Source organism: Erithacus rubecula, assembly GCF_903797595.1.
Source record: "Erithacus rubecula genome assembly, chromosome: 9".
NCBI lineage: Eukaryota > Metazoa > Chordata > Aves > Passeriformes > Muscicapidae > Erithacus > Erithacus rubecula.
Window position 1 is genome coordinate 18,382,423 of NC_136660.1, and position 121,896 is coordinate 18,504,318.

Consider the following 121,896-nt stretch of genomic DNA (forward strand, 5'->3'; position numbering starts at 1 on the left):
ACAACTCTTAAGTCGTCCTTTCCTCTATTTGCTTTTAAATTACTTTTCTACTTTTCATATTTGTAAAGACACACTTTGAATTCAGTGTTAAAAAACAAACATGACAGCAAGGAAAAAAGACATTCAGGCTGCACAACCTGAAAGAACTTGTACAACCTGTATATCCCAGGAATCCCTGATTTGCTCAACTGGTTAGAGCATGGTGCTAATAACACCAAAACTGTGGGCTCAGTCCACACATGGGGCCATTTACTTAAGAGCTGGACTCAATGACCCTTGTGGATCCCTTCCAACTCAGAACATTCTGTGAATCTGTATTCTGTAAACTCCAGGGCCTTTAAACCATTTTGGTGATAACTGGAGGCAGAGGGTGCTCCTGGAGCCTGCAGCAAAGCACTGGGGATCACCCAGGCAATGCCCAGCCATAGCAGGCAGGGCAGCAGGTACCCCAGCTGGGCTTTTGTCCAGCCTTCATGTGATCTTCCCTGCTGGCTGCCTCTGATTTCCATTCTCTTGAAAAGCAAGGCTCACCACTGAGTCACCAGTTGTGGAAAAACAGGTAGCTCCATCAGACTCCCAAGGTGGTGCAGGAGGACAAGAGGAAATGGGAACACCCGAAGTGTGACAGTGCCAAAATGCAGAGGCACAAGTTGGGTTTGCACCATTCAGCATTGCCCCTCAGGATGCTCTGGAAACCCTTCTCTTGTGGGCCTTTCCATTTTTTACATGGGAAATGTACACTGTGCCCAAACCTTGTCAGGATGTCCTGCTGCAAAATCTCTGCCACTCACAACCTCGTGAATATTCAAAAAACCAGTATCAGCAGTTATTTACAGCAACCATGAGCCCATTTCATAAGCTCAGGCATTTGGCTGCCCTGGGAAAATACCAGTTTGAAATACAGACCAAGAACACATGGAAGGGAAGCTGTCACTGCGTCCTTGGCACAAGTCACCTCTACTCCCAGGACAAGTCAGTACAACACATACTGACCAGGCTCAGCTTTGGGATGTCAGGAAGGTGAGAAGGGATCACAGGAGGACAGGTTCAGCTGGTTGTTCCTCCATGCAGGGCTGTCTGTGTATGAGTTGAACATGATTCACCCAGTGTCTTGCCCCAGCAGCTTCCCACCCAGCACAGGATGCAGGGGCTGCAGTGACTCTCCAGACACCAGCTGCAGCACAAGGTGAGCTCTGTGACCTGTGAACCACAGCCCTGCAGGCACCACAGCTCTGTGCTGCCCACTGGGATGTGCTGTGCTCATATGACCCTGCTGCTGGCACTGCCATGCCAGGACTGTCATGCCAGGACTGCCATGCTTCTGCCCACACCACCTCTTCCCTGGATGGCAGCAGGTGGGGATTGGCAGTGACCTCCAGCGAGATGCACCCTGTTCAAGCAGAAAGGAATGTGGGGCTGGGATCCAGAACAGCCACTGTTTTCTTGTCTTGTCCTTCAGACATATGTGGGGCTGCCCCTCTCCTGAGGCACTGTGTAGTGCACGGACAAGCCAAGGACCCCCAGGCTGTCCACCAAATCCAAGGCAAAGTGTGTGTGCAGCTCATTCCATGTGTTATAACACTTGTGAGAGCCTGGCGATGCTCAAATGGCTCTGGTAGCTGCAATAAAAAAACACATTTCACTGGGGTTCCCAAAAGAAGAGAATGAGATCTCCCTTGCAGTGGCTGTCCCAGGTCTGTGGGACCCCTGTGAACACGTTGGATCTTGCTCCTGTGGCTGCACATCAGCACAGAGCCTTCCCAAGCCGTGCTGGTTGGAACCTGGCTGGGAGCAGCAGCCATGGCCGGGGCTCAGCTGCAGTGGGCAGTGGGCCTGGCGTGCCCCTTGTGACTTGCCAGAAACGTGCTGCTCTCCTGCCAGGAGCAAACATCGCCATCCTCACAAATGGTTAACCTGCCGGGAGCTGCACAGCACTAATGACTTCACATTCGTTTAATCAGCTTGGGCTTCCAGAGCCTGCACCTCAGGAGCAGGGAAGGCCGTGCACTCGGGGTACAAACGCTCCCAAAGCCGCACCCCTGCCCCAGCAATCATTAATCACCCCGGGCCGCAGGCAGCAGCAGCAGCAGCAGCAGGAGGCTGGGTCTCCACAGCCCCACGGCAGCAGAGAGCAGCGCTGGCCGGCTCCCTGGGGTGGCACTCACTGCCCACCACCCTCCCCCGGGAGCCCTGTGGAGGGGGCCAGTCCTGCAGCGCTGCCCTTCCCTGCAGGAAGGTCACTCGGTGCAGGACACAGAGGCTCTGCCTGCTTGTGGAGCTGCTGGGCTACGCCTGAGGCGGGGGCTCTGGAGAGGAGTTTGTGCCTGGCTGTACCTTCATCTCCAGCATGCAGCACCAGGCGTTCTGGAGTGCCCTGGAGTACACCTGCCGATTGCTGGGCATCTCCACCGCAGCAGGTAAGAGCAATTCTCTTTGTCTTTGGGAATAAAAGGTGCAGAGTGGGTGCCGGGACCTCCAGGCTGCCTCCCTGCCTTTGGCCGGTGCAGCAGGGCCCCATCCTAAGAGGGGGACAAGGAAACTTGTTCACTTTTGCTCGGGGACCCAGGGCGGGAGAGTGCTGGCTGCCTGGCCAGCCTCTTTCCAAATGCCGTGGGAGGCACAGTGAGACATCAGAAAGACAGTGCCAATATTCAGAGGGCAAGCTAAAGCACACATACACACACACACAAAAAGAAAATTAAACTATTCTAAAACAGACATAGGCATAGGCAAGATGTGAATGAGACTGAAAAGCAAAAGACTCATGGCTGTGCAAAACTGCTGGGCTACACCGTGGGATGCAAAGATGAAGGAGGAGCTCCTTGTAGTGTGCACAGTGAGATGTCTTGTGCCAGGCAGGGTGGAGAGGTTCTGTCCCAACCATTGTGTCACAGTTACTACGAAAATACTGCTCTGCCTGTTTGGGAGCAGCTCATAGCAATTCAGGTTATAGCTGCAGTACAAACTCCATCAATTCACCCACCTGCTCCCTGCTGAGTTGGTCCTCTCACCCGCTGCCAGGGGTGCTCTGGGTTTGGTGACACACCCAAGTGCTTGGTCTCAGGTGAAAGGCAGGTGTTTTGAGCAGGTGTCAGATACAGTGTCTCACTCATGAAGATGGAGCACTGTCTCACATGGAGCATCTCCAGATGGGACTTGGGGAATCAGCTAAAGAAGAGGGCTCAGGGGTTGACACTGGCACTGCTGCTGACTAGTTGTTATAGGACAGGACAGGCAGCACTCTGCCTCAGCTTCCCCATGAGTAAAGCAGAAATCAAAGGGTCTGATTTGTCTAAAGGCTGGAGGGATGACCCAGAGGTCCCTGGTGAGAGGTGACTTGAGGTGGTACCTGTGGTTCCTGTTTCAGAGCCCCAGGGATTTCAGAGTCAGACACTGAAGAGTAAGTCACAGCAGGCCCTCCTACCTTTGTATTTCCTTTATCAGCTGCAGACAGTCATGAAGAGACACTTTGCTCAAACCAGGGGCAAAGTGGAAAGCATACAGGTCAGCTGAAGTGTGCACAGGTTCCCAAGGACACAGCTGGGGTGATGGAGGCTCTGGAATGTGCTTTAAAGGACTGATACTGATAACAGGCAGAGATCTGAGTCTCTGAGTTTGCACTAACTCTCAGTAGATAAGTCCATGTCATGATGATACTGCAAGAGTGGAGATGGGACACAGCTTTTATCAGAAAATGCAGATCTCTTCATTTCTTCATCCCCATCCTTTTGGGCCTCCATGAGACTCACACTGGTCATATTCTCACTTAAAACTCCAAGGAAACTCATAGAGATCTTCATGGGAGAAAATATGAACTTGTCGCCATGAGAAAACTAAAGATAAACAACAAAATTGAAAATAGTTTCCAATGTAGAAATGTGTTAGTGGAATATCATCTTTCTCTCCTACATGTTTTCACCATTTTGCAGCATCTGCACACCTTTCTTCTATTTTTTTTTAATGAGCACTGAAGTTATCTGTCTGCTTAGCATCACAGGGCATAGAGAGCTGCACTGCAACTTGTTGTGCTTTTCCATAGCTCTGATGCATTCCCAGTATCATCTGACTTTCCCAAAAGGGCCATGAAGAATGGGATGGGCCTGTGTTTTATTCCTCTGTGTGTTTCAATAGAGTAAGAAATCAGCTTGATGCAGTGTTTAGTGCCTGATGAGGTGTGTGAGGCTTTTGAATGAAATGGAAACCATGCAGAAGAAATTCCCATGGGATTTGTTTGAAAAAAATCTATGAAATGGAGAGTGCATCAGCCTCACTAATTGATTCTGAGAAGGCCTGGCCAGCTCCTTATGCTGCTAGTAAATACAAGTTACCCACATAATATAAACCTCCCCTTCCCCCAGGAGCTTGGAGTGTAATGGCTCTCTGCAATGGTGAGGCTACAGGGCCTCCTTTGTATCAGAAAATGGCTAACTTGTCCTATGGCAAGTAAGCAGAGTTGTCAAACAGCCCTGTGATTTGCTGCTGTGTTTGCAGCATCTCTAGCTCAGAGATTCTAGGCCTTGTGTGTTTTGCATCTAGGAAAGAGTTCCTACTTATTTCTTAATTCTCATGCTTTCAACCATTTAATTCCTAATCATGTGCCTTTAGCCACATGGTTTGGACAAGATCCAAATCAAGGCAGTGACTAGTCCAAACAAACACCTCGAAACAGCTCTTTTCTTCTTGCAGATTCTTCATCCAAACAGCTTTGTGGATAAAGCAGGAGCTGTGCAAAAGGAGGAAATCTCCCCATCCAGAGCAGAGGCTTGAGCTAACAGCCAAGCTGTAGAATTCTGCATTCATCCACAGAGAATGAATGAATGAATAAATGAATGAATGAGAATGAATGAGAATGAATGAACTCCACATTTGTAGGGAAGATTATAAAGAATGGTCCTCAGTCACAAGATAGCAAAAGACAATACTTTGCATGTGGGATTACACAGGTCCTGTAGCTTCACAGCCCTCTGATGAGACTGCCTGCCCTGTTCTCTGCTTAGGGCTGGAAAGGCAGTGTGGAAGGGTAGCACATGGGCCCCATGTGTTCTCTTGGCTGAGAGGAGCCAGCAGCTGCAGGAGACACAGGGAAAACACAGAGGGATTTCTTTCAGCCCAGGTGGGAAAGCTGACCCTTGGCATTGACCTACAATGCAGTCTCGATGGACCCCAATCTGTGTCCTTTGGGATCCTGGTACCCTTCTCTAGATGGAGCAAAGCACTGCTCAGAGAAATAGATCCAACCTGCACCTCAAACCGTGGCCAGTGTGCATGGAGCAGGACCAGTGGTGAACTCCCTGAGCACCAGAGGATGGGTGGGCACTGCTCTGTGAGAGATGGAGACATCAGGTGCAGACAGGAGACTGGCCAAGGCAATGCTCTGGCTATGGAACCTGGGCTTCATTCAGCTCCACACTGCTGACACTTGTGCCCTGTGACCTGCCACGTACTGACCAGCATGCTGCAGCTGGTGTGAGGCATTACATATCTGCTCCATTTTAGAAATAATCTTGAAGGGAGACCTGAAGGATGTTGAAGGAAATTTTCCATCCCCTAAGCTATTGACCAATCCATCAAAGATTTTAGCCTTGCTAATACTCTTAATCCCCCTAAAACTGACTCCCTGGTGTTCTGTACTGGCAGAGGCACTGAGAGAATGTTCATTCCCTTTTTCTAATCTGCCTGCTCCCATTATATGTTTTTCTGTTTGGCTAGCAAAAGATCCTGATGCTATGGCTACAGCCCTTCATGAAGGGCTCTGGCACAGTTCCTCTGCTCTGCAGCCCTGTTTTGGGTGCAGCAGGCCTGGGCAAGCAGGGAGGGCAAGGGAATGGGGCTGGCAGGCACTGGGGGGACCTGGGCAGAGAAGGAAGGGGCAGTGGGCAGTGGGCCCTGTGGCAGCTGAGAGGTGCCAGTATGGCAGAGGGTGGGACAGTCACAGGACACTGCTGCTCAAGTCCCCCAGCTGGTATTCCCAGAGCACCTTTCCCCAGCCCACACAATGGCAAGGCTGCCATAATAGGGGTGCAGCTGGGATGGGTTTGAGGGCTGTATGTCAAGGGCAGCACTCAGCTCTGACTCCTCTGAGCTGGTGAGTCAGCATGAATCACTGGTGCTGGCAGTCCTAACATGCTCCCTGCATGGGAGCAGCTGCCTTGCTAGCCCCTAGGGAAAAGGGGACATCTATCCTGAGAGCTGGGAATTATCTTAGGGAACTGGGAATGAACCCTGTAATCAGCATCTTTCCTGCCTTCTCTTTCTAGTGCTGATCGGTGTGGGCGTAGAAACTCTGCAGCAAGGACAGTTCAAAAGCCTGGCCTTCTATCTGCTGTGAGTATTTTTGTCCTTGAAATCAAAGCTGGCAGGAGTAATAAGGTGAATCCCTCCATCATATGTAGCGCCAGACTAAACAGTGTCCAAGGCTTTGGGTATTTCAGATCTCCATATTGAGGTTTCAGAAAAATAAGCTATTTCTGTTCGAAAAAGAGATGCTACTGCATCTACTCAGGCAGGCCAGGGGTGACACTGGTTGCAGGTTGGCTTCCCAGGGGCAGAAGGGCTGTGAGGTTTTTCTCCACAAACCAGATGAGCAGAGAGTGTTCAGACCCCAGCACAGAGACTGTGTTGAGAACTGGATAGTAAATTCTGGCCCCCTGTGCCCTTTCTGCCTGCCTGGTGAACATACTCAAACACAGCCCTGCTCCCCTGACAGCTCACTTTTCAGTTTTTCAGGGGCTGCAGTTACTGTCTGTGAAGGCTTCTTCTTTATCAGTTTGCTCCTGGAGATGTGCTTCACGTGAGTAGACCCTGCCCACTACTCTCCAGCCATGGTGGGACCTTCCAAAGGGACCTTGCCCCTTACAGGCAACACCAGATCTGGGGGAGCTGCAAGTGCCACACCAAAGGTCCTGCCCCTAATGCCAAGGCAAGTGCACTCAGACAGGGGGGAGGTAAATGGGTCCACATGCACAGCCATTTAAACCTGTGTTTTAACCCAGGCTTGTGCCTTAATTTCCTGAGCATCAGCACAACAAACCCTGGTCTTCAGCATCTGCTAACACACTGTGTAGGCACAAGGTACCAGGGTTGAAAAAAGAACCAGATCCCCAGGGTGAGCTTCAGCTCCCTCTAGAGACAGCACAGAAATTAAAGTTAAAATGTAGGCAATCGTTATATCCTTTTCAGAGGCTGAGCACTGCTGCTGTCTTCTAGCATAAACTCAAAAGTCCTCACAGCTTAGAGACAACACCTTTCTCCAAACAATAGGCACTTGATTAGGGAGATGCTGGCCTCTGGCAAATGCTCTTCTCCCAACAGGAGATGTTCAGGCTTTGCTTACCTTCCCTGAAACCACACCCATCTCCTGACAAACCAGTGAGGATTGCACATCTAGATGGGTCATGGTTAGGACCAAATCTTCTTGGCATATGGTTGGTGCCTCATCCCACAAGGACCTCTCTTTCTCTCCCCAGTCACAAGCCTGAATTCCTGGCACAGGCCTGCTGGAAGCGAGCCAGACGCCCAGGGAGCTTCCAGAAATTCCTGGGGTACACGTTGCTCTCAGTGGCTTGCTTCCTGCATCCCGTCCTCATCTGGCATGTCACCATCCCTGGTGAGAAGCTTGGGCTGGGAATAGTGCAGATGGAAGTGGAGCATGGTCTGTCAAGGGGTGGGGATATGCAGGGAGGTGAGCTGGTGGCCATGGCACCGGGCTAGCCAGACCAAGTGCTGCTTGGCAAGGTGTTCCCACCTGCCAGAGCCCTCAGCCAACATAGTCTTGTCCCCAGGGTCCATGCTGGTGCTCACTGCCCTGGCCTACTTCCTACTGAGCAAGAGGAGGAAGAGCCCAGGGCACAAAGAGACGCATCCCCAGGCAGGTCAGTACGTGGACCCTTCAGCCACCGAGGCAGCCCCAAGCATCATTGGGGACACCGAGCAGACCTACACCTTCCACGGGGCCCAGAGGGAGCAGCACCGCTCACTGCTGGGCCACATGAAGAGCATCCTGAAGGGCAGCAAGGACAGGAGCTCAGCCCCAGAAACTGCTGCCCAGCCAGCAGCCCTGCCAGCCCCTCGCAAGCAAGTGCACTTTCAGGAGAAGGTGGTGCAGATCATCCCCTCTGTCAGCGAGAACTCGGAGGATGTGGAGAGTGAGGCTGAGGAGAGCACGTCGGACACAACGCCCATCCTCACCCCACCTGACGCCCCCATCATCATCGCCCCTCTCAGCTCTGCCGGCCTCTTCTGAGCCCTCAGCAGGAACGAGGACAGGACAGACCTGCTCCCCTGCAACAGGAGCTCCAGCAGCCAAAGGGCCCCAGGAGGTGGCCCTTTTTTCCTCCCGTGCTTTTGGGGTGACAGCTGTGCCGCCCCCTCTTCAGGGCTGCCTGCACTGCCTGGCCCCACGCGCTGTGGCAGGCCGGGGACAGGCGGTGCTCAGCCAGGTTCAGGCAGCACAGCGAGGTGTCTGTCCCACAGCCTCAGCCCTGCTCAGCACTGCACACACTGCACTGCTCCTGCCCGGCGCCTCAGCCATGCTGTGCCCCCCTTGGCAGCAGCAGGAGGGGACAGCTCCGTGCCCTGGAGCAGCCCCTGCTGGGGCACTCTGTCCCTCTGGCCCCAGTGCTCACTGCAGATTCAGGGCTGGGCTGCATTCTGCACAGGGCACTGCAGCCTGCAGGCTCCCTCACAGCACCTGCAGCAGCCCGACACATGCAGGGGGGCTGCACTGTGGGTGCACTCTGCAGGTGGGCTGGAAACAAGAACACAAGAGCACCCTTGGCATTAGCACCTGCTTAGGACCTCCCCAGGCATCCTCTGAGCCCAGCAGGGAAATCATCCCTGGCCTTGGGGACACCTAAGCAGGAGCAGAGGCCTTCTGGGTGTCCCCTACTTGGACAGCCCCCTTGAATTAGAACTTTGGGATGATATGGCGGCCCAGGTCCTGAGGTTCAGCACCACACTGGCACAGCAGACTGTGTGTAACTCCAGTGTGTGTCATTATGGCCCCCAGAGGGCAAAGGCAATAATAAAATTACCATACTGTCCCACCAGTTTCTTCCATGCCAGCTCTTCCCTGAACCCCTTAACTCTGTCTTAATCCTGGCATAACTTCTGCCTTTTGAGGACCAGTAGTAATCAAGCATTTTCTTCCTATTCAGCTCCCACCTGAGGACATGTGGGAAGAGCTCAGGTGGCTGGGTTCCCTTGGACATGGGACAAGAAGCCACACTGTCACTGATGTTGGGCTGAAAAGCTGTAACTGCTCTGAGCCCAGACACACAGCACTGGGGAGAAGTGATGGTAATTAGAGAAGGTTCCTGGGGTCTGCTAAGCTATTTATGAGGTAGAAGCCAGTTAGCTGGCTGTTTTTCTTGTAAATACTTTATTTCTTCTATTTAAGATCTCAGCTCTCCAAGGGGCAATCATCATGTCCGTTTAGGAAAGCAGTGTAGGTCAAAGTGTAATCAGAAGGCAATCAAGAAACCAGTGCAACTTTTTAATAAACTCTTTTTAAGGGACTTCTAATTTGTGATATGGATGAGTAAGAAGAGGAAATACTGACTCACAATATTTGACTGCAATATTTTAATAATGAAACTGTTGACAAGAGCAGTTTATGAAGGGTTACACACATTGTCAGTTCTACGAAACACAGACAAAAAACTTTTTGTTGCATCACCAACATTTAAAACAGTAGCTGGTATCAATCTGCTCTAAACATGATACATGGATTAGAGACCTCCTGTTTCTGGCTTCAGAAATTAACCTTCCACCCTGTCATGGTGTGCTGGGGAAGAGTCACGTACATGTGAACCTTTAGGGTGGATTTACACCTGTAAAAACATCTTCAGAAAATTGCATCCAGTTAACATTGCACAACTGATAGCAGCAAGCCCAGGATCCAACCACAGCTTCACCCTCTACCTGGTGTATTCATCACTTTAGGAGATAAAAAAATTAAGCTATTTTCCTCTAAAGTTGGTGACAAACATGGCTGCACCAACCAAGGTGCCAACCCAGCCATGCTAACAGGATACCCTGGCCTACTCTGCCCAAAAAGGCAGAGCTGGCTCCCCAGCTTGACCACACATCTGCTCTGCTATTAGAGCCACTTTCATCAGCAAAGTCGGCGTTTTTCATCATCCAAGGCTCCTCTTTGAACATTGCATAATTAATTGCACACAGGGAGATAAACTTCATTGAAAAGGCACTGCTCCCAATATATCGAGCAATCTGCTGACAAGAGAAAGACTGTATTGCTGTGGACTGTTGTCTAGCCCTCAACAAAGCTCCTGGGCAGCCTGGGTGGGAACAGATGCTCTGCCACACATTTCATCCTTCAGGCAACTCGATCAGCCAGCCCCATGATTTGTACCTGTGGGGCAGCAGGGCCAGCAGGCAAGGGGCAAAGCAATGTGGTGACAGCACCTTTGGCACTTTGAAGTGTGTAGGGAGCAAATTTCATTGTTCTGGGAAGTGCTTAAAATGTTTGCAGTTATTAGAGTCCCCACAATTAGGTTTCAATTTTTAGCTTCATCTTTTAAAAGTCAGTTGTAGGTTTCCCTTCAGAAGCAAGACTGGATGAAGCTACAGGTGTTTTTTCAGGTTTCATGGAGCCAGCATTGGATCTGGTTGCTTTTCCTGTATGCTCCTTTGTGCTGGCCTGGTTCTTCTCCAACTGCACAGCTAGCTGGTTCAGGAGATTAAGGCTGGGGAAAAAAGCTTCTTGTCTTCTCTGAGGTATTAAATTACCTGTTCAGTTAAAGTCCATGGCTGACTCACTCTGGAGTCTGCCAAGAGCCTGCATCCATGCTGGGAAAGTGCTGCTCCTTCAGAGGCAGACAAGCTGCACCTCAAACAGCACCTGAGCTGCTTCCCAGGTTGTCCTGCCAAGGAGCCCATTTGTACATCCCCCTCTCTGCTCCTCACCACCTTCCAGCTCCATCACTGCACAGACCTGTCAGCCCAGAGGAACATTAATTAGGAAAAAGAAAGCAGGTGGCTATCTTCTTGGGTAATGAGCCAAATAAGTTCAGGGAGGGTCAGCCACAAATGAAGGGAATGGGGGATAAAAGAACTTCTTTCAGAGTCAGCAGGCTGTTAGAGCAGCTCAACTGCTTAAAGAAACAAAGCCTCAGGCTTTCTTTAAAACCCAGTGCAGAGGAAATGTTCAGCCTCAGGGGGTGTCAGATGACTTTGCAGAGGCCTCAGAGATTATTCACTCAAGTGTGCACTTCTCTGTTGGCCCCAGTCCCTACATCTAGCTGTGAGAGCCATCCCAGGGGCTCCTGAAAGCACCAGAGATGCTGTAGAGAGCTGTGGGGGGTCTGTATGAGAAAAAGCTCTCATATATGCACGGTAATTGCAGGGAAAGAAAAAGAGGGAGAACTTGATGCTATTAACTTTGGAGTGCACTGTATCTCAATATGAGCTGCCTGAGCTGTAAGTCCACACACCACTACATGAACTCTGCTATGTAATTTTTGCCTGCATTGCAAAAAATCATTACTCGGCTGGTCCATTGAGATTAATCCACTGAGTTAGAGTGCATAAAGCTAAAAACTCCTGTGGATTCACATACTGAAAGGAAATGAGATGAATCATCCAAAAGAAATACATGTGTAAGGTAAAACTCTGTGAGGTAATCCTGGCAGAAATTGTTTCCTTCCAAATTTCCAAAGATTCCCCTGCATCAGGAAAAATTTGCCTGCTTTACATGTGAAGTGGAAACACACTACAATGCTACTTGACAGCCCCCATCAAAATGTAGTGAACTGGTACGTTGCAAGTAGTTACTCCATTTTAAATTTTATATGCAGGAAAACCAGATTTTGCTGCAAGCTTCTCTTACAATTTCTCTCTTCTTCCAATGTACAAGCAGTTGTTGCAGAGCCCTGGAGACAGGTACACCACCTGCACCACCACAGTGCTCCCACCTCACACCAGGGACTTGGATGGTCACTCTCCTAATCCCTAAATCCCACAGGGACTCTGCTCCCCCATTTCTCTGAGCACTGCTCCATATTTGAAACATGGGAATTAATGTTTTACCAAAAACAGCAGTGTTAGGAAAATAAGGCACTCTTGAAGAGAAAAGGGTTCCATTTCTGCAGTGTCAGTAATGAAAATCAAAAATGCCCTGCTTGAGCCTGTAACTGCAACACTCACAGCAGCACACACCAGTATCAGCATCAGTGGCATTGGTGGCTTCTAATTCTGTATTGAGTCATATCCACATGCAGGAGAGGACCTGTCTCCACTTGATTCCAAATGCTGCTCACCAACACACCTGCAACCCTACCACTCTGCAGCCCTGCACTTTCTCCTGTCCCAGTGGGGAGATTCTCCCCTGAGCTGGGACAGAAATGCAGTTTCTGGTTTGGCTGGCTTCCTGCATTTTGTGCTGTGAGGGAAGTTACAGAAACCAAAACTAGATCCCAAACCTGCCTGCGATAGCTTGGAGCTGTGAGCTCCCTTGGCATGATGTAAAAGCAGGAATATGAATTCCAGCCACCATTTATCAGCTGACATACCACTAGTGAAATGACTGCATAGGTTATATCAAATGAATGTTCGAGGTGGCTTTTGGATTCTAATTCTAGGCAATTATTCACTCAGCATTATTCAATCTTGTTTTGAGGCTCTAGGCAAACACCAGGAACCAACCCAGGTCTTTGGATCACAGATTAAAGAGGGAATCCAGAGTCAGAAAAAAGGAAAAAAAAAGGGAAGAGTAGTGTTTATTTGCAGCTCTTCCTCATCACATCCTGGACTTCCTACAGCTTAGGAGGAAGTTGGGAACAGCATCTTAACACTAATCCATATTCCACTCTCATCTCTTCCTTCTGCCTAGCCACTTCTTCATCCCAAACTTTTCCCCTCCAGAGCATTATTTAAAAGGAAATATTGTCTTGGTGGAGTCACACTAAACAAAATTATATGCACTGTGACATGATTGCACAGTTTCTTCCTTCCCCTTCCTCTCCAAAATTTCTTTTGTAAGAGTAGCTGTGTACTACCTCCCCTAAACTGACATCAGGAAACAGGGGGGTGAGTTTTGTTTCCCATGCAAACGGGATGCTTTTCATGTTCTGTAGCCTGGAGTGGGCTTCTGCCTGCTGAAAGTCCGAATGGCACGGGATTTCTCCCAGATAAAATCAGCCACGACCTGGAACCCTGGCTGCCATTGAAGCACCAAATGCCTCCTCCAAGGTGACATCAGGAAATTTTGGGAGGCAGGGCCACGTGGCCAGCAGGGCGGGCCCAAGTGACATGAGCAGGGTGTTGGGGAGGTCACGTGACTGGCAGGACAAAGGCACGTGACACTGGTGACACTGGTGGGGTCACATGGCCGGTAGGGTGGGACCATGTGATGCTAAGGATCACGTGGCTGGGGAGGCGGGGCCACATTACGCTAAGTGGTCATGTGATACCACTGGGAGTCACGTGGCCAGGGAGGCAGGGCCACCTGACAATGCGGGAGTCATGTGGCCAGATAGGTGGGTCCACGTGACACCGGGGTCACGTGGCCAGGGGGCAGGGCCAGGTGACACCGGGGGTCACATGGCTGGGGTCAGGACCATGTGACACTGAGGGTCATGTGGCTGCGGAGGCGGGACCAAGGGACATTGCAGGGGTCACATGGCCAGTGGGGCAGGGGCACGTGACACAGGAGGGACACGTGGCTGGGTAGGCGGAGCCACATGGAACTAGGTGGGTCACGTGGCTGGGGCAGGGCCATGTGGCAATGCAGGTGGGTCACATGGCTGGGGGCGGGGCCATGTGACAATGCAGGTGGGTCACGTGGCTGGGGCAGGGCCATGTGACAATGCAGGTGGGTCACGTGGCTGGGGTGGGGCCATGTGACAATGCAGGTGGGTCACGTGGCTGGGGGCGGGGCCATGTGACAATGCAGGTGGGTCACGTGGCTGGGGTGGGGCCACATGGTGCCAGGGGTCATGTGACCAGTGGGGCAGGGCCCGCTTGCAGCTGCAGTTTTGGATGAGGCTTTCAAACACTGTAGAGGGGGCTCACATCTTCCAGTTTGTGACTAGAAGGAAAGAAAGAAGCAGACACAGCGAATGTGCCTTGAGAAGAGAGACTATAGAGCTGTCCTAGTTAACTTATTTGTTTTTCCACAGCTTTTTGGCAAACCTTACCTTCTAATTCTTGACGCCTGCTGATGAAGTATGTAAAAAATGAAATTAAAGCGTTTGTGTCATAAAAAAAAAGCAATTTGGTTTTTTTTCAGTAGTGTTTTTTTGCTAGATGGCATTACTTTCTTCAATAGCACAAGAAAGCAGGAGAACACAAAAAGGTTTTATTGTGCACAAAACTGAGAGCAAGAAACTTCTACACTGGCTGCTCTCTAAGCCACACTCAAGAAAAATTCTCTGGGGCAACTTGGTATGATAATAGGACTTTTGAATTTGATGTAGTAGCACTCCATTTCTCCCTTTCAAAATGGGAAGACTTGCTTTGGATTCTTTATTACTTATTCTACTTTTGTACCTGTTGAGGAAACTGTTCCTAGTCCTTTTCTGTGTATATAACTTTGCAGCAGCATGGCAAGGAAGCTTGATCTGAGAAGTTCTTGGTGGATTGGATTTGAGAAGGAAGTGGCACCCTTTAGCAACACCTTTCCCTCAAAAACCCAGGCCCAGGCAGGAAAGTGAACTCATTCATCTCTAATTTATTCTTATTCCATCTCATCATCTGTTTCTCACGCAAGCATCCTCAAGCTCAGAAGAAATAATCAGCTGCAGAAATGTGTCTTCTCCAGCATAGACATGTTACATGTTCCACATTGGGACTCCATGTTGTGACAGGGTAAAAAATATGACAATCTTACTGTCAACATCTCTCATGGAAGTGCCCTAAGAAGGAAATTGCAAACAAATTCTTGCTGACTGTTTTGGAAATAGAAAATGCTCTGCTTTTGTCATTAGTTTTCCTGGCTCTTATCCAGTACTAAAATACCACATTTCTGCTATAATCATTTTATCAAGCTCATTGTTTTATGTTTTCTTCGCTTCCAGCTGGAAATCACAGAAACAAACACTTTCGTATTCAAGCTGATTCCTTCTAAATCAAAATTCCATGTCTTTTTGTTCTTCACTTACATAGCACTTTCAGCCATGGAAAAGCTGGCACAAAATGGCAAAATATTTTTTGCTTTATGTTCCACAGCTACAACCAACAATGCCCCAAACCTCTTAATTTCAGTGCTCCTTGTCCTGAAACTCTGCCACAGGTATGAATTACTGCATCAATACTGTGTATCTAGACAGGGTACCATGGCAGATCATGTGGGACCAAGTTCCAGACAAGGCAAAGTAAAAAATGCCACACAGAATGATATTGCCATGGAAATGCTATTGCAATCACTGTGCTGGTTCTGCCCCAAATCAATGCCCTGTGTGCCATTCTGGATAGATTATCTTCTTTCTTTTTAATTGCTTATAGCTGTGAAGACTCTTGTGTCACCTGTGAAATGCTCATGCAGCCCCTCTGGACTGTACAGAACTGCCATGCACAAACTGAGCTTTGTTACTCAATACTTCCATTGAAAAAATAATTATTCAAATACCTGTCCTACAACCAGCTAAGTCTGTAAAACAATTAAAAACAAAAGTGTAAGAAAAATTAAGTTGAGCAATGTCTTAAACCTTTTTTATAGGACTGTAATCCACATGTTGCTAGCATTCAGATCAGCCATTCAGATGGGTGTTTTTTCTTATTAAAAAGATTTTACATCTCAGGCAAGTACAGTCAAAATTACAAGTTGAATGGAATTCAGTCAAAACTAATCTCAAGTAGAAAATCAGCAATGGTAATTGTTAATCAAGTTTTAAAGAGTTTTCATTTAACAGTAATTAGAAATTTCAAGTTAAATTGTATTTCTGAAAACGTTTCTCTATTTTACAATGACTTTAATGCTGTAGTTACTAAGATGAAAGATAATTTTGTTAATAGCATTTTGTCTTTGTTCTATCCTTTTAAGGAAAAGTTTGACATCTATGAAAAGCTTTCTTGTAAAGCTGAGTAGGTGTGTACATGGCTCAATACCTGTGCAGAACAGCTGCTAGGAAGGACTGAAGCCAAGTAGAATTTCTGTTTTACTATACTGTGGTTTATATTTCGTTTGATCTAGTTAATCATGTTTTAAATCTGATTTATTCAAAAGATTAATGAGAAACTTCAACAGACCTCTGAGTTCACAAGTCTATAAACTTATTCTGCCCTGGATGAATCACTCATAAATGGATGTGTGTGAAAAACAGGAGAGGGCAAATGGAGATTTCTTTTTCCTTCTCCCTGAGCAGAAGTATGGCAACACATAGTTGAATTTGGAACTGAAATTGCCACATATATTAGGAGTGTCTCTTTCCCCTTCAAAGCCCAGAAAGCAGATTCAAAAAATGCAAATATATAGCAAGCATAACCAAACTTGGATCCATGATGATTAGTTGCCCTGTATAACTTTTCCATCAGCTTTTTAATTCTGAGATGGGTTGAACAGTGTGCAGTCCTCTGCTGTTGCAGCATTGCTGTGTGGTTTTGTGGCAGGAGCAGCAGGACAGTGTGCATCACCTCCCCGTGCAGAGGGAGGGCAGTGCATGGACAGAGAGCCGTGGCACACCAGGGTGTGTGTGGGAAAGGCTCATCCTTGTAGCCCCACAGCTGGAGCTAGCCAGCCTTCCCTGAGCTCACCCAGGAGATACCACACCTTCCCATGCTCTGATTGTATTCAGCAAAGCAGGTTCATCTTAAATGACCACCCTATCTATTGCTAATAAACAAGACAAAGTGCATTGCATAATACAAGCCTGCTATTTCATTTTGTCCCACCTTGGTAAATCCACATTGCTTTGATGGGAAATATCAGGGTGATTGTCTCCAATTAGGTGCACAATCAGAATTTGTGACTGGGATTTCTCAGACAGAACTGCATGTGTGCACACCGGGTAGCTGGTGCATTTGATGTTTCAAAGACAGCAAACCCTCTGGGGTTCACATGCTAACAGAGCCAACCTTTGCAGCATGGTTATACACCCACTCTGGTGGACAAATCTCTGCAAGCCAAAGTCTGTTGCAGGTAAGAAAATATTCCGTGTCTAGAAAAAAGTCATAATGGTGTAAAGTAGCCTCACCAGCAGACTAAATACCAAAACTAAATCTATCAGTAACAGGAAAAACAAACAAATAAACAAAAACCCAAAACCTTCTAACCTGCACAACATCAAAGAACTGGATACAATCTGTGAGATTATCTATCAAGTATTCTGAAGTCCAAGGATAATATCAAACCAGATACAATCATGCTAATAATTCCTAGGCTTGTCACAACTATGAAAAAACACAATTTAAATTATAATGTTGTTATAAATTAATGAATTTACTAAGATTTTATTGTAAGGTTGGTTGGCATTTCCATAAAGATTGCCACTCCTGGAGTCATGTGAGGATATCAGACACTGAGCTCCTATTCAGAGGGGTGCATCCATCACAAATTAAAATCCTGAACACTGGGAGCACCTGCTGATCCTGGAGAGTTTGTTTGTGGCTTTGAATGTACAGAACTGAGTAGTCTGCATCACCTGGGAAAGGGAAAATGCTTAGAATTCCTCTCATAAATGACCACTTCTTTCATCCTTTTTTTTACCCTGTAATGTTCAGCTACATACAGTGTAAATTTTCAGATCACTGATGTTCAGGATTTTAAAGAACTTGTACCCATCAGTTATCACAAAAGGAATTTTTTTTTTCACCTGAAAATCTGGCTGTTGCTTTGCATAAGCAAAGTGAAGTTTACCTGAAAATCCAGTCCTCATTATTTACTTATAGTTTTGTAAATAAAGCAATCTTTAGCAGATTAAGATAAAACACAGTCCTGACATGATCGAGCAAGAAACTGGTTCAGCCAAAATGACTACACACAGAGCCTGAGTCAAATCCCAGAGGCAGACAAGGTTCTCAAGAGCACCTGAAATGGCACTAGTGCCCATTGGTTGTTTCTTGCTGATGGGTCCAGGATCTGATTACTGTTGTGTTGAGTAACTCCTTCTTTTGCTACTCTCCTCTCTTTTTCCAGTGTCCTACAGGTAACAGTGACCAAGGATTAAAGAAAAAGGGGAAAAGCAGAGAGATTAGTGAAATTCTGTGATTCTGAAAAAAACATTTTCCCCAAAAGTCCCTCTGAGTTGAATTGCCATGTGAGAGAAAAAGTAGCCACTGTGAGCAGAGGATTGCATGAGCACACCCTGTGTGCACATACACCCTGTATTTATGATTTTACCCACTGGTGGCTGGTGTACCACGTAGAGAGGTCAGTTTGCTGTGAGCAATTATCTAGCCCTGGCTTTGATTTAATTTTCTCATAAATAAAGTCCAAGGCTGTAATTCTGTGCAGTCCCAAGTGAAAATTATAGACCAGTGGTGACAGAAGCCGTGTCAGAGCTGCCTGCCCCTCGTGCTGCTCGCCCTCCCTGGCGCCACTGGCTGCATCACATGTGGGGAGGCATCAGGTGGAAGATCTGCTGGTTTTAACAGCTCTGCAGTGGGGAAGGCAAGGCTGTATCCTTCCACAGATCATGCCAATGGCCCTCCTCAATGTCCCTTGCTAAACTTGGTGTGAAGATGTGGTTCACTTCTGCACAATCTGGAACGAGCTCCAGGGTGCTGAACATGCCAGGTGAGAATTCACAGTACACAAAATGGTAATGATTCTTTCCACGTACATGCCAAGATTCTTGGAGACTGGAAACTCCCATCCATTTTTGGGTGGATCCCATTTTCTCTGGACTGGTCTAATTTCAGTTTCTCACTTGTTAAAAGTGAACCATGCACAAGCCATGCAGAAAACAGTGGCACTAAATTCAGGGTGCCTCCTAATCCAGTGCCTTTTATGGAAACAAATGCTTCCTTATGGAACTAAAAACAAAGGTATCCAGTATATGAATGACAACAAATTTGGCACTGTACATTGCCCATAAGTTTAAGGGTGAGTCTGATTGCAGAGGGTCCATAATATCAGAATTACTCATTTGTTTAAAGTATTTGTGCGTGTCTTCATTATTTGAAAAGTATACTAGTCTAAAAATAAAATTCTGTTTTGCATGGCACAATCCTTTTTCAAAACATGAAGATGAGCAATCCAGCAGGAGAATAGAATATTCTATATATAGTATATATAGAATAGTATGTATTATATAGAATATTTTATAAGGGACTAAGGGAGGATGGTTCAGCTGCCTTCCTAAAGGAACAATGTTCAGGAGATTGTACTGCCTGTGTGTTTGTTGGCATGTTCCCTGGTTTTCAGCATAGTCCTTCACAAATAATTAAGGCATTGTTGTTTGATAACAAAAAGTTGACAAACTAGAAGAGAAAGATTTCAAGTGTCCTGACCAGTAAATAGTGCAGCATGATTAGGAAATTAGAAGAGGAAGAACAAGAGAGATACCCTAAATATTTCACTGGAGCCTGCAAACAATTGTAATGTACAAACTGACAGGAAACCAGGGTGGCTTTATCAAGTGCTCAGGGAGCAGTTTATTAAACAAAAAAGAATTCTGATAGGATTGAATTGAAATTTTTACAGCATTGCAAACTGCAAGAATTACCTGCCTGTTAAAATTTTGTTTAAATGTTTCTCTCAGATACTTTATTTTTCTCAAGGCAAAAAAGAGTGACATTTTCATCTTCAGTAATCCATTTTCTAATGTATCTTTCAGTAAAATTTGTAATTACAACATCATCTATGATTTATATTAAAAAATCTGACATCCCTTAGGGCACAAAGGGAAGGATTTCAGCCACAATTTTCATATACTTATTTGAGTATTCATTCAGATTAACAAGATTGAAGCTTAGAAGATGTTCAGACAAGTAGCAGGACAGTTCATGCACAAAATCCTTCTAATTGGAGGTGCCAGCTGAAGCACAGGAAGGAAACAAAAGCCCTGGGGATCAGAATTACTTGAGAAGATTGGATAACAGCAATGAGTGGTCCAATGTGCCAGCCATTAGACATGGACTGCAGACACTTATTTCAAGATGTCAGGATGACCTGAGCAGGACTGTGGGTACAACCAGTGCCTGTCTGATCTGGCTGGGCACTGCTGCAGCAGGGAAATGTCACCCCAGCCTTGCCAGCTGAGGGACAGGACACAGTGCAAGGGCTACAGACCCTAAAAGTGATGCTGCCAGGGCCAGGTGTTAGCTGGTACCCCTGTGTGCTGCTCTGCAGGGCTGCTGCCAGCTCAGACCAGGATCAGACTGAGTATCACCACACCACAACTTTTTGGATAGTGAAGACCTGACTAGTTGTCCTGTTGGTTTTCAATAGGAAAATACAAATTACCAGCTTTTCAGACCTGGTCTCCTCCAATACTGGAGCCTCTCCCCTGCAACAATCCCACTAGCACAGAGGGACACAGTGTCCTCTCACACAGGCCTTGGGAACTGACTGCTTTTCAGATGGCCACTGCTATCTGCTCCAGGGGAGCGAAACAGCCACGAGACCCCTCTGCAGAGGCATCTTCCTGACCTTCAGAAAATGCTGCCAAATCAAAGAGGTCATCCTGATCATCAAAAAGACATGGATTTCTTTAGGGATGGTAAGAATTATGCTCTTGTCTGATACTGTTTGTCTTAGTGAAAGAATACTCCCTTGTTTAATGGAAACTTTGGGTGTCTAGTGGAACATTCAGTGGAGCAGAGCTTGAAAGAGGTCCATAAGTTTCATTTGTCCTCTGTGCAATGTTGTGGAACTATGTTGGCACTAACATTTTAGAAGTTAGCTTCCTTCACGTAGCAAGGGTATGAAACATTTTGTTGACATAAGTAAAATAGAACATGTAGGTTCTTCATTTGGTTTGGAAAGTATCACTTTGGGGTAAGCAGGCAAATTTTGTCTTTATAAGGGAAAGCTTCCATTGAAAACACAGACTATATTTGATAAGCAGCTTTGCTATTTAAAGTGCATTTCTATAGCTAAGGTTAAAATACTTTGATCGTGTTCCTTTTCCCTTACAAAAGATCAAAACAGTATTCTTCATCCTAAGTACAAGGTAATCATCTTAATTTTATAATTATTGTATATTTCATTTTTCATTGTTTAGAGTAGATTATTTCATATGGGAAAGTTAATGTTGATGCTCAGAGCATTAGTTTGTATTGGTATCTCCAGTTTTTAAAGAAAAAGGATCAGATCTATGAGTCAGAAAAACCTTTGCTGTTTCAAAAGAAGTTCCTACTATGTATAAAGGTACAAATGAAAAAATAAGTGCTTTACAATTTGGAAAGACAGGTCTATGACTAACTAACATGCTGCCATAGCAGAAGTTGGGGGAAGTTGGTTTTAAGGCATGAAAAGAATGAACAAACCATGATGGAGATGATTAGTAATGGAATTCATATTTGATGAGAATTTTCCAGCAGAAAGGAGAAAAGTATTCATGGGAAGAGAGACAGGGGTGCCAGCCCACTCTGGGATGCTGCTAATTCAGCCCCCACTCAACCCAGTTGCAGGTATGCAAAAATCCCAGTTTGAATGGAGGGCAGAGGTTTGTGATGCTGTCTCTAACCTCCCCAGCATCCTCCTTCTTTCCCAGATCCTTACTTTAATTCTTAGCATTAAGAAAAACCAAAGCCCCTCTGCCCACAGCCTCTTTGACCCCTAAAACAGCTGGGTGGGCACAAGGCTGACCAGAGACTTCTTCAGTCTGTGCTCACCAGAGCTCAATGGCCCATGCTCACCAGGGGACTGCTGCACACTGAGTGCAGGACCTGCACCCTGCTCCTGCTGCTGCCAGTTCTGCCAGAGGATTTCAACTCACACTCCCAAGACTCATTTAGCAACAGGTGCAAGACAAATAAAGCATATGTAATTTTCAGCTTTCCACATGTGTAGGCAGATGTGTAAATTCCTTTCATCTCTGATTAGAGTGATATAATTGATATCTGTGGGGGTGAAAAGATACTGCTCTGTACATTACTATAAAATTAATAGAAGGATAAAAAAATAATTGTCTGCAGATTGTCAGGCAAAACAATTTGAACAATACAAAGCTCATAAATTGCAACACAGACTTCATCTTCATCCACCCTCAGAGGTGAAGAAATCCTGGCTTGCATTTCACAAACCTCAGCATCAGCCAGAAAGTATTTTGGAAATAATTGCTCTCTTCACAAGTTGGATTTCCCTTGGATAAGTTGACAGGCTGGTGCTGAGCTTTTCATGTGCAAGCTGCCCCTTCTATAGGTGACTCTCACTTGAGCAGGAGGGCAATGCTGCCTGGGACATTTCCAGACAAGGCATCAGAGTGAGAGCACAGCCAGGCTTGCAGCCCTCTCTGTCCTTCTTTTTGACACCTCCCTTCACCTTTGTCACACAGAAGATTCTTAATTATCTGAGTGCCAATGCAGAGCTACCTCACTCATAACTTACAAACACTGTGCCACCCAGCCCAGTTGCTGGTGATCCCCAGGCAAGTCCATTGACCTTGATGATGACCACCAGAAATATTTTTGCAGGCCTGACAGAGCTGAGAAGAATCTCTGACCCAAGAAGTGCCTGGTGCTTTATGCTCCTGCACTTCTGTCTGTGTTATGGACTCCACTGAGAGCAGCTCCTTTGCTGTTTGGAGGTGTAGGGTCCCTTGCTGAATAGGGAGGGTCTGCCTTCACCCCCAAAATGTGCCAACAGCACTCCAGCCAAGCAGCAGCAGGGCTGGGGGCTGAGGGCAGATGTTGCATGCTGCTGGGAACCAGGTATTATCCCAGGGATTCAGTGAGAGCACACTAAGAGACCCTGTGCTTGGTTCTCAGTGTTTTCCTCTCTCTCAGGAAGGAACTGTTTGCACCATTATGACATGAAATGTTCTAAAAGCCATATGAGTGCACGAGGGGATCCTTCTGTTTTTGCTGCTATGTGTTCCCTTGGAGACTCCTGGATGGCAACTTCCACAAAAACAAGTCTGTCTCTCAATAAAGCATACCTCCCCTTAGAGGCCCTCCTTAACATACTTAAAATAGCAAAACATTTCTGATAACTACGTTCACTAGATGCATGAAGAAGCCAAAAGGACATACTTGATCCATGATGAACTGCTATATTCAGCTGTATAAAAATATCTTCCATTCCTGAGTCATTTCCAGAGCCAAGTCCAATTCAGCAGGAGGGAATGAGGAGAGCAAAGAGTTTACAGAAAACACAAAAATGCTAGGGATTATATTCTGTACATTGATGGGGGCTTTATCCATAAAAAGCTCTGGAAATAGTTGAGGCTTCATAAACTGAGAATGAACAGTTTATATAACCTAGGCTGACCAGTTTAAAGTTCATTTACATATGACCACACTCATGAAGATGCAGCCACAACTGTGACAGTAACATCTCAACCTTTAAGCATTTCTACCGAATTCCATACCTGATTACAGTGTGAGTAACTTCCACTGAAACCTGACAATTTACAACTGAGTGTGCATGTCTGGTTTATAAAAAAATCAGCCCAATACTCACCCTAGTTCACCTTCTTTGCCCATCTCAAATACTCACTTCAAACACATCCAAACATTTGCTATTTATGGTATTATGCCATGTTTATGCAATGTTTTAGTGAGTTTTTTGTTATTGGAGATTTGTTTTGCACTGAGGAATGAAGCTGGCTGTGTGCACAGAGATTTAATAGCACATCTTAATGACTTGGAATGACATGAGGTACTCAAAGGCAAGTACACATTTAAACAGTTCACTAGTGAAATTCTTGTCGAGCTTTAAAAGACACTGAGACTTTAAAATGGTGAAAACCTGCTTTTCTTACAGGAAAGATGAAAGAACTTGGATTATATAAAGGAAATAATGAGAAGATTCAAAAAGTCCCATCCCATGTGTAGAATCAATATTTGAAAACACTCCATGTTCTGAACTAGCTCTTTGAAAATAATTTCCTCTCCTAATTTGCTGCCAGAAACTGAACTCAGATGTTTCTATTTTGCTTTGAAGGCCTGATAACAAGTCTTGTAGGAAAAGGTCTTCTCCTGAGATTTTCTTTCATATTTCTCTCTGATCTGTAAATATTAAAGAAAATAACTTCTGAAGATATATTGAATATTTCTAATCCTAACCACAGGCAGCAGTACAAGAAGAAAGCATGCAAGGTATAATGTAAATAGAAATATCAAATTCTGCTCAAAACCTTGGTCAATGTTCATCTCAGTGTTAAAACTGATCTGTTCTATATGGATGAACACTATTTGTGAGACAGAAAGAATATCTGGAGGAATAGAAATTGGGAGCTGAACACGAAAAAATAATTAGTTTCAAGATTTAAAAATATCTGGAATATGCAGAATGAAAAACCCACCAGCATTATACCAGAGTACACAGGTGAAAAAAAATTTAAAAATATCCTCACTCCTACTTTTATGTTGTTGTAGTGAGGACACCCCTCGTGGTGGAACACAGCTGCACTGGGCTTGTCCTCCACAAAAAGAAGAGATTTAAAAAAGTCACTGTCCTGAATGCCTTAAAAAGGACCTGTCTGGACTCTCTATTCAGTCCTACCTAATTTCCACTGCTGAATGATTCTTGCCCACTCAGAGTATGCTTGAGACCACTGACACACATGTGCCCATCTCAGCAGTGTTTTCTGAGTCCATACAGATTGCAGAAAAGCCTTCTGGTTTCATAACTATTCATTTAGGGACTATCCATTCAATTCTATGACCATTTAAGAAATTAAATATAAATGGAGGAAAATTCTCTCAAACCACTTCAGCAGCAATGTAGCATTGTGGAACACCAACAAAAGCATTAAAAAATAAGAGAAAAATATGTGCAGTAACATCTGTACAGATATCAGAGTTCCTTCCTTCCTTTCCAGATAATGAGAAGCTGGCATTGGAAGGCTGTTAGTAAAAGAGAAAATTGTTGCAGGTCTATTGACAACTTCATTAGGTATGATAACGTATATCTATGAATATATTTGTGTTTCAAAATTCCTGTTCCTGCTCTGCCACTCTACAGAGACTGGTATTCTCCTTAAAAACCCAGCAATCTGTGATAGTAGAAGAGCCTTGTTATAGCTGTGGTGGCTGAGGAGCTGAAAAGCATGAGGTTTGGGAATAAAAGGAGTCACCCTCTCTGCTGCTGCACCAGGGAGAAGCTGAAGTGATAGCAGAAGGAATGAGTAGTGGGAAAGAAACAGAGGCTTATTGTCAAGTTGCTGCATGATTGGGGAAAAAAACAGTGCATGACCATCCTTTCACTGCCAGCAGTGCTTCCAAACAGCCAGGAATTGAGTTTTCATTCTTCTGCAGCCACAGCTGCTCAGCCAAACCCATGACTTTGGGCACAAGGTCAGTAATGCTTTGATTAATTTATGATCCAAAACTGGTGAAGGCTTCATGGGAGCTGCAAAAGATGGTATGAGACCTGAGCTTGAGGAGCTGCTTTACTGTTTGGGAACAAATGCAGTTCGTTGTGTTGTTTTGCTTGTGAGCAGGTGAAAGTATGGAAAGATTCCTTTTAACTAGAGATTTACCCAGCCTGAATTTAGGTAACTCTGGAATAGCTGAAGAGGAATGGAAGATGGGAAGCAAGAGAATCAGAAAAGGGTAACTTTTGACCAAATAAAGGATGCTAGCTCAGTAAAACAAAGGTTTCTAAGTGCCCCATTCTCTACAAAATTAGTTAAGTACTTTCAACACACAGATTGTACCAGAATGTAGTGCTAGGGAGTTAGTGTATAAATTGTTATTCTGTGAGAAGAAAAAAAATGCTATTCTTTTCTTTTTTTTTTGGGGGGGGGGTGGGGGGGAATAGCTTAAAAGTCTTCTTGATTATGAAAACAATAAATTCAATAGATTTTTTGGCTGAATCAGTCTGACAGAAAGATCTATCACTGGGACAACAGAAGTTTAGGTGTGGCCTCTGGGGGGTTAAATTGGGTAGAGAAGATGCTCATACAAATGCTGCATTTTCTTTGAGCAAAGAGTATATAAGTCTTCACAGACAGTGGAGCTGCTATGAGTGCATCTAAGCAGGACAGCTACCTCCCAAGTCTTTTTGTTTTGCTTAACAAAACTGGATGTTCCTGCACTCAGTCTCTACCTAGCATTACATTTAGCAAAGTGTTCTTTTCCCTTATCCATACTCATCCCATGGAGTGGAGAAATTTTGTCATTAAGCAGGTTTTTATAAATTTTGCAATTATAAAGAACTGCTTTATTTAGGTTCCTAAGTTTTAAATTAAATAATAAGTAGTTGGTTTTTTTTTATTGCAATTGTTTTTACTTTTTTCCACTAACTATCCATCACCTTGGTTACCTCCACTTTGGAAAATGGAAAAGCTTCTTGTGACAATGATTGATTTACTTACGAGTTACCCAATAACTCTGTGTTTCATAGAGTTGGCCACAAATGCTTCCAAATTCACCTACAGATCAAATACATGGCATGGCAATGCCAGTGACCTACTTCTCAGAAAAATGAGTGACATTCATTTCTCCAGAAGCTTTACTTCTTTTCTTGGATTCATTGATACTTTTGCCTTGATCAAGAGCAACATCTTAGTCCAAACCTTAGCAGAGAGTCCAGGCTGCTGCCCAAAGCCCTCAGACAGCTGTTTGAAGTCAGCTTTGTTCCATTTAATTAACAAGTAAGGAGTTAGACTGGCTCCATTCATTATTAGACAGCACTTTCCTGATCAGAAAAGTTCAGAACCTGTCTGGATTGCAAGTGCAGAGGAGGACTACTGACAGATGAATGGATTGGATTTTGCAGGGAGAAGATATGGCTGTTGGTTGCTGTGGCATATTTGTTTCAGGGAGTTACTTATTCAGAAGAACTGAGAAGAATGAAGAGAGCTTTGGGTCCTGAAGCCTTTATGAGTATTGTAAGTTGGTTGATGGAGTGATGTGAGAATTGATAATACACATGACTTAGAGCAGAGAGGTTTCTAAGTGTTAGAAATAACAGGGTAGGTAAGCTGCCTTTATTTAACCTATCCTCTCTAGTCATTGTATACACTACTGCTTTCTCCTCTGTTCTCTTCTGCCTGCATGTGTAACAGCCCATCTTCTCTCTGATAAAAATTAAAGCAAATAGTGAATCTCCAGACTTAAATTCCTTTTAGGTATCAGTTACCAGCTTGCCATTGCTGGCACTATCTGCCTGTCTGAAAGAATGACTATCTGGAATGTCAGCATTTCATCAGCAGTGAAGTCTATAAACAACTTGTGGTGAGCAGCAGAGACCAGAAATGGCCTGCTTTTCAGAAAAACACCTCTTGCTAAGCAAGCTTGCTTAGGTCTTTCATTGTTTGTTAAAATCTTGGGGGTTCTGTCCTGCATGGCAAATACATTGAGTAATTCTCTGAGTAGAAGTTGTAAAAACCAATCCTCTTTTGTAACAAAACAGATGGAACATTACAGGTCAAAAGTAATATTTACTTCAGGGCTTAAGGTGGGCTGTGCTAGGGAATTCCCTTGCAACTATGCAAATCCCTTCCCTATGCAAATGACTGATTTTTCCCCCCATAATGTAGTCAGCTTTTCAGCAGTGCTCACTGCATCTGTGCTGCTCAGCAAACCACAGTTGTGAAGCTGTCTGGATTTCTCTGAAGGTAGTTTAGATGAGCTGGTTCCAGGCTGTTTTGAGGTAAATCAGAAGCATTGCACCCAGACAGCTCCTCTCAGCCACATTCCTCATCTCAGCTCATAATGTGCTGCTATGAGCTTACAGGGGTTCTTATATCACCAGAGTGCAAGGGCTTGTGATGATTATATGGCAGGAGTGCAATAGGTTTTATACAACATATTTTAACTGGGTAGTAAAGCCCTAGATGTAATATAAGGAAAAAAAGGGAATTTGTTGTTGCTTTAGGGTTGCATACATTCAGATGCTTAAAACATGTAGATTAAATCCCCAGCTGTACCTGCTTTCTAACATTTCTTCATTGTGTCTGTCTTGTAATCTATGAAATGGACTTGTGGAAGTAAATGCATTTGTACCTTCTCTCCTAGAATGAGCTCATTACTTACAAAGGGTACCCCAGTGAGGAGTATGAAGTGGTGACAGAAGATGGTTATATCATTACCATTAACAGAATTCCTTATGGTACTCAGAATCAAGGAAGCACAGGTACAGTTATTATTATGACACAATACCAGCCTAGGTAGGGCATATTCTCAAAAGAGATAACTTGTGTTTTTAAAACATCCACCAAAGCTTGTATACGTGAGTGAAATTGTAGCAGAGAGTTCTGGCTGGCCTGAACAACCTGCAAGATCTACAGAATTAATGCCAAGCACCTATTTAGAATAAAAATCCAGCATAATATGAAGCATATGCTTCCTAATAAGAGTTGATGAGTAAAACTTTAAAAAATTAAAAATAGGATAAATGTTGCCTAATCAGCCTGTTTTGCAAAAGCTTTTCCAGCTTCTAATTTTGCTTTGCTTTTGCTTACACCTGGTTAGTATCAGTGTCTGATTCATACTTTGGATAAAGAAAACCTCTGAAAACAATCCCACACCTTCATCTCTGTATCAGTGTTGAGGATCTCAAGCTGATGTGTCTGAGCTGTACAAACAATGACCAGAGGGTGCCAAGTTAGTTTGCTCTGGTGTCAGGCAGATCCTTCCATGAATTCTTTCAGAAGCTTAGAAGTTGTCTCTTACAGAAAGAGAGTTTTTGTTCTTATGATTTGTTGATTCAGGAAAAAATCCCAGTATCGAATATGAGAAAATAATGTCTCTGAAAAACCAGGAAATGAAAAATAAAAGCAATTATAAACTGTTTTAGTTTTGCTTTATTTTTCAGGTTCAAGACCTGCTGTGTTTCTCCAGCATGGATTATTGGGAGATGCTAGTAACTGGGTCACAAACCAGCCCAACAACAGCTTGGGCTTCCTTCTAGCTGATGCTGGATTTGATGTTTGGATGGGAAATAGCAGAGGGAATCGCTGGTCAAGAAAACATCAGAAGTATTCCATTGATCAAGATGAATTCTGGGCTTTCAGGTAGAGAGACCCACTGAAGGGGATATCCATTGCCCATCCTTATATATCTCCTTCAGCTGGCTAAATCAGGGATTTATGTATGCTGCTTTTTAATAAGCATTCTTTGCATTCACTTTTGCTGAGGTGCCCCTATAAAAGCATGTGAACTGCAATAGTAATGGAGACAACTTTAATTACTGCTTCAACAGGTTCTTCAAACTAGAGGCATAGAAGCAGAACAACTCAGAGGAACCTGCACTGGCATCTCCAAGCCATTCCTCAGCCCTGAGCCAGTTTTGGAAGCTCCATAGAAACACTAGTCTGTGTAATACAAAAAATCTTGAGTAGTATCTTCCATGTCCAGTGCCATAAATACAAAGAACTATTGAATGATTCACTAAATCAGTCAGACTGTTTCTTTGCTGACAAGCTATTAATAAAAATGTGAATTCAATTTAAAGTCTGTTTTTTTTAATTTATGCATGTCTCTCTTTCAATATCCTGCCTGCAGTTTTGATGAGATGGCAAAGTTTGATCTCCCAGCAGCAATAAATTTCATTTTGGAGAAAACAGGACAGGAAAAGTTGTACTATATTGGCTATTCACAAGGCACTACCATTGGTAAGTTAGACACAGGAATTTTTTGGGAAAACAGGGGTAAAACATGATTTAAGATACTGAGTTGACAAATGTACCTGAAGTTTTCATTAACTCTTTGTAGTTGTGAAATACTGTGTTAGTATAAGCAATTTTCAACATTTATTATAAAGATAATGAAGCATGATGGATCAAAAGCACTGCTGCTGGAAATCTGTCAACTAAGAATTATACTGGAAATTGTTGTGTTTGGGCCATGCAAATTGTCTCTATCTAAGATGAAAGGGTGTGCCCAACAGCAGCTGGTCAGTTCACCAAAATAAACAAAACAGGAAGATGAGAGTACAAAAAGAAAAGTTGTCCAGTTTGGACCAGATGCACACATGAAAAAAGAAAATACAGAATTGAATTTTCCAGAAGAAAAACCATGAATATATATCAGAAGTGTATATCTATGTTTAATCAATTTTGGGACAAAGCTGAAAAATATAGAAAGAGAAATTTCTCTAAATGGGAGGAAAAAACTCTACAAGCTGGTAACTTATGGAGAAGAGGGATGGATATAAACCTAGGCTGGACCACAGTCTCTGAACAACTAACAAGGTTGTTTATAAATTGAAAGTGTAGAGTATCATATATTAACACTGAAAACAGTCTAATTTAAAATGATGGGGTTTTAACTCCTCTTTAATTTTTTTTTCAGCTTTCATTGCATTTTCAACAATGCCAGAGCTGGCTCAAAAAATCAAACTCTACTTTGCATTGGCACCTGTCACTGCTATTAAGTATGCTAAAAGCCCAGCAACAAAACTCCTCTACCTGCCTGAAAAAATGCTAAGGGTGTGTAATATCTTGGTTTCCAATGTTTAGCTATATACTTGCTTGTTCAGCTCTTAAAATGGATAAATAGAAAGTATAGGGCTTTGTGAAGTTGACTCATTTGCATGTGGGCTGGTTTACCTTGTGGTGAGGCTTCTGAAAGTTCAGACAGGGCAATAAGAAAAGCTTTCAGTCCAAGGCAGCAGCTCAGTGTGGGGACAGGGCACCCAGAAAGGCACCAAGATGCAGATCCTCAAAGGTCTCCAAGATTCCTCCAGGCAAAGCCACAACTGATATAAAAGCTTAAACTATGAATTGGAGACATTTAACCTATCTCTTCATTATAAGTGATGTAACCCAGATTGAGTAATGCCCAAGCAGGCTGATGCAATGTAAAACCAAGTAATTTCTCACTTGTTTGTGGGAACATCATCTGACAGTTGGAGAAAGGCAAGTAAGAACCACTGAAATTGCTGGAGAAGTGTGTACATTGCTAAATTATGGTTTGCTTTGTATTTCACAGGGTATGCTTGGCAACAGAGAATTCCTTCCCCAGACTGAGTGTCTGACAAGGATAATAGCCCCTGTCTGCAGCCACAGAGCTTTCACCAGGCTTTGTAGAAGTGTCTTCTTCAGCCTGGGTGGCTGTAACCTGAAAAACATTGATGTGGTATGTATAACTTTTACCAGCTCTGCTGGGAGTTTAGGCTTATATTCCCAAAGTCACCTTCTATCCTGTGGTGTGAATCCTGAGTTTCTATTAGTATCACACAGCAGAGAGCAGTCCCCACTACTGGGCTGCAGTATCTGCTGATTGCCCTGTCTCCAGCAGGGAGCCACTGCCTGTCCCCTCAGAAGAGCATTTGGCACCAGTTCTACAGCTGGCAGCTGCTCTGAGCCCCCCCACTTCTGCAGTCTGCCTTCTGACAGACCTCACCCAGGGCACCCTATTGTGGTCCATACTGTGGCTACTGCTCTCATCAGAGATATTTCACATATCTGAAAAAAAAAAAAAAAAAAGAAATATAAAGCCTACTTGCTTCATGTTTTCTCTTTGCAACACAGAAAGGAATGCACATATTCCTCCTTGTCCTTGTTCTCCAAGCCTTGGATCATTACAGTAGGAGAGTACTAGGACACACCTGGGCACCTAATGTTATGTCCAGCTATAGGTCAGGTCACCTAGGAGTCAAAATTTTGCTCCAGCATTTTTTAAAAAAATTCCTCAGAATGTGTTCACTGAGGAAGGATCACACAGCAGCTTGCTAAGAAACCCCTGCAGTGTTAGGGTGTCTTTTATTTCAAATATTTGTGCATTCATCAGAAAATTGCATTTCCCTTTGCTGTTCTGTCCAACAGTGATCGTCTTTTACACAGAATCTGCTATAGAATTCTGAAAAACACCACACATATTGGGGGTTTTCTATTAATTCCTTCTCACTTGTAGATTCTTCTAGATTCTCAGTCATCATGGAAAATGTGCTGGTTAGGGATTGCTCTTCAGTGCTACTCCTAATCTGACACAGTGCCACATGCAAAATAGATCTGAGGGAGTCTCCAGTCATGCCACTCCAATTTCTGTTGGTTTTATTGATACATGGCACTGCTGTAGCATATGTTTTGATGTACATCTGCATAGAAGAGGAGAATGCTCACTGAATATTCTCTTTCAGAACCGAATCAATGTGTATATTGCCCAAACCTCTGCTGGAACTTCTGTGCAGAACATAGTCCACTGGAGTCAGGTATGAGCAAACCCCAGAAAGATAAAACAGGTACTCACCTCGAGCTGAATAGAGAGGTACAGAGATAACCAGCTGTGAAGACATTGCCAGCTTCTTGGAAACACATGCAGTTTGTGGATTGCAACTGAAACACAGTTCAGAACACTTTTTTTAATTGCTCCTTCTTTTGCCAGCAGGATAGAGATGCCCTGTGTGATACAGGTACATTTGAAGCCAACAATGAAGTGCTGTATTTGAGTAAAAATACAGCAGGAGGCTGGAAGCTGTGTGTGCACTCCTCTTATTGTGTATCCAGTATCTCGTATAAATTATGTCCGCAGTTCTGTAGGGAGTTTGCCTTAATAAATTAGTCATTTTTCCAATGTGGTGTCAAGAAATGAGCAGGATTTAGGTGGCCACATATATTGTCACATTTTACTATTAAAACCCTTGCAATTTCTTCTCTCACTTTCAAGGCTGTCAGTGACTGGATGGCGATAGAACCTTAAAAAATAAATACTTTATTTAGTAGAATGTTTATATCCCTTACCTGCAAGGTACTGCCATAGTCCCCCTCATCAGCAGTGCTGATAGGAGCTGCTTTTCTGTCTGTGAGGATCCAAAGAGCTCCCTTGGAGGAGCCTCTGGAGTGAGGCAGTTTTCCTGGCAGCACCACGGCTCTGGAGTGGTGCAGGAAGCAGCTGCAGGCACACAGAGTTTGCAGGAGTGTTTGTGCCCTTTTCAGCAAAGCAAACACACAGATATATTTGAGTGACATCTGCACAGGCACTTACTCAAAATAAAATTATAATTTTGGCTGTGAGCTTGCATTAGATAGTAAGTTTGAAAAATTGTTTTTGTAACCATGACCTAGACCTGAAAAGAAAAAGGGTTACAAAAGAAGAGTGGAGGGAGTTCTGCAAATTGATTCAGGTGGAATTCAGCATCTAACCACAGACTGTGAGCACAAACATGCAGAATTAATACTCCTAAGTCTTTGTTGTCCTTACTGTTACTGCAACTAAAGGAGCCAACAGAATTTCAATACTAAGATTCTGGTGAGGGTGTCTCTCAGAGTAGTAACAATCCATAGGGGAAAAACTAAAAATGGTAATTTCTGTATTCAAAATAGAGTAGGAAGAGAAAACATAAGATGGAGCCACTCACAGAGCTGAGTGACGGCAACACAACTGTAAGAACAGGACAAGACAGTAACACTGAGATGAGCTTGCTGTTGTTAACAGTTGTTGCAGTTGTTAACAGCAGTTTTACAAACTTGAACTAATTGCCTACGAGAACATCCTCAGGTCTGTCTGCAGAAAACATGAATGTCCTTTTTTATAGTAAAAACATTTGACCCCTTTTCACTTTTTGACACTTTTAATTAATTTATTATTAGCTCATTCATAGCTCTTCATAAGAACTTCTGTTGGGGAGAACTTCTGTTCTGTTGGGAGAACTTCTGGTTGGAGCTAGAGGCTCATCAGGGAAAGAGCACAGAAACTTCCCAAATTATGGCTTTATAATGACCCTTCTCTTGTTCATCCCCTTAGGAGGCCCGCTCGGGGAAGTTCCAAGCTTATGACTGGGGCAGTTCAAAGAAGAACATGGAAAAATACCAACAGGTATGTTTTGGTGAAGCAACCTTGGACACCACAGAAACACACAGGAAGAGAGCAAGGAGACACATTTTCAGGACATAAGTAAATGAAAATATTATTGCTTTTCAGTTTGGAAGTCAACAGAGAAAGTATGCAAGCACTAGTAGCAATAATAAATTTAATGCATTTTAAAAGAGAGAGAGAGGAAGAGAAAAACTTTTCAATTAAATGATCAATAGGAATAAGAGGAAGTAAGGGCAGAAAAATTGGAAAATTAGTATTGGAAAAGAAGAGTACACAGAAAATAACAAAAGCATTTTGCCTACTAGTGTAACTGAAACAGATGGCAACATTAGGAATAGGAAAACTAGAAAACTAACAGCCATCCCTAGATTCTGGCAGCCAGAGACAAAAGGACTGAAAGGACTTTGTCCTCAAGCAGGCCCTGAGGAGTATCTTTTCCATTCAAAACACTAATCCCATCCTTGACCCTCCTCCCCTTTAGGTCTCCAGAACTGCCTGTCATTACAAGTTACATGTCCTAATGATGACTTGCATGAAACTCAGCTTCCTTTGGTTTGTCTTGAATCTGCTTGCTCCTGGAAAGTCGTGGGATGCCTTCTAGGTTTTGTGTTTGGGATAATTACTTACAGTGCTCTTTCTTCATACCATTTGTGGTTGTATAAACCTGTCTCCTGTCCTTGCTCTGATGTCTCTTTTCCAAACACAGGAGTCCTAAGCTGCTTTCTGTCTCCTCCTACAGAAGCCATTCCATGATCCTTTTTGTCCTTGGCACACATTGTGTTTTCTCTCCAGACAATGTCTTCTGGGACCAACCAGTACTTCAAAAGGACCATGATGGGGGTTTATCCAGAGGCATCCTGACATCTCTGTCTAGTTTCAGGCTCCCACCCTAAGATTCCCACTTAGGTCATAGACCCAACAATAACTCTTTGTTAGCTCAGGGGGTGTTTTACTTTTGGCTGTGCTTTCTGTTGAGTAATCCCTGTGAGCACAGACAGAAAAGGCAAACAAGGGAACTTCTTTCCTCTTTGGTTTAGACACCTCTGCTTTGAGCATTGACCAAAGAAAGCCCCAGATGAGTGTTTAAAGTTGCTGTGCTCTCCTGGACATTCATTCCTGTGCTGTTTTCCAGACTACTCCTCCTCTCTACAACGTGGAAGGGATGACTGTACCGACTGCAGTATGGACTGGGGGACAAGACCAGCTTGCAGACCCCAAGGATGCAGCCATTTTATTGTCTAAAATTAAGAAGCTTATCTATCACAAGAAGATTCCTGAATGGGCACACCTGGATTTCATCTGGGGATTGGATGCACCTTTGCATGTGTACAATGAAATCATTGACCTGATGCAGAAGTATCCTTAACCCACAACCAGAAGCCTTACCTGACTCGTTCATCAGCACTTAGATTCACTGGGTACAAAATCCCCCTTCTGCTGCATCCAGAGTCTGGGAAAGGGTTCCTCCTGCACACTACATGTCACTCCAGTGCCTCTTACATCCTGATAGTGCAGTTTATGTTTTCTGACAACCTTCTTGATCTCTAATACTTTTTCAATTGATACATCTTCAATTCTGCAATAACTATACTCTGCCAACAGAAGACAGGGTTTGCTTCCAGCCTACTCTCTTCTCTAGACTATAACAGTAATGAAAGCACTTCCTTTCTCTGGATACATTCTGTGATCTCTAGATGTTCATAATTCTTCATATTGTTGCTCAGTTTATTGGGCTGGCAGTTATTTAAAGGCATAGTGTAACCAAAATCTTATTCTAACAGGTGTGGTATTGTATAATTTTATTATTAAACAGATTATTAAGCAAGAAAGTGAGTTCATACAAAAAAAACCCTCTCTTCTGAAAAGAAGAGGGTTTGTCTTTGTTTGAAACAGGAATGCTCCCTGTTTTCATGGGGGAAAGCAAGGGACACAGGGTAGACCCAACAGTAGGTTCAAGCATGCACCTGGAAGCTGGGAAACTTGGCTTCAAGACCCTCCCTGAGAAAAAGAAATCCTTGCTGATTCAATATTAATCCTGTTGGCAATGGCAGCACTTCCATGGAACCATTTACTTCAAAGTTATGCCCTGAACCCAGCAGAAACCTCACACCTCCTGCTGTTTCACATGAAAGCTACTGGCCATCACAGAGCTGAGATGATCTAACCTTTGTCAAGGCTCTGAGCAGCCTCTTTGGAGTTTAAACACTAAAATGAAAATTACCCAAGCATTGCTAGAAAGAATCCATTATCTTCATCCCACGTAAGTTTAGAACACTTTGACCACTACTGGAAAGACCTGCTTTCAAGAAAATGCTAAGGAATTATTCATCCTATTAATTTCCTGAGGGAATTATGACTCTACCAGACTTGTTTTAAATAGGTAGTTACTGCACAAAACCACTCAGTTGAAGGGTAACCTCTGTGGTTTTAAGGTTACAGCCATTATAGGTCACCATTCCTCCAAAACAAAATGCCATTGGCTTCACTGTGAAAAGAAACACCGTGCACTTAGGGGCTTCCTTTCAGCCTGACACTCTCATTCTCCCTTTCCATGAGATGTTAATGTGGGCCAAGTGTGGGATGCTAGCCAGCACAGTGCAGCTGTTGCACTGGGACAGTTCACTGGTGACACTGTGTGACCAAAGGACCAGAGTCTCACTCTGAGTAATGGTTCATTAGTCAAACAAATTAACCATGGCTGTTACCACTTCTGCACCTTTCCCTTCCAAGACAAACAGCAGGCCATTTTCATCTCCTGAGCCCACTGCTGAAGGCTGTCCTGTTTCCTTCTGTTTCCCAAATGTAACTAAAGTTTGATCCAAACAAAACAGTTCCCCTCCAGACAAGGACATTCCTTCCATCAAATACAAATTCCTGGAGACAAATACCCTTCAGAGAGTCAATCTTTCAACTAACTTACTGCTTGTAGGGAAAATATATGAGGACATGAGACCTACTTTTTAAGTTTTCAATAGTTTCCATGCTAAATGCTACAGCATCATACCTGAAAGTAGGCAGAGCATTCCATAAAGTCACCTAGAAATGAGATTGCAATTGTGCATCTGTCTTGCAACTTGGAACACCATTGAGGAGGCGGGAATTTGAATTTTCTGGAAAATCAGGAAAAGCAGGTTGAGCAAACAGCACTGGACACATCGTGGGGAACTCTTAATCCCACCTTGGGACATGAGAAGGTGTGAGATATTATGTTGCAAAAGTTTGATGATAGTTATTGTCACTTACAGTTATCAGAGAAGTCAAGTTATGATGCTTTTGACTGAGAAATTATCAGACTATCTTTCTCAATATGCCCAACAGTGTTCTTTGTATGTAAAGCAGAACTGTTGCTGTGCTGTCACCAACATCCTGTTGTTTCACTCCTTTCCTTCCCCCAGTAGTCGAAGGCATCATACAGTTTGCAATGGTGTTCCCAAGAACACATCCCTCTTAATCTGGTGTTCTTCTAAATGCTCATCAGCACATGATGAAACTCAAGTTCTGCTGAAGACACTTGTGAGTTAATTGGCTGAACAGGCTGATCCTCATGTAGGAGGATTCTAGCCCAGCTGCCCAAGGACATGGAACAAGTCCTTCTGCCCATGGCCATCAAGCCAATCTCAGTGAGGATGGAGCCCTCAGGCTGACTCCAGCTAATTCATCCCTTAAGCAAAGATCTCCAGATAGTGTGTTTTCAGAGGTGATAGAAATGGCTTAGGAGAAACAAGAACTCTTGTTTGTTCCCTCACTGGGAAAAAGATTACATGTAGTGTTCAGGCCTTCTTTGGCACTGGGGTGTACTTAATGCAGAATAAGATAAATTTCACAAGTTGTGCTGCTTACTGGAAAACAGATTTAGGTCAGTCTGCAATGTTAAAATTAACATAAACCAAGGGAAAAGCAATAGCAGAGATGGTGTTCTTGAGACACTATGTTGAGAAAAGCTGTACTCTTCCTCCTTTTCATCTTAAAAGATTACATTTGAAGCAGCCCCTCAGTTGGGCAACAGTGCAGATCAAGGTCTGCCACAGCCCCAGTGAGCTGCAACACCCAGGTCCAGCTAGACATACTAACCACTGATTTATGGGCAGTCTCTGCACCCTCCTGCTCCATGGTGCGTTTGGGATGGTGAATTAACCAGATCATCTTTTTCATCACAAGGATTTCCCCACTTCTGAAATAGTGCCAAATCAGCACTCAAACACGCTCTGCAATACGTGCTGCCAGCTCATGACACTCACAGCTGCTTCCCTGAAGTGCTCATTTTGTTTTGGCTTCCTTTTATCGGCGCAGGTTTGTGCCAGTGAGCCAGTCTGCTGCCGGAGACGGAGCAGCACCATGGCAGGGGGCAGGAGCAAGGCACTCAAAGCAGAGGTGAGTTACCTGTACCTACATGCTCATGATCTCTTCCTCTGTTTCCTGTCTCCATAAAGGTGTGCTGCCCAGCTTTTGTGCAGCTGGGTGTAAAACTAAGCAGTGTTTTTCTTCTCTCATCTGTAAGCCTATTGCTATGCACAGAAGTGCTTCTCTGCTTAAGCTAGAAGACAAAGAAGTTTGACCTGCACAAAAGGGATAAAAAAGCAACTATTTAATTTTTTCCTACTTGTTTTTCTTCCCTCTGAGAACAAGGGAATGAATGAGCAAGTATTGCAACAATGTGTAATCTGGACCTCCTGTTCCTTCTGTATAATGCACATGTATGCTTTCTTAGTGAGTAAGGCAGTGAATTCTCATGCATGTTTAGTCACAGTTGCTCTTCTGGTTGGTGTGTGTATGCCTTACAGCTTCTATGAAGTAAATTTTAGACTGCTTAAGGCACAAGGATTGAAGGGCAAATTTCAGAATGGCTTGCATTTTAGCTTCACTGAATCTTGAAAGTCAGTAGAGAAACTTCCAAGGGCATTTCTCTCCCTGATCTTTTTTCTAAGGATTTTCTTTTATGATAGTTTACCATGCTCAATAGTTACTTATGACTTCATCTCACTAGATGAAAACAGCTGTTTGTGTCTCCTGTCTTTATTCCTAGAGTTTAAGGGAGCAGTGGCCTGCCAAGATTGATGTTGCTTGGCCACCTGCCTCTGAGTAAAAGGTCAATACCTGGAAGTCCATAAGCCATGCCAGCTAAGCCAGGTGATCCCAGAGTGCATTGAGGAAAGTTTACCTTAACAAGAGGAATACTTAAGCCTCTGCATTGCCTCAACTAATCTTGGTAGTGATTTGAAAACAAGCTGAATTTTTTCTTGCTAAATTGAGATTCCCAGTGCAGGGAGAGGCAGACATATTTTACTCCCACTAGAACAGAGTGAAACAGCAGAAAGCAAAACAGTGTTGCACTGCCTGACGATATAGTTGTGGGGCTTCTTGTTTTGACAAAAAAAATTAAGAAGTGTTTGATAGACAAAGGGAATCTAATGAAGTGTGTTTTGATGCCAATTTTAAAGTTTTGGGTGTTTCCAAATGCTGCCTCATTTCAACTGTTTGATGACTCATGAGGTTTGAGTTCTTCAAATTTGTTCTGTCGAATTTAAAGGTTAAATTGAAGATCACTAAAAGTCAAAACATATTTTCCTTGTTTACCTCTCTCTTATCCCACAAATTCTGTTCTTCTTCCCCATTACTTGATGGGGAGTACCTCCTTATGTTCTCTTGATCTTCATACTGAACATTCCTGAGTACAAATAAGCTTCACAGGGTACCTTATCTCATCATAGCAGATGCCTTATGGTAGAAGCAGACTCAAGAAATGTGGCTACATGAGAACCTGTGTGCATCATTAAAAATTCTCCATGTCTGATGCCTGGTTCCCAAAAGACTTTTCTCCTGAGCCTGCTTAACTTCCTGGCAAAAACTGTAAGAGAGGCAGGTCTCCTATGAAATTCACTCACAAACCCTGTGTGCTGTGGCTGCTGTGAAGTTGCATGGATTCTGAAATGCTGACCATATCAGTCCTGCTGGCTGCTGCTGAGCATAACAGCAGCTGCCTTTGCCTTTGCTTTCCCCCCAGCAAGGCTGAACCTTCTGGAGCAGTCCTTCCCTGACAAACAGTCCTCAGGAACTGTGCAGGCTTGTATCTCAGGGCTGGACCTGGCAGATATTTAACAACTAACAAACACCAATTACAGGATGGACAGGAGGGTGAACTAGCACAAACACACACAGGCACAGAAATGTGTCCTGTTCTGAGGAAGCCCAGCCTGCAAGAGCAGTGGTGTTCCCAGCCATTACTGGTGAGGCATTCTTACAAGGTGCTGTGATCAGCTGAAGCCTTACACTGCATGAAGTCCCATGGATTCTACTGTTGAACATTTAGGTCTCCTGCCTCATCTTTATGGTCTTTATACACATGCAGAATGACTACTGCTCCTCTTCACAGGCATCATTCTCTCCTCACACATTAAAGCACAGCATAAAACAAAAAGATGATGTTTGATATATGATGTGGCTTTTCTTGAATATGTAAGCACAGTACTGAGCTGCATGCCTGGGGACCAAAAGGAAAGGCTGACTAGGAACTGACTCATGGGGATTTTGGGGAGCCACATGTGGTCATTTTGTTTGCTCCATATTCTCAGAGGAGCTGATTTCAAACGGAACTTGATCATGTTCTGGGGCACATCACCCCATGAGGAAAGCACAAACTGACACTGAATGTGTGAGTGTGTTGCCATTAAATTCCTCACAGAGTGCCTGAATTACTCCTGGTACCTTCATGAGCCTCATGATCTGGCTCCTCACCCCAGCACGCCACTGACAGACACAAGAACAGCGTTCATCCCAGAGGAAGAGAGGGCAGGTTCAAAGAGAGCCCATCATGAACCTCTTTTGCCTTTTTCCTGAGGAGACAGGAAACAAAATGCTTTCTTCTCCCTTCACCCCTGCTGCTGGCAGAAGGATAGAGACAGATGAAGGCAGACTGAGTGATGGTCATCTCAGATGCTCACGCTTCTCTGTCAAGCTTCTGCTGGGCTTGTGCCAAGAGCTGATCTCAGTTCCCTTGTAATCTGCAGAGTGCTCAGGCATATTCTTGCATGGTATCCCCAGGTGCTTTCCTCTCCTGTTCTGCACCCTACCTGTTAAACAGGGTGAGCTGGAGACAGCCTGTCCTCACACAGGTTCTTATATTCTGGGAGCCCTTGGGGAACAGTTCTTGGGCATCCTTCAGGAGACTCTCCTCTCCTGTGGAATTCCACACCACTCTCTTCCTATCACAAACACCCCTGCATGTGCTCTTCCACAGAGCCCCAGGATGTGGTGCCTGCTGGTGCTGCTGTGCTCCCAAGGAATTGCCTTTTCAGCAGGATTCACAGCAGCATGCACTCCAGTTGCTGACACAAGCCACTGCAAGAAGAGTCGCAACCCCGAATGCTTCATGAATGTTGTGAGTTGGGTCACCTTCTTTCCCTGCTTTCCTAAAGCTTCTCTTCCATTTCCATAACTTACAGTCCTTGTCAGGAAAGCTAAGAAGAGTCCCTTCTGCATCTCCTGTTTTTCCAGCCTGCTGTTTCCAAAACCACTGCCTTAGGGTCAGTCCCACGATGAAGCTGGCTCTGAACGTGCCAGGGACAGATGTGCTCCTTGCTCACTGCATGAGGACAGACACGTAGCACTGCAGTGGGGACTGCTGGCTGCTACCTTTGCTTCCAAGGCTGGGCAACTCCCCAGAGCCTCCTGAGGGGAGATCCAGACTACATAGTTTTGATCCCAGCGGGCAGACTCAGCCCTGAGCTGTGGACAGAGCACAGACTGCGTGCTCCAGTCCATACAAAACTGAACAACAGACTTTGCTGCCTGCATTTAGGGTGAAGCCCAACAGATATATGATAAATGTGGAGCTGTGTCATGGCTCATGATACCTGTTTGCAGTCAGCTTTCTCAACACATGTTGGTATTTCAGGCTACTGAATAAGCGGAGGAGTGCAAACCTGGCAAGAGAACAAAGAACCTCCCAGCACTAGCCTGGAAGAAACCTTGATTCTCCTATCCAAACAGTCTGGGCTGCCACAGAGAGGAATTCCTTTGCAGTGGAGGCAAAGGCTGGTTTCTAATCTCAAGTGAAGCCAAGGCCTGCTTTCCATAACAAACTGTTTGCTCAGAACAGTGGTAAGGGAGGTTGAACCCCTTCTTCAGATTCTCACAATGCAAATTAATCAAAGATGCCTTCCCCTGAGTCACCAAAGATTTCCTCAGAGTATATGCAAAATTAGGTATAGGTGGTACCATTAATTCTTCTGACAAGATCTCCACCCTTGTTTGCTTTGCCTGCATGGCTTGCCTAACCACACTTTGGTTAGAAAGGATTCATTAAGGACCATCCCCACAGCTATTGGCATTGTCTTATATAGATATGGCTGCATATTTAATCTATAGAAAGGTACAATCTCTATCAGCCTTTCATAACATGGCAAACTATCTCAGAAGGGTGTTGGTAACTCAGCTCCCTTCTGCTTTGTCCCATAAAAGGGGGCTAAATACCAGACAACCAGCATCTAAACAGGAGGAGGACTTTTCTTCATCTTTTACAAGACTGTAATGTTTATTCTCAGCCATGGATTCTGTGTCTGGGGCCTTGCACTACCATCACTGCACATCCCACATCTGCACTGTCTTGGTTAGGCTCCAGAACAGGACAACTGCACACTGACAAACTCTCCTTTGGCTTTCCACAGAGTGAAATTATCAGGTATCATGGATTCCCCAGTGAGGAATATGAAGTTACAACAGAGGATGGATACATTCTCGCTGTTTACAGAATTCCTGCTGGGAGGAATGACCACAATGCAGGTGTGACATGGTTACAGGACACAAGGGAGGTCTGAGAGCCAACTCTTACACCAATTCCCCATCTTTCCCCTTCTCACCTGCAAGGGCACGTTCCATACCTTTCCATGTCCACAAGAGCACCTAGTCAGAAGTGTGACTCAGATACTAAATCCATCTGAATCCCACAAATTCAGAGTCTCTGTCCTTATTTCAGAGTTTCCTAATAATTTTTTTACATCCAAGGGTTGGAGGGTTTTTCCTCTCAAATGGTCTAGCAGATAGGCTAGTCAAGAAGATTTGGGGAGGTTTTACCTTAACAACCTAAATAATATACATTTAAAATAGTAGCCTGAAAACAAAGCCTCTGGGGTTAGGCATATGAATAATTCCCAGGCTTCTGAAGGACAGAAATATTCTTAAGGAAGGAGAAAATAAATAAGGTTGTCAGTGAAAATCAAATGCATTTCCTCAGCTTCATCACATTTTCTGGATTGAATAGAAGTTTCTAGCTAAAATTTGAGGTATCTGAGCACTGCTACTTTGATTATTAATCCTTGCTAATACTATAGAACTATTTATTTGGATGCCTTCCCCTAACTGGATCTCGTTTGGAGGTCATTTATACCAGCCTGACTCTCAAAGTAAGGCCAGCCCAGTTAGACCAGGGGCCTCAGCCCTGCTCAGTGGTTACCAAAGTCAATTTCCTTCCTTGGATTAATTTTTCTTTCTCTTCCATGGCGTTATGCCTTCAGCAGTTTTCAGCTTTGGGTAGATGGTGTCAGCATAGGGGCTGTAATCTGGCTTTGCAGTGCAAGAGAAAGGCGGACAGGCATCATCAGCAAATTCATTATTTGCCAGACCTGTCATAAAATGGTTAGGAAATGTCATTAAATGGTTCCTGCTTGCACAGAAAAAAATCCTTCAGGTTTCTCAAACCAGTTTCTATTTATAGTTCTCCTGGGAGCTTCTAGAAGAAGGAAACCTCTCACAAACTAAACTCTGCACTCCAATATTAAATACACATTAATTGCTGTTCCAATAAAAGAATATTTTATCTTTTTCAGGGCCAAGGCCTGCAGTATTTCTACAACATGCTTTTCTAGGAGATGCTACTCACTGGATTTCCAACCTGCCCAACAACAGCTTGGGCTTTGTGCTCGCTGATGCTGGCTACGATGTCTGGCTGGGAAACAGCCGAGGCAACACCTGGTCTTTAAAACACAAGACCCTGAAGCCCTGCCAGAAGGAGTTCTGGCAGTACAGGTACTCTGTGGAGAGAGAAAGACCCAACACAGACACTCCAAGGGGACTAGATAGCTTCAGCCTGGTGGCTTTTACCTAAACCTAAATCAGATCAGGATGTACACAAACCCAGGAGAGTAAAGAACCAAAGATGGACGCTCACTACTACTCAGAGTTGGGAGCATTGGCTGGGGAAGAGATTTCAGAGACTGGGAAAGGAAACAGGGTGCTGAGGAAAAGGGAGAACGTACTGTGAGAGGGAGAGCAAGAACCTCAGCTGGAACATGCTGAGCAGCCTTGTCTAGAAATCTGATCTCTCACAGTTGAATTCAACCAAGAGAGAAATGTGTTTTGTAACCCATGCAGGTGGAAGCACTGGTTAAATTCAGTTCCCCAGGGGCTGCAGCTGCCAAGTGAAGCTGGCACTTCATGCACACAGAGCCCAAGGCAGCCAGGCTGCACAGCTGCACCCTCTGCCTATTTCTGCAGCTGGAGCAAGGCTGCAGACACATGTGAACCTCCTCCACTGCCTCCTGCTTGGTGCAGTGAACAAAAGTGACAGTAACTCACACTGTGATAGCCAAATTGTCTGCCAGCTCTTTGTGTTTCTCCCCACAGCTTCGATGAAATGGGTAAATATGATATTCCAGCAGAGCTGAACTTCATAATGAATAAAACTGGACAGAAGCATATTTACTATATTGGTCACTCTGAAGGGTCAACTGCAGGTAATGTCTGGAGAATTACTAACAACCATTTGATCTGTAGGTGACTCTCCCCTATGATTCTGTTGTTTTTCTTTTATGTAGAGAGCTAGAAAAACATAGAGATTTTTCTGTGTTGAGATTTGGAAAATATGCAAAACTTCTGAAACCAGCTTTGGTTACCCTTAAGAAGCAAATCAACTTAATAGAAGATGCAGTGGTAGTTCAGCTTGTTAAATAATTACAGATATAGTGACAGTCATTTACCAGGCACTTTTGGTACTGCTACAGGGTATTTTTCTCAGAAATAGGAATTTACATTAAGTTCTTTTGTGTAAAGACAGACAATTAGAATCATGGGATCATAGAATATCCTGAGCTGGAACGGACAGAGGATCACTGAAGTCCAGCTGCTGGCCCTGCCCAGGCCAGCCCCAATGATCACACCATGGGACTGAGAGCATTGTTCAAACACTTCTTGAACTCTGGCAGAGTTGTTGCTGTGACCACTGCCCTGGGGCCCCTATTCTTGAACAGGATGGAAAAACTAAAAAGATAAAACAGCCTATATAATACATAATTTAAATGAATACATTTATTTTAATTAAATTTCTTGAAGGCAAGAAAAAATCTCAACATTAAGTTGTGACTTGATGTCAATCTTACAATTTAAATTTTAGTTCACGTGTGGCTGTAACTGGTCACATTTCTGTTTAAAAACATAGTGCCAGAGACCAAAAATCAGGAAAGCAAAAGCATTAATAGCTATTTTCTCTTAGGTCCAGCCTCTGTCATTACTCATTTCATGGCCTCTAAATGAAGCTAACTCTGTTTTAGCATAAGCTGAAAGTTCTTGATGGTTATGGTTTGTGTGTAAGATCTATAGATCCAAGATCTATCTAGAAAGGAGTCACTGCCATTCATTAGTGTAAACAACCCAGAATAAAAGAGAAGGAAGTGTGGAAAAATAATATATTGTCACAAATTCTGACCTTTTCTTTCTTTGCCTTTCATTACAGTATTTAAGGACCCTCATGGCAAAACAAATCAAGCATCTAGGTTTTTTCATCTGCCTGTGATTCAAGCAGTCAGTTGAAAATACTCAAAGTTCCCAGTGTTCAGCTAACTATTTATAGTTTCATGGAAGCATAAAAATGGAGAGATTTTTAGAGACTCTAATTTAAAAAACTTATTTTTTTATGAGAGTTTAATGAACTTTAGAGGGAATTGATATTATCTTCAAAACCTCACTGACATGTTGCCTACAAAAACGATTCTGGTAATGACAATGCCCAGACATGCTTTGAACCTTAACATGAACTTTGCCTCCCAAATAAAATTAGTTTAAGGATTTCACTTCAACACTTTCCTTAAGTAAAACCTGCAGCACAAGCACGAACAACTGACAGTGGGCTGCAAATCTACTATGATGTCTTGTTTGCTATCTGCTGCTTATGTTTTTAATTTGTCAGTGGAGGATATATCTTCACTAACTCAGGCTGTCTTTTCTGTGTTTGCAGGCTTCATAGCATTTTATACACACCCTGAGCTGGCTAAACAGGTGAAAGTGTTCTTTGCTCTGGGCCCAGTCACTACATGCTTACATGCCACAAGCCCTCTGGTTAAGTTAATAAAGTTTCCTGAACCACTGCTCAAGGTATGTATTTTTTCCTTCTAAGAGTTCCAATGCCTGACTAATCTTCACAGGATTCCCTCAGCCTGAGGCCAAGTGTTCCCAAACAAGTGACATGTTGACACTGAGCTTGAGATGAATTGAGTGCTCTCAAAAAAACTGTTCCCAAATTTCTGGTGAAAATAGGAGATAGAGCTTGTAGCAACAGCTCCCAGTGAAGTAGGAGACTTGTGAAACTCTCTTCTGTTTCAGAATTCCTGCTGTTTAAGTAAAATTTTGCTGGCCTAATGCAGGAGGAGCTAAAGCAGAACTGCAATAACAGACATGACAACCTATAAGATGTTAAAAATGAGTAGGCATTAAGGTCAGCACACTAGAAATGGAAGGATAGCTTCCTCAAGGATTGCTGATAGTAACATGAAGAAGGAAGAATAAGTGATGTGCTGTGGGAAAGAGGGTGTTCCAAGGGGTACTGTGAGGGTAAGCACTTCCACCACTCCTTGAATATTGAGTTATGAGGGCTAGACTATTAGCAACAATTTTCTGCATAAAATTCTTCTGTAACAAGAACAAAAGTTTGTTGCACTTTTCCTTTCCCTCAGCTAGTACTTGGCTGCAAAGGAGCTGCACACCAGATTGGATTTCTGAAAGGACCTGTGACACAGCTCTGTACAAGCCTGGATAAGTTTTGTGCCCATGTTCTCTGTTACATAGCTGGAGGCAGTGTAAAAAATATCAACACGGTGAGTATATGCAAGAACACCTACTCAGAGCAAAACTACAGGAATTTTGGCAGTTTCCCTCGTGCACTATATCCTTGTCTAGTTACCATCACCCATGTAAATGTGATAAACCACAGAGCAGCTCTCAGCAGACTGAGGGAATGTACTGTCAGCAGTGGCAGCATGGCTAGGGCTGGTGATGGGTGGGAGCAACAGCTGGGCACATTCCAGTGGCAGAAAGGAAGAACTGAGCTCAAACTGGAGCTATAGTGCATATGTGGGGTGCTTGCCAATATATGAATGCTGTGGTGCCAGTCCCCTTTACAGTGGTCAAAGTATGCAGAAACTGGCCTCTATAATGTTTATTACTGCAGTGTCTGTAACAACTGGGCCCATTTTTTTCATCTATAATCCTCTTTAAAAGCACATATGGGAAAGCAGTTAGACTCAAAGGTTCAATGCAAAACCAATTTCAGCACTTGAATTGCAGAGCTAAACCATTAAGGATATTTCCTGCCTTGCTTAAGTCACTATTGTGGTTCTCAGAGCAAGATAACATAGCTGAGGAAGAATCCAGGGAGATGGAATTGGGATATTTAAGTCTTACTTAAAGCAGAATTGGGATCTACATTAACATTCTCTTAACTTTTTATCTGGAACACTAAAATCATTTCTCCTTAATAAAGATTCTAAATAATCATACATGCATTTCTCAAATACACTTTCTCCATCTCTATAGACTTACCACAACACTTAGTTTACTTTAAATATGTCATTATAAATTCCGTATCCTTTCCCATACTCTAATTTCTATTCTTTAAATATATTTTCCTCCTTCTTGATGAATTTACCTCAGCACTCAGCTTATCTTAATATATCATTATAAGTACTGGATCCTTTCCCATGCTCTTATTTCTATTATTTAAATATATTTTCCTCACAAGGGGCACAAGATGAGGGGCTCTTGACCTTTGGTGCTCTAAGGCACCAACTCCAGAGCTCTTAGGCTCCTACTTCGAGCTCTTGGCTCCAACTTTGTCAGTTATCTTAAATAAGCAAAAACAGCTAATAGGTGAAAATGTTATTTATTATAAAACACTTCTTATTACAAAGCCCATTGGTCTCAAAATACAATGGGAAAAAGCAATGGCAAAAGCATAGCAAACCAAAAGCAAATGGCAAGAGCAAATGGCTAAAAACCCTGGCAAAAGTCAATGGCTAAAAGCCCTGGCAAAAGTCAATGGCTAAAAGTCAGAATGGCTAAAAGCAACAACTCTTCCCAATACATACTCTTATGTAGGATTTTTCCAATAAGCTAAGATGCAAACTCAGACCACCACTCTTTAATCTATTAGAATTCTAGTTTCTTAGCATGCTAGGTTATACATAAGACTAAGCATACAACCTATCTTATTCTATCTGAAAAATGTAAACAATACTCTTACTATAGCTCTATTACATCTGAGTCCTGTCTACAACCATGGTCCTGGAGTCTCTTGCTGGAAATATTAGCATGTTTTCAACCTTCACTAGAACTCGCTCTGCTACTGTGGAATCTAAATCTTTTGCTTACTAAAAGCATAAGAGTTCCTACTAAAACTTACTAACTTACTTCTACTTAAATGTCTACTTTATGTGAGAGTGGCTTAATATACTTCAATCTATCCAAAGGCTATAATTCAATCCCTGCACTCTGATTTCTCTCTGAAGTACTCAGAGAGATCCCTGGCTCACTGACTCCAACATCCTCCTTAACACAACTATAAAATATGTTTTGTAAGCCTACTTCCTTAATATTAGAAACTAACTTTCTTCCCAGTTTTATTCTGTCACAACTCTGGATCTCTGTCTCTATAAAATTTCTGGTTTCCTTCCAGAGTCGAGTGGATATGTACGTGGGACATTCCCCAGCTGGAACATCAGTACAGAACATGTTTCACTGGCGACAGGTATAACTGTGCACTGACATCTAAACAACTCTTGCTACTGCTTTCTATGCAACTGACAGCCCAGAGGGAAATCCAGAGGCTTTGGATTTGGGAAGCTATCATCCTTCTCACCTACTGCCATGAGCACCTGCACATTTAATATGTCCAGAATATAGATGTGCTCCTGAAGGCAAAGATTCCCAATATTCAGTCCCACAGGATACAGCTAGCCAGGAAATGGACACAAACCATGAACAGCTAGTGACTCTACAGTCTATTTTGCCAGCCTCTAACAAAATCAAGTGGATGCAATGCAAACTCAGACACAGGAAGACAGCAAAGGCAATGCACCAGGTGGATTTTTAGCACTTACTAAAATCCTGGAAGCAAAGGTTTTCTAAAGTGACAGACACTGGCTTTCTCTCACACTTTGTCACACACCACTCACAAGTGAAATTAATTGCCATGTTTGTATTAAAAAATACCAAAACAAACAAATATCTCCAGGTATTCACTCACCAGTCCTGCAAGGCATATTACACAAGACTGGTAATAGCCCTGACATGTTATAGACATTCAGGTTCTCTTTCCTTGTGACAGCTGAAGCCAACTCTGCATGGCATACAGGGACCCCAATTTTAGTTACCTGAGGTAGTAAAGCAAAATTTCAGGTAACAAAACATACTGAGGGTGGAAGATAAGGATCAGAACAGAAAATTAGCAAGAGAAAAGGCAAGGATGCCACTTGCCCTGGAATCTATCCTCAGCACCCTGGAAGCCTGCAACCAGAGGAAGGTGTGGGAGTAACTGCAGTCCACTACCTGAGCCTTGACTTCACTCACAGGCAGGAATATGCCTCCTGCATATCTCCTCCTTCATCTCTCATCTCTTTTATTTTGTGTGTTCTCTTAACAGCTAGCATTTACAGAGCAGTTTCAAGCTTATGACTATGGCTCTAAGGAAAACATGAAGAAATACAACCAGGTAAGGCAAAGTGGCTTCCCTCAGAACTTACCCTTGGATCTTGGTAAACTAGAAATAGAAAAATTCAAATTTTAGTACCTGTGAGTACTAACAAAGGGGAGAGTGATGACAGATAACGTTTCAGCTGAAGCACACACAGGTTAAAATCTATTCACAAACAAGGCAGAGAAAGACTCTTACAGACAATTAACAGAAGTTCATTTTGCCCTCCCCTACTGATACCAGGATGTGCCCACTGACGTGTCAGCTTGCACGTCATTCTAAGAATGAATAAGAACCACACCCAAGTGCTAGGACTGGGTGAGTACAGGGCTCTTCACTTGCCCATAAATCCTCAAAGCCTGCGTTTTGTTTAGGAGAGGAAATGGATCTCACAGCTACAGTGGCTGGCAATCATTTCACTTCTAGCCAGCACATTTGACTTGCAGTGTCCTGTGCTGTACCAAAATGCTGTTTTTCACAAACAAAAAGGACACAGAGCTACAATCAGTCACTTCTATCTCCCACACTCAGAAATTTTCTAGGGTAAAATAAAAAATACCGACTTACTTCCTTTCCACTTCAGTTTCAAGCATGGAAACTGAGACCAAAAGTTGCAGTCCATGTGCCCCCAAAAACTTACAGGTCTCCCCACCCTGAACACACACAGGAAAAATCTCCACCATCCTCGACTGATGAATACTGGCTGTTCTTTCCATGCCCACACCTCTGAAGAGCAGGAGCCAGGGCCAAATGCTTAGCCCTGCTTTATAGAAAGAACAGGAATAAGGTGGGTCATTCCAGAGACAGGGAATGGGATTTGGGCAATGAGCAGTAAGAGGGTGACCTTCATCCTTATGGCTTTACTGCAGGCTGTGCAGAAGCAAAAACAGAGAGATGCTTGCACAGAAACCTTTCTCTAAACACAACTTTGATACAGCAGCACTCACCCAGCCTCCTCCCTGTCTTACAGACTGCTCCTCCTGTGTACAAGATAGAGGAAATAAAGATACCAACTGCTGTTTGGAGTGGTGGACAGGACACATTTGCAGACCCTATAGACATGGCAAATCTGCTTCCTCGGATTACTAATCTCATTTACCATGAGAATTTTCCTGCTTGGGGACACCTTGATTTCATCTGGGGCCTTGATGCAACTGAGAAAATGTATGTGAAAATCATTGAATTAATGAAGAAATATTTTTGAAACCATGAGCAGAGTTTTGATTATAAAAACCTCCAAAATTTCTATTTGGCAATAAGAGTGGTATCTAGGGAAGAGATTGAGACACAGGCACACATAATGGATACTTCTATTGGTATTTATATATTTTTATTTATTTCTTACTTTTCTCATAATTTGAGTGTTACCACGGTGTTATTGTGACTGCTGTCTTCCTGAGAAGTCTGAGGTATATAAGAATGAAAACTGAAAACATGAATATATTTGTCATTCTCATGCCCAATTTTTGTCTTCCTATGAAGATGCAAAATATGATTTGATCTTTTCTTTGTTGAAATTAATAATTTTGTTTATATTAAATTATTGATCCCCTTGACAGACAACCTGTCTTTGTTTTCCCCTCCTCAAATTACCCTTTAATGGCAACATAAGCAAGAGATCTTCAAGCACAAGAAACTGAGCAGATAATAGATGACTACAAAACATCAAGGAATCCAACTTCAAAAAAATTGATAAAAGTATTTCTCTTCCTTCCATGCCTAAGAATCACCCAAATGTTAGTTCACATACCCTGAACCCCTCACAGGTTCAAAGACCATGAATGGTCCTGCAGGAATAAAGGGATGTAGACTCATCCAGCAGGAGCACCCCAGGCTATGCAGCTCCCACCCTATGAATTATTCTTCACACTGGCAGTGAAGCTGCTGCAAGCACTCTGAGCTGTCTCCATTCACTTTTACACAGCTCTGTGCCATTTTGATTCAAGCAGTTCCTAAAACATGGGAAGGCAGTTGGATGTTTTCCCTTCCTGGCCATTAGCCCTGAGTGATGGTGTCTTCATAATCCATCCAGTGCCTCTCCTCACCTACAAGCTGATCTGGAGTGTCTGTCCCCAGATTGCAATAAAATGTTCCTTATTACAGGCTCCAACAAGAAGCTGTACATGGGATGTTTCTGGCTGCAGCCTCAACCTCAATTTGTCCAGCAAAGACCCTTTGTAGCTGGAGTTTATATCCAATAAAATAGCTAGAGTGAAAAATATATCTGTCTGCAGCACAGGAAAAGCTTGTCCATGCACCTACTACAGCACCCATTAGCAATGCTGTACTGTACTTCTGGCAGCTTACAGGAAAAGGTCAAAATTGTCAACAAAAATAAAAATCCATTAGAACATGGAGGCAGAACACAGCAGTGTATGGAAGGAGTTTCTCTTTTATTGCTGCATTATTAAATCACAAAACACTGGGCCACTTTAATACATTGCTTTTTACCACAGGTTTTCTTCTGCCTTCACCTAGGCAAGAGAAGACTCGTGGATATATTATTATTATGATTGGTATTATCCCCTGCTGCATGCACCACTCTGTACAGCATGCTATCCTGTCTAGTCCCATGGGAATGATACATCTGGTTTCCATCAACAGCATTTCATTTATTGACTCTTTTTTTTCTTTAGTACACTGTTTATACTGGAAAGGTAGTCAAGAGACCTGTTTCGCTACTCAGCCAAACATATTTTCTTTACTATTTCTTAATGCATTAAAGTGATCTAGGGAATTGACTTTCTTTATGGTCTCCAGCAAGGCATTGAATCTCTTTTTGCTGTTTCTTAGGTGAAAAAAAAAAAAAAAGAGAAGATAGTCCTACCCTTGTAGCAACACAGTGAGAATTAAGGTGTGTGAAAATTGTAGGGAGGAAGGGCTCAACTGAGAGATTTGTTTTGCCAGCTCCTCCCATTGTAGGAAGAGAAATACCAAGAAGAAGATTACCAGACCTTTTATAACTGCTGCAGCATATTGTTTAGTTCCCCTATGGAACAAGTAACACACACCCTAAAGGATATTTTATTTTTGCATTGGCTGCCAACCATCATATGCAATGTTTAGGCTTCCAGATATTTTATAGCCTTCAAAATCCACAGTCTGCAGAAGTCAAGTAATAAAATTGGTGAAGAAGATGGAAAGGACAATATTTTGAACACTATTGTAGTAATTCATGGCTTAGTAAAATAAAATCAACTTCTTTCAGCCCACTCTTGGCCCTGGGGTACTGACAAATCTCACACAAAATTGTCCAAGTCTGCACAGGGAATGGGTGGATGTGGACTAAGTCTTTTTCAAGTATCAGCCTTCATCCTCTGCAGGACTTCTGCTGTTGTGAAAAGTGGATTGTCAGATGAGGTAATTTTCTTCATGTTTGAGAGTCCTTGATGGTTAGGAATCTTTTCTTATCATGCTCTCAATGTTGTGGAACTGTAATCTTCTTGCTATATCTAAAGGAGTCTCCCCATCCTGAAAGAAACACATGAAATAGATTACAATATGATAGATATGGGTCAAGTAAAAAGAGATTTCCTCACTTTGCCAGTTGTGTAAGGTCCCCTGTCACTTCTGCTCTAAAATAAAGATTTTGGGACATGCTGAGCTTAATACTGCTCTGGCTGAAGAAAGGAACAGACACCTCCCCTGCAGTAGGGAAAGCCTTTCCACTGTTCCCTGGGAGCAATATCCAAATGTACAGAGCTCAGCTGAGATTTAATTTCAAGGGCAGCATAGGTAACACACTGCTCACCTCAGCTCAGTAATGTGGGTACTCCCAGGTCAATACTGATTTGGGCAACACTTGAGCTGTTCTGGTGACAGAAGCAGCCTGACTTATCCTCTCAGAAGAAGGGTGCTCAACACCAAAAACCCGCCCAGAAAGTCTTTTATCCCTGCAGCCTACATCTTAGGACCAGCTATTACTGGTAGAAGTCCAGCAGTGAAGGATTCATACTCTGAAGTTGCTCTTGTCAACAAAGGCAATGGAGCAAATGTTTCATACCAAAGAGGAAACAAATTGGCTGCCAGGAAGCTGTGCACCCTTTTCTTTAGAATGCTGTGCACCAGCTAAGGCCTACAATGGACTTAATGGTTGACCACCACAACAAGTAAATGCATTCATCACCTTCACCTTCTTACCTGATTCTTTACAGAAGTGTCTGCATGAGCTTCAAGCAATAGAGGAATGACTGCCTGGTTTTTCATTTCACAAGCATAGTGAAGGGCTGTGCTGCCAGACTGAAGGGAAACAGAAGCAGATTAATTCTATTTCTATGACTTCTTTAGTAGATCTTAGGCAAGTATGGCTACCTATAGCCTTATCAGTTTTCCCCCTAACAGCTGGATGCAAAACACACATACCATTTCTTATCACAATACACTACACAATAAACCAACTGCATTACCATGAGAAAAATAGGAACAAAAAAAAATAATTCATTCCCTGGGATGCAACTGCTAAAACAGGTTTGATACATTAGCAGGAAGCCACTAATTTCAGGGAATCACATGAGCTTGATCTCAGAAGCTACATCTTAAACAATACTATTTTCTTGCACTTCAGTGCTCTAGAATTTCACTGCTGATAAAATTGGTATTTCTCCTTTTTTACCTTAGAGGAGAGGAGCTCTTTACCTCTTCTACCTTAGAGGAGAGGAGCTCTTTACCTCACCTCAGTGGACACATAACTCCATGTATGGCAGATCAAAATACTCTGAAGAGCAGGAGAAAACACAGGGCCTTACCCTGTAGTCCACAAATCTGTTTGAGTTCAAAATCTTTAAAATGCTGAAAAACTCAGATGCTTGTATCACTAGAATCTTTACATAATTGGGTATTTAATATATAAGTACCTCAGCCCAACTTGCCTGGATTCTCTTATGAGGGCATTGTTCAGAAAGTGAGGATTAGTTGATCAGTGGGGAATTATTTCTGTATACACTATAAATCTATTGCCTAAGTGTCAAGAGAAACACTGAATCCTCCTGGTACATCAGTCAGTTTAATCCCTGATGCTCCTACTCCTACTATGTTGCTAGAAGGTTCTGTAGTCTGTTTTTAGCATGGTTTCCTGCATGTGAGCCCCATTTGCATTTGTATAAACCCACTTACAGAGTCTGCAGCATTCACATCGACTCCAGCTCTAAGCAACATCTTGACCAGGTGTTCATTCTGCTTTGTCTTTGAGACCTGTTTGGTGCAAGGGAAAGAGGAACACAGTAAAACAGCTCATCAGCATATGGTCTTAAGTATATTTGTGCTAAATACTGTGACTTTTCAAAAAAGAGGCATGGTCTCTGAAAATGTCAGACTGATGCAGTAATACAAATCTGTTCTTTCCCCAGCTACAGCCACAGCAAAATCCCTTCTCCTTCTGTTGTACACATCCAGTCTTGCTTTAACAAAGCAGCCCATATTCTATAGAGGTTCCTGGCCTCAAACATTGCCATGAAAAATGTGCTTAAGGGAAAGATAGAGGGTCATTCTTGCTTCCATGCAGACTCACCATGAGCAGGTACCCAATGAGCATGACTGGCATGAGGATTATGATGAGCACATAGTCAAGGAAGGTGAAGCGTTTCCTCACAGCATAGTGGAGGCAAGTGCGGTCCTTCTAAACACAAACTCTGATCAGTGCCACATTCAGTCATCTCACTTGGCTTAATAGTGACAAGAGTAGGACATTTCAAGTCCCACAAGCTTTCTTTTGGACTATCTAATAGAAAATATCCTGTAATTTTCAAGCAGAAATGCATCTTGCTTCCTTTAAGTAGAAGCACATTTAACACATAGAGGGTCATGGAAATCAGGCTACACGTGCAAGGAGCATGCAGGATACAAAAGGATATGTTGGCAAATTTGGACCTGGCTGCAGAAATTCTAAGGAGAGAGTGGGTGTCTCATGTGTCTATTGCTGCCACACAGCAATGTAAATCAGCAGGAGGAATCACCACAGCCCCCTTCTTATGGAGGTGCTGGCTACTGAAGCAAGGGAATGTGAGACCTTAGGACATCTCTTTGGGGACATCAGAGAAAAACAGGAAAGTAGCAATTACCACCACAGACTCCTATTAAGAACAAAGTTTAAAAAAATCTTTGAATACTGAATATACCAAAGCAACTAAAGGGCAGGTCTGTAAAGTTTTGTGCTAACTGGCTACAGGTTGTCACAATGGAGCTGGACACAGCATCCAAATAAGCAGAGAAGCCTTTTTGTTCCACCTGTTTCTCCACATATCCTGAGTGGGAAACAAACTTGAGATTTGTCAGTGCTTGCCAATGTCCCCACTAGCACTGCAAAAATCTTCCCACAAAGGAAGAGTCAGTAGCCACTTACCTTATTTCTGAGGTTGACATCAGCATGTTTTCTAAGAAGATAGTTAACTATCCTGTTGTTTCCTTGTCTACATGCGCAAATTAAGGGAGTGTCTCCACTGAAGCTGTCCTGGACATTCAGATAGTTGCTGTTGCCCTCCAAAAGCAGATGAACTCTATTGAAATCGTTGCTATAAGCTGCCTGACAGATGGGCTGAAGGGAAAAGATAATAGTGATCAGCACATGCTTCACTAAGACATCCATGCTTTCCACTCTGGCTTACTGCTTACACACCCTAAAATACTTGACAGAGGCTGTAGTTCTTGGTGCCTTCCAGAAGATGGTGGTAGGAGACACTCCTGCAGCTGCTGCACAGCCCTCAGCCCCAAATCACAGCCTTTGCACAGTGGAATGGATCTTCTGTCCCTTTTGGATGCTGTTTCTATAATCCAGGAAATCAATCCTGTTGATTTTCAACAGGAAAAAAACCAACAGAACCGGCTTCCATTCTCTCAGGAGCTGGTCACTGTATTAAGCAGCAAGCAGGGACAAGCCCAAGTGCCTGAGTTTGCATCAGGCTTCCCTCTGGCTGAGCACTGCTGAACAGAAGGAGCCACTCCTGACTCATCCGTTCCCAGAAGAGAGCCACCTTTCAGGTGAAAGTTGAAAAAACAAACCCCCACCAATATTTCTTTTCTAGATCTTAAAATAACTAAAAAAAATACATGCCAGTGTGCCCGCAGGTGAGATCCTGCTTGGCTTTTGGGAGCTGCTTGCTGGGCAGCTTTTCACTCATTATTTCTACACATCCTTGACCTAAACTCCAATTCCTTCCCTCTCCAGTAGCAAGAAATCAGACTAAGGAGAAGCAGAGAAATGCAGGAGCACTACAAATTCCAAACAGCCTAATACAGGCAGAAACTCACATTTAGAGGTGGGGCAGACTGGTAGTATTTGAGTTCTCCAGTTAAAAACAGAATAAATCTTTCTTTTCTCTGATACTGAGGATTTTAACCAACATTTTCCAAAATATTAATTTTCTTTAAATATTACCTGTAGTTTTTCCTCTCCATTCTCCTTTATTTCACATCCTGAATACTCTGAAAAAAATCTTGTCCTGAACTCTGAGCTCTTTCCTCACTCCTCCAGTTTGTTCCCTCCCCTCTGTCCTCCCCTCTACTCCCACGCCTTCCTGCCTTAAAAATATTCATCTTGTTTACACTTTTTCAGCCAAACTTTGATCTACAACACAGGTTTATCTCCAGCATAATTACTGCCTAGTTTTCTGGACAGCTGCGTAAGAGAAGTGATTTGTTTCCAAAGAAAGTATTTACATGCTCACCAGACCTTGCACCACTTCTTGTTTTGTTTTTATTATGTCAGACAAAAATCTACAAAGAACTCATGCCATATTTTAAATATGCACACCTGTTCTGTATTTGTATAGAAGCTCACATATACCATTTAGTATTTTGCATTGCACCAGAACCAGAACTGTTTTAATGATTTTGAGGAGAAAAGCCTCTTTTAAACTCCATTTGGTGTGATTTGCATGCAGGTGCCATCTGAAAGATCAGTTTTCTCTAGAACCTTGCTCTCTGTCATGTTGGTGTTTAGTACTGTATCTTCATGTCCGAGTCTGTCTGCACCTCTGATTTCCCTGCTACTCTTGGATTTAGATATTGCTTTGCTTATTTAAAGATGCAGGAGATTTGCTCTTGCTTGATTGAACACCTGTTAAAATCCCAGTCATTTACCATATAAATTTACTCCTTTCTAGGCTGGTTTTGCTCATTCAGCAGCTCTAGGATCTGCTTTTCTGCTTTCCTGCTTTTCTGCTTTTCTTTCTCTACTGTCTCCAAGACTTTTACTTGCTAGGCTGTTAAACCCAAGGCATTTCTGACTGATGCTGCCATTGATCTGTGGGATCTTTTTCTAAACCTTACAGTGCTGCTGAACTGAGTTCCAGAGCCATGAACAATGATGGCACAGACCACTCCCTCAGAGACCACATTATTTGGGGCTGAAGTCATGCACAGAGACCAGCACACACAAATCACACAGAGTCCTTCACCTACTGAAACCAGCTCTTCTCAGAAAGCATCCAGGGCACAGAGAATGTAAAGAAGCAGTTCCCATCCATTCCAACAACTAATACCTGGGTAACTGATGCATTTAAAGTATCTTTTTAATCATTATTAATCCCCTGGAGTGGGGCTTGTTTGTAGAAATCATTCTCTCTGCATTGAAGTGTTTCATTCATGTTTAAAGAGAAAAACAACAAAGCAACACAAACTCTTCCCCCCTTTATATGGGATCTTTTTTGAGGCACACACTGCTGGTTTGTATTCATGAAAATACATTTTAGTCAAAGAAAGGTGAAAAAGTCCCACAGACCAAACTTATAATATACCTCCCAAATTGGAAAACATGACTCCATGGCTGGAAAAGAAAATACAGTAGTAAAATATTTAAGTAAAGGAACAAAGCAGTATCAACAACTATAATTTCATGATACTGATATCAATGACAGTAAGGATTCAGAAAAAAAAATGTGTTAGAAAAGAATAAAGATAAGGAAAATTCTGAATAGCTGGCAATCAGCCACTTGTTCAAGAAAGGCAAATGCTATATTAGACAGTGTCTCTCACAGAAAGAGATGTTACAGAAGTCACTTTACTGGGATAGTGTACAGGGTTCTTGTCATTTGAGTCTTAAAATGAGACCAGACCATGGCAGAAACGTGAAACCTCTCTACAACTGAGGGATGTGAAGAGCCTGAAGAAAGGTTGATTTGCTTAGCTGGGCTAGGGAGAGACAGCACTGTCAATGTACCAAAATAAATTAAAGGGTCAGTGTTTAAAAAGATCAATTAATTTCAAGGAACACAGTAAAAAAAGTGATACATCTGACCAAGAAATTTAGCATGCAAATTAGAAAGATATTTGTATTCATAAGCAGAGTAAAGTAACAAAACAGGCTTCCAGTAGCAACAGCTTGGACACAAACCTGCCTGGCCCCAGGCTGGGGCTTGAGCACATGCCAGGTTTTCCGTGGTTGTGAAGTCTCAGCCACAAATATCTTTTCCACCTCTCACTTTTTTTGGGTTGTCACTCTGACAACCTTATCTGAAGGAGGAGTAACTGTGCTAAAGACTGTTTTAAACTATTCTCCAAAGTTTGCTCATAAGACAGTACTAGAAATTCTTAAAAACAGAAATACAGCATTTATCTGGAGTATCAGCAGGGAGGACAAGTATGGAGTTAGAACAGTGTTAGGTACAAAGAGTAGGTTCCATCCAAAAACCAAGAAGACATATTTCCTTTGAGTCTATAGAAAAGCCTGGAGGATAAGAAAGTGGAAAATCTCACTCCATTTTCTACAGTGTTAGAAGATTGCCTCAGTAGTGATACATACAGCTCAACAATCTGTTTCATATTTGTGTTATGGCTATTACTGTTGCATTGTTATTTTTATCCCTCCATCATACACAAGAGAGAAATAAACCTATGGGATAGTACTCAGAATACCTGAGTTTCACATATAGGTGCAAGCCATGCCCAAAGAATGCTGAGAGCCCTCAGGAGCAGGTCACCAAATAAGGGGTGCAAGAAAAGCACTAACACTTTCACTATCAGGAAGGACAATTATAGAACCATTTGTAAAATTTTTAAATCAACTGTGGAGCATGTCAGGTTCTAGTAGTTTACTCAGATCCAGATGAACTGCCACATCTGAAGCTGTCTGATGTTTTCAGAGTTTCTTGCATCACTCTCTGCTTTCCTGAGCAAGTGATAAATCTGCTATTTAGCAAGTTCTACCATACATGAAGCAAAGGTTAAAGGCACAGTATGAAGGACAAAGTGTTCAACCAATAGAGAGGAGGTGAAGGTAAAGCCTGTCTTGCAACTTGGAGAGCAATTTCAGTTTATAATTGCTTCCTCCTTTAGAACTCCAAGGGATTGCCTAAATTACATAAACTTTTGCAATTCTTTAGAAAAAAGGAAGATGCTTTTTAATGTCAAAATATTCTGAACCAATTCATAGCTTTTTCCTTTGCATTAAAATTATACCAAAAGCATGCTATGAATTTAAAGGAAATTCTAAATTATATTTAAGATGCTGAGGAATACACTAATATCCCATACATTCTTCTCAGAAAAGGCAACTTACAGTTCTTTATTTTCAGTTCCCTAGCTTTCTATCCTGTACGAAAATGAACCATAATTTAGCCAAAAAAACTGTATCTCAAAATATTTAAAGAAAGAAAATGAATGTATTTGAAAATATTAACTAGCATGAAAAATGTGGACAGCATTCAAACATTCTTTAAACACCAGTGGAATTGAGCTAGACTTCACCTGTCTCCACTGCAGCACTATCTCATAGTAGATCTGGAGAGAGGCAAGAAACCCTTTCAGAATAAGCTACAGTCTATTCAGCCCATCACCTTATGAATGCACAGATTCATGCTCCTTGTAATACTGAAAGAGGAGAAGATACTTGATTTCATTGAATAGCTTTTTATAAATAAAAGGGTGGCTTTGAGTGTAGAAATGTAACCTTTAAAACAACAGCTGTGTAATGCTATATTCAGAAAAACACACCCAGTGCAATGAATTCTTTCACAGTTCCCACACATGCAAACAGGAAATTTACAGCAGAATATGTTTAGGTAGGATTCATGCAAAACTACAGGAAAATGTTAAATAAACCATATTTTGGGGGAAAACCCATAAGATAAGATTTAAAAAGTTTACCTTCCTAAAACAATATGGAGGGAGTGGAAGGTTTCCTTTGACATCAGCTTTATTGTCTGTATTCAGTGTGAGCCAAGGAGTTGCCTGCTTTTTGCAAAGGTTTTGTTGCTTGTATCAAGTACAGAATCATTCTGATCTCAGTGCAGAACAACAGAAAATGGTGAATGCATGCTTTGTGAAGCCCCAATAATTATGCTGGTTATTGCATTTTCTTTGCTTCTATAAACAATACTACTGACAGCTTGTAGTAGACAAAGGAAAACATTTCCAGAGGGAAAAAACTTCCATATCCCTTCAAGCCTGTGTATGGGGAGCTGCAAAGGGAGCAGACCAAACCCAGTGAGTATCCACCCATACCTGCAACAGCATCAGGAACTGCAGAAAATGGTCACGTACCTCTGAATAAAGTATCCCCATGCCTATTCTTCACTCTGGAGCTCCTTCTGCTTCAACAGCACAAGCTACCCTCACTTCAATGAGCTTGAGCTCCTTCGAATCTGGTTAATAGTTAACTTAGAACTATCACTTTTTCTTGAGCTACCAACTCTTTCTACTTAGTAGCATAAAACAATTGTCTTCAGAAGCCCAACCCAGGGAGGAAAACCTGAGAACAGCAGCTTACGGGAGACTGACGGAACAAGTTACAACACAGAAGCATTTTCCTTTGTCATGTTTGCAATAACATCCTTCAGTTACCTAAAAAGGAAAGTAGCAAAACAGGTTGAGGAGAGGAGGGAGAGAGAAGGAAAGAAAGTTTCACAAGTAAAGCAATGGAGGAGTGAAAAGAATCCAGAGCATGAAATCTAAAACTTAAAATAATGAAGAATTGTACCTAGTTTGTCACCTAAGCTACTGTTGACCAAAACATTGTTCCAAATCTTCTGCAAGAACACCTCATATGCCCATCAGGAAAAGGGAAGCAATTAAATCCCACACCTTTAATGAAACCTCCCAGTATAATTAGCCTCTAACTCTTTAATTAAACAGGCCGGCCACTTTCATCACTTGTGCTCAGTCCTCTCTTTCTAGCCCAGCCCAATCAATGAATATGATTCATGTCTAACCTGATAATTTTAAATGTTAATTGGGAAGAGAATTATTGCAGAGGGCTCTGAGGACAAGATGCTGATAACATTTCTGTACTACACTCAGTCTTTCCAAGCAAGGCGTGTGTATTTCAAATGTCTGAATTCACCTCAAAAATATCTTTTCTATTTATTTATCTTATCTATTTATTCTATTTATTTTAGTTTAAATCATGTTTCCTGCATTCCAAGCAAATTTTTTTTAAAAAAGTTTTAAAACATATGCATGCATCTGAAATCCAAGCCCTCTGCCTTACATTTGAGAACTTCTATTTCCAAATAATCTTCATATCATGAGGTGGAGGACCATATAAAACTACTTGTTCTATCTCCAGCCTTCTCTAATTGAAGCAGTACAACCACTGGCTGTAGTGTTAATTTGCTGGCACTAGTTGTAACCCTTTCAGTGGCTGTTTATCTGAAGAAAATTAGTCTGGCATGTAACAGACACAGACACAACATCTACCTGTGACAGACTCCCTGGGATCCTCACATCAGACAGACCTTTCAGCATGTGGAAAACGCTGTTGGACTGAGGACATGGAAAAGTGAGTAACACCTCAGAGGTGAAAAGGTCTTCCTCACCAGTATTTCTTCACATGGAGATCCTTAGATATTCCCATCCTCCTGCATAGTGACCTGCTTGTTGGAATTTATAAACTACAGCTTGTGGAAAGAAATATTGAATCACTAAGATGCCACATAAACCAACTTAGTAGCTTAATTAATCCTTTAGAATAAAAATAAATAAATGCATGGCAATCTGAAAAAGTATTTAAAAAAAAAAAAATTAAAAAAAAAAAAAGCCAAAAAGCCAGCCAAAAAAAAATGTGCATCCTCTCCAAAGCAGAGTAATAGCTTCAGGCAACACTTTTCCTAAGAAAAGTGTAAATTGCCATTTAATTCAGCATCACATCCCAGGTCCTCTTGAAAAGGACTGAAGTGATGACTTTGGTCAGAGCTTTAACTGAAGAACAGTTGAGCAGCCCAGCCATGATGAGGCATGAGACTCATGCAAATGTATAAAGTCCCAAGATCACTTCTGCTTAACCTATTGCTTCAGTGCTCTTTGGCATGCTTGTAAATTAAGATTAGAATCCTGATTTTTTTTTTTTTTTTTTTTTGAATAAGGTTTTTTTTCTCCAAAGGTTATCAAGACTCAGTGCATGGACAAACTGTCATCTACCCAGTCTGTGTAGAAAACATGATTCTTGCTTCCTGACAAAATTCAACAACACTTCAAAAGTTTCATGTGAGCCAGAAGGTAGCTAAATATTTTTCAGAAAGGCCTTCACCAGAGCAGTAATAAGGTAAACTAATATTTTAAACTAAATATCAATAGCTTCAGAACAGCATATTCAATAAAAGTCACAGGAGATCATTTGTCTCTTTAAATTCCAACCACTGGAGTTTGTAATATTGCAAATCATGAGTTACACTACTCTCAGGAAAGCAGTCTGTGGCTTGTCAGAGTCATGTGTGCAGAGCACTCCTCCAAAACACATATTCCCAAGAAATGCAGTCCTTGAATGGCCAGTGTCTGGACAAGAGGGACACTAACACCTCACACTTTCCCTCGGAAGGTTTTTAACTACTTGTACAACATCTTTGTAGCAACTCAAGGGTCCCTTGCACCTCTGCTGCAGGACAGGATGAACTCAACAGACCCAACAAGCACAAAGAACCCTCTCCATGGCACAGACCAGAGCCTGTATTTTATAACACTAAACTGAGTCCATGCTAGTTCCAGACCACCTGGCCTTCAGCATTTAAAAACAGAATATTTACTGTCTCAGCTGTCCTGGTTTTCTAAGTAAGGATAGCCCATCCTGGGAAGTTTCTGTTTCTAGGTTTTGTGTTTTCTATTCTCTTCTTATTGCATGACTTTTCATCCTCTTTTCTCTTTTCAGATGGGCTAACATATATTTTGCTCTTCACTTGGTTCCCATCAACAATATCATACATCCCATATGCCATCACAAGGTGATACAGGTAAAATGTTGTAGACCATTCCCAGCTGGCAATTCTATAAAACAAAAAATGTAGGATGGTATCAGATGGGAATAGAGCAAAATCTTCAATATTTCTCACTAAGCAGGGGTATCAGACCTGCTGAGCTGTGATGCTTTTCATTGAGAAAACACATTTTTGGCTTTTCCACAGACTGTGCCCTATTTCATAAAGCAGAAATTTTTCTGTGGTGCCTCCCAGGTTTTGTTTACTAACAAATACCTACTTCATTCATTTTCCCAGGCAAGGCAGCATATCATAAACACTGTTCCAAAGAATTTGCTGCATCAAGAAACCAGGCCAGTTTCAGTGAGGATCAAGCCCCACAGGCTGACTACAATTAATTCAGTGGCTAGACAAGGGCCTCCAGTATATTGTGTTTACAGAGTTCATGGAGATGGCTTGGAAATAGTAAGAATTAGTGTTAGCACCCTCTCTTATCTCCAAGTTTAAACAATTTTTTCAAACCTAATTCAGTTTCTGAGAATCCCTACAGAAGCAGGGTAATTCAGAGCAGACCTTTTTCTGCATGTTGTGGTGCTCACACTTTTCAAATCACTTTTGTTTTTATTCTAAGGTTATCTAATAAAGAAGGATGGTCCCCAAGCCATCATCAATTCAGAAAACAAGCAACTGGTGTGGAACCAGTGACCAAAACAGCTTTTGTACTACCCAGAGCAGCAGAGATCACATTCACAGCTAGAAAGTTTTGATAAAATTTGGATTCTTCCTCCTTTTTATCCCAAAATACAGTACTTACAGCACTTACTAAGACAGGTAGCAGTCCAGATAAACATCTGCCACAGCCTCAGGGAACAAGAATAACTAAGCTCCTCTAAAGTATTCTAATGACAGGTTAGATGCCTCTTTACCTCACCAGATCCATGGTGCAATTTGGTCTTTCAGAATGTCATGCAACGGCGCTATTTATCATAGAATAACTCCACTCCCTAAATACTGCAAAACAAGCAGCACTTTAACATGCTCTCCTATACACACACATCTCACTCAGAACTCTGCTGCTGCTCCTTTCATTGGCACAAGCCTCTGGCAGTGGATCCACAGGAGCTGCAGCAGGAGGGACTGCAAACAGAGGTAAGTTGCTGGTTCATGTGCATCCATGGTCTCCTTCCCTTTCCCCTTCCATACAGATGTGCTGTGCAGCTGGTTATCAGAGCAGCCAGCCTGCCATCCTTTCTGACTGCTGTGCATCAAAGCAAAGGTTTCCCAGAGGTGGAGAGGAAAAAGCCTTTGATCCTTGCAAATGGGAAAAAGGAGTAACTGATGGTTTCATTTTGTCCTCCTTGGTTTTTTTTCCCCTAGGGAAGTCATTGTGGATGCATAGAAATCACAGCATTGAAAGCATGCACATAAATTAAATAAATCTTGTTCTTATACTTCCAAAAGCATTTGGATTTCCCCTGTAAGTTAACCCAGAGATTCTGACAACTGTTAGTCTGGTGTCTTTCTCTCCCATTTATAGTGTATGTGTAAACCATTATGACTCTCTCAAGAGTACATTGATGAATTTCTAGTAGGTTTAAGGTTTGTGTTCATTAATATTAAAAAGCTCCAGAAATTGTATTTTAATGTATCTTTCAGGCACCTTCCTCTACCTTTTCTTTTCTTTTTTATATATTTCAGTTATTTCCAGTTTGCTATGGTAAATGTCACTCTTTGACATTGTTTCATTGCATAAAAAGACTAGATTATTTTTCAAGGCTCCTACAGTCATAACTTGGCCCTTGAAATTACTGAGACAGTTGTGTGCCAAGCCTTGGAGTTAATTGGTGCATCATGTCTGATTTACAAAGCTTTCATACTCAATACAGTATATAGAAAATTGCATACTATAAAAAAGGTAATAATTTAGCCACCCCCTACCTTTATCTTTAGCACAAACTGTGACTTATGCTGAAATTTTCAGGTTTTTTCCCCAAACAATGGTCCACATGCAGAAAAGAGGAATGTGGTTTTTATTTTTGTTTGAACTAAATAGAATAGCAGAAAACAGTGGAATATTTACTCTGAAACTGTGTTTCCAGAGCACACAGGTAGGAGGATTTCTGTTGTATTGACAGAAGAATTGCAGTGTTCTCCTACAAAGTGGATAGACTATAGTGAGTTTGGATTTCAATATTAAATGTATAATAATATATATAATATAATATAATATAATATAATATAATATAATATAATATAATATAATATAATATAATATAATATAATATAATATAATATAATATAATATAATATAATATAATATAATATAATATAATATAATATAATATAATATAATATAATATAATATAATATAATATAATATAATATAATATAATATAATATAATAATGCATATATAATATATATATTCTAATAATATATAATGATACATAATTTTTGTATTATATCTATCTATCTATCTATACTATTCCAGTTGTGGATTAATCAAAATGTTGTAGTGACTCAAGGGGAATAATAGATTTAATAAAAAATGAAAATAATTGACAACTCACTCCCTCCCTCCTGAAGAAATTCAGAGGAAACAAATAAACAAATATTTTACTTATCCTTTCTACACTCTCCAAATCTTAGTGATCTTTCCCCATGGTGTTTCAGATAAGAGACTCTGGGTTTATGACCTGTTTCGTCCATGCTAATTACAAAGGTGGCTACAGCCAAAAAGCAGGACATTAACTACACAGAGAGCACTACAATTTCTGCTCAGACTAGCTTTACTGTGACCACCAGACAATGCCTAAAATACAGGAAGATTCAGCCTTTTCTCCAAGAAAGACAGATTTACAATAGAGAAGACCTTATGTAGAGAGAAAGGAAGGCACTCATCACACACTAACATCAATATCATATAAACGCAGGCCCTGGCTGGTTCTTTCTCATCCTGGAGCTGTTGACTCGTTTGTGGTCCGTATGAAACAGGAAAAGCTGTAGAAATCCTTCCTTTACACTAAGATCTTATTCTGGCAGCTCTTGGGCACCCTTCAGGAGACTCTCCTCTCCTGTGGAATTCCACACCACTCTCTTCCTATCACAAACACCCCTGCATGTGCTCTTCCACAGAGCCCCAGGATGTGGTGCCTGCTGGTGCTGCTGTGCTCCCAAGGAATTGCCTTTTCAGCAGGATTCACAGCAGCCTGCACTCCAGCTGCTGACACAAGCCGCTGCCAGAAGAGTCGCAACCCCGAATGCTTCATGAATGTTGTGAGTTGGGTCACCTTCTTTCCCTGCTTTCCTAAAGCTTCTCTCCCACTGCCACTACCACTGACTAACAGTGCCTGTCAGGAAGACAAAGTAAGTTCCCTTCAAAGGGGATTCTCCAGCATCAGGAGGAAATGTTGATGCTCCCATCCACACAGCCTGAGCTGAATTCCTTTGCAGTGGAAACAAAGGCTGGTTCTGGTCTCCAGGGCTGCTCTTCTGTAACAACCTGTTTGCCTAGTCCAGTAGTGAGGGTGCTTGAACCCCTTCTTCAAACAGCAGATTCTCACAAGAAAACCCCCTGCTCTGAATCAAAGGTTTCCTCACCATGGCAGCAATGTAGTAGGTGGTGCTGAGTGAGTCTGCAATAGGAGATCCACCCTCCACGGTTTGCTTAACCACACTTCAGCAAGAAAGGGCTCACTGTGGACCAGATGGAGACACTGCTGCATGTTTACTCTCTAGAAAGGTACAGCCTTCTTGTGGGGGAGAGTAGGAGCTGCAGACTAAGTGCATGAGAGAATCCTTTCTGTTGAGTCATGAGGTGCTGAAGGTCCCACTTGATTTCCAAACTCCTTCCCAAGGAGGAGCTTGGGTGGAGCTGAATACAGCCTTAGCCTCCAACTCTCACTGCTGAAGGCTAAAGAATTGTAAAGGTGTGATTGATGCATTCTACAACTTTGTCCTAGTCATGGCAAACCAGATATATTTATGTTTTTAAAAAGAATGATTATTATAATTAATGATTAGACAAAAATATCCTAATCAGAATTTTTTACTACACAGAATAGTAGTTAAAACTACTGGTATAAGATATTATAGGACAGTGCATTATATCAAAGCAAACATGTAAAAGCAATTCTATTAAAGCTAGCAAACAAACCAATTATTAAAGTAGAGATTGGTGTAACTCACCCTCACCCATACCAACAACCATGGGCAAAATCTCTTTTGCTCAGCCTAGAGGACTACCTTTGAGGGGCATCCCAACCCAAAGGAGAAATTTTCATACACACTCCAAGAAGGGATATATTAGGGAACTTAACCATATGAAAGTGGACTGGACTTTGAGAGTACAGAGTGATTGACTACCAGTCTTATATCTCCAGGTTGGCTTAGCAGTTTATCTTTGCCAGATTGTTGTCTCATTATCAGGATGCTGATTTGGGGTTGATGTGTTAGGTCTGTTTTAGCACAATTCAACACCAACAGGAACACGTGATGCTCCTTCTCAGCCCACCACCAACAGCTTGCAATACAGGTTTGATAATGAGTGATTGGACCATATTCCAGATCTGTGTCAGCCTTGCAAAACAGCATAAACCATCTCCCAAAAGGTTAATCACTCACTTTGTCCCATAATAGGAAATCAAATACCAGACAACTATCATCTAAGCAGGTCTGAAGAAGACTTTACTGCATCCTGCTGCTCTTATAAGTCTGTGTAGTGCTTGAGTGGCACAGCTACAGAAATTACTACAATTTGAGTGATGCAGCATTAATTAGAATACACAAATCACTTCACAGACACACATCCCAGCTCCTCTGTCTGCTGTTTGCCTCCTCCAGCCTCCATGGCTACAGCATGGCAACTATAGGATCATCCACAAAAAAGAGAGACCTGGATTTGTTTTGCAGCAGGAGTCCCTTTTGGTGCCTCTCCCTACCAGTACAACACAGAGAAGTAGACAAAGGCTAGCAATATGCTATCACATTTATCTTCCTGGTATGTTCTTGGCTAGCAGCATGTTCCTGGGCAAAGGCAGCATCAAACAGTTCCTATATCAATATTTACACTGTAAATGCAGGATAACAGACTCTCCTTTGGCTTTCCACAGAGTGAAATTATCAGATATCATGGATTCCCCAGCGAGGAATATGAAGTTGAAACAGAGGATGGATACATTCTTGCTGTTTTCAGAATTCCTGCTGGAAGGAACAGCCAAAGTACAGGTATAACATATAAGGAAGGTCTGAGAGCCAACTCTTACAGGGATTCCCCGTCTTTACTCTTTTCATATGCAATGGCAAGCTCCATTCCTTTCCACCTCAGCAAGAGCACCTGGTCATTCAGCCTAGAATGTGGCCTGAGTTCTGTATGTTGGTTGAAACACTCCTGCAAAACCCAATTCTGCACCCCAGTTTTAACTACACATTACCTATTACTATTAAAGCCTAAGAAAATCTCTTCTGTTTTAGGGAAGAAGCCTGCAGTCTTGCTACATCATGGTATTTTATCAGACTCCATTCACTGGATTTCCAACCTGCCCAACAACAGCTTGGGCTTTGTGCTCGCTGATGCTGGCTATGATGTCTGGCTGGGAAACAGCCGAGGAGACACCTGGTCTTTAAAACACAAGACCCTTAAGCCCTGCCAAAAGGTCTTCTGGCAGTTCAGGTACTCTGTGGAGAAGGAATTTCTGAAGAAAGAACTTTCAAGGAACTAGCAAGATTAGGCAGATGTTACTAGAATGCAGAACCTTTCACTTTCTGGTAATATGAAAAAAAATCCCTTCTAAATTATATGAAAAACACTACAAGTTTTTATATAATCTGACTTCAAGTGGGACATGCAAAATTAAAGGAGACTAGATAAATTCTTTTCCACATATGCAGCCACTCCTGGGCATATTAGGGAGGTTATAAGAAGGAATTGGCTACATGATCTGGACAGGCTCTTCTGGAATCAGCAGACAGAGAAGCAAATCTGGAAGCAAACAGGTCACCTTTGTCTATCATCATTTCTGGCTGGTTTCTTTGGGAAAAGGCTTCCAAAACTGGAAGGTATCTGTAAACTTGAAGTGTCCCACCTGACACCATGTCCCAGGTACATGTCCCAAGGACAGGAGACTGTTCAGCTCAGTCTAGAAATCAGACCTACCACTTATCTGAGAGAAAATTTTTTCTTGCAACCCATGCAGGTGAAAGCACTGGTTAAATTCAGTTCCCCAGGGGCTGCAGCTGCCAAGTGAAGCTGGCACTTCATGCACACAGAGCCCAAGGCAGCCAGGCTGCACAGCTGCACCCTCTGCCCATTTCTGCAGCTGGAGCAAGGCTGCAGACACATGTGAACCTCCTCCACTGCCTCCTGCTTGGTGCAGTGAACAAAAGTGACAGTCAGTAACTCACACTGTGATAGCCAAATTGTCTGCCAGCTCATTGTGTTTCTCCCCACAGCTTCGATGAGATTGGTAAATATGATATTCCAGCAGAGCTGAACTTCATCATGAATAAAACTGGACAGAAGCATATTTACTATATTGGTCACTCTGAAGGGTCAACTGCAGGTAATGCTAGAACTGTCTGGGTCCCAAACAGTCAGTGTTTTATATAGGTGATTTATATGTTTATGGTTTATATGTAAGACCTGTGAACAGACTCGGGGTTTATGGCACAGGGTACCATTGTCCTTTTACAGAAACAACTCAGAAACAGAGGAGAAAATGGGGGCAAGTACCATTATTAGACCATTATTTTCCTTTCTTTCCATATTTTTATTCTAAGAGTCTTTTCGCAGAAGGAATTGTTCAGACCAAGTCACCACCTTTTTTGTCTTTAGATAATTATGTCAGCCAGTCAAATCCATCAGTAGAGAAACACATTCAGAAAACAGGATGGGAAAAACCTTTTTTAGCTTTAATGCCTTTTTTATACTTTTCCTTTATGTGTGAATTCATTTTCATGCATGTATGTGCTTTTTAAAAAGAAAAGTTCTATTCTGAATCTTCAGATAATTACTATGTTGCTGAATGCCAGCATACACACATGCAGTCTTTTAGAGACTGCAAACTGAGCAACTCTTTATTTTGAGTTTAGGGAACTTTAGAAATAATTGGAATTTCAAAAATCTGATTAATAGACCTTTTCTACCACAACTGGCCTTAGCACAAAATTCTCAGTTCTGACAAAACAGAATCAGGACATGCTCTAATCAGCTTGTATCCTTCGAATGAACTTTATCTTCCAAATAAAAGTTTTAAGCAAGAACCAAACATTTTCTTTATGTTTGCAGCACAGAAATGGAATACAGGCAATGGGATGCTAATCTAGTCTCACTCCTTTGCTGCCTACTGCTTATTAAAATTTTTTGTTTATTATTTGTTCTGTGGAGATCTCTGCATCTACTTGACTTCTTTTTCTGAGCTTGCAGGCTTCATAGCATTTTCTACTTATCCTGATTTGTCTCAGAAGATTAAAGCATTCTTAGCTTTGGCACCAGTGGCCACTATCACACATGCTACCAGTCCTCTGGTAGGGTTTATACACCTTCCCCAGTCGCTGATCAGGGTAAGTAATTTCTCCTTCTAAAGAGAAAGACAAAACTGTCTGCTTTGTCTCTACTGGACTCACTCAACCTGAACTTTTGAAAGGGGATCAGTTAGAATTGAATCAGTGTATCAGACTGCTGGCAGTCTCTGTAGACTTCAGACTTTCCAGAGAGCTAAACTGCAAGGTTTCACATGGTATCACTTTTGCAATTTCTTTAAGGTAGCAGGCATGCTTCCACCACTATTTATTTAAGTAAAACATTTCTGAAGAACTTTCAAATACCATAACAAAAGAAATCTAATGTAGTCTACTAAATTTAGCCTTAAGCACTAATAAAAACCACAAGTAAGATGTGAAATATCTTAATTTTATCAGAGATGCAGATAATTTATGCTTGTAAAATATTTACTTGTAAAGTGATAAATGAAACTTAAACACCAGAAGGTGTCAACTTAATGTAATTTGCTGGGAATGTGGAAATCATGCATGCTGTACTTTATGTCAAACCACAGAAGCACATCCTCTTTCTGTCCAAACTGCATCCATGATAAAGCATTCAGATCTTCTCATTTGTCTCATTTGTCTGATCCCCCTTTACTCAGTAGTAGTACTCACAGTGCAGTTTGCACCTGCCAGAAAAAAATATTAGGGCAAATAGGGACTTCCTATATTCTGCAGCCATCAGTGCAGCCAACTTCCTTTCTCACTGAGATCAGTGCACTAGAAACAGTCCAGCACTCGTCTCAAGGAGAAGGAGAAACACATGCCTGCCCTTGGGAAGAACACACTACAAAGGTTAGTGGGATGGCAAGCAGTTTCAGCAATCTTGCTTCTTGTGAAGAGCGATGTTATTAAAGAAGAGAGAGTGACTTAAAGAAGAGGGAGTTTTCTGCATGAATAATCTTGCAACAGCTAGGAAAAGTTTTGCTCTTTTCCTCTCCTCAGTTACTACTTGGCTGCAAAGGATTTCTTAACTATAATGAGCTGCTGAAAGGACCTGTAACACAGTTCTGTGCATGTCTGGGAAAAGTTTGTGGCAATATCTTCTGCTACCTCGTTGGAGGCAGGATACAAAATATGAACACGGTAAGCACATCCAAGAAAAGCTTAATACAAGTAAATCTGAAGTAGTTTTGAAGGGCAACTGGATGGAGAAAGATCTTTTTCTCTTTTGCACAATTAATATATTTTCCTTCCTGAACAAGACATCTGACTCCTCTAAAAGTAGGAGATGGTTTCTTTTTCCTTGCTACACATTGAAACATTTGCAGCTAAAACTCAAAGCTGTTTCTTTACACTTTCCCCAGCAGAAATATTGCATTCCTTTACTCTGGCTGCTACCTGTTTTTTCTTACAGACCTTTCACATGACTGTTCTCCAGTCACCTTTCATCTCTCAGACTATTTAGCAAGTGTGCCCATAAAAAGCTCTCACACGTGCAGCTGCATTATGCTCAAGAGAACTGTATATTAACAATCTTTCTCCACTGATTATGCACAGCACAATTTAACAGCATCATACATAGAAACTGGGAAAACAAAGGCCATACATGCTTCTCAAATGATGTTTTCCCTATGGCTAAGGACTAAGGTTGAAAAGATTATCCCAAGACTATAAAATGCTATGTAATCATTCCTACTGTAAACTAGCATATTTGTGAATCTTTCTTCAACTTCCTTGTTTAATACCTGAAGAATATCCTATACAAATGGGGTTTCAACAAGCAGCAGTATGCTGCTTAGGGCTTTCACAGCTTTATTCTGTCACAGCACTGGATCTCTGCCTTCATAACCCTTTTGCTTTGTCTCCAGAGTCGAACAGATTCTTACTCAGGACATTACCCAGCTGGAACATCAGTACAGAATGTTCTTCATTGGCATCAGGTATAACTGTGCTGACATATAAACACTCCTAGTATGTCTTTTTATGCAACTGACAGCCAACAGGGAAGCCCAGAGGTGACAGATCTGGAAATCTGCCCATCGCATCTCACCTGTCACAGAGGGAGCCCTGCTTCCCATGGCTCACCAGATCATCCCCTGAATTTCCCCTTTGGCAGCAGGCTCTGAGATTTCCCCAGGGCACATCACACCTCTCTGTGTTAAGCTCTAATGGCTGCCAGCCTTCATCCTTATTTGTGGAGATGTGTGCCTTGAAAGCTGCAGAAGTGATCACAAGCATGGTCTAGGCATTGGCAGGTGAGAGGAGAACTTTACAGTCAGGGATGAACCAGACAAAGAAGTGATCCAGGTTAAAGCTTGTCTCCCAGAAGGTTAATTGCAGCCTTGATTGCCTCCAAAAGCCAGTTTACTGCACAAATGCTTCTGCTGGCACAATGGCAAAATGGGGAACTGCCTCTTCTGCTGGTATCTCATGCCACTTTCAAACATAAGCTTGTTCTGCCTAGACTCCAAATCAGACCAGGGCAAGACAGCACTGGCTTAGAAACATATCGTGATGAACTGTGAACTTAAGTGAACTCCAAGTGAACTGTGCCACTTAAACCAGCCCTTAAATACCTGTGTATTGCTGTACACCCCCTGCTTAAAATTCCTGGTATACAGACCAGAAAACCAGCACCCAGAGCCAGAAATGACACGAGCTAACAGATTTCTATCACATCCTCATGTTACTTAAAGGTTTAGATTAAAAAAATGCACACATATTATCAGTAAGACAGGTTAATCCTTTATTATTTTGATTTTCCTTTTAGACAAATCACAGAAGACAAAGGTTTTGTGTTAAGGTAATCACACCTGTTCCCAATACTCTTGTATGCAGTACAGAGCCTCTGATATCACTGCCACTACTGTGAGCAGAGCAGAGCAGCCACACAAAAGTCAAGGATTGTGAGGAGCTATCCCAGGCTAGTGAGAGCCCTGACATGCTCCTGCATCACAAAGAGCTACCTTAGCCAACTAAAGAGCCGATTAAGATAGAGCAGCAAGGTTTTAGTAACTAAACATAATAAGGGTGGTGGTTGAAGATCAGGAAAGCATGTTAGCAAGGGGAAAGGTGGTGAAACCACTTATCCCATAATCCCTCCTCAGTATCGCTGGAATCCTGTCTACTGCCTGAGATTTGACTTCAATCATATGAAATAAAACAACTCCTGCACTCTGTCTTTTAACACTTCCATTTTATCTGTCCTCATTACATTATTAACAGATTCTACGTGCAGACCAACTTCAAGCTTATGACTATGGCTGTAAAGAAAACATGAAGAAATACAACCAGGTAAGGCATTTCATCTTTCTAGTAGCTCATCCTTGAATCCTGGCAAAACTAAGAATAGAAAAATTCATGTATTAGCACCTTGAGTGCTACAAAAAGTGAGGGAGGGTAGTCTTAGGTTAAGTTTCAACTGAATCTAATACTCATAATTGTCAAAGTTTATTCACAAACATGGCATGTACAGATTCTTGCAGCCTCTCCTACTGATACAGGGATGTGTCCAACAACATGTCAGCTCACCTGCCATTCCCAAAAGGCTAAGAGCCCCACCCAGATTCTAGCACTGGATGAGTACAGAGCTCTTTGCTCTTCCCCAAAATATGTCAAGGTCTGCCTTTCAGTTAAACAGTGAAACAGAGAAGGGAGGGGGGAAAAAAAGAAAAAAAAAAAAAAGGTGGAAATTAATATCTTGGTTTCCAGAGGCTACTTGATGTAAAAATTAAACTTAAGGAATGGTTCAGTATGGCAAAGTGGAGACTGCTTGTAAGATCTAAAGCATCCTATTATATGGAAAAAAGAAAACAGGCAAAATTTGTTCTGTAGGAGCTTTAGCTACTCAACTCTCAGAAATGCTCTGCTCCTCTTGCAACACCTATAACTTGCCTGATCATTTTTTGAGGTTTGATCAGATCAGTTGACCTGTAGTGAGCTCTGACTCTTGGCAGGTTATTTTATGGGTGGCACATTATTTTATAGGTGGATAAAGGTTCCTAAGACATCTTCCTTCTCAGATGCCTTTCATACACACATAAGTTCTATAAATACTTGAAGTTAAAATTTTGAAATGGGCAATGTAGTATTCCCAATATTGTGGAAGGTTAGGAAACTGCCCAAAAAGCAGTAAAGAAGAAAGATAACTGAACCACCCTTTGATAATAGGAATCAGTTAAAAAACATCTTGTGCTTATTCTCTTACCACACTGACAAATAATCATCCTGCATTAAGTTCAGATCTCCATTTTTATCTTCTCTGTTTCTTCAACTTCTTCTGTGATGACATGCAAGGCAGGGAAAGGGGTTCGGGCAATGAAGAATAAGAGTGGCCTTCATCCTTTGGGCTTTACTGCAGGCTGTGCAGAAGCAGAAACAGAGAGATACTTGCACAGAAACCTTTCTCTAAACACAACTTTGATACAGCAGCACTCACCCAGCCTCCTCCCTGTCTTACAGACTGCTCCTCCTGTGTACAAGATAGAGAAGATAAAGATACCAACTGCTGTTTGGAGTGGTGGACAGGACAAATTTGCAGACCCTAAAGACATGGCAAAGCTGCTTCCTCGGATTACTAATCTCATTTACCATGAGAATTTTCCTGCTTGGGGACACCTTGATTTCATCTGGGGTCTTGATGCAACTGAGAAAATGTATGTGAAAATCATTGAATTACTAAAAAAATATGCTTAAAGTACCAAGAAGGATTTCATTCATGCACTAGAAACCCTAGAGATTTCTATTTAGCCGTTGATTATTGGGATAGGGATAGGTATAGGGGTTTACAAACTACTGACAACTGGTTTGCAATTTTTTTACATTGCTCCCAATGGTGTTACACTATTTTGGTGACTGCAGCCTTTCTGAAGAAGCTGAGATATGAGCTCAGACAAATGACCACTGAAAATACAAATATTTCAGGTTGAATACTTCAAGGATCCCTTTGGGAGATTTCAGATTTTATGAGACTGATTTTGCTAAGATTTCATTTTGTTTCCTTGCTGATCTGTACTACATATTTCATTTGAGACAAAGGTGATTTCCCCTGAAAACCCAAAATGGGAGATAATTTCTCTGTTTACTGAACTTTGCTGAAGTTGTATCATTTGTCATCCTGATAGTGTTTCCTCCTTTTTCCTCCGTTTTCCTCTCCTCACATTATCAACAGCAGCAAAAAAGACCCAAAAGATTTCCACTTGTAAAATTACCCTGGCATCTAAGCAGACAGGAGCTGGCTATACTGGTCCAAATGCCAAGAAATCCAACACCAAAACATACTTGTCAGAGAAAAAGCACTTGACTGTTGGACAGATGCAGATGCTCTCTTAGCCTCACACTGTTACCCCTCTTACTACAAAGAGCATAACTGTGCTCATGCTCATAACCTGGCAACTGGGGATTGAGAAGATGCAGGCACAGCAGCAAACTGCACAGAAAAGACACCTGCATCCATCTCAATAAATATTCCTGCCACTATCAGTGAGAAGCTGAAGCTCTTCTAGGTCCTCAGCTCATCATGTCAGTGCTTGCCTGTGAGACTATTGCAGGGGGTAAAGATCACACCAAAGGGTTCATCATCACAGGGCAAGTCAGGAGAGATCAGGCTCTGTGGGTGTTTCTGGGTGGGGGCATAAGCCCAGATTCCTCAGTCAAGACTTGTGGAAAGTGAAACCCATATGATAATAATCTGGGAGATAAAGAGCAATATAAACAAAACATGTTTGTCTCTCGTAATGCAGAAAACACATGCTAAGGACACCTTCATGTAAACATATGCAATTGACACACCTCCTCTAGCAACCTGTGGTACCACTGGGGACCCAGTTCTCAGGTTCTGGAGATGTTTGCAGCCTGAGACACAGAGTGGCCACTCTTGCCCACACCACATCACTTATAAATCCAGTGTCCTGACTGCCCCAGGGAACTCACAACAGACCTGGCCCACCTCCATAAAGAAGCAGGGCAGACTCACTGGCACAACAAACACTGCACCCAGTACAGACATGGGCTGAAGGGAGGGGGAGTAGGACCCACAATTCCAACTTAGGTAAAGAGGGAGAGGGGGCCTCTCTGAAGTATCTGCCAGCAAAGCCCTTCACCTCTGCTTTCATTCACACCTCTGCAGCTTTCAGACAAGGTGCATGGGATGAACCTGTCAGTGTGACTTTGCACAGAATGTACAGTGAAAGGGAGGGAAGAAAAGGGAATCACAGCACTAAACTCCTTTCACCCTCACCAGTGGTGTATCTTCCCTGCTGCAGAATCAGGGCTAAGATGAATTAGAATTGATTCTCCATGAACCAGAGCACATGGCTCTGCCCAACAGAAGAAAGCAGTGGGCACACACTGGGGACTGCCCTTTCAGGGAGGTGAGTTAAGGTGGATCTAGCAGTTCCTCAAAATCTGGTTGTGCGGACACAGGTCTGAAATTAAGTTTACTCATGCTGAAAGCAGCCACTAAGGGCTGCCCCAGGACATCAAGTTCAAACCTTTCTAGAGCATCTTCCCATGCTGTACACAGACACACCCTGCAAAAGTTACAGGGAAACATTCAGGTCAGTGACCAACAGTTCTTGGGAAAGAACACCATGTGCAATGCTTTGAATGCTAACACATAAATCAGCCTAATATTCAGCCTAACTTCACCTCTGACATAACTGAGTAAGGGATTGCCTGTATTTCTAATGGATGACAATTTCCAAATACTCATCTGATAGGCTCTCAATTTACCAGTTTCCTGCAACCAAACTTTATCTTCTTAGTCATCCATCAGAATTGCAGTTCTGGAATTCACAGGGTCCAGACAACAGGAATACCCATTCTTTACATTTGCCCTTGGAAATCCATTAGCTACCCAGACAAAATCCTTACAGCACTGAAAGTGTCCCATCCGTGTCTGCTTCAGGGTAGGATTTACTCAACAGTTCCACTGATAACCCTCCATGGCATGGACTGGAACCTCTATTTCATAGCTCTTGCAGCCAAATCCGATCTACCAAGTGTTTGAACATACTGGATTTTTGTTGCTTGCCCAAATCAGACTCCTGTGTTCTTAAAGCCAGGACCAAGACCTGATGTCTCACTTGACAGCCATCAGCACCAAGAATGGTACTTCAAGGCTGAGATGCCAAGAAGCCAGAACAGCCTCTCACACAGCGAAGGGAGGGGAGGAAAATTACATTACTGTGTTTGGGGGTGCAGAATGAGATAGATATGAGTATGTTAGACCATGTCTAGATTTCCATGCCCAGGTCTGGGGTCCAGGAAAGGCGTCAATATGATCAATACCTGCTGAGAAAGTTCAGCAGGAAGACAACAGAAAGGGCATCTAAACTTATCCTGGAGTGAGTAACTGCTGCCTTGGCTGAACATTCCCAGCAGAGATCTAGGCCAGCCCAGAGCACTGTCCTGCCTACTTGGAAACCCAGGCTACCTGCTCTGCTTTGGAGGAGGAAGGCGCTCCTGTCCAGCATGCCTCTTCCCAGGTACCACAGCCCCACACTGACAACCGTACCTGCAGTTTAACTTTCATCCTTTTCCTCCTTACCCACAGATTCCTCCGCAAAGGTGCTAACATTGTTTCCTCTCCCTTAGCCCTTCCCAAAGTTCAGTAGAGCCCAGGTGAGGTGTGCGTAACCTCGGGTACCCGAGCAGATAAGGACTGACTTAATGTCGGCCGGGCTGCCACCGGGGCTGCGGGACATGCGGAGGGGACACATCCCAGGCGCGCAGGGACCGCGCCGCCCCGCAGCCGGCTGTGCCCGGCCCGGCAGGCGCGGGGAGCCCGCAGCGCGGAGCGGGACGCGGCCGCGGCGCTCGGCCGGCGCGGCGCAGGCTCCTCCCTTCGCCCCGCACGGTGACACGGCCCGGCTGCGGCGGCGCAGGGCGCTCGCTGCCCGCCGCCACCTGCCCGCCCGGGGCTCCGCGTCCCGGCGGGGCGAGCCCGGGCGAGACGGGAGGAGGAAGAGAAAGAGCAGCAGGAGGAGGCCCGGGCGGCGCTGCCTCCTGCCTCCCCCCGCCCGCGCTTTGTCCGCGGCAGGCGCCGCTCGCACGGATGCCAGACCCGGTAAGCAGCATCGCCTTCCCGCTGCGGGAGCGCGGGGCGAGGCGCTGCCTCCCGCCTCCATCCCGCTGCGGGCAGAGCCACAAGGGGCTGCGACCCCTTCCGGGGGCCGGACCGGCTCCATCCGCCCCTCGGCCCGGCCAGCATCCCGTGCTCGCCCCGGTGTCAGGTGCGGCAGGCGCGGAGGCCTCTCGGGAACAGCCCTCCTCCGAGCAGGGCGGGCCCGCGGGCGGGAGCGGCTGCGGGGCTGTGCGGGGATGTGCCGGGCTGTGCCGGGCTGTGCGGGGCTGTGCCGGGCTGTGCCGGGCTGTGCGGGGATGTGCCGGGCTGTGCCGGGCTGTGCGGGGCGGTGCGGGGATGTGCCGGGCTGTGCGGGGCCGTGCGGGGCGCGGCGGCAGCGATCCCGGCCCGCCCGACCTGCTGACTCCGCTGCGGTACGCTGAGAGCCGCGGCAGTGTGGCGGGGAGTCCGGAATGTCACCGTGTGCCAGAGGCAAATCACACTGATAACAGTATCCTGCTTTTAAATGACTGCCATGTATATGCGAAAGAGCATCATCGGAAGAGAAAGTGAAAGAATCGAAAGCAGTAGAAATTGTGTTCGCTGAGTATCTGTAACTCTCTGATGAGCTTTTTATGTCCATGTGCTTGGTTTTGTACCTGCCTCCTTTTGACCTCTGTAGGATCTCAGGTGTCCTTCTGGAGCACACTGAGGAATGTAACTCGCTCTTACACGCGTTGTTCTGTTTCAGAAGGATGCCAAAAAGTCTCTTCTGGGGGAATTCCTCTTGGTCTGGAATTATTTGTCTTTAATATGCACGTGGTTCTGAATGCTCTGAGAAGTCATGGGCAGGAAAACCCCCACCTTCTACTGAGAATGGGAAGTAGTGAGATTATAAGATCTTGGAGAGAATGTACTTCCCAGGACATTCATTCCCCAGGTGAAGACCAGCTCTGAGAAAGTTCTGTCTTCACAGAATGGGCTTTCTCCTCGTTGCAGGCTAAAGTGGATTACTATCCAAAACTGTAGTTAGCATATATTGACATCCAAGTCCAAGCAAATAAGATATAGACCCAGAACTTTGTTGAATATTCCCGGAGAATGGAGCCCAGGTTTCTTGTTGTGGGTATTGCTCAGGCAATATACTCTGAAGCAAATGAGTTTTCTCATGTACTAAATGCATTAAGCTGGTATATTGCATGTCTAAGTGCCTAGTGTTTGGATAACTAAACCAAAGGCCAGAGTTGACAAGTCTGCAGTTTCATAGATCACAGGACACTGTAGGAATGCAGGAAGCACTCATCCCAAACTCTGTATAATGTGTAGGTGACAATTTCATAGTTGGGAGTATTTGTGTATGTGTGTGTACAGTATTTTAAATGGCTGTAAATGCAGGGGGGTATTTTGTAGCATTATGTTTAAAAATTGTCTTGATAAATCCTGCAGTCATTTGTATTGCTTGATACTGCTCTGCAGACAGAATGTGGTTTTCTTTATGTGCATGAAGCATGCTCAAGGTTAGGCCTTAAGGCATTTCCTGGAAGTTAATCACCAAGATCAGGAAGAGTATAGCTCAAGGTGAAGGATGTTGTAAAATCTTCAGCTGCTGAGGGAATGGCAAGGTGACTTGTGCATGAAGGCACTGAACAAATATTGTTTAAAACTAAATACTTGGTCTCTGTTTTCTGGGCATGCATGAATAATGGCTTTTTCTGGTTTTGTCATACTCTTGAAATTTCATTTCTGCACCAAAGGTTACACTTTCGATTTGTGTTCTGAAAATTAGTTTGCTGCCATGCAAAGGAAGTCCTCATCTATACTATTTTAATAAAATTAGAACACTTAGATTGTCATGCTGGGAAACATATTTTCCAGTCATGCTTTCCATTATAGATAGAAGTATCATTCCATGAAAGAAAATTATCTTTCTTCTGCAGCTCCTGACCAATCCATGTGCAGTGGCTTAGTACTGTTGTTGCAAAGAAATTCCTGTGATAAAAACCCAGCCTTTTCCATCTTGCCTGGCTGCTGGTGCCTCTCAGTAGTGCTGTGAGTCAGGCAGCTCCTCAGACACAACCCATTGCCTACCACTTCCTACTGGCAGCTCTGGGTGAGTCACAGCTCAGCACACCACACATGCAATCGCGCTATGGAAGCTGTGGGCTCTCCACATAATCAGTGTAGGAAGTATCTTCCTCTTTTAGCATCTCTGAACCACTGTCAAAAAGACTTCAGAGACATCTATTGTCCTATGATGATATTAAAAGGAGCTCGTATAGGCTGCAAAGATCACTGGGCTCATCCTGGGGGGAAAAACAAATAATTTGAAAAGCTCAAAGGTAGACTATGCATAGCTTCACTGGGATGAATGACCTGTTAGCCTGCAAGGGTACAAAATGTTAACCAGAAATGATTGTGCTCAGCTTTGATATTCTGGATAATTCAGCTGACTGTCAAGCAGCCTGTGAGCTGACTGTGTTACAGCAGTGTTGCTATAAAACATGTGCTTACCACTGTCAATCTTAGAAACTTAAGTAAGAGAAATTAAATATTGTAACCATCAAAGTAGAACAAGCAGTCTTAACCTCATGAAATTCTTCTCATAGAGTCAGGCATTCCTCTTGTTTTTCCTGGGTTTTTTTTTGCTCATAGTGTATTACATCCTGAATCATCTAGAATAGGGGAGGAAGTCAAAGATTTCCTTATGAAATTAACTAACTGTGTTATTTTAATATAAACATTGTACTACAGAAACATGCCAGATTAAATGGTAGTGATTTGTACTGATTGTTCACACTTCATCCTGTAGGTAATCTAATTTCTTACCTGACCTTTCCTTATTTAACCATTTGTGTAGAAAACAGAATCCTGTGAACCAAGGCCTCAAATTATTTTTTTCTAGATTCAAGGCCAAAAAACAAGCTTGATTCTTTTTAGAAACTTTAATAGTCTTCAAATTAACTATGAATTTCTATGTCAGAAATGTCAAATAAATTTGGCTCTCTTTTATTTTGTCCCCTATATTTTGAGGAATAGAAAGTAAGACAGCATAAGAATTTGTCATCAGATAGAAACAGAAATTGATTGTAGCAACCAGTTGCTCAATTAACAAGTGTCCTTATACTATGGAGTCTGAAAGAATTCTAAAATTTGGTAGGATATATTTTGCAGAAAAAAGCCATTGCATTTTATAGGAATAACCAGAAGATTCTTAACCCCTCTAGCCTTGCCCCTGAGAGAAATAGGGATGCAGACAGAAAACATCTGTGAAACCTAAGGCTTTGCAAGGATTCAGGCTTGCTTTGTTTCTCAGAGGTCTATGAAGTTGCAGGCCTCTGTGCTGATTTTAACCTCATTTGTTTCCCCTAGCAACACAGCTCCTTGTCTTCATGGTGGAAGTTAGTTTTATCACTGATGTAATGGATTGCAAGTATCTCCTTTTTTTTTCAGTATTTTGATTGAATCATCAAAGAACAAATTGTATAAAAACGGCTTTCTTGTACTTCTGTCCTCTTCTGCATTACTGTGTTCTGCTGCAATTTTCTTGGGGGATTGTTGTGGATTTCCCAAAGGAAGGAAGTGTCACTGTTTTTCTACACCATGTCTAGAACATCCTTTAGTGGGTCACTGGAAAGATGCTGTTCTGTGTTGCATAAGTATATTTCACTGACTGCCTAAGAAAGCTTTTCCTTGTAATCCAAGACATTCTGCCATAGTTCATATTTATCCATTATGTTAAAAATATTTTTTTTTTCTGAAACTGAGTGGTGTCACTGAAGAAAGGAGGGACTGTGTTTTGTTTTAACACAAGAGAAAGAACTGTCAGTTCACAGATGCACATAAATGAATATTAAATATTCATTATTTCTAGTCCATTTTTCAGGACATTCTGTTAAAAGTCACTAAAATCTTTGTAGACAGAGCATAATAATGGGTCTGGTAGTGAGCAGTCATCTATGTGTACAGCTCAAATGCATAGGGTTATGTTATAGTAGCACAACCATACTAGATGCTAGTTTCCAAACAGCCTGCATAAAAATGAATGAGAAAACAGTTGGCAGTCAGAGCTCTCCTCTGTGCTTTGAAGCAATAGGAGAGAGAAGCCTGTAGATTCTGCATTCATATACTCTATAGGGAGCAAAAGTCAGGTTCTTGCATGTGCCATGTTGGACTTTATCTGCATATTGTAGTGGTTTATCAGAGGCTTAGCAGACCCACTAGCAATCTAATTTTATTAACCTAGCTTCTTGATGCAGTAATGTTTGTATCTGTGCCAAGAGGAATGCTGTCCTTAGAAAACAGGTAGTCAGTGATATTCAAGTAACTATGCTGACTAATTGCAGTAGTCCAAATATTTGCAGAACAACTATAACAGTCTTCAGATAATTAATTAAAACATTTATTTGATGTGGGAAAACAGACCCTTGTGTCACTCATTCGATTTTTTTTTAAATAAAATAAAGCTCAGCTTTGTGATGCAAGGTACAGCACTGAGTGGCCTAAGCATATAAGCAAGGCTTGGGTTTGGCAGATCTGTGCATGGAGGATCTTCCCTGCCCACAGTTTCTCCCTCTCATCACCCAAGAAGTGAAGGAGTGTCTGTCTATCTGCCACTGACATGATTTGCAGAGAGGCCTCTTGGCAGTGTGCTGGGATGTGGGAGGCACTGGTCCTTCACCAGTGAGAAAGAGGAAATGTTCCTGCCCCTTCTAGAATATGATTATATAGCTCAGAAGCTGTTTCTGGAGGGTTGTGGAGCTTGGGAGGAGATCTTGGAACTAGTGTTTAAATGGAACTGTGGAGCTAAGGAACAGTGTCAAACTATGAACTGTTACTGAGATGGGCTTTTCTAGAGCTGAGCTTTGTAAGGAGTAACTTCTCTATTGAAAGGTACAGGATTTTCAGGAACTGGCTCCTCGCAGTGATTCCTTTCATTGGAAGCCATTCTGTTAAGTTTTGTTGATTGGGTATTTCCTCTGCACAAGAGAATGATCTTGCCATGACATTCAGTGTTTTGTTGGGTTTTTTTTTTCCAGAAGAGACTACTTACTATACCAGCTGAATCACTTGCTGTGATGATGAATGCTTGTTACAAAAAGCATGTTGACAGATGAACATTCTGGTTTTTTTGGAGAGAACCAACAGAAAGCAGTTTGCTATTTAGGCTGGTATTTAGCACATAGCAAACCTAAGTGTGTGTATCTAAACGATTGTGTGCAGTGCCAATATATGGCCTGGCATTTCAAAAAAAGCTGGATGAGGCAGGTGCCTGTATTTCTAACCTGTTTCTCACCAAATTAACTTGAATATCCACTTCCAAGTACAGAATTTTAAGTATCTGCTTCATGGGTAACTTACTGGCATGAAATGGTTCTTTACCTTCATCTGGCAATCACTGGTATGACCTATTTAAAGTTTGCTGAGACAATAAGTTCCATTATGGGTAATTGAAAGGTGTTATTTGCACTTACTAATTGGGCTATTTTAATGACTGACCTCCTTACGGTTTGAGATGCATCTTTATTCTAGGATTCTGTAATCATCACACTTCCTAGTATAGTATCATGAAGTATGATAATGTTAACTTTCCGTGAAAAAAAATAAATAAAATATTAATATTATTTTTTGTTAACGATATTAAGTAATATTAATATTATAAAATATTAGTTAAATATTAATATTATTTTTTTATTGTTTAGTGGTTTTTGTTTGCCAATTTGAAATTATGAAATTTCACCAATTATTGCCATGGGTCTAGTGCTGACTCCAGTACATCCCCTGGAATTATTTACTTATTTCCTGCTGTCTCCTACCCCACAACTTCTTTTCTTTCCTTTCACACTGACAATGTACAGAAAAAATTCCATCAGTTTACCATCTCTTAAAATAGTCTTGCACCAATTTACTTGGGAGAAGAGATTTCTCTTCAGTCTATGGAGAATTTTACACAAGAAACAGTTTTCTCATGGCCCTCAATGTCACAGTGAATCAGCTGCTTGGGAAAATGGAAATCTGATTACTGTGTTAAAATCCTTCCTCACCTAACAGTCTTCCCACAAACTTTATTGAGGACCATGTCAACTTATGGGGCACACTTTAAAGATTGTAACAATTCAAACAAAAGCTGTCTTCATCTTTGAAAACAGGGGTCTTTCTTCTTCTCTTCCCTGAGGGGCAGCAGGGATCTTCATCTGCTCTCTATTCAAATGTCTCATAGGATCACAGCCATTACATCTGCTTACTTTAGCAGAAATACCTCTGCTCATATCCACAGCTAGAACATTTCATCCACCCCATAATGCATTTCTATGAGTTATTGGGAAACAAGAGTCTCTTCTCCACAACTTAAAAAAGAGAAATTTCAGTCCAAGAGTGAGGCATCTCCATCAATCCCTTTCATGTTTCATGTTTTTCCAGATGTTTTCATGCTGTTGCTGTGTGTATCTTCATCTCGGTCCTTTTATTTCACTTAGGAGAGAACAAAGTGTCTGCAAGTCTCATCCTGGTCAGTGAGAGTGTTAATGTCTTGCCTGGGCAATGGCTGGAGCAGTTGGGGTGGAGTATTTCAGTCCATGTTGGGGGCTGGTCCGGGATAGCGGGGTTCCAGCCCTGCCAGGCTGGGGCCATGCCTCTCCCCAGGTCACACAGGCACTGTGGGGAGATGAGCCCTGCCCAGAGCTGCTCCTGGGGTGTTAGAGAGCGTTTCTGCCATGCTGGGTGGAGGGGGAAGCAGCCAGGATTGCCCAGGGGCCTCCCCTCATCTCCCTGGCCCAGCCTGGCCCCAGCCCGGCTCGTTACCTTCTGAGAGGCCAGAATGAAAGGAGAGATTCCTGGGATTTTCATCTTTACACCTGTGTTTCACTAAGGTGCCTAAACTTTCTCATTGGTGTAATAATGTGTCAGTATTAAAATCAAACACCAGTTGGTCTTTCTCAGGCCTAAAGGAGGCTGACAGGGAACTACTTCAGGAAATTTATACAAACCACATCTTGCCATGGGATGGCTGAAGAACAGTTCTCTCAAGAGCAGTTTCAAAAAGTAGAACTATGCCACATTTTGGCTTCTATATAAGCAAATATTTCTAGATATGCTTTAAGAATCCTGATCCCAATGGAGTGAGGTGAATGATTTTAGTGGGAACCTCATCGAGGCTTTACTTTCCACAAAAATATCAAACAAAAGGATGAGTATTTCTGGAATAATCCACAGTTAAGAATATCCAGATAATTTTTAACCTAACCTTTGAATGAAGAAAGTGCTTTGGAAAATTTTGCCAGTGATCTCCTTAATGAAGATTTTTTCCATAAGACCAGTAGTCAAAATATTGATAGATGTTGCTGACTGCAGTGAAGTCAGGGTTATGACTAATTCCCTTGAAATTTAAAAACGTGTTACAAAGAGGAAACTAATGTTTCAAAGTAACTACTGTTACAAAGTGAAAATTATATGTTTAACTAATATTTGTTGAAGTTACTCTGTTACTTGTTTAAAAATCCAAAAAAGCTCATTCAACATTTTAAAGCCTCTTCTGAAGACCTAAAGAGAAGGATGACAGGAGCTGAAACTCAGTGCTTCAGAGCCTAGTACTGAAGTATTTGATATGCTTATACTATCTTCATGTACTACTCTTGGCGTGTACTTCAAATTGCTCTCTCTGCTTTTCATTTCCCTGGTACCTGGTACCATGCTTGTTAGCCTGAACAGAAAGAATAACTTTCAATGCCATTTTTATGCTGATTTTCTCAGTTTGCTCTATATCCTGTGACTGAAGTGCTTTGATTTAACAAATCTGGATTTTTCAAGGATTAATACATACAAAATAATATGGGTCATATAGGAAAGCAAATGCTTGTTGAGGAGGAAATGGGATTTGGTGAGAAGGGCTATTCCCAATGAAATCAAGAAAAGCTTCTTAATCATTGAATAGATGTTAGATTATGATGTTCTGGTAACGACTATCAGAAAACTCATAATTAGAAAAAAACTAATTTGAATGCTAAATGTCCTTGCATTTCTCCTCAAACAAACATTACCTAAGTCCATCTAAGTTAACTGGAATACCTGAAATAGTAAAGTAAAAGAATGCATCTTTACTCTTAGAATTTTGAGCACTTTGGAAGTCAAATAGACTAAGACAGCTCCAAGCTAGCATCAGTATTTATCCCCTGTGGGTGAGGTTGGAGTATAGTTCCCTGTATTAGCATAAGGTCTTAGTATATTTGAGAATAATTGGTTTCAGCTATAGAGGAAGATTTGGTATTTGAATTTATATTTACTCTTGTAAAGTGAAATATAAGTTTATTTTCAGAAAACAAGTCACTTGACAAGAGTCACTTGCCAGAACTGGGCAATTTTTGTGGGCACTATACAAGCTCTTAGTGTGCCCTTTCAAAGCCAGCTCCTATCAATCTAGGACAGCACTGCCTCAGAAAGTGACAAATCTCTGCTTTGCTGGCTTCGTGGTTCTGCCTGCTCCTTTGCATTTTGATTTTGAGAAGGAAGTAAAAGCCCATTTAATTTTAATTTGGATCAGCTACAACATGCCTTGAAGTCAGTGGAGGCAGCAAAGTGAGAGGAAAGGAAGGATGGTGAGGGTGAGGGGAGCCCCTTGGCAGTGCTGTGCCCTTGGACCAGTTGAAGGTGACTGTGAAGCTGTGCCACGAGGAACATTATGCACAGAGGCATTCCAGGCAGCTGGAACCTGCCTCTGGTGGTGTTTTTAGTAAAGCTTAACTCTATGCATTTTAATTATTCATTGTTCTGCCAGCATGTCCACATGTTAAGGATAATATATGGGAGTGCAGTCATAAGTCAGCCCACATTCTTTATAGAATTTCTTTTTTCTTAAGTTACACTGCCACCTGTAATAGTGAGTATATTTGAGTCTTATAAGACATTTTTGTAAAAGGGATACAAACTCATCTTAGTATTTCTTTTTCATTTACAGTGTCTCACTTTTAGTGTGTTCCTGAAACTAAATTTAAAAAGTCAATTTCTCCTTTTATTTGCAGGCATTCTTCTGCTAAGCTCTTTCACTGTGACATGTCTTAAGGTTTTTGCAGACCTTCTTCATCCTTTCCAGATTCTGACACAATTTTGAGGAAGTGTGAGTTTCTGCTGTTACCAGATGTCTACTCTTTAAAATGCCTGGTATTGCACTTTAAAAAAATATTGTAACTAATGCTTCTTTAGGTAAAAAGCTCACTGAGTTATGTTTATAACTTTAATAGTCTTAGAGCCAGTCAAGTTGAGAAATATTTGAATGTAAAGAGTTCCATGATGCTTCCTGTGGCATTTCCAAAAAGATTTTGACTGGAGAATACCATAGGCTTCTTTAATAAAGATCTCTTTGGGAGTACTGGCCAAAAAAGCCAAACCAAACCCCTAATTAGTGGCTTTTGTGTTTTCCAATTGCTGCATTAACTTTTTTGCACCTGCCTATCAGCCAGATGGGAAAGTCTCCAAGGAGTGGTAGCAACTGAAAGAAGCATTTGGTCCATATTCCATGTCTTCAGTGGGAATCATCTCATGAGCTTTGTCCTAAATGTCCATTTCCTCTCAAGGCTTTGCAGAAGGACTGTTAAGAGAGAAAGCTTGAAAAGCAGAATGAGAAACTGCTACAGAAAAGCTTTCTTGCCAGAAGCTACTGAATTAAATAAGAGATTAGAGAAAAATACATTTCTCCACCTTTACTTTTGAACAACTTTTTTTAGTATACGTGAGTGACTAGAACATTTTGCAGCTTGTTATACCTGAATGCATACTTTAGACCAAACCCATTCTTCCATTCAAGTATTTTAGCTGTCCCAGATGCTTCTAGGGGAAATAAAATAAAAAATTCACAAGTGATGGATAAGTGAATGCATAAATATTTGTAAAATATATGCTTTTTAGGTTCTTTGTTTGGTTGGTTGATTGGTTTGGGGTTTGGTTTTTGTTCCTGAGTTCCACAAAGCATATGAATGCAGAGTGTCTCATTGAAGGTTTTATTCCTGCTAAGAATCTGGGCTGCAGGGCCAGAAGTCTGTCAGATTCTGCACTGGCCAAGCTTTTAGCTCTCTGCTTTCACAGCCTTCCACATCTACAGTGAAAAAGAGTTTCAGGTGGAACAAGCCCTGAAGCAGAATGTTTCTTGGAGTAGGCCAAAGCAAAAATATTTCATTATTGTTGTCCCATGGGGCCTTTCTACAGTTTGTGAATAGGCAATGAATAGTCTCCTGCCAAGCTGATCATTTACACCAGAGCTCCATGTACATAAAATAAATTGTTTAGAGAACTGTTTTTATTAGCACTGCAACCACAACTAGGGTTGTTTCCTCAGATGTATAAACCTTGCTCTTTTTTTTTTTTTTTTTGTTACAAATTGTGCAATCAATTTGAATACCTTAATTGGCAAAAATTATTGAAATTGAATTGCACTAACATTTACAATTAAGGACTGATCTAATAGACAGTATGGCTTTTTGGAAGAATAATGAGGAAGACACAGACTCAAAAATCAATACTTGAGAGATACAGCCATCTGAAAACACATTAGGGTTATTTTCTTTAACCCAGAGTCCTCTGGCCTCTGGAGAGAGGTGTGCTGATAAAATATCTTTGCTGAACGCACTCTATGCTTTTACAAAAGCATAAGCATATTTAAAATGCAAAACGTAAAGAGCCTTGAACATGCAGGATCTAATCTGTTTAGATTGAGCACAGAAAAGTGAAAAAATACATTAGAAACTTTATTTTCACATTTCCTGTGTAATTTAACTATTTCATTCCTCTTTCAGAGCTGGGTTTTCTGGTTTCAGTTTAGTTTCCTTTTGTTTTTTTTTTTCTTATGACCACAATATCTACATTTTTGTCTTAACTTGTTCAAAGCTGTGCAAGGAGGAATTTTTATCAGTTGACTCATCAGATTTCATTGTATTTAGAGTGTTGAAATCAGCAAGATGTGCAGGTGGGACACATGGTGTTTGAAGTAATTCTTCTGCTTTATATTACTGTAACAAATGTGTGTGTAAAGTTTTATTTCTCATTATAGGCCTAGCAGGAAATAAAGATACCAGATTCATACTTTTTATAAATCTGTTTATCAAAGCATATGCTCAAGGAAGCACAGGTTCTGTGATTAGTCCTCAAACTTTTTGTGTTTTTCATCTAATACTTGAAAGTTTGGGAAGGGAAGGTTAAGTTGTTATAAAAAAAAGTAAAAATAATTTATTATGTTCAAATCTGCAGAAATTACCTCAATACAGGTCAACTAGTTCACAACTGCACTGTAAGCCCTTATGCATTCCCAATTTAAATTCTAGACACCTGCTAAGTTTTAAATTATTATGAAATGTGGAAGCACTGTACCAGCTAAGTAATGAGTGAGTTCTGGCATGCAAAGTTATTTGACATTTGAATATATTTCTAATCTGAACAACTTATTTTTTCCAGCACATGACCACAATCAACATATCTAAATTCCAGTTTCCCTTGGGCTATTAAGCCCTGAGACATCTGGTGGCAAATCTTGAGCTCAGGGTTGATACTGCCCTTTTCAGTCAGATGGAGACTTTGGAGGAAAAGAGCAATCTCCTTGCTTTGCAGGCTGACAACAGCATGGAGCAGCCATTCACTGTCAGCTCACTGGTATGTATTACAAAGAAATGCTTCAGTGGCTGAGCAACTTCTCTTTCCACCAGGAAAAAATTTCAAGAGAGCTGTTTAGCAGTGGTGGCTCTCAGCTCCATGAGCCTCTTCCTGTATTCTGCCACATTTCTCCCATGTTCTGCCTCGTGGTTTTGATGGAATTTATTATATTACTGTATGTGTGATTTATAGGGTCTCAGCAACCAGGTTTTTAAGAAGCTGAAATCAGCATTTTGAATAGAAAGAGCAAAAAAATTCATCAAAGAAAGAGGAAACAACTTGCAGAAACTATTTATTTATTTATTTATTATTTAACAGGAAGGTAATGACCATAATAAGCATCTATGGTTCTTCTTCAGTAATTAGTTCTAATTTCTTAGTCTTTAACTGCCTCATTTAAAACTGAAATGAAGATTTGAAATGAACTGTTGACTCACTAGAGGAGCTTATTGCTCTTTGTGTCCTGAACTATTTCTAGCACTCAAATGCTATGCATCATGTAATAAGAGTCTGAGTATTCAGGACATCCATCAAATTATTTCAGTAACTTAAGAAAGAGCCTTGTAGAATTCATGTGTGGGGGCTTTTAAAGAGGACATACTTTATATTGCCCTTGGCAATTTCTACAGCAATTTACTTAAATTTTTTTTCCTATAGGTATTTTCCTAATTTTATCATTTTTTGTTGTTTTTGGAGGGAATAAGATCACTTTTCTTTTTGATCACAATTTGAGAAATACATTGGAATGTTTCACCTGTGGCTAGAGGTGGAGAAGCCAATACCTATTTTCAGAAAAAAACCTAGCTGAAGATTTCCCTTGAGCTTTACCTTCACTTACTGAAAGCGAAACGGAATATTCTCTTTGCTAATCAGACTGCTCCTTTTCAGAGAAAGCTGGTGGCTATCCCTGACCACACAGACATCTCTGTGAGCCCAGAGGAGAGAGTACGTGCCTTAAGCAAGCTTGGCAGCAACATCACCATCAACGAGGACATCACCCCACGGCGCTACTTCAGGTCTGGGGTGGAGATGGAGCGGATGGCGGCGGTGTACCTGGAGGAGGGAAACCTGGAGAATGCTTTCGTGTTTTACAACAAGTTCATAACGTAAGGAACACTGGTAGCCATTACAGCCTGGCATTCTGAGGGAATGAAATGGACAGCTGCACTGAGAAGACATTCAGATAAGGGGAAGCATGTTGAATGTGCTCTTGCAGCTTTGTTCTCCGGAGATCTTTTACACCGAGCATGGGCTTTGTTAAAACTTCCTCTCACCTTTTCATAAGGTTGTCCTATCCACGTGTGAACTACAAGGCATGAATTAACCTAACCATGGGCACTGCTACCCCCAGATTATTCCTTATATGTCAGCACATTACTTAAATATAATTTTTACTTCAAAATAAAATTTCTGAGCCTTTAGCAGTTATGTCCTATGAGCATCTGCTGATCTTAAGTACTGCATAACACTTACAAAGCGTGAGAAAAATGTTTTCTTGCTTCCTTTTTTCCCCAAAATGATAAAGTATCATTTATTGTTTCTTAAAGGAATAAATGCAAAATCTATAATTTATGTTCGTTGTATGATTATTCTCCTCACCACCAAAAAAAAAAAAAATCTGGCCAGCTTTCATTACAACTCTCAAAATAGACAGCTGAAAAATATATCACTGGCAGATTTGAACTTTTAACCTAGCTAGTTTTGCTGTAGGATTGATTGGTTTGTTTTATTACTTCTGAAAGGTTTTGATTTTTTTTTAATGTGCATTTTTTAAAACTTTTATAAAGGAGACATCCTTCCTCCCTCCTTATTTTCCTCATACTCTGAAAACTAAACCAAACCTTTCTTAGTCCACCTGTTTTTTAGATGTATCTGTCTTTATAAAACAAGGGTCTAGAGGTGAATATTGTGCAAATTACTGAAAGAGTGAAAGCAGCTGTGCTTTGCAAACTCTTTGCAGCTGAGTGCTGCCATAATTTATCTATTGGGTAGGTTAATAATTCTGCAGTTAGCTGTGCAGCATGGTCTGGTAAAAATACCTGCTTTAATGATAGTCAGTGCTACATTCTTCTCTTCCATTGAAGAGTCAGCATTTTGGCTAAGAACAGATAAAGAGAGTAGAAATAGGATTTATTAACACTGACTAGGGTGGAGGGGTATTTTTAGATGCTGGCTGCTAGTTAGCCTTTCTTTAACCTAACCCAGCACTAATGGAAACCAAGATATATCAGATGTGGAAAATAATCTCGTGTCCTTATCCTGTGTGTCCCATACAGGTCCATACTATAATGTATTAGTTTAAACATGTGTGTAGAACCCTGGTCCAAGTCATCTGGAATTCAGTGTTTAACAGTTATGTGAAACTGATTTTTCTGCCAACATGAAAGCTATAATGGATATTCCTCTGACCACTAAGGCAAACACATGCATGTTTAATTTTCTAGGTTGTTTGTAGAAAAGCTGCCCAGTCACCGAGACTATCACCAGTGTGCAGTACCAGAAAAACAAGACATTATTAAGGTAGGGTTATGGTTTCCTGGTCTTATGAAATATTTTGCTCAGAACCTCTTTGTTTTCCCAGCACATACAGGCCATAGCTTCTTTTTCCCCAGAGCACCCATAGCAGCCATTACAACTTCAATTTCTGATACTTTTCTCCACCACTCATGCATGTTTTGTTTTGGAAATTAAATTATTAATCTAAGATGTGAATGAGAATGGTGTCTGAGTAAGCTGGTAGATTGTTGGGAGCTCAGGTGTACATTTATTTCTGAAAGTTTACATATTAAAAATGCTCATGTTAACAGTACTTAGTTTGATTCTGGTCCCAATTATGTGAATGGACAATGATCCAAAGTGACTATTGCAAACAGAATGAGAAATGTGTGCCATTACTGATGCCTGTGTGGTATTTGCTTACTCTGCTAAATAAGTAAAATGTATTTTTTTTCTTTATTTATAACCAAATATGTATTTACTTTGTTTTTATCAGATTTTTTCCCTGCACTTCTATACAAAAAGTATCACCTTTTTTCCCCCCTCTATGGAGTAAATGCTAAATAAATTTTAAGTATGGCCTTAAACTGAACTTGAAGCAGCTGGAATTGCCCAGTGAGAATTGCTAGTAGGTGCATGAGTGTCTCTTGCTCCATGCCCCCGTATTTACTTGCTTTCTTTACCGTTAAACTGAATGTTTTACTCAAAACCTCAAAACCAAAACACTTCATGCCAAAGTTCTGATTGTGGTCCATATCCCTCTGAGAAAGGGCATCTAGCATTTCTTTCCCCTATGGCACTAAGTAAGTTTAAGCACATGGTTTCTTTCCCTCCCTTGCCTACAGCCTCTGAATTATTTTGTAGTAACCTTCACATGAGTAGAAAACATTGGGTATTGGGTTTGTTTTATAAGAAATGTTGTTTTGTCAGGTCTGGGACATAAAGCTACATGTATAACTACCTCTTTAAAAAAACTTTTTTTCCCCCCCACTTGGGAATTAGCATGTTCAGACATATTTCTAACTGGAAAGTTTCAGAGAAAAATGCAATGATCCTACCTGAAACTCTTAAGTTGGCTTTAGCATTTTTTTATGAATTACACCTAGAACAAAAACATTAGTCATCACACACCTATTAAACAAGACAGAGATAAGAGGCTCCTAGTAAAAGGACTAATCTTTCCTTGAGATAAGAAGTAGCCATGTCACACCTTTCACTAACTTAAATCAATATATCTTTATTGAAACCAATGTACTATAGAAGTTTCATAAGCTGATAATTTAGTGTGTATTTCCTCTTTTTCTTTTTTTCCTGTGAGTACAGTAGATTGTTTTTCTATTTTGTATTTTTTAAAAATCTGTATTGCAGCCGAGTTTGTTTTCCAGGTGGTTCTTTTAAAAGGTTAAAAGTAAACTTACCTTTTTTTTTTTCTCCTATCCTACCTCAAAGAAATTGAAGGAGGTTGCATTTCCACGGACAGATGAACTCAAAAGAGATCTTTTAAAAAAATATAACTTAGAATATCAAGAATACATGCAACACAAAGTAAGTTTTATATGATTACTAAATGTTGACGTTAATATTTTCCTGTCATATAGAACTTAAAAATTAAGTAGTAAAATGCCAGTTTTTCAAGAACCTAATAATTTCCTGAGCTGCTTAGGAATGACTTTTCACTTCTTCTTTAGAATCAGCTGGCCATTTAAAAATAAGTAATGCAAATGTGTGCTAGGAAATACATGTACTGTCATATTTACTTAGTAACTTTCTACAAAGATCCAAATAGGTTTTTGGTATGTTCTGATCCTATCTTATAAAGAAAATAAAATTGATACTTATGTGAATTTGTGGAAAAGATTCCTTAGCTCCAAATGTGCTCCAATTTGAATTGAGATTGAAGTCACTGAAAACAGGATCTATGGCTTAAAAACTTGTCTTGGAAAAATCATCTGAGAAACATCCTTTTTGTTCCCTCCATCAATGCTATGTATTCCATCCTACCTTTGGGGATACAGTTGTATTTTCCAGTTCAGTAACCAGGTTCCAAAAGAGTTAGTTTTTAATGACAGGATTTTATGGTTTTATTGAACTGTTGGATTGCTCCTTTCCTTCCACTTTTTGTAGCATTTTTGGTGTTCTGAGAATGTCACTATGTTGTGTATGTTTCAGAACAAATGTAAAACTGAATTTCTGAAGAAATTAGAGCACCAAAAGCTAATAGAGGCAGAGAAGAAACGAATCGCGCACATGCGGCAGCAGCAGCTGGAATCGGAACAGTTTCAATTCTTTGAGGATCAGCTTAAGAAGCAAGAACTAGCTCGAGATCAGAGAATCAAAGAGAGTGTGGTTATGTCTGAGCAGATAGATGGAAGTATGCTGTCTTGTATTTCTGTGCCAGAGAACAGCTCCTTATCTGCGGCGCTGCTGGAGAAAAAGGAGAGGAGCGGCACCTCTGGCTGTGCTGGACACTCACCGCCAGTAGAACGGGTCCTAAAGCCAGCAGCTACTCTAAGTGCTGTTCAGAGTAAGTGCACACATTGCTTTTCGCCCCTGTTTTATTTTATCTACCTGCATATGTCTTTATTTGCTGTGAGGATGACCATACTGAAATAACCATGAAAAGGTTTGTGCAAACACAACAGTTCCCTATAGTTTCTTCATTTTAAGAGGGACAGTTGCACGTTTTCCACTTGAGTACCAATGGATGGATATAGAGATTGAGATTTAGTGCTGTTGGAAATGAAGTCTGAGTCTTGCCATGGACTTCAAGGGAGCAGAAACAGAACCTGCAGTGGTTCTCCTTGGAAAGCCCTGTCCTGGGAGATGATCCCAGCTCACTGTCACCTCAGGGACAGGCTAGTGAGCATATCTTGTGGGCTGGTGACTTGAATTTAGATTAAGTGCTTATGCTGTTAATTTATTCTCATTAGAAGTCTATGATGTGGTACGTATAATTCTTCCATTTGTATTAATATAGTATAAGATACTTAGAAGTATTATAAGTCTTTTAAGTATTATCTTATAAGTATTATTATCTATATTTCCTTATTTTAGGAATCTTCACTGTGTTAGCTGCAAATGCCTTTTTATCTCTCTTTCTCTCATTTTTTCTTTCTTTTTCTTTTTTTTTGTTTTTTTATTCTTGGTTAGCTCAATTGGCCGAAGCACTCAGAGGTGTCATTTTGCCCAGGGATCTCTGTCACAAATTTCTGCTGCTGGCAGAGGCAAATACAGTAAGAGGAATAGAGACATGTGGAATTCTCTGTGGAAAACTGGTACAGTTTAACCCTCACATTTGTATGGGGAAGACATACTTAATAGTGCTGTATTATCCTGTGATGTATTGATTTCAGAGCAGAAGCAGATATAAATTGTTAGCCTTCCATGTAATGAACTTCATATTATAATCTGAGTGGGCACTTCAGCACCGAGGGCTTGCTTTATTGGGGAAACATCTGCTCTTAGTATGCTGCTATTGTTATAAAGCCTAGCAAGTTTTTCAGCATGCTGCACAATACAGGCTTTTTCGAGTACTTTCTCTGGCATTCATCTAAGGTAAGTGAGGTTTAGTTACAGGACAATGAAATATAAAGACTGCCAGAATCCACTAGAGTCATCAAATTAATAATGGCACAACAAAACAGAAATCCTCCCATCATGCTGTAGAACATCTGATTTTCAGGCTGGCTGTTTTTCCTTTGACCTAGATAACACTTAATGTCCTTTGAGAGCAGGGAAAGATATCATGGCTAATGCTGACAGAAAGAATTCAAAAGATGATCCCAAGTGTATTTGAATTGCATGAAGAGAAAGAATAGCAGTATTAGTGTTGTTCCAAGTTTCACAGAAAATCATGGTAGTTTTCTCAAAGCTCTTTTATGTGTTTTTAATTACTTTAAAGGACTGTCTTTTCACACTGATCTCTGAGAACATTCCAATACAACAACCTTGTGTTGTAACTAATACTACTCTGTATGTTTTCATTATAAAATGCTAAGAAATAATTTTAGGTACAGTATATTGGTAGAGCTGCACTGGAGTCAGTGTAGCTGGAATCAGTGGAGCTGTACTGTTTTGTTTTAGCTGACAGGCTGACATCTTTCAGGTTTTGATTTGGTATTTATTCCTTAGTTAATCTGCTCCACCCTAAGTCAATATTTGTTTTACAGACTCACAATGAATTTACTATTACACATGTAATAGTGCCAAAGCAAACTGCGGGACCAGACTACTGTGACATGGAGAACGTGGAGGAATTATTTGGTATTCAGGATCAGTATGATCTCCTCACTTTGGGTTGGATCCATGTATGTATAACTCAAAGATCCTGGTTTTCCTATATTGGCTCTACATGCTATGTGAAAAAAAAATAAAAACATAAAGAAAATAAACAACTGGAGTAATACAAATTTGCTTACTTAGTTCAAATTAAGTAGTGATGTAAATAAGCACTCACATCCTCTGCAGAGAACTCCTTAATGCAATTGAGGCATCCTGCTGACATAATGGGCCTGCCTTTGCAGGTGCAACTTTTTTAAATGTTGATTTAGGGGTATTGTATTACTTTCTGATGCCATATTCAACAGTCAGGGAGGAGAGTACTGTGTTGTTTAAACAGTATATTAATTTTTCTCTTAGGGATGTTGGACAATTAAGCAATTTCCATTTGTCTGGTGCTTCTTTGTTCCACCTTTTCCCCCCATGATCAGAAAACTGCTTGTATATCTGATTGTGAACATGCCTCCATTAATGTCATTCTGAAAAGCCTTCTTTTCTCCAGGCTGAGCAATATAGAAAAACATAGAATCTGGGCTAAGGAGAACTTTAGAAACCAGCCTGGGGAACTACTGATGCTTTCACTAATAACAAATTATTTTTCCTTCTTGAATGTATGTTGACCTTGATCTGTAAGAAATATTTCATGATGTTGAGTTTACCCTTTCTTTTTGTAGACACATCCAACACAAACTGCATTCTTATCCAGTGTTGATCTTCATACTCATTGCTCTTATCAGCTAATGTTGCCTGAGGCCATTGCAATTGTTTGTTCACCAAAGCATAATGAGTAAGTTTTGATTTTTTAAGTAATATTTCGGTATTTTTTCCTGCTTCTTGTCATAAAATTCGATCAAATGCCAAGAGTACATGTCAACTCAGATGAAGGGCATGAACATTGTGTTGTGACTTCGTTTTCTCAAGTTGCCTAGACCTGCATTTCAGTCAGCCTCTCTGTACAGTATTGTTTCTGGCTTCTCTCTCCTCCTCCCCTCACAGACCCAGCTTTTAAATTTTATTTTATTTTTATAAATTCAGCTCAACAAAGGGATAATTACAGGAGCTATTCTTCTGGAGTACTCATTGCCAAAGCCCTACCACCCATCTGTCTTCATTCTATCTGCTGAAGGATGTGGAGAGAGGTTAGGCTTAGTTCTCTAGAATGATATGAAAATTGCAATTTGAAAAGCAGAAGGGTAAACATCACTTTTTTGATAATAAGGATCTCTTTTTGTATTTCATAAATTTCAAACTATGTATCTGAAAAAAACTAGAATAGTGCAAATATAAATGTGAAGGTTTGTAATGGAGCAGGTTTCCCAGAGATGTCATGAAGTCTTCTGCAGTTCCTTCCAACCTCAAGGAATTTGTGACTGTCCTTTGGTGTGCCTGGCATTTCAGGGTGCCATTGTTTAGTGTGTTCATTTCTTCAGCCTTTCCTTCTGGCCTTCTGCCTGTGCAGATGTGAATCCTGCCCTGGTTGCCTGAAGGCTCTTCAGCTGGCAGAGCTGTGAACACAGGCTGAGGCAAGGGCACCAGCACTAGGCTTTCTGACCCTGAGCCTGCCTCAAATTTCTTCCAAATTCCTTGAAATTTCTCCTCAAATTTCTTTCAAATTCCTTGAAATTCCTTTCAAATTTCTGCCCTTGCAAACCTCTCTCACAGTTGATGCTGATAACCAACTCTAACCTGTAACATTTATGTTGTCAGGTGCTGCCCTGTAGTTAATGAGTATCAATCTTTACAGAAGGATGGCTTTGTAACATTTCATTGAATACCTAAAGAGTTGCAGCAGTGCATTTGCTAATATTTTGTGTCACATGATTGCCTACAGGAGTTGGGAGGATGTGCTCCCAGCAGACATTTACACAGCTGGTTTAAAGGCTCTTCTCTTTCCAGTTGCCCTGGATGAAATGCAATCCAGAACATGTACATTTCTGGTTTTATCTGTTCCTGTGTCAACCAGCCTTATCCTTCAGTGGCCTAACCTGCCTGACAGGAACAGCACCAGCACCATGATCCTTTTTCTCCCCTTCCCCTCACATCTCTTCCTTTACAGGAATACAACTCTATTTGGTTTAAAATACCTTTAAAAGTCCAACTGAGCTGGGGCAGCTGTGTATTGAAGGTCACCAAGTACCTTTCTGTTGTCCTTCCTTTAAACTAAGCAATTTGTTTGTGAAACCTTGGATGTGTACTGTGGGAGCAGTGTGTAACAGGAGTTTCATGTTCTGCTTTTCAGCACTGGCATCTTCAGACTTACTAATGCTGGCATGCTGGAAGTTTCTGCTTGTAAAAAGAAGGGATTCCATCCACATACAAAGGACCCTAGGTTATTTAATGTAAGTATATAATTCAACACAGATTTTGCTATTCAAACTCCTGACCATGTTTCTGCTGCAAACAGAAACTTAATATTAGATTTCTTAATAATTTTCCCCATTTTACAAATTCATTATCCTTAATTGACTGCCCAGGGTAGACATCAGGAGACTACTTAAGCAGTCATTACTGAAGCCAAGGGTGAGTGTTACAAACTGCCATTCAAATGGTGGTTATCCAGAGGTAGTTACTATCAGTCACCATCACCACTTTTACCTGCCTTCAGAAGGAGGAAAACCCACATTTTCAAATGGGTGTTACTCTTGAGCACTTCAGTTTTTAAGCAATGAATCAGTCCATCTCTCCAATTTTAGTGTCCCAACAAAACATTCCAGCTACTTAAAAATGCAGCTGTAAGTAGGTTAAGCCCTATTTCCTTCATTGCCAAAGTTTATCCTGGCTTCTCTAAGCAATTCTCTGTAACTGCTGTATCTTTTGATGTTTTAATAGCAAAATGATGCATGTATGGCTGAGCAGTACAGTCAGAGCTGTCTTCCTGCTAACACTGACATTTCTGATAAGAGTCTTTACCTTTGAATAACTAAGGGTTTGGGTTTTTTCAATGACGTTCACTTCAAAAACAGAAGCACCTCATATAGCTTAAAATAAAATCATTCAATACAGAGAAGTCATACTGAGATATTGGATATTGGATATTACTGTGTTTTCAGGATTTCTGAATGTCAGCATTAATCCTCCAAAGGAGAGGTCAGAGTTCTTTCTTTGTTCTGTTCTTTCATCACTGAATGTAGGAATAATGAGAAGATAGTCCAGCTCTAAAAAAGTTAAGATTTTTGTTCCAGGTAGGCTCTTTTCAGTGGTCTTTCAGAGAACTAGTTAATGATAAAGTTACTGAGTATTTTACTGAGATTTCTGAGAGTAACAGGTTGACTTCTTCTGCAGCCATGTACCCACGTGGTTGGGAAAGACATAAAGATAATTGTGCTGGATCTGAGGTGATACGGATGAACCACAACAATATTACTCTACAAAAGGCCAAAACAGAAAAATGGATTCCTGTCTTTTCCTACATTTTCAGAAATTACTTTTATATTTATACATTTTAGATTGAATGGTTTGATATTTATTGCTCTAGCCTGTTTTGGAGTTATTTTGTTGCTCTGTCAAGATGGAGTTCAGTGGCATTAACCCTGAATCTGTAAACAAATCTCACCCATAAAACACAACAATAAAATGAACTTCAAACTGCAGTAACTGTTTTGAAATAGGTAATGTTTGTTTTGTCACTTGTTCACATTAATTGCCTTCTGAGAATTAGATATTTTTAACAGTGGTTGGCTTTTTGTGACTTCCAGCTATGTACATCTCTTACAGCTTCAGTAAATTTAAATTATGTGTAGTAGAGGCAAATCCATCAGTTCATGTGATTTTTTTTTCATCCTTTTCTCCAGTCCAACTTCTATAGCTCAAGTTTCAGCTATTAAGCAGAAAATATTTAGAAATGCCAAATCCTTTATCTGAGAGCTGGTCCTCACCATTTTGGGATAGCAGAGATGCATCAGAGTCCCTTGGCAAAATGTGTCTTCTCCAGAAAGCTGCCAGTAGAAACTTTACATTGAAAGAAATTTCTTATCCTGAAAATGATTCCCTGGATGTATCTAGAGCTAGATAAAAAGATCTAGACAGAGTTAGAAGGAAGAACCATACAAAGTTATTTGCTTTTACAAGAGTTTATTTAGTAACTGTTCCAAGAACCTAGATGACCTATACTTTAAATAATAAGGTTAGTACAAAGAGGGTTGCAACATGTGCTAACAGTCAGAAGCTGGACAAGATCTGGAACCCCGGGGTTATAAAGACATGGTAAATAACAGGTGCTGTTGCAAAGCTTACAGTTTGAAAGATAACAAGTAACAGGCAAGTGAGGTAAACTATTGAGCTGAGAGAAGAAAATAGGTTAAAAAAAATAAATAGCATCCTTTATCCTGAACTCTAATGAATTGCAGCAAGTTTCTCAGAAGTGGCCTTTTCCAGGTCTGTCTCAGTGAATTCTTTATTCATATATATATATACTTCTAAGACAGTATTACTGGCTTCAGCTTCTATGCATATACATCTAGCTGATGTGTTTAAGATTATAAATGGAATCAGAAAAATCACAGAAAAAGAAAATTGTCTAAATTAGTTTAGCTATTTTGAACACATTATTACCCCCCCTCCCGTTAAAAAAAAGGCTCTGAAGAGAAAGTATATTAAGCCAGCTTAATTACCCTTTAGATCTTGCTAGAAATCACAAAATAAAAGTAATGGGCTGTACTCATCCTGAGGGCATACAATAGGAAAATCATATGTTTGACCTACTATTAGTGTTTAGATACGCTCCCAAAGGAACAGGTTTTATTTCTTTAAAGAAAAGAGAATTGTTATGGTACCCATCACACACCCCTGGGCCATGCACTGTAAGAAATTAGCTTTTCCACCATGACAGCTGTGAAATAAGAAGTGATGTGGATAGATAACATTTCTGGATAGAGCAGATGCAAAGCAGCGTGCCCATGCTCATCCTGATACTGAACAGATGCTGTGCTCCTTTGGTACTGCCTCCTTTGAAAGAACCATGACTGGTTCTGTGATTAAGATGTTTCTGAGGTTAAACTTTTGAGCCTGCATGGGTACCACCATTTCTGTTAATCCCAGTACAGTGTAATAATAAATTCATGTCACAAGATGGAGCTTCAAGCCAGCTGTAATGGCATCTCCACACACACACACACGGCTTGGCTTTTGTTTTTGTTTTTAAATAGGAGCAGCAATTTCAGAGCATATTTAAAATTTATTTTAAGAAATACACAGTATCCAATTAATTAGATTAAGATGAAGGATTTATGGAATGAAATTATAAGAATGTATTTCCCTGAATACATTCACACTAAGGGGACACATAAAGAAAAAGCAATTTAAAAGCATTTGCGGTGAACAATGGATGGGCCAGCTTCATCATATTCCTGTTTGCTGATCCACATCTGCTGGAAAGTAGAGAGGGAGGCAAGGATAGAACCTCCAATCCAGACCGAGTACTTGCGTTCAGGAGGAGCAATGATCTGTTTAAGAAATGAAAACATTAAGTACAACTGAGGTGAATAAAATGCATTTTTATAGAAAAATCCTAAAGCAGTGGTATGTGATATTAACAAAAACACTGCATCTATGTGCTAGTGCTATTGCTGCAAGCAGGAAAGTTTAAAATTTGTTGTATAAATCTATACCCTCAAATTCTCTGCCTGACTCAGCCTTCTCAGTGGCCCCTATCCCTGGTGTATTCATGTACTCCTGGGCACATATGAGAAAAAGGGAGATAATTGCTCTGGAAACACATAATGACAGTCCAGGTGGGCTTGAAAAAAATCAATGACCTATGGAGCACTGCTTTTGGTATAGCTGATAAAATGTTTTTGAAGCAAAGAACAGAAGATTTGAAGCAGCAGAACGAAGATAGCTTGTCCAGGTCTCTTTCAAAATTGTAAGCCAAAGACAAAACCAACATTTCCTCTCTCCCATGTTCATCAGACTAGAAGGACTGAAGAAGCTCACACACAGCCTCAGAGCAAAATTTTTGCTCCTGGGTTCATGCTGTTCTTTGGCCACATTAGGACATGTGACAGAAATCAGCATGAACAAGATGAGAGAAGGCTCTCTTCTTCCAGCACCAAAGTTACCAATTGATGATTATTTGCTAGATAATCCAGATGTGACTCAAAATATGTTAAAAGCAGTTACTTTGTAAAGTGTTGCATGTTTCACTAGATCTTTGAGGACTTTGTAAATGCCAGCTCATGTAGTCTACAAATGATTGTACCATACATACCTTGATCTTCATGGTGCTGGGAGCCAGAGCAGTAATTTCCTTCTGCATCCTGTCTGCAATACCCGGGTACATTGTGGTGCCTCCAGACAGCACATTGTTGGCATAAAGATCCTTTCTGATATCTATGTCACATTTCATGATGCTGTTGTAAGTGGTTTCATGAATGCCAGCAGACTCCATGCCTGGGGAAGGTACAGAACAGTGAGGAAGCGGATCCATACAGAGACTTAAAATTGTTAATGCACAACTGACATGCTGTTCAGGGACTATTTGGAAGACATCAGTCTCAGACCTTTGGAAATATGGAAAGTCATTATTTGCTTAAGAGTTCCTTGGTGCATAGCCCTTCTCTCCCCCTTACACACAACAGCTCCTCCTTAAAAAGAAAGTTGAGGGTGGAATAGTAAAGTTTCCACTAGGCTTTTGCAGGCAATCTCAATTGTCCTAAAAATTCCTTATATGGTCTTGGAATAATATGTTTTCTTTTTTTTTTTTTTTCTTTTTAAAAATAAGTCAACTCAGAAAAGTCAAAATATGTCCTAATACCTCAAGGTATGCAACTACTTTATCTCTGAGTTTAAATTCTGCCTATTGGCAGAACTGACACTGGCTTTCTGTGTGACCTAGTTGCAAATCTGCCTTCATGGATGTTGATTAGCATGGCACCGTCTTGGCTTTGCTCCGAAAAGACGATGAACTGTGGATTCAGGATTTGGAGCAGTCTTCTGGAAAAATAAAAGTAGGTCTTGCTGCCTGCCTGCCCCTCCCACCTCTTCCCACTCTTGGCAAGCACATTCAAACATACAAAATGACACAGGCCCGATGCCAGAAGGCAGGAATAAACATTGTAGGTTTATTTTGGGAAAGCGTTTTGGCTAATTGTTTAACATCAAGTTCCTCCTACCACATTAATAGCCCTGTTCTAAAAGGTTATTTTATAATGGGTGCTAGGACACACTCGTGTGTAGGTCTAGGTGAGTTAGTAATGTAGCACAAGCAAAAGGAAATAGGGACTTGGTATTTCTGTGCAGTTTACAAGACAGAACAGTCACTGAACCTACCAATGAACGATGGCTGGAAGAGGGTCTCCGGGCACCGGAACCGTTCATTCCCAATGGTGATCACCTGACCATCGGGAAGCTCATAGCTTTTTTCCAGAGAGGAGGAAGATGCAGCAGTGGCCATCTCATTTTCAAAGTCCAGGGCCACATAACAGAGCTTTTCCTTGATGTCACGGACAATTTCACGCTCCGCTGTAAAGAGGATTCAACCTTTAAAATGGCATTCAGGAAGGACCCAGACATGTTGACTAGTCGTTCCCTTTCATCCTCCAACACCCTCCCCATGTTTTAAACAAATCCTCTGCTAGTCTTTTATGGGACTTTCATGTTGGAGACTTTCTCATGCCTATTCCACTGCAGAACCACTGACAGTCCTCCTGAGCCAGTAGAAGCCCTGCACAGGAGCTGGGCTCCTTTCCAGCCCTCGTGTCCTTACCGGTGGTCACGAAGGAGTAGCCCCGCTCCGTCAGGATTTTCATGAGGTAGTCGGTCAGGTCGCGGCCGGCCAGGTCCAGGCGCATGATGGCGTGTGGCAGGGCGTAGCCTTCGTAGATGGGCACGTTGTGGGTGACGCCGTCCCCAGAGTCCAGCACGATCCCTTTGAGAAGGTGACACACGGTTCATTCCCATCGGACCCACAGAACTGTCTCACACACCTGTGCCATGTTCCCCTGAGCCTTACCTGTGGTACGCCCAGAGGCATAGAGGGACAGAACAGCTTGAATAGCTACATACATGGCTGGCACATTGAACGTCTCGAACATAATCTGAAAAGCAATTAGATAATTGTCTTAACACTAGAGGGCTTAACTTAGTTGAAGCAATTTACTGGAAAAAAGGTAGAATACAAGATTTTCATATTTCTCATTCAAGAAATGAAAATACAAAATCCAAATCCAAAAGTATTTGTCCTGTAGATATCTCTCTGTATTTGACCTATATCTTTATCATATTAATACAGCCACATGCACATAATAAAGATAATTTTGTAAGAAACAGATTAAGATGACATAAAGTTGGACAGACTGGAGTGATTACATTCAAAGCAGATACAATGATTTTCTAAACTATATGCAATAACATATAAATAAGACAGGTGTTCACTATGTACTTTCCATTTTCCATAACTGAGAGGACAGAGTGCTGGACAGCCTGACGAACTGGAATGATGACATTCAGACCCTGTTGATGAAAAGGTTGGATTATTCCACAGCTCCAGGGGGAGCTTACCTGGGTCATTTTCTCGCGGTTGGCTTTGGGATTCAGCGGTGCTTCCGTCAGCAGAGTCGGGTGCTCTTCAGGTGCAACACGGAGCTCATTATAGAAAGAATGGTGCCAGATCTGAGCACAGGGAGAGAAGCCAAGGGAAAGAAACACCATCAGTCAGCAGCTCAACATCACTTCTATCAGGTACTAAGCTCCAGCACTCTGCTTGCAGCTCTAGATAAAGGCTGGTGATGTTTCTCATGCAGTTGTTCTTACTGCCTCCATAGACACTACCAGAATAGCTGTAGGAAAAAACCACTACCCTCAGGCTCTACTACCAGTAATATATGACTTTCTTTAAGGACACATAAGGAAAATGAATATGGTACTCTTACAGTAAAAAAGAACAGGACACACTTGGCTCCAGCAATGGTATTTCAATAACGACTGAAAGGAAAACAGTACCAGAACAACTCAGAGAACATATACAGAGTTCAACAGATAATGAGTCTCTTGACAGCTCCATCTTTTGGTTTTTACAGGCCAGTCCAAGAATTCATGAAAAGAAATAAATGGTTTGTGAGGTTGAAAGTCAACTTGTGTTTATCAGCTCCACACAACTTGTTCCTACAAATTGTAAAAGTCTGAGGCCAAGTGGACTCAGTGCAGTGAGGAGGTTAATACACTGATAAGATGTAAAACAACCACAAGTTTTAGTCTGAAGACCAAGAAGTATTTGCTAAGCTTGTTTTCAAGCTGGTGGTGGTTAGGGACTGGTTGATATGTTTGGCATCTAAAAGATTTTGCCTTCAAGCAAATTCTACAATACTGAGACTCATTAAGTGCTGGGAGACTCCACACACTTACAGTGTATTGGGATGTCCAGACTGTTGCAAGTAGCCCTATTTTCACAGAAAAGCATTAAATAGAGATACCATTTTAGAATCTTAGAAATTATATTATCTGTACATAATATGAATATAAACATGATTCTGGAAACCTTTCAGTCTAGCTCTGAAATGGATGCATTGCTCTGCTAATCTTCCAAGCATTAAAAGTATGTGTGTAAACACTGCCCTTCACATCAGTATCACATACATGCTTTGCATTTTTGCAGAAACTGATACCTTCTCAGATTCCGATTTTTACTAGCAAATTGATCTATTCTTTTTCTTTCTTCCTTCCCTTCTCTCTCCCCCTGCCCCTTTCTCAGTAACTGGCAAAGGTCATGCTGGAGTTAAAGAACTCCTAATTACAATTTTGATGTACTCCTATTGATACTCTAGCTTTAGATGCACATTAGCTTTGCCTGTCAATGAGTTTCTCCTTGAACCATACTGCATAGCATGACACTTTCATCTAAAATTTAGTGGATATTCTGGCAATATTTGGTTCAAGTGGTTCTGTTGGGTAGCACACATCAACTTTCCAAAGCTGGAGTACCTTCTCCATGTCGTCCCAGTTTGTGATGATGCCGTGCTCTATGGGGTATTTCAGGGTCAGGATTCCTCTCTTGCTTTGAGCCTCATCACCCACATAGCTGTCTTTTTGACCCATACCAACCATCACACCCTATAAAATAATACAAATTGTGTTAGTCTCTCAGGGAATCTCATAAAGTAGACAGAATGTTAGCTGGGAAATAGATTCAGTTCCCATTTATACTAGTTACAACATACTTTACTAATGCTAACACATAGAGAATAATGTGTTGTTCTTAAATTGCCAATATCAAATGTTTGGTTATTAAATCTCTGCAGTTCATATTTCCACAGCAGTTAAGTAAACAGAACAAATACAATATTAAATGCATCAAGAGAAAGTGGAAAAATTGAGTTGTTTTAATGTTTGTTATTATTTAGAGATGAACAGTATGCTAAATGGTAATAAAGGGAAGTAAAAGCAAAAAGTGATATTGTGCCATCTAAGGGTCAAGGTGGAGTGATACAGACTTTACATTTCCCAAAGCTCAAGTTTCAACATTTTTAATCCTCTATTTGAATGCCATAACATTGCAATTAGGGAGGGGTGGACAATTTAAATCTACTGTGTGGACTTCTTCAGAGATATTTTCATGGTCTGTAGAAATTATTAAAGGATCAGACACTGGAAACGACCCAGGACATACACTGGTCTCTATTAAGGTCAGAAGTAATGAAAAAAATAAATAGAATGTAGTAGGATCCTTTAAGTGCATAATACTCCTATGAGAACTTAGTCATTACAGATTCCAACCCTTGGCATCTCTAAATCTATGTCTTAAAAACAGGCATCCCAGATTTGCAGTTTTTAATGTGATGATCCATCCTAATGAACAGGAAAGAAAGGTTCTAGAAATCTGTATTTGTTTCCACTGTAACTATATGGCTTGGTTTTCAACAATTAATATCATGTACCCCAGCTACAGAAAATGGCATTTGAGCACAATTTGCAAATTATGATAATTCCCAGAGGCCTCAATTAGCCCTCCAGTCCTAGTTTCTATATTGAAAGGCAGGTATTTCTCCAGTTCTGGAGAACTTAAAATGCATTTGCTGTGTATATAAAATGCTGCTTCTTACAAAGGGCTTGCCTCTTTCCACCAGAGCCTCGGGTGACATCGAAGCAATTAGGTGGAATCTGTTAATTACTTGGATTAGTTTGTTGTGACCTAGACAAGCTGCTCTAATTCATGCTAATGATCTGTCTCATAAACTCTCTATAATTAACAGCTCAGATAATAAATGTATTTCCAAACTATTAAAATATAGTGTAATAAATCATATACAAAAATGCAAACCTTGAAGCTAAAGAAACTCAACCATAGACAGGTGTTCATTTCTGACACAGCTAAATGAATAAAGTCAGAAAGGTTAGGAGGAAGCTAACTGAAAATTGCAACTTCCTCCTTTAGTCTTTCACACATTACCTATTATCAGCTTAAAGGGCAGTCAGAATTCCCAGATGTTCCCCTGTTGGGCTTATTTGGATTTTGGGTTGGGTTTCTTTAAATTAGTTCTACTCACCTAGTTCTCTGGGTGATTCAAAATTAAAGGACAGGGGAAAGATGACATAGAAGGGAGAGAAAAATTTTTAAAGAATTCCTTTCATAAGGCAAGAAGCTTCCTTGGATTCAGGTGAGTGCACTGCTGGACTCATTTTTCCTGGAAATACTGCTACATAGATCACCTTAGGCTGGACTAGCCCCAGACACAGACATGGCTGAAGAGCTGGGGACAGGGCAGCCAAGCTTTCTACAAGCCCAGTGAGGAACAACCAAAGCAGTTCATCACCTGGTGCCTGGGACGGCCCACAATGGAGGGGAACACTGCTCTGGGAGCATCGTCTCCAGCGAAGCCGGCTTTGCAGAGCCCCGACCCATTGTCACAGACCAGGGCAGTGCTGTCCTCTTCCTCACACATCTTCTACTGCAGTGTCTGCTGGCCTTCCAGGCAGAAACAGCCCTGTGAAATCAGCAGGGGAGAATTGCATCAAAGCCAAAAATCACACTCGGGTAGCAGAGCCACGCTGGCTCTATGAACAATGAGAACCTGCAAGGAGGGGTATGGGAACCACAAAGGCTGCTGGGGGGAATGGGCTTTCTTCTGAAAGCAGGAGAGGTTCCAACCGTGTCTGCCAAAGGGCTGTGTGCACCAGAGATTATCCAGGGAATTCCAGAGGAGACTTCCAGCCCTGCAGCACGGGCAGAGAGATCAGGGAGCAGCAAATGTTTATCTAAATTTGGTCTCAAAAATCCATGGCTGGGGGAGGGAGATAAAAGAGAACCCTGGACTGACAGCTGCAAAAGCAAGGATTCATTTGCATTGAATTCAGCACAGCTTCTCCTGCTGTTCCACTACCCTGACAAAATCCTGCACGTGGATAGCTGTTAAAGGTAAGAGCACTTCAACTTCCCCTTCTAGTCTTGGGCTTCCCAAAAACTAACTACACTAAATGCTGTGCATGTACCAAGGGTTTCTTCCTGATGCAGATGTTAATCCACTGGTGCAGGTGGCCAATTAAGTTTACATTTAACCTTTTAAAAAGGTAGAAATTTTCCAAACAAAATGGGGGAAAAATGTAAGTCTTTTTCAGTTCTCTCCCAATCATTCAGAAAAATAAACTCACCTTTAAAATTGAGCCAGAGACAGTGTGTGTTTTAAAAACAGACCATAACATCTGCTCTATCATCATTTCAAATCAGCTAATAAACTACATTTGTAGAGTGACAGAACAATTTATGTTGGCTCCTTGGCTCAGTAAAAAGAAACTGTTTTCTTCCTCTGGCAACAGGAAGATAATATGGGTAATAAAAATGCTTTGAAGACTTTGCATTAAAGTCAATTACAGAAACAAGCACTGAATACCAGGACTCAAGAAGAACTATTTGCTCACAATTTATAGCCTGGTAGGGAATCACTTGGCCCACTCCAAGCCTGGGCTTCCATGCAGAGTTCAACAAATTGCAATGTGTTAACAGCTAAGGGAGACAGCTGTCATCCATGGACCAGCTGGCTCCACACACAGTCTCCAAAACCTTCTGCTGCAGGAATAGTGGAAGTGCAGGCAGAAAGGAGAATGGGGTCAGCAAGAGCCATGGCCAATGAGCAAGGGAGACCACAATCTGTCCAGCCTCTGCAGTGGATGGAACAAACACAGACATTTCTCCCAAATGCTTCATTTGATATCCTCTGTCTGTCCCCAGCCACGAGACATGGCTGCAGCCCTGCTCCTGCAGGCTGCCTGGGCACAGCTCCCAGCAGAAAGCAAGGGCAGGGAAATCCTGACTTTGTGTTCCAGACATTTCATCATTATAACTGTGGAAGGAAAGTAAGTTGCAATTTTTCATTTATTAAACTCCTGGAGAAACAGGCTCTTTATATTAAAATATTTACTGAATGGAGTACAACTGTTATCTAACATGAATGAACAGACTGGTTTGGACAAACCATTTCCTAATTAGGAAATATGCTTTTCAGCTGTCTGTTTTTGGAACAGCCTTTGAGGTCAGGGGGGTTGCTCAAACCAATGCTGCTAATGCAATGCCAAAAATCACTTGGGGGAGGGGAAGAAGGGGGCAGGAAAGGCTACATTTCTGAGCTTAGTGGACTCTAAATGAAAACCATATTTAGTCATAAAGAACAAAAAGTTGAAAAATCAGACAGAGAGCTTTGCTACCAGCCAATGAGTTACAGCTCAGGACTGCCATAGCAAGATCTTAGAGCACCAAATGTCACTGAGTACTGTGGAAAAAAGGAAATTTTTTTCCCAAGTAAGCAGTATAGTCTTTAGCCCCTTTCTTCTCCCCATTTTACATGTAAATATAACCAATCACCTCACCAATCTCCACAGTAAATTATAAAGAGAACTCCAGCTCCACACAAAGTGCTGTGTGCAGCCTGTCAATGCATGCTTGCATTTTACAGAGCAGTAGTTTCATACACATAGAGACAAGGATGGATACACATGCATCCTCATTTTATCCTATTAGACACTGCTGATTTGCATACTTCCAGCTCCTCTTGCACTTACATTCCATGAAACACTCTTACACTTCAAATTCATTTAAAAGCACTGAAGCAAATCAGCTAAGAAACACTACTACATACCCCATCAGGAACTCTGTCCCAAACTAGCACACCAATGTCACACAGGTTGATTTTAGCCAGAGTGTATCTGCAATTCCAGCAGTGACATTATACAAACCATTTCTTTATACAGTAGAACTTTTCTTTCCCTTTCAGAATACAAAATAAAGATAACTCAGTATAGATACTACAAGTATTTTATCCACTCAATTCTAGCAAGTTTCTTAAGCAAATTACAGCGCAGCACCACATCCTCCTGAATAGCTTCCACTTGAGATTATTTAATTGAAATCCTCCAGCAACCTGTAAATCATGCCATTGGTTCCGTGCCACTTACCCTGACAGTGCTTGGCTGGGGATGCTGCTCTGGGGTGGTACACTCAGTATCTGAATCTCAGAGGTTATATAGCCCCTTCATCTCTTCTCCTCCCACTAGCCTCCCAAACAAGGAGCAGAGACAGACAGAGACAGAGCTGAAGTCTCTAACAAAACCATATAGGGACCTTAATACAAAAAACTCTAATCTGGGTGGCCACAGGCCCTGGGTCTCTTCCACTGCATTCCAGTGTAGAGCTCATGAAACAGGAGGAGACTTTCAGCTGTGTAAGATAAACACTTTAAAACTTCAGGAGAGTTGCTAAAATACAGAGAGAGTGTGCCCACAATAGACATGCTCTGGCAGGAGGATCATGTGTTCAATCAAGAGAGGTCCAGGAATTCACAGTAACATCCAAGAAGCAGAATGAGAAATTGGAAGAGCAGTCATTTATAGCAGGGAAGCTCTTTTTAAACAAACACCTTGCTGTCATTAAAGATTTTCATAAAAACAATGAATAAATATTTTTGGCCAGCTAAACAGCTGCTCAATTTTTCCACAAAGTGTCTTTAAAAATGTAGCATTTTCCTTGTATAATAACTATTGCCCACAGGTTTAAGGGTAGTAAAAAAAGTACCAGCTGTTGTACAAGGCTCACAGAGAAGCCTTTGAAGGTTGTGAAAATGTTCAGTTAAATTGTTATGATCCCCTCTGGTCTGTGATGGGTTAGAATCCATTCTGTTTCTCTGAAAGCTTATTTTCCAACTCCAGGACCTTTAGGCCAAATTTGCCCTAGAGCTGCTCCACTGATGGCCACAGGTCTGAACTGTTGTTCATAATTAAGTTGTTGCAATTTATAACCCCAGCTATCTTTCTCACTGAACATGTTTATAGCAAATAAAGGAACAGTTCTCACTGCACGAGTTATTTTCAGCACAGGCCTGGATTTCTACAGCTGTAGCCAACTGTTCTCTGGACAGATTAATTCTGGTGAAGCAGCCCTTTCACAGCCAACAATGTTTTGTCATTAAGTTTGTACAGATGAGAAACAGCATCTCTTAGCTTCAATATTAAGCCTCACAAATTCAAAACTTCTCCAAGCACACAAGCCAAGAGAGATGTGATAATCCAAGTGAGATCCTTGCTTTGCAAGCCTTGTTACAACAGGGAGAGGCACTGTGCTTTTATTCATGGAGTGCTGGCTGCCCAAGTAGCTTTCATGCAAGAAAACCTCCCAGAAAACCACAGTGAAAGTTTTTCTGATGCAAAAATTTAAGGAATAAACTGCTAGCAGAGCTAGCAAATAGCCAGAATTATGGATTGAACACCAAAAGGAATTTAACTTTTAAGGAAAGGAACTTTTAAGGAATGTAACTGTCTTGGAGAGTCAGAAACAGAAGCTAACAAGTGTTGGAACGTGAGCCATGCAAAAGCTATTTATTATTTCAGTTCTATCATCAGGGCAAAAGAGATATTTAAGGGGAAAAAAAAAGGAAAATAAAGAAAAAGAAAATACTCACCAACAAAACTGAGGATCTAAACAGACCCTTTTTGCATATCTCCAACTGACATGCAAAGGACAGCCAAAACCAAATTCTTTGTTTTCAAACAACACTCAACAACATAGCTGAGGAAACTTGCATACCTCATATAGAACATAAGGTATTAGACCAGGGAACCTGGGCCAAGGGGAAGGGGAATTTCCCAGGCAGAACCCTTCAGTGCAGTATCATGTCTGATTTCCATACAAGCATCAATTACCTTCTAGATCAAAAGAAACACACTCCAAGGTTTTCCGAAACATCATCCTTGACATATCTTGAAAATACCTAGACTGGGACAAAGACTCAAAAGAATCCAAACTTTCTGCCTTACTGAGCAGAAGTTCACACTCCCAAAAAAACTTAATGGTGATTGCACCATGGTGGACACAGCACATGTGAGCTTGCAGAGCCAAGTAAACAACCCTTCAGCAGAGCTGGTACATCATCCAAACTGCTCCTCAGCATAGCTAGAAACAGAGGAAACAGCTTTACACAAGAGGCTTTTGTGAATATCAAGGGAAGGGTGGCCATGCTGGTACCAGAGCCTGGCCCTCTGCTGAGCTTCCTCATGATTCCTTAACCTCACCCTGGTGCCCACCAGTTACTGCTGGTGGCAATGGTGGCAGCAGCACCCCCTTGGCTGCTTTGAGGAATTGTTATTTGGGTGGGGGTCACCCATCACCTTCCCTGTCAGGAGAGAGGTCGGGGTGCTCATGGAAAAATACAGCTGACACAGTCTCACTCAGAGCAGGCAGCTGCTGGTATGGTCACACAGAGTAAACAGCAGTTCTTTGGATGATATTTGCTAGACACAGGCACAGGCAGGCTAGAAGGCAGAAGTAAACCCAGAGGCTGATGGTGCAGTAGGGAATAGACACACAGCATCAGCACAGGGAAAATGCAGAGTGCTGCCAGCCACAGCTCCAGAGCACAGGGAAGAGCAGTGCTCAGCAGGCAGCTCGTCTCTGCAGTGGGACATTATGGAAAATGCCAGGGCAGGAAGGAAGGAAGCAAACAGGTGAACTATACAAGGAAATTAGGTCAGTCCAGCTCCAGGGACATTATAGAATAAAAGAGTTTCTTTTCATTTTAGTGACTCCATGCTGAAGTTATGATCACACAAATATTTCTATACCTAAAAGCTCATGTGAAAAAAAATGTATTAGTAGCTTAAATCTTTCTTCTCAGTAACTTAGGTCATTGCCAGAAGGGCAGGGGGAGAGGTGAGAATAAAGTCAGCATGAGACATGAATGAGAACCTAAAGAGAATGCATAAAAAAGTCTGAGAATCAGGCCTAGATGCTGGGGATCAAACCTCTGAACCCTCTGCAGCTGTGGACAAACAAGAGCTCATCTGAAATGTATACGTATATATGGTGGGGGCTTTGGGGGTTGTTTGTTTGTTTTTAAAGGAAAAGAAAAAAACATCATTCCTGAAAGTAGTTTAGCTTTTTCTCTGGGGGCCACTCCCAACACCAGCTCCTGCTGCCTGTCTTTCAGTCCTTATCCCACTCATTTGTACAGAAACTACACAGCACAATTTACCTTGTGTGTCTGTACTCCAAGGTTCTTGTTATTTCTTTCATAGCCAAAACCTATGAGTTTTATTTAACTACCTCTGAGAACTAATTTGGTTTTCCATGCTAAACCCTTTTGCAGTCTGTATGACAGGAGTATGCCTGGAATACAATCACAGAAAATAAAAGAAGAGGGAAAACTAATTTGTTCTCTCTTCTGTATCTTTTCCCCTGATCTTTAAACAGAGATACTAGCAATTAGATACTCCAATGCACTTTGGGAACTGTCTTACTGACTTCAAGCACCTCTCAACTCATCAGTGGAAATTCAGCTCCACCTTCCTTAAGTTCTTTATTTCCAGTAACTTGTGTGGATTACCACATGGACACAAAGTGTGCTGGGACTCCAGAGCAGCATGGGCTGCACAGCCACCCTGCCCAGGAAATGGGCTCAGCTGGCTGAAGGGTGCCAGCTCAGAGGCCAGCACCAGTGAGTACATGCCATACTTTTTTGGTAAAGAAGGACAGAAGCTGCAGGCTTATCCCAGTCTATAGAACACTGTGAATAAAGTAATCCCTTTGCTTTACTTTATAAGGGAAAACAACTTCTGAGATGTGCGTGGAGACCTTCCTGCCTCCATCCAATTGGCTGTTTAGGAATGAGGCTCTGCTAAATATGTCTCTGCTCCTTTTTATTTGGGGATTCCTTTCATCTTCGTAACATTAGCAGAATCTCTAAATGTTTTGGTTAGTCTGGCTTCAAGCCCTCTCCTCTATCTCATTGATAGGCTTTTCACATCCCCACCCCCCATTTTGAGAAAGACAGGAATAAATAAGCTTTAGGGAGCAGAAAGTCACTCTAATAACCTGATTCATTGCAGCTGTCACACAGTAAGCATCTGTAAAGTGTCAGATTAACCATAAACTGTCAGACCCATAGATTAGCTTTCTCTGTGATTGTCAGGCTCCTGCACTGGTCTCTCTCTAACAACTAAGACAAAATTGCTGTAATCATTTTCAAACATGGCAGTTTTCAACCTCCAAAGTTGAGAAAATAGTTTTGCCCATGCTCTTCAGGAGGTAGAGGAGACAGTGTTTGCCATCTGGGCCTCTTAAGTAGACTGATGAACAATATTAATTCATAACCCTCCTTCATCTTCTTAACAAGGTATCTTCCTCTATGGTAATGTGGTAAAATTATCCCTCATTTGAAATCAAAGGAACTTGTTCAAAGTAAAAATGAGATAATGCCTCCCCCATCATCCTTCTTAGATAAATAAACAGCACATAAGGACAAGTCCTGCTGGGTCAGGCTGATATCCATACAGCTCAGTATCCTGTGTCTGAGATTTCCTGACAGCAGATACTCGGTAAGAAATGGGATACCTACAGTGGTAATTTTCTTCCTGTATCATTTCTCCTTCCTGATGTACAGCAGATGCAGATATATATCTATTTTTCCTCCATAAATTTGCCTAATTTAAATACATAGTTTTGAATGCCCTTCACAATCTTTTTTTTTTTTTTTTTTTTAGAAATAAACTCTTCATATTGTCTGCATCTCCCATAGCTCACACTCCAACTGGTGTAGACATGCCTAATGTTACAAGGAAAACAACAAATACATGAGAAAGATAGTCAAAGCAACACTGTGTATACCAAGAGGTGAAAATCCAGCAAGGATGCTGGATAAGCTCTCAGGCCAGTGGCCAGGGCAGAGCTCTGACCCACTGGGTGCAAACTATCAGCAGCACTTCAGTAGCTTGGTCACAGTTCATACTGACACATCTGCCCAAAATGACACTGCACATAAGCCTCATAATAATGTTACAGTGGAGCATCTCTCAAGAGCCAGATTCCCCACCAGGATTAGAATCTCTGCAGCAGCAAGCTACCCAAACTTAAATGTAAAAATGTCAAAATGTAAATGACATCTTCCCACCACCTCACTGTGAAAAAATGCTGTACTTCTAGTGAAGTCACACTGACACAGCTTGTGTGTGGGACAGGCAGAGCACAGGGTCCCTCCTGCACAGCATTTCCCAGCTCCACAGCCAGCACATTCCCAGACTGACAGCGACAAGGAGACAAGTTCTCCCCCATTTTTGCAGGTGGTTGTCTTGTTATTATCTCACCAAGAGCAAGATTTCAAGGGGAGCTTGCACACTGTAAGAAATCAGATGGTTCCCATGAGAGAAACTTGCTGGAAGTGAGTTTCATGGAGCTATTACAGAATAACCCCATGGGCTCTGAATGCTGGGTTATATCCCAGCTCAGCTCCTCTGTGAGGAGCCATATCAAACCATGAGGAAAAGGACCTCTACAAGGCAATTTCTTTCACTAGCAAATTGTTAAATTTGCTGTAGTGCCAGCGTTTCACTTTTTGGCTCTGCATGTGGCAAACTGTGGAGTCAGTCTCAGCACAAATGTCACCAAGCTGGTACCTGCCTGTGCCAAAGGCTCAGCCCTGCTCTCATCCTTTCCTCCTGACCCTGGGTTTAGAGCACTCATAGGTTATGTGTCACTGCTGGGCAGGACAAGGAGATGTGGCCACACTGCAACTTCCCTGTCTTCTATATGAGTCACTCAGCACAACCTACAAACAGCTGAGAGCACAACTGAACTTCTCTGGTTTTTTAGACCTGCACAAGAACCACTAAATAATAATGAAGGAATGAGCGTTACAAGGCAATAAACCAGAAAATGTACAAAATATACAAGGGCAAATCTACCACCTTAGTGACTAAAGTGAACACACACTTTAAAAAACACCTTTGACAAAAAAGAGATTACTTTTGGAATTGGCATTATGTGAAAGTGTATGTTATATGCAAAGGTAAAAAACAGTGTAGCAAATGGAAACAAATTTTATACCTGTGCATTTTTTGTATCAGAAAAAAAGAAGTCAGAAGTCAATTCGAAAGTTTGCAAAAACTCTTTGGGACTTTTCTGATTTCAACTCCACTGCAAGAGAATGCTAAAAGAGCCATCAATAAAGTTGGGCACGGACATGAACAACCTGCATCCACACAGGTGTTACAAATAGTCCAAAGTGCCTCCAGAAAAATCAATACTTACTTTTATTAGCCCTTAAAAATGCTTGAGGGGTTTTCCCCAGGAAGAAAGGAAGTTTAACAAAAATTTCAAGCATGTAATGACAAGCAGCTAATTACAAACATGCCAGATGAACACACCACTCTAAGTCAACCTATCACAGCTGCCAATGCAGAATTTAAATAACAAAAAATAAAAGGAGATAATGTAATAAGCATTGAGAATAGGCTATATAAAAATTACTTCTTGTAAATTTTTTTAGGAATATAATAAAAATAGTTGTAAAAGCCCTCTAAACTCTTTTACATTCTAAAACATTAAAAAACAACCCTGCAGATCCAACATATGCAGAGTAGCATGAGAACTGCCTCTGAAGCTGAATCCTTACAGCAAACAGTGCAGGGAAATCACAGCTGAGGGGCTGGAATTCTGTGGGACCCACCCCTGGCTATACACTTCAATGCCTTTATCAGTGATCTGAACAACAACATAAGTTACAGAAAAAGGTCACAGATAAAATGTGTGTGCATGTATGTATTTTTACAACTTGCTACAACCTACATTACAGATCTAAGATAAAACAGAGTCCTCCCCAGCAGAATCCTGTTTATAATACGAAGCCTTGAGAAGGCTCTTCACATGTGTGCCCTGTGCAGAAGCATTCCTACCCCATCCCCCCGTGGCACTTTTGCTGAGTGTCATTGTGGCTGATGGAAACACACCCAGGAACGTGGTGCTGCAGCTGCAGAAAGGACACTGGTGCTCTCCTGTGCCCCACGAGCACTGTCACACCTCCCTGCACTGATCCTGGCTGCTGCTCATCCCTGGAACACCCTGATGGTGACAGACAGACAGACAGACAGCTGATGATGGCTGTGTCTCATGCTCTAGCATATTCATTATAAACTGCTCCCCAAATGATGCTAAAGCCTCACAAAAAAACCTGAAGCAGGCAGGCTTTTACTCCTTGCTTTGCAGATGAATTTTAGCTACATAAGGTTGTTTCTTCTTCCTCTTTCTTACAGGCAGCCATAAGAACTATGGAAAAGTACAGATAATGTGCTATTTTTGTTCAATAATTTGGTTGGTTTTCTGAAAGTGTAAAAGCATTTCCCAATCAAACTTAGAGTTTTCTTTTAACTCTTCCACTATATGTGTTTTACATGCCCAGCTTTAACTGCGTGCTCAAATTCCCTTTCAGGCTGAAGAAAAAAAATTTAGTTCCCTTTCTTTTATGACTGTAAGGAAGACTTAGATACATAATTGTGAAACAAACATAATCATCCTTCTGAAACATGGAAAAACTCAGAATTCTCTGAAGCCCTCATTCCTCATTCCTCATTCCAGCCCACTTCAGGACCAACTATTGTACCACTGGTCTAAAGGAGGACGAAAACCGTCAGGACTCAGGTCTAACCTGCCAGTGGGAGATTTCTGCAAACTCAACTGCTTGTTGATCCATTTCTGTTCTTCTTGCAAGCAAGTAACATCACCTAAAAAATACAAGGTCTCAGAATTATAGTTTCTACTAGGTTGTCAGTCCTGAAAGTATTTCCCCAGCTTCCCTTTCTTTCAGTTCCTTGCTAGCAACTTGTTGAAGGCACAGTAACTCCTTTCACTGCTGCAAAACACTGCTGTACAAGGATCCTGACAACGCCTGGATAGCTTCCACATCAGGATACCAGAACAATGTCCAACCCTTCCAGCTCCCTAATTAGAGCCTGTTACTTACTGCAGTGTATTTAGCTGTCTCTGGGAATTCATTTACCAGGTCAAATGTTTAGACCTCTTCAATATAATATAAATCATTTCCCTGCACGCTGGTTACTCTTCACTACACAGCATGAACACATTGTTTAATACAAGGAGAAAATGATGCAATTAGCAGATCTTCAGCACAAACATGTGTCCCCCTTCCTGAATCACATTTAAATAAAGCAGTGTTGCTGTAGCATTTTATTGCATTAGAAACTGAATACCACTCACCCTGCAAATGGCCAGGCCTTCTCAGGAAAAGGGGTTGGAAGGAACAGGGGACAAGCACACTTGGGAAAAAGGGTTAACATCTGTTTTCTTTTACTCTGCATACAATACAAGCTACTGTTTTCATGAGGGCTAAACCTTCCCTATCACCCTGCTTTTAATGACTTATAATTGCCCTTTTGTGACTTGTTTTTGGCAGATCCTGTTTTTCAGGTGAGCCTCCTTAAAAGAAAACATGGGGTTTGTACCAGGTCACTCGGGAATAGTGGGGCAGTGGCTGTGAGGGCAAAGAATGAGCTCCATGTCCCAAGAGCCTTTCACTGCCCCAGGCTGTGACACTCCAGGCTCTGCCACATGCCCAGCATCAGGGAGCTGATGGAGAAGGGCTTGGTGGCCAGCCCTGCCTTCCAGAGAGAGGGAAATCCCCAGATATTGACATATCTTTACATAGCTTTACAGTAGCTTTGTGCATAGCTAGTGAAATCTCAGCTTCAATCAAGGCAATATCAAAATTACCATTGATCTAAAAAAAAAAAAAAAAAACCAAACAAACATGGCTCTCTGAAGTGAATAAATTAAAGATGAGAATTCAGTCCGAAACCTCTACTTCCAGAAGGTTTCATTTCCCTACACTTGCAGCAAAGGCATGTGAGTTCCTCTTCATTTCTCATATGGAGCTGAGGAGCTGCTGTCCTCTCAGCTGGCTACCTCCAGGTAGGGAGGTTTTTGACAATCCCCAAACTGGGGGAAAGTGTGGGAAATTTGTGGCTTTAAGAGCCAGGGCCTGCAGTACCACTAAATTCTGCTGCTCATCCCAGGGAACCAGAAATGTAAACTCTGCTGTCCATCCCTCTGCAGTCCCTCATCCAGCCTCCCATTCCTGTATCTGAGCTGCCTGACAGCAGGAGAGGAAACTGTGCAGTGTGGAAGGGATGCCTCTTTCAAAATACTGGCCTCCAAGAAGTATTTGAGAAATTATTCAGCTGAAAAATAACACTGATGTTTTATCTGGGAATTTAACAGACTGCTTCAGGCAGTTAACATCACTGAATTCCTTTTTGTTCTGACCACCCCTAGAGATGCACAGCTATCTAAGCACTTCCTTTAATTGCTGATGAGAGCCACCAACAGAAAACAATCCACTGCATTTTAACAGAAATATAAATTAGGGTGTACTACATACTCAATCCAACCTTACTAAGCAGTGGGCTGTGCATTCAGTGGGCTGAATACAGGAGATATGACTCACTCCTGTACCTTCAGCAGCCACCCAGGCCTCTCTTCTCTCTGTGCAAATGTGTGGTACAAGTGGGGGAGTAGATGAAGATAGAGAACAGTGATAACTCCCTGACCTCCAAACTTTGCTCCCACCACAACAGCCCCTCCCTAGCAGGATTTACCTGAAGCACAAGTCCTGCTTACAAGCCCACAGCCATGGCCAGGAGACAAGCACTCAGAGTAAGGCACTGCTCCCTGCTCTGGCTCTGAAGAACGGCTGATGTCACGGCGAGTGCAAACTGCATCTGAGATGTCAGTGGGAGGGATAAGACTTTTCACATCACTCTTATGTCTTCCCCACCCCCAAAGAATTTCAAAGGTTAAGTGGTATCAAAAGAAACCAAAACAAGAGCGTTTGGAGTCTCAGCCACTCG

At 41.8% G+C, this 121,896-nt stretch overlaps 7 protein-coding genes across 12 annotated transcripts; 5 read left to right on the forward strand and 2 right to left on the reverse strand.

Annotated features, from left to right (window-relative positions):
• Positions 1 to 1,132: 1,132 nt before the first annotated feature.
• Positions 1,133 to 8,371, forward strand: TMEM72 (transmembrane protein 72). Of its 3 annotated transcripts, XM_079312893.1 has the most exons (6): positions 1,133 to 1,186; positions 2,233 to 2,417; positions 6,258 to 6,324; positions 6,719 to 6,790; positions 7,467 to 7,606; positions 7,782 to 8,371. In XM_079312893.1, the coding sequence occupies exons 2-6, from the start codon at positions 2,348 to 2,350 to the stop codon at positions 8,240 to 8,242; spliced, it is 810 nt and encodes a 269-aa protein (XP_079169019.1). In that variant the 5' UTR covers positions 1,133 to 1,186; positions 2,233 to 2,347; the 3' UTR covers positions 8,243 to 8,371. The 3 variants fall into 3 exon arrangements, with proteins under 3 accessions (XP_079169019.1, XP_079169018.1, XP_079169017.1); XM_079312892.1 differs by lacking the exon at positions 1,133 to 1,186 and having other exon boundaries at positions 2,181 to 2,417; XM_079312891.1 differs by lacking the exons at positions 1,133 to 1,186; positions 2,233 to 2,417; positions 6,258 to 6,324 and having other exon boundaries at positions 6,382 to 6,790.
• A 16,746-nt stretch (positions 8,372 to 25,117) lies between these two features.
• Positions 25,118 to 35,718, forward strand: LOC306805266 (lipase member M-like). The gene is made up of 10 exons (XM_079312887.1): positions 25,118 to 25,362; positions 26,789 to 26,900; positions 28,030 to 28,147; positions 28,829 to 29,027; positions 29,518 to 29,627; positions 30,307 to 30,443; positions 30,946 to 31,092; positions 32,096 to 32,167; positions 33,700 to 33,771; positions 34,904 to 35,718. Exons 1-10 carry the CDS (start codon positions 25,346 to 25,348, stop codon positions 35,135 to 35,137), a joined length of 1,218 nt encoding a protein of 405 aa, XP_079169013.1. The 5' UTR covers positions 25,118 to 25,345; the 3' UTR covers positions 35,138 to 35,718.
• Positions 35,719 to 40,971: 5,253 nt separating this feature from the next.
• Positions 40,972 to 50,932, forward strand: LOC306805267 (lysosomal acid lipase/cholesteryl ester hydrolase-like). Its single transcript, XM_079312888.1, has 9 exons — positions 40,972 to 41,146; positions 42,435 to 42,549; positions 43,593 to 43,791; positions 44,389 to 44,498; positions 45,995 to 46,131; positions 46,710 to 46,850; positions 48,707 to 48,778; positions 49,673 to 49,741; positions 50,694 to 50,932. Exons 1-9 carry the CDS (start codon positions 41,015 to 41,017, stop codon positions 50,925 to 50,927), a joined length of 1,209 nt encoding a protein of 402 aa, XP_079169014.1. The 5' UTR covers positions 40,972 to 41,014; the 3' UTR covers positions 50,928 to 50,932.
• Positions 50,933 to 51,090: 158 nt separating this feature from the next.
• ANKRD22 (ankyrin repeat domain 22) lies at positions 51,091 to 61,399 on the reverse strand (the record flags this gene model as incomplete). 3 transcript variants are annotated; one of them, XM_079312906.1, is made up of 6 exons in its annotated part: positions 51,091 to 53,194; positions 53,864 to 53,962; positions 54,836 to 54,913; positions 55,230 to 55,334; positions 56,061 to 56,252; positions 61,196 to 61,399. In XM_079312906.1, the coding sequence occupies 6 exons, from the start codon at positions 61,214 to 61,216 to the stop codon at positions 53,117 to 53,119; spliced, it is 573 nt and encodes a 190-aa protein (XP_079169032.1). In that variant the 3' UTR covers positions 51,091 to 53,116. The 3 variants fall into 3 exon arrangements, with proteins under 3 accessions (XP_079169032.1, XP_079169031.1, XP_079169030.1); XM_079312905.1 differs by having other exon boundaries at positions 55,230 to 55,337; positions 61,196 to 61,394; XM_079312904.1 differs by lacking the exon at positions 61,196 to 61,399 and having other exon boundaries at positions 55,230 to 55,337; positions 56,061 to 56,303.
• Positions 61,400 to 66,937: 5,538 nt separating this feature from the next.
• LOC306805277 (lysosomal acid lipase/cholesteryl ester hydrolase-like) lies at positions 66,938 to 76,019 on the forward strand (the record flags this gene model as incomplete). Its single annotated transcript, XM_079312907.1, has 9 exons — positions 66,938 to 67,115; positions 68,951 to 69,065; positions 69,312 to 69,510; positions 70,290 to 70,399; positions 71,263 to 71,399; positions 72,327 to 72,467; positions 73,193 to 73,264; positions 74,550 to 74,618; positions 75,786 to 76,019. The coding sequence occupies exons 1-9, from the start codon at positions 66,984 to 66,986 to the stop codon at positions 76,017 to 76,019; spliced, it is 1,209 nt and encodes a 402-aa protein (XP_079169033.1). The 5' UTR covers positions 66,938 to 66,983.
• A 3,163-nt stretch (positions 76,020 to 79,182) lies between these two features.
• Positions 79,183 to 102,590, forward strand: STAMBPL1 (STAM binding protein like 1). 2 transcript variants are annotated; one of them, XM_079312880.1, is made up of 11 exons: positions 79,183 to 79,392; positions 90,823 to 91,017; positions 91,906 to 92,123; positions 93,462 to 93,537; positions 94,963 to 95,058; positions 95,683 to 96,037; positions 96,664 to 96,788; positions 97,683 to 97,820; positions 98,466 to 98,578; positions 100,031 to 100,130; positions 101,074 to 102,590. In XM_079312880.1, exons 2-11 carry the CDS (start codon positions 90,934 to 90,936, stop codon positions 101,128 to 101,130), a joined length of 1,362 nt encoding a protein of 453 aa, XP_079169006.1. In that variant the 5' UTR covers positions 79,183 to 79,392; positions 90,823 to 90,933; the 3' UTR covers positions 101,131 to 102,590. The 2 variants fall into 2 exon arrangements, with proteins under 2 accessions (XP_079169006.1, XP_079169007.1); XM_079312881.1 differs by having other exon boundaries at positions 96,664 to 96,746.
• Positions 101,843 to 109,874, reverse strand: ACTA2 (actin alpha 2, smooth muscle). The gene is made up of 8 exons (XM_079312890.1): positions 109,536 to 109,874; positions 107,707 to 107,835; positions 106,288 to 106,398; positions 105,740 to 105,824; positions 105,494 to 105,655; positions 105,058 to 105,249; positions 103,997 to 104,178; positions 101,843 to 103,232 (listed from the first exon to the last, which is right to left on the reverse strand). Exons 1-8 carry the CDS (start codon positions 109,662 to 109,664, stop codon positions 103,089 to 103,091), a joined length of 1,134 nt encoding a protein of 377 aa, XP_079169016.1. The 5' UTR covers positions 109,665 to 109,874; the 3' UTR covers positions 101,843 to 103,088.
• Positions 109,875 to 121,896: the final 12,022 nt, after the last annotated feature.

What these genes read in the sequence shown, in the direction of transcription:
- LOC306805266 (XM_079312887.1), top strand. An exon ending in GATGAATTCTGGGCTTTCAG is followed by an intron (nt 29,028 to 29,517) that starts GTAGAGAGACCC and finishes TCCTGCCTGCAG; the next exon opens with TTTTGATGAGATGGCAAAGT. An exon ending in ACATGGAAAAATACCAACAG is followed by an intron (nt 33,772 to 34,903) that starts GTATGTTTTGGT and finishes GCTGTTTTCCAG; the next exon opens with ACTACTCCTCCTCTCTACAA.
- LOC306805267 (XM_079312888.1), top strand. Translation starts at nt 41,015, where the DNA reads ATGTGGTGCCTGCTGGTGCTGCTGTGCTCCCAAGGAATTGCCTTTTCA. An exon ending in TTCCTGAACCACTGCTCAAG is followed by an intron (nt 46,132 to 46,709) that starts GTATGTATTTTT and finishes CCTTTCCCTCAG; the next exon opens with CTAGTACTTGGCTGCAAAGG. An exon ending in GTGTAAAAAATATCAACACG is followed by an intron (nt 46,851 to 48,706) that starts GTGAGTATATGC and finishes GTTTCCTTCCAG; the next exon opens with AGTCGAGTGGATATGTACGT.
- STAMBPL1 (XM_079312880.1), top strand. Translation starts at nt 90,934, where the DNA reads ATGGAGACTTTGGAGGAAAAGAGCAATCTCCTTGCTTTGCAGGCTGAC. An exon ending in AAGAATACATGCAACACAAA is followed by an intron (nt 95,059 to 95,682) that starts GTAAGTTTTATA and finishes TGTATGTTTCAG; the next exon opens with AACAAATGTAAAACTGAATT. An exon ending in TGTTCACCAAAGCATAATGA is followed by an intron (nt 98,579 to 100,030) that starts GTAAGTTTTGAT and finishes TCTGCTTTTCAG; the next exon opens with CACTGGCATCTTCAGACTTA.
- TMEM72 (XM_079312891.1), top strand. Translation starts at nt 6,483, where the DNA reads ATGCTACTGCATCTACTCAGGCAGGCCAGGGGTGACACTGGTTGCAGG. An exon ending in CTCCTGGAGATGTGCTTCAC is followed by an intron (nt 6,791 to 7,466) that starts GTGAGTAGACCC and finishes TTCTCTCCCCAG; the next exon opens with TCACAAGCCTGAATTCCTGG. An exon ending in CTGGCATGTCACCATCCCTG is followed by an intron (nt 7,607 to 7,781) that starts GTGAGAAGCTTG and finishes TCTTGTCCCCAG; the next exon opens with GGTCCATGCTGGTGCTCACT.
- ACTA2 (XM_079312890.1), bottom strand. Translation starts at nt 109,664, where the DNA reads ATGTGTGAGGAAGAGGACAGCACTGCCCTGGTCTGTGACAATGGGTCG. An exon ending in TGGGCCGTCCCAGGCACCAG is followed by an intron (nt 107,836 to 109,535) that starts GTGATGAACTGC and finishes ATTATTTTATAG; the next exon opens with GGTGTGATGGTTGGTATGGG. An exon ending in TGCCTCTGGGCGTACCACAG is followed by an intron (nt 105,656 to 105,739) that starts GTAAGGCTCAGG and finishes ACCTTCTCAAAG; the next exon opens with GGATCGTGCTGGACTCTGGG.